A 144,179-nucleotide genomic window follows, 5' to 3' on the forward strand; every position below is an offset into this window, starting at 1 on the left:
GTGGTCACTGGTTATAATCGACTGAATCTTGGTATCAGAGATATTTGGTTTATTGAATTGCTGGTTAAAAAAACTGCGAGAGAATGATTCATACAGGTGTGGGAAATAAGGATATTCTGCTTTTTTCAGTCTCCGTTTGCCAAGGCCGGAAGTCTTTAGTTTTCTAGTTCCAGTGGCAGTTTCGTAAATTGCACAGAGTTGTTATGGATGAACAGGTAAATTGGCTAGTCATTTCACGTAATGCTATGAAAATCATTGGTTTTAGAAAGGACTATCAGCATGGAGGCAACCAGTAGCAAACAGAGGGATCCAGAGTTTCTCAGTGGCAGAACTGTATTGACTGCAACCCATCTCCAATATCTGACTTTTCAAAGGAGAAGACAAACTGTCAGTAACCTTTGATGCTGCAGCAGTCAAACATAAAACTAGGGCTGGAAGCTAGGGTTAGATTGACATGGGTTTTTGAAGGCTGATGCTAATATAGATATTTTGAGATTAAAGCTACCAATAGCTGACATCATGTGTAGATATTCATTAAATTTGACCATTTTCATGCCAAAAAATCCTCTAAAATTACAAGTTTCCTATGTTTCCATGAGAATTTTATTCTTGGCTGGGTTGCAAAATCTTCTGAAACAGCATTTACACCCACTGGAAACCAAAACTGTACAATAAACATAATCAGATAATCAATCAAACTGCATATCAAAGGTGACTGACTTCTAATAAAAGGCCAATATCGGCCCCATATAAGCTTTATAAGGAGAAGCGGCCCCCAAGCACCGAAGCACATAACATCTCCAACGTGGAGACGAAAGACAGGAATAGACAGAGGGATGATTCATTGTTCACTCACTTGCAAGTGGGACTTACAGTAATTAATGTGGCCTTAATTATACCCTAACAAGACAGACCGACATTTAAAGTCTGTCAGACAAAAATAAACAGTGTATTATGAATCCAGTGATTAAATAGATCAGCGGGTGTGTGAGCTGATAAGTTGTGCAGAACTAAAAACAGATTGTGTAAGACTCAGAAAATGTAATATTTTTATTAAGATTAAACTGAAGATTAATTGCAATAATGTATATGTTACGGTAAATGTGGGGAAAATGGTAAATGTATGCATCTACTGGTAAATGTACACCCTTAACAGCTTACATTTATTTGCAGTAAATGTAAATATTTCCCAAGGTGCATCTGATAAATGTGTATTTTCCCACATTTACTGTAACATACACTTACAACATGGCAATGGCTGTTTTTTTGACTACTACAGCTTTTATGGTGGTTGCACTGCTTTTTTATACATTTCATAATTGTATTGGGAGCTAATTAGATAATCTCTATTATAACAGAAGTCTCTGGTTTCTTCTGTGTGTGTGTGTGTGTGTGTGTGTGTGTGTGTGTGTGTGTGTGTGTGTGTGTGTGATAAGTAAGTAGTAAGTAGCCCATCTAATGTTCTGGGGTTATCAGTACTACATCCACGCCATGCAGTTGAATCACTACATAACAACCACGGTTGACACCATCATGGTAGTGCAATACTCCAATAGATTAAACCATAGGAGGCTACATGCAGCACAACAAAAGGCCTGGTAACTCTTTTGTGGGGTAATAGCCTAAAGCCAATCCACGCAAATTAAGAAATCTGACTAATGTTGCAAGAGCAATAATTTTGCATCAATTTACCATCAATTCATAAAGCAATGCCCGCTCTATTTTGAACTAAACAGATAAGTCCTGCCTTCATGTTAAAGCAGCTGAACAGCTGGTCAAGTGGTTTGCCTCATGACCAATTAACTATTTTATGTACACAGACAAAAAGTGATCGGTGGAAAATGTGGAATTGTCAAATACCAAGAGTCCACTCTGTTAAGTGTCGACTCTCAAGCTTGTTGGGGTTGAGGAATCGACTCTTTTGGGGTCGACTCTCCACCACTACATCATGGACGTCCATTGGAGAAATGGCTGAGTGCAAATAATGTCTTCATACAATATAACAACCAGGCACATAGTAAACTGTTTTAGCCCTAGTCTTTCAGTCAGCTCAGTTATCCAATGTTAATGTTAGCACGCAACTACAGCCAGTCAGTACCCGATCCGTACCGGCTGGCCGGTCCGTTCTGCACATGCGCGCACATGCATGAGCGGGTCCGCCATCTTGGACAAACTTGATACTGCATGTTTTATACACTGCCCGATCCGTTCCACGCATGCGGGGTCAAATTAGCTAGCGATACGAGATTGAGCTATGTCTGATACTGAGTTCGTAAAGGCAGGTAGCCTAAACGGCAGTGTGTGATGTGACATGGACAAACAAAAAACGATCCTTTCAGCGGCCTTGTGTCGTCATATTCCTTTTATTTCTGTATTGATCACCACGTAATTTTAGTAAAACATCTTTTCCCAATCAATGTTAATAAAACAAGAGCAGTCGTGCAGCCTATCTGTGCTTTTATGTTGGCTAATATCGGCCACGTCACAAAAAACCCCCCAAAAAAACATAAGTGGTAATGCATAGACGACGCAAAGCGGTTTCAGATCGTCAATAACAAGCATTAAATATCTTTAAACAGACTCTCGCTGTGAACTGCCAGTTGTTTCCGGTTACGTAAACCTTCTGGCGGCCGTCAAGAGTTTCAACCACCGTAAAATGTTCACACGTGCATGGTACAAATCGGGCAGGAATAAGCACGCGCATGTGCAGAATGGATTGGGCAGCCGGCACGTCCTGTTAACTATAAAACCATAAAACATGCAGTATCAAGTTTATCCAAGTGGTGTTGCCGTACCTAGCTGTCCAAGATGGCGGACCCGCTCGCGCATGCGTGCGCATGCGCAGAACGGATCAGGCAGCCGGTACGGATCGGGTACTGACAGCCACTACTAACTCTAGCTTCTAATGGACCCTTTTAACAGCAGCCATTTTTATGTGTCATAGCAGGGTAAACACAGGTGTAACAAAAACATCAATGATGGTTCTATTCCGGGGGTTTTTTTAAGTGTACCGTTCCATAATATAAAACCTCCTTGGTACCGTTGGGCTAGCTTCCATATAAACCGATTTACGGCAGAGACGCAGCATGAGATGTTTTGCAGCAAGGACCAAGCAGGGAAAAACTGGTGTCTCGCGCTATCTCCGTGGCTTTGCTGTCAGCGGGAAGCTGCTCAAGGATTTTTGGACCGATTGGGTTTAATCGCACTATATTACTGTCACATTTTATTCATTTAATGATAGTCTTGTAACATAACAAAGCTAACCCACTCACGCTGTGTGGCAGCAACTAACCATAGACACCATTTTATGGTGTAGTACTAGCCAAAATACCATAGAAAACAGTCAAAAACAGCACAGAAATTAACCATGTCTGTTCAACTCTGTTGAGACGGTCAAGTTGCACACCTACAAATACAATCAGCTGTTCACAGCAGTTGTTGCTCAAGAGCTGAGGACCTCCAATAAGGCCGACACAGGGTAATTGCCTAAGACAATCAGAGGACACGAGTCAGCTGTAAAAAAAAATTTAAAAAAAGATATGAAAATGCTTTACTTGAGTGGTGCTCAAGAGGCATCATAAGCACATTGTGAATGCATGGCAATTATCATAATAATAAGAGCATATAATACACACTATATGCAAAAAACAAATGTTCTTGTAATGCATCACAAGGCACTTCAAATAAAGTGTTAGTCATTGTTTTGTTAAGTTGACCAGTGGCAGCAACAGTGTCCCCGCTAATAATGTTGTGCATGATGTGTGTGTGTGTGTGTGTGTTTGTGTGTTGATGTGTATGTGGTGCTGCACTGTGGGTTCATAAACACCTCTCCACCAGAGAAGTGACCCTGTGTTTGATGCCAACCAGCGCTGCTTGACCTCAGTGGCAGCAAAGAAAATGTTCCAACTATTTATGCGTAGAAGCTGCAACAATACAATACTCATAAAATAAATTGAAACAAGTCAAATTGAAAAGGCAGCACAAGACAATAGGAGAAGAATAGGGGGTAAAAATAATAGTGAATAATATAGGATGAAAGACATCACTCTGTAAAAATAGGTTTTATGAAGTGATTTGAAAGATGATAGGGAGTCTGCTAGTAGCAGTAGCAGCAGTAGTAGTAGCAGTAGCAGTAGCAGTAGTAATAACAGTAGCAGTAGTAGCAGTAGTAGTAGCAGTAGCAGCAGTAGCAGTAGTACTAGCAGTAGCAGTAGTAGTAGTACTAGCAGTAGCAGCAGTAGCAGTAGCAGCAGTAGTAGCAGTAGTAGCAGTAGCAGTAGCAGCAGTAGTAGCAGTAGTAGCAGTAGCAGCAGTCGTGGCAGTAGCAGCAGTAGTAGCAGTAGCAGTAGTAGCAGTAGCAGCAGTCGTGGCAGTAGCAGCAGTAGTAGCAGTAGTAGCAGTAGCAGTAGTAGCAGTAGCAGTAGTAGTAGTACTAGCAGTAGCAGCAGTAGTAGCAGTAGCAGCAGTAGCAGCAGTACTAGCAGTAGCAGCAGTAGCAGCAGTAGTAGCAGTAGTAGTAGTAGTAGCAGTAGCAGTAGCAGCAGCAGTAGTAATAGCAGTAGCAGTAGCAGTAGTAGCAGTAGCAGTAGTAGCAGTAGCAGTAGTAGCAGTAGCAGCAGTACTAGCAGTAGCAGTAGTAGTAGCAGTAGCAGCAGTCGTGGCAGTAGCAGCAGTAGTAGCAGTAGTAGTAGTAGTAGCAGTAGCAGTAGTAATAACAGTAGCAGTAGCAGCAGCAGTAGTAATAGCAGTAGCAGTAGCAGTAGTAGCAGTAGCAGTAGTAGCAGTAGTAGCAGTAGCAGCAGTAGTAGCAGTAGCAGCAGTCGTGGCAGTAGCGGCAGTAGTAGCAGTAGTAGCAGTAGCAGTAGTAGCAGTAGTAGCAGCAGCAGTAGTAGTAGCAGTAGTAGTAGTACTAGCAGTAGCAGTAGTAGTAGTACTAGCAGTAGCAGCAGTAGCAGTAGCAGCAGTAGTAGCAGTAGCAGTAGTAGCAGTAGCAGCAGTAGTAGTAGCAGTAGCAGCAGTCGTGGCAGTAGCAGCAGTAGTAGCAGTAGCAGCAGTCGTGGCAGTAGCGGCAGTAGTAGCAGTAGTAGCAGTAGCAGTAGTAGCAGTAGCGGCAGTAGTAGCAGTAGCAGCAGTCGTGGCAGTAGCGGCAGTAGTAGCAGTAGTAGCAGTAGCAGTAGTAGCAGTAGCGGCAGTAGTAGCAGTAGCAGCAGTCGTGGCAGTAGCGGCAGTAGTAGCAGTAGCAGTAGTAGCAGTAGCGGCAGTAGTAGCAGTAGCAGCAGTCGTGGCAGTAGCAGCAGTAGTAGCAGTAGCAGTAGTAGCAGTAGCAGCAGTAGTAGTAGCAGTAGCAGTAGCAGCAGTCGTGGCAGTAGCAGCAGTAGTAGCAGTAGTAGCAGTAGCAGCAGTAGTAGCAGTAGCAGCAGTCGTGGCAGTAGCGGCAGTAGTAGCAGTAGTAGCAGTAGCAGTAGTAGCAGTAGCGGCAGTAGTAGCAGTAGCAGCAGTCGTGGCAGTAGCGGCAGTAGTAGCAGTAGCAGTAGTAGCAGTAGCGGCAGTAGTAGCAGTAGCAGCAGTCGTGGCAGTAGCAGCAGTAGTAGCAGTAGCAGTAGTAGCAGTAGCAGTAGTAGCAGTAGTAGCAGTAGCAGTAGCAGCAGTAGTAGCAGTAGCAGTAGTAGCAGTAGCAGTAGTAGTAGCAGTAGCAGCAGTAGCAGCAGTAGCAGCAGTAGTAGCAGTAGTAGTAGCAGCAGTAGCAGCAGCAGCAGTAGTAGCAGTAGTAGTAGCAGTAGTAGTAGTACTAGCAGTAGCAGTAGCAGTAGTAGTAGTACTAGCAGTAGTAGCAGTAGCAGTACTGACAAAGGACAAATAAATAAAACAGAAAGATCAAAACAGTAAAAAAGTATAGCCTAAGTAAAATAAAATAGAATTAAATAGGGTACAATAAATAGACCCAGCCATAGGGATAAAACAAATGGAATAAATAAATAACAGACAAGGCAACAGGGCTGAAAAATGAGTAAAAGTCGAGGGTTATAAAAAAGCTGTACAATAAGTTTTAAGAAGAGATTTAAAAGGTGATATTGACTCCTGAGCTCCTTCCAAAGCCTAGGAGCTCTGTCACCTTTAGTCTTTATCCTGGACACAGGATCTCAGGTTGCATGCAGGCTCATCAGGGATCAAAAGTTCAGAAAGATAACTAGGACCTCGGCCATGCAAAACCCTAAAAGTAATCACTAACATCTTAAAATCAATATTAAAATCGGTGAAGAGTGGGGGAGATATAATCTGTCTCTTAGTTGGAGTTAAAAGCCTCCCTGCAGTGTTCTGCACACACTGGAGCCATTCATTCAGCCATTAAGGCAGGTAAACAGGGCATTGCAGTAGTCAAGGCAAGATGAAATAAAAGCCTGTATAATCCCGTCTGTATCGATGAAATTCAAGACGAATCAAATTTTTGCAATGTTCCTGAGGTGGAATGAGCATGACTGAACAAGCCTTTTGGTTATGTTATTCAAAATGAAGGTTCAGGTCAAACTTGTAAATTCTTGGAGGCAGGCTGAATATGCTGATTTAGAGCAGTGGGTTTCAATCCTGGTGCTCAGTACCCAAAATACTGCTGGTTGTCTATTCTTGGGCTGCGGTCGAATAGTCTTTTTTGCTTAGGAAGGTTCCTAACTGAGTGAAATGACCCGGAAGGAAAGGTGCTTCAATGCTTCCTTACTTAGCTCCTTTAGCATAGGATACACTGGACCATCCTTTACGAAAGGAAAGGAGATAATGCCGTCCCACAATTCCTTGCGGCAGCAACATTTAAAGCGACGCACCATTCGGCCGTTCACGAAAACAAACGATCATGACCGACAAGGGACGCAGATCATCATGCAAGTTACCGTTGCTTATTAAGCATTTTCCATCTTATGCCATAACTTGCTAATATGCTTATATGTTTTGAACTTTCAACAATATGTTAAACCCATAGAGGCGAACTATGAACGTTACGCTGCTGTTGTAAAATTATCAAAGTGAAGTTAACATTGTAGCGTAACCTATGCTCAGTTTGCATTAGTTATTTCTTCATTCTGAGCGTTGTTGTATTGCCAGCCTTTAGGAATATCATTAATTAATTTTACTTCAGTCACAGATGCTGAAACCCTTGCCTTAATAAAGGCCTGTATCAGCCATAACAACTTCAAAGCACAATCAAGTCAACATTTCAAGGTGTTTACTGAGTTGTGGGGTGGTTCTTAAGCTATTATATGCATAGGCTTATAATCAGATCATAATCAGCATATTAACCATAACACAGAAGTCTGTCTTTCAAGAAAAAGGGATATGAGACGTTTTTAGCCAGATGATGTGTTGAATGATGATATGTGCAGTAGTAGATTTGTAGGCATAACATGTTATGCCTATCTTGCATGAATTTAACAATAATTTTCATACAATCATACTAATTGGGATTCATGTCGATAAATATGAGTGGACAGGAGGGTGAGCGTGAGCAACCATTCTCAATGTGACAACCATTTCGTTTCACTTTTGTGACTGGTAGCCTATATTCCTTTTTTATTTCAATTCCAACCTTGGTGATGAAGCAATATTTTTCACCGGGTTGTCCACATTTATATAGCTTGCATGAAACAACACAGTAAGAACGCACGGGGTGTAGTATCTAAGATGCTTTTAGTAGTCCATCTTCAGAACATTGTAGTTTCACCACGGCAGACCCACGTCATTAACATCCGCCGTCGCATAATTACGTAGCCTAGTGTAAGTGCAGTCTGATTCTCTTAGCACCGCGTTGTCTTTTCCTAAGTCCTTATGAATTCTCCTTCACATCTTTCCTTGACCTCATGACGTTTTCCAACGAGGTCAAGGAAAAGTGGTTAGGAATAGGAGTTAGGACGTATTTTTTTGACTATTCGACCGCAGCCATAGTATTCTGTTACATCACCACACGGCCATCTTGGTAGGAAAATAACAGGTGATTGTAATAAATTAACAGGTGATTCTAATCAACCAGAAGCCACAGCCAATGAGCTGTGTATATGGTAAAGCGCCATATTGGTAGGAAATGCATGTGACATCATGGGAATACTATGAATACTACCAGATACTTAATTGCAGTTAATTGCATTCACCTGGCATCCCAGGTGTAAAATAGTCCCTGATAGATGGCTAGAATGAAACATACAAGATGAACAATGTGTACTGTAGGTGTTACAGTCAAGGCATATACAATTAACCCACATATAAAAAAAACTTCAAAATTCAAAATCTGCCATATATGGATTAGTAACCACAGAGACAGGTTTATAAGCATATAAATGTAGAAAAAACATACAAAAGATGTCTAAGTTGTTACATAGAAAATGTTATTGATTGATTTGAGTAAGAGACATATAAGGCCTTATAAGGTCTCATGACATCACAGACAGGCAAATCATGTCTTATCTACTTGGCTGTTATACAAGGCAAGATTGAACTTGCAAATTGATTATTCCAATAATACATTTTGTATATGTATATACAAATACATCTACTCGCATATATATTCACATACAGATACAACTGCATATTCACATGCTAAACATACATGCAAACATGTGCACACAACTCAACCTAAAAAAGGAAATACATTTTTTTTTTTTTTTAAATGGTTTACAACTTCTTTTAAATCCAGAATGTTTTGACCATAGAATTGTGGGGTAAATCTACATACATTCATAAGGAGTTTGAATCGTAGATGGAAAATAAGTTTTAGGAACTTTCTAAACCCACTGAGAATAAAAACAGAACCCCATTTCTTTTCCTGCTTTCCATTGGTGGTGGGGCTACCCATTTGTTTACATTTAGATCATTGATCGGGCCTTTAACCAAGTCAGTATGCTCTTTGCATGGAAAGTTCCCCGGTACATATTTAGAACATTCCAAACTAGGAAGTTGTACCTTGCCTGTTTGTGAACGTATGCTGGGTAGTGTAGCATGGTAAACGTAAATGTGTTTCATCATAAGTTCTATCAATTGAATTCCAATGAAATCAGCCCGGGGAATAAATATCACTTCAATGTATAGCATATTTCAGATTGGGAACTGTGCGGTTCGTAGTTGGTAATCTGCAATGCATTGGAATAGACAGGAGTGACTTTGTTGACTTTGGCTCCATATTATGCCCACAATCATGCATCCAAAAACTGTAAAATGTCTTGCACAAATTAATTTGATTTCATGAAATACTGTTGCTGTGATGCCATAATGTCTCTTGTCCCAGCAAGTATTAAACAGCGCACTGAAATGATGAAAATGAAGGAAAGATAATCTAATGACCTTAAGCCTCATGATGCTCTTGGGGAAACGGGCTATTGAGCCTTTGCTCAATGTTATCAATTATCATGACTCGATTAGCATGACCTTGAGTGATTACTTTGACAACCTTCCTTTTAGCTGAGTTGCATAGACCCACTGTGGCAAATGTTACAATAGATCAGATGACTTTTACAATAAAAGTTCTTTCCAAAAGGAGGTATATCGACATTCAAATTTTTAAAATCTATTTCTGCTATATCCAAAACTATAACTGTAACTATATTTTTGGTTCGATCTCTTATACCTTATCAAAAGCCTCATTCGGCTAATTAAATATTCATTCAACAAAATATCAGGCTAATTAAACTAAATAAATCAATGCAATCAAAAGTTCAGTTTGAAAACTTGCTGAGGGAGCTAAATCGACATTTTCCTAGCTTGTGCATGTGTTAATTAATTTGTTCACATATAATATGAAATTGAGGGTAATGAAACAATATGTGCCTTTGCACTCGAATGAATCCAAACACGAGCACAAGGTCTATCTTGCCCACGCTAGAAACCATCTCATGCCCTCAATATAATAAATCATTTCATTTTCCTGCAGCCACTACCTATACTAACAGACCAGAGATGTGAAAGAACTTTCGATAATAAAGAGAGAGATGATAAAGAGCGTTACATTAGTCTTAACAAGAGGCGATATATGCATTGTGACTTCGACTGATAAAAACGGCTTAATTTTGGAAATGATTCTCGTTTACAGTATAAATGTGTAGCTAGAGCTGCAGATCTCCTGGGTTTGGCCTTGGCTTTTAGTCTGGTACAGGATACGTAGGCAGACATGTACTGTGTGCGTCACGCATATCTGTCTGCTATGAAAGAAAAACCATAATTAGTTTTGTAGGGGTCAGTGGCAGTCAGAAATCGACACCCACCTCACACCAGGTAAAATAACTGCTCCCTCACCCATCCTGGGATGTACAAACAAACACAAATTCTGATACAATTTCTAACAGCATCATATATTAATGTACATGTAATATATACACATTTAATTTGATGTTATATGATATAAAATGGCTTCTTATTCACTTCATGAAAAAAGTAACAGTAATATGCCTATGCAGCCTACCCTCTGTGGCTGTATGTGAGGCTGGTTCAGCAGTGAGGCCACTTGCTACACAAGCCAAAGATTTGTGGGTTCCACCAAAATAATATTTATTCAGAAAAGACTGAATGTAAAGCTATTTCTAACAAATTAATTAATTAATTAATTAATTGGATAGATATGACAACATACCCCGAAGTCAATGTGACAGCATGCCTCAACTAGGCATTCCTCACCAAGGTCCCTTCCCTGAGCACACAGCTTGACTAAACCATTCAAATTTGTTTTTATGGGTCACAATGTATAATTGATTTTCATTATTTACTTTCAGGTATCAAAATTGTTTTTATGTTAGAGTGTTTTGACTTAGACTTTTATATTCAAAATGGGTAAGAAATAAAGCCACTGAGACAACGTCCCCCATGTGACAACTAGCCCCGCTCTCCCCTATATTTAAGCTCTAACTTTGTTTGGATCAGTAAGTGAATACTATTTTCTAGAGTTAGATATCAGTTTGTGACCTAGTCAGTGCAGTCCACCTCTGATATGATGGAGGTTCCTCCCTGACCACAGCTGGTCAGTATGTTTTATTATTATTATTATTTTATATCAGATGTCTGACCAGAGAAATCATTCCAGTGTAGATTTTACTCAACAGTTTATAAAACCTGCAGTGAAACCTGCCTCACGCTGCCTTAAAGCAATATTCTACTTAGTTTAACCACAGAATTTGAATGGATAGAACGGTCTCCACTGTTTTCTATGGTATTTTGGCTAGTACACGAAAAAAATGGCGTCTATGGTTAGTTTCTATGGTGACAACGGAAGTTTGGCCATTAAGGCCATAAAGTGTGTCACACTGGCTGCCACACAGCGTGAGTGGGTTAGCTTTGTAATGTTACAAGACTAACGTTAAATGAATAAAATGTGACGACTTTCCAACAGTAATATAGAGCGATTAAACCCAATCGGTCCAAAAATCCTTGAGCAGCTCCCCGCTGACAGCAAAGCGACAGAGATAGTGCAAGAAGGCAGTTTTCCACTGCTTGGTCCTTGCTGCGACTTGCCGTAAAGGCCAAATTAGACTTAACGCAGGCGGTGCAAGCATTTATGGGTTCACGTTGGTGATTCTGCACGTAGACCGCCGAAATGCTAGATGGCAGTGTCGAGTTTTGTTAAAAACGGAAGTCGTCGTGTGTACACTCTCAGAATCGTAACACTGGCGGCGGAGAATGGTTTCGAATCTGAAATGGCTTTGTTGGAAGAGGAAGAAGAGCTAATTTGTCTCTCATTATTGAAAATGAGAAGATTACGTCAGAGGAGAAGATGGTCTGTGAGACCACTGAACAGGTCGAGGGAGGAGCAGGGGGAATTCGCCCATGCACTTCAGATATTTTCGGATGTCGGCGAGAAGATTTGATGATTTTGGTACATTGTTTGCGCCCATTCATCGCACACCAATCTACTCACCCTGCTCCCATTGATCTCCACCAGAGGTTAGCGATCACCATGAGGGTCCTAGCCTCAGGTGGAAGCCAACAGGCTGTTGCTGCTAGCTACAAACTCGGGTCATGTACTGTGTCTTCAATAGTTACGGAAGTGTGCATAGCCCTGTGGAAAGCGCTGCAACCAGAGTTTCCTCGTTGCCCTTCAATCGCTCAGTGGGAAGCCATTGCAGAGGATTTTTGGAGATTGTGGAACTTTCCAAACTGCGTCGGCAGCATAGATGGGAAGCATGTTCAGGTCAAGGCCCCCCCTGTGCTGGTAGTGACTACTTTAATTACAAGGGCACTCACTCCATTGTCCTGATGGCTACATGCGATGCAAGGTACCGGTTCACCATGGTGGATGTAGGGGGATACGGACGGGAAAGTGATGCCAGCATCTTCAAGGAGAGCACGTTTGGATCCATGCTGCTTGAGCACAGACTGAACCTGCCCCCACCAGCCAACCTTCCTGGAACAGGAGTCACAGTCCCGCACGTGATTGTTGGAGACGCTGCTTTCCCCCTTCACAGCAATCTCATGTGCCCCTTTCAAGGTATGTAGATGTGGAGAAGCAGATATACATTATCGACACTTGAGGGCTAGGCGTGTGATAGAGAACTCCTTTGGCATTTTGGTGACGCGATGGAGGATCCTTGGTCGGCCCGTTGAATTCGAGCCCAATAAGGTGGTGCACGTTGTGAAGGCCTGCATTGTTCTTCACAACTTCCTGGTCTACACTGATGAAGGCAGCACCCTAGCCACCAGATACATCCCTGAAAACTTCACAGACTCCGACGACACCTCAGGGATGCCTCTGCCAGGAGAGTGAAGAAGAGTGGTGGCCAGAGACACAAGTGAAGTATTATGCAATTTCAATCAGGAAGACTACCTAAACCATTCATTCATTCATTCATGCTTTCTCTTTACCTAATCAGAGTTGGCAAACACTCTCCCCCTTTTTTTCAGAGAACCAATCAGTTAGCCATCACTTCCCTCTCTTTTTCAGAGAGCCAATCGTCTAAGTGACGGGAGTATAAACACGTCATCTACAATGCTATTGTGCTACTCACAGAACTATGCTGTATGCTGCTGTCATTCCAGTCGCTGTGCTTTCTTTCGTCCCTCCTCCACCCCATCACCACCAATGTCCAGGCTCCAGAGGAACTCCCCAGGGGGGCTTCCTAATTCCTACGTCCATCCATGTAATCCTAACTTCACGAATGGGAGGAGTTCCTCCATGGAGCTTACGCCAAAGTTTCCATCATGTTTCATGTCATGAATAAAGTTTTTCATTTGAGCATTCATCCTAGTCTCTCCTGATTGAAATCTTCTGGACCCTCGGCAGCTGTCAAGGACCAGATCAACAAGAGCTGCCATCGGAGTGCGCAACGACCTGATGCCATTCTTCCAGTCAGACCAGGGACATGTGCCATGGCAGAACACCGTCATTAGTCGAGGCCTGCTCAACAAGTCCTAGTTTGTCCTCACCTGATCATGTTACTTATAAATTATATAAATTATAAACCTCTCACCTCTGTGACTTGCTATAAGTCGGTTTATAAGGAAGCTAGCCCAATGGTACCAAGGAGGTTTATATTATGGAACGGTACCAAGGCCGTAGCCATGGAGTCAATTGGGGGGGACCAAATCTGCCAGGGGGTCTGAGGTCTGGGGTCTGGGGTCTGGGGGTCTGGGGGTCTGGGGTCTGGGGGTCCCCCCCCCCCCCCCCCTGAAAAAAATCAAAATTTGAAAACTCATTTCCTGCCATTCAAAAATATTTAAAAATTCACTAACACATGGAATGAACTTTTTATTTATTTTTTATTTTTTACAATAATGTCTAATAGTGTATTGTATTACATTGCTCTGTTTTTTCTTTTTTACCTTTTCTTGTTTCATTGAATGTAATGGCAGAGATTAGGGATTAATAAAGTACAACCGTAACCATAATCATATAAACAGAAATTTATGCATTGTTATATGAAGACAAGTCCAGATATTGTGGCCAAGGTTTAGCAAATTGTTGTTTTTATTTACATATTTACAAGTAAACTTGGGTGGGCAGCAGGGGCGTTTGCTCTGCTCTGCTCTCCTCTCATTTTCTCCTCTCGTCCTATTTTCTCCTCTCCGGCCCTCTCTCCTCCTCTCTGGTCCTATATTCTCCTCTCCTCTCCAGTCATCTCTTTTCCTCTCCCCTGCTCTCCAGTCATCTCTTCTCCTCTCCTCTGCTGTCTTCTCTCCTCTCCAGGTCTCTCCTCCTCTCCCCTGCTCTCCAGTAATCTCTTCTCCTCTCCTTTCCTCTGCTGTCTTCTCCTCTCCTCTCCAGGTCTCTCCTCCTCTCCCCTGCTCTCCAGTCATCTCTTCTCCTCTCCTCTCCTTTCCTCGGCTCTCCTCTCCTCTTCAGGTCTCTCCTCTTCTCTGCTCTCCAGTCATCTCTCCCTCTCTCTCCCTGCCCTGTCGGCATCCTCATGCTCTCTCTCTCCCTCTCTCTCTTTACTCTGAACGCACCAGAGTGAACATGAAAGAAATATTATCAGTAAACAAGTGGTGTTTCTTGCCATGATGTTCAGGAATGGATTACTAACCATTTCTGATCTGAATGGCAATGATTATTATATCAAGAAACATTGACTCATCTCTTGTACTACTGTATACTTCTATCATCTGACTGGTACTCATTTTCTCACTGCTCTCAACTTACTTTTCTTCTTTTCTGAGGCTGCCCAAAAAACTGACGAATGTCACTGCCACCCTTCCTCTTGCTCATGATGACACTTACTGTGAATGAAAGCTGACTAATAAAACTGCTTGCACTTTAATCAAACAAACACTAAAAATTCTATTTATCATAAGCAAGTACAGCTATACAGTATACTATATGAATATGCAATAAATGAAAGCTACTACTGTCTACATAAATTACACATGCAGCGCAACATAAATGATTGACACTTTACTCAGACTTCACGTGGGCTTTCTGACAAATATAACGTAATAAAGACCTTAACGTTAGTTGAATACGCCTGTGAGCACCATTGTTGGTCGCTGGGTGAATGTGTTGCTAATTAACTTTCCAGAAGTGTGGAGATAGGTCTGGCTATGCGAGACTACTTTCCAGGTAACTTAGCTATGATAGCTAACGTTAGTGATGGTTGATTGATTAGCACTTGCAAATCGGCCCGTTTTCACCAAAAACGTTTGCTTCCAATCTCGGAACCCATCGTCTATCGGTCTGACGACGATTAGACTCGTGCAAAATATTATTTATTTCCACAATTACAGTTCCAGCGCAAAATGACATTGATTGTACCTACCCACAACAGTCGAGCACCGGCTTCTGCTGGGGTACGGCAACTCCACTTGGACAAACCACACGCAGAACTGCAGTAATACTAGAACCGGTAGTAATAATAATTGCAATTTGTTAAGGTTAGGTATAATTACATTTGCTAATGATTCTTTCGGACGGCGGTGCGTGGTTGCCTGTCGTAGCATAGCCAAAAAAAAAAATTATTTATGTTTTTTATACCAATATATTGCGGGGGACATTTTGAGCACATTTGAATATATATTATAATTACGGCCTTGAACGGTACACATAAACATGGCCGCTGCTCTGACCATCCAGGAGTGTTGATTTGAATGGGAAAGACTGTTCTATCCATTCAAATTCTGTAGTTTTAACATGGGGGTTATTCAGCTCTTCACCACCATGAAAACCAGAATATAAACTAATCATCAAGATCAGATGCAGCTGGATGAGTTTGTAGCATTCAGATTTTTACTTCCCATTCATTTGAATGAGGCCATGAAAATAACCTGAAAACTGACATTTAACACGTTGGTGAACAGATTCAACAACAGATCCTGCTTTTAAGACAATAAAGCATCCTGGGTCCATCCTCATTTAGCATTTTTATTCTTGGTTAGATTCTAGGCTAAAATTATTTAAAAATAAAAGTAGATCTGGTCTCCCAATCAGGAACTATCTCTCCTAAATGGTATCCCTCCACTATGTTCTCTTCTATCAATAAAAATTCTATTTGGCAAAATTATGTTCTAAAACGTTGGACCCACAGTCAGTTGAAAATCACAGCAGCAGGATTTGTTATTGAATCTGTTCACCAACATTACAAGCAGTCAATATTAATGAGTACGAGGGTCAGAGGTCACAGCACCCAGACAATAAATCTAATAAATATCCCAGTATCTTGTATGAGAGAGGTGTAAGGTGAAACAATGAGAGCCAGTTGGAAAAGCAATTTTTTTGTCTGAGTATTATTTTTTTTAGCTAGCAGATGTACATATAAAAGTGTGATATACTTACTCTTCCTTTGTGTTAAATGTCAGTTTTCAAGCTATTTTCATGGTCTCATCCAAATGAATGGGAAGTAAAAATCTGAACGCTACAAACTCGTCCAGCTGCATCCGATCTTGATGATTAGTTTATATTCTGTTTTGTTTTGAAGGAGCAGGAAGCCCCCAACCCCTGTCACCATCCAGGGAGAGGTTCCTAGGCGGTTCCTAGGAGTGCAGCTCAACAACAAACTGGACTGGTCGGACAACACTGAGGCCCTCTACAGGAAAGGACAGAGCAGGCTGTTCTTCCTGAGGCTCAGGTCCTTCAACGTGTGCAACAGGCTGCTGCAGATGTTCTACCAGCCTGTAGCAGCCAGTCTCTTCATTGCTGTGGTGTGCTGGGGAGGCATCAAGGCAGGGGAAGCCAACAAACTGAATAAGCTGGTGAGGAAGGCTGGCTCTGTGGTGGGACTCAAACTGGACAGTCTGGAGGCAATGGCAGAGAGGAGGATGAGGGGAAAGATAAACTCCATCCTGGAGAACCCTCTCACCCTCTCTACAATGAGCTGAGGCTGATGAGGAGCAGCTTCAGGCTACAGGCTCCTCCTCCCATGCCAAACAGAGTGCCTCAGGCATTCCTTTGCCTGCAGGCATTGGACGGTTCAACACCATCAGCGACCCCTATGCCAGTCAGTCATAACCCCCCAATTCAGGTCAGTTCAATTTCAGTTCAGTTTTAGTTAGTTTTGAGTGTGGTATAGTCAGAGACGGTTTAGAAACGAGACAGCGCAACTGCGAGTCATTTCCTGTATCTGTGTCACGTGGGTTTCGCCACTGCCCCGCCCCTTTAGGAGACTAGCGGCAGGTCCTGAGTCTATTCACTCCAATGGGAGAAGTGAACGTGAGCACAGATTATGACCGATTCTTTCGCCCCATAGTCACAGAAGTAAATATTGGACCCATTTTTCACAAGCCACATATCTTCCGAACATTCTGACACTAAAATGGCATTTTTCAGACAGACAAATCAGGAGAAAATTAACTTTGTTCGAGACCTGTCTCTGTCTCAGCAACACACTCTCGCGAGATCTGGCAACATCATCATATATCCCGTCAGTCTGGTTTCACCAGTGCTGCTGACGTCGCTTTCCAACTGGATAAACAGAAATTTAAAGGGACTTATACGTGAAACCATGAATTAAAAGTTAAAATAGTTATGGACGCACAACCCAATCTGCTTTCATCCATCCACACGACGTTCACAACACTTCCAAACGAGGTGGGGGGATGGGGGGGAGAGGCGACCACGCCCACTTAGGAGACAGGAAGTATATACCATTTCATACCATTGGCGCAGCTTGTAATGCGTCATCTTGTGTGTATAGAGCATCTTTGGTATAGTCATTTATTTCTATGAATTCTCCAATTTGCATTCAGTAAAAATTCTCTGCCCAAAATTCATTCTCTTTTTTTACCATGTACCATGCACAAAAACGAAAACTAAAAACATTTCACATATATTTTTCATTTATTCTAGTTAGTTAAAAGTAGACAAGATCATTTTAAAAGTAAACAAGATAGTTTTAGTTCAGTTTGTTGACAAAAGTCTTGTTTATTTCAGTTTATGACATGTTTTAATATGTTTTTTTACCACATAGTCTAAGATAATAACCACCAGAGGCTTTTCCACCCTGACAGTAAAATCCTGGGGGAAACACTGAATCCTTTAAAATGAAAAATCATTCAAATTTAAAGATATTGAATATCAGCACAAAGTATGCGCTATCGGCAGCTTCCATCTACAAACATCAGTATCTGCCTTCACAAACCCATATCATTATCTACCTATATCCTCACACAGTATAATGAAATATTTCTTGTCCCAAAGACCAACATTACACCCACTAGTCATCAAAAAATAATTTCAGATGTTCCAAGAGAAAATCCATGCACCGTCTCCTCTGATTCCTCTTTGGCTGTGGAGAAACAGCATGGAGAAAGTAATAGGGAGGACTCGGGGGAGAGAGAGTCTACTAGTCTTGGCAGGATCTAAACAGTCCTTGATCTGAGACGGGTAGAAGGGCTTTTCTCTGGGGTTTTACTCTATCTCCTGCATAAAGCGCGCTGCCTTGAAACGGCTCCGAGCCAATTACTTTAAAAGCGATCCACCCCAGCAGATCTACAGGCGCTGCTGCTGTCTCACCTTACGGGCCTTTTGAATGAACCGGCTTCAACCGACCATTTACTGGGCAAAGCCTATTGTCCCTTCAAAAAAAGATCTTTAAAAAAAAGTTAATTTCGTTCATCATTTCTTTATTTTCTGTATAGTGGAGGTTAAACACTCCTAGACTAACTTTTTCATCTGACATAAATAGTTAAAGTAAAGTAAATTGTTAAATTCACAGTATGCATTATAGTGAGTAGTATCAAACTGATGTAAGTTATATGAAGATAGGGTTATAAAGCATAAATGAATGTTTTTCTGAAAGTGTAATCGATTTTAGTTTGAGTCAACTACATGATGTGCATTTTTGGTGTCCAAATCAAATTTTCCCCCCAAAAATCAAAGATGTACCTGTCAAATTTCCTGTGCGGAGAATATTTCCCAACTGTGACCTTACCTGACACCAGAATTTAATTTGGACTTTGAGTGAATCGACAGCATCTCAATGAGTGTGGATGGGATGCTCTGCTCTGCTACAGCCCCACTTTATGATTTAGATTGATGAGATGACTGTTTTTTTTTACATAAAAATCTTGCTTATAGTGCAGCTTTAAATAGAGTTAGGCTCTATTTGGGCATAAGTGTAGCAACTTTCCAGAAAACTAGTGTTGCTTCAGAGGATAGCATGGAATGATTTTGGGGGTTTTCAGTATAGTGGTATGGTGCGTTTTCACATACACTGGAAACCTATGGGAAGGATCAATTGGCACAAAAACTATCTCAGTCTCAACAATGGAAAAAGATGCCAAACAGCAGCCCAGCATATCCTATACTCCTGTAAAAAATAAATAAATAATAAAAAAATATCAACCAAATAAAAGACATAGGACCCACATCTTAAAAGCACTAGGATTACACCACCAGGTGAATATAGTTTTTTTTTTGTTTTTGTTTGTTTGTTTGTTTTGTTTTTTTAACAATGTATGTCTACATAGTTTCTGTCCTTCTGTAGACCTGCTAATGTGGATATGATGCACATTTTTCACATCATGTATATGAGCTGTATAAATTCATATATGGTGCCTTCATATTCTTGCATTCTTTCTCATTTGCATATATTGCATATATCTACTTTTCTTATTTCATACTGTATTTCACTTTTTTTTACTATAGTCATGTCATACATATTTTCATTAATTTTTCTTTGTCTCGGTGTGTATCACTGCTGTTATTTTACATACCCTCATAATGCTGTAACTTGTTTTTTTCATATCTTTCATACTTTTCCACTTAATGTTTGTAAAATGTTGAATTGTTGGTTGCATTATGTTTAAAGGGGCTATAAGTAAGGTTTTTACTGTCCCATAACACAAAATGACCATCATATCAGTGGAGGGTTAATAGAGTTTCTGATGAATACTAATGACTCAGGTTAATACCTCCCATTTGCTATATTCTTATTCATATTCCCTTTTTCTTTGCTGTATCCTATTATTTTGCGGCTGCAACGACCCCACTATCCCCACAGGGCTCGTTCAACTTTCATCCGATCATCACCGCTCTCCCTCTTCATCATCCGTGACTCCTCTCTTCCCTCTCTCCTCTACCCACCTGTGTGCAGATATTCATTCAGGTGGCTGTTTAGGCGAGGCGGCGGCCGGCCCCTCGGTGAGTGTTAATGGGACCGGCGTTCCCATCTGTCCCATCAGGCACCTCGCTCCTGCCCGGACGCCATCTGCTGCCAACACATCCCTCACCTTCACAGAGACAGACGGGTTGGAGGGGAGGACCGAGAGATAGAGGAGAGAGGAGAAAGGGAGGTAGAGGAGAAAGAGACGTGAGTACATGAAGAGAAAAAACTTAATGATGGAGGGATCTTTAAACAACTTTTATGGATATTGTATTCCATTGTTTTTAGGGATGAGACGATATACTTATCTCACGATACGACTCGATACGCAATATGGGGTTCACAATTCAATATAACCACGATACGATGTAATAAATAAAAGTTCTATAACAACAAAGTCTGACTGTGCAGAACTGTGTTTATTTCTGAGCCACAAATCTTTCTAGCGATGGCATTGGCTTGCTAGACTGTAAACAATTTAAAAATGTCAATACAAAGTGCAAATAATATAATTTAGATGGAGAGCTTGTGAAACTGTGATGGTCTCATTTGTGATTACTACAGCAGAATAAAATGGAACTAATATCACAATTTATTTTCCTGCCTCACGATACGTATTGTCACATTCAATATATCATTATCATGATATATTGAATTGTGATATATCGTCCCATCCCTAATTGTTATATTCTTATATATACAGTGGGGTTCAAAAGTCCACTACCACAAACTGTTTGTTTTCATAATTTATCAAAAACTAATACAATTGTTTTACTCAGTTGATACTTCTTATTCAAGAATACATTATTTAAAACTAATACAAATTTTTAGATCTTTGAGAAATTCTTGTATGAAACTGAAATATATCTGAATATCTTGTTCACACATTTGGTAAGGTTTGGTCAATTTGTTGTCACATATATTTCATTAAAATGTTAACACATGGTATGCTCCCAATACACAGTGTGAATTGTTTTGGTCTTTTAACAACTAATACCAGATGGTGAAAGTCTCTGGATATCAACCCAAAGATGTAGAAACAGTCATCCAACTTTCATACTTAAAAACCTTTAAACACATTACAACTCACAACTGTGTTTCACCCAACATATGAAGCAATCCTTCCTAGTTCCACTGAAATTCAGCTTCTCTGTGCAGAAAGTAGCGTTACTTCCTCCGAATCCAAAAATGCAAATGTACACATAATCTTCTCCCCCTTTTGCAACCTCAACTGAACAGGCACTGCGGTCAGAACGCAGTCATGCTCTACTCCGGCCGCTGTATCGTCACATGATTTCTGGGATATTAAGGCACTGCTCACTGGCATTTCCCGTTGCTGCTCTGTTTTAACTTCTTTGTCTTTGAACTGAATGTGAAGAATGCGCAGCTGCTTTAACCTGCACGCACTGCAAATGGGCCACGTTTAAAGTCTTTGCTCATGTGTCCTAATCTCAAGTCAGCCGAAACAGTTAGCCATAGCAAACCCTGTTCATATTATTAACAGCTTTGGAAACTGTTTTGTGCTGATATTAGAAATATATTTAGTCTGATTTCACCAAAAGATGCAGGTAGCAGCTATGGACGAACAGACGTCTCAACTTTTTTTTGGTGCTGTATTTACATGGGTTTTCAAAATTGGTGCAGTCCATCCTATCAACATCTCTTCAAAGCCAAAATGGTTGCTGGGATTTCCTCTTTGAACTTGCTGTGGTACAGGTTCACACTCTGCAGCACTGTTAACAGCAGCAAACAGTGGCAAAATTGCTCCCTTTTACATTTGCAAACGTTCACCTTTGAAGCTCCTTTGCCAGTTTCAACGTTTGGCTCTTGACTATCTCTAAAGAAAGGAGAATCTTAACTTGTCTTTCAATAAATCCTACTATGTCTAGAAACACAACCGCTTTGCTCCTTCAGATCCCAGGCTACCGCTCTCCATCGTTCTCTAAACTTGGATTTTAGTTTTGTCACGACCAACCGCATATTGGACGGAATCCTCATTTCCTCCGTGCAGGTTATCTCCACTGCAGCTTAACATCTTTGCAATCAGGCCTAGCACTGCAAAACATTCACATTTCCTGCCTTATTGGCAAAGCCAGGCATACCTTTTTATTTTCATTGCGTAAATGTTCATTCAGGAGAGAACTTGGCTTTCTGAAAACCTCGGGCTGAATACATGACAGCTGCTGACAAGTGCTTTGGTGAACTGTTGCAAGAAGTACAAACAGTCCCAACTCCTGACTGTTTTCTGTCTTCCCATCAACTGAGTTGTCAAAAGCCTGAATGAAAGTGCGCAATATTCCACGGGGCTACCATCAAACACTGGAATATATCTCTTTGTAGAGACCCAGCACAGTGTTGTTGCACAAATAAAGCGATGATTTCATTCTACTTCTGTGCTAAATTATAGATGTTCCCCCTGATTGCCATCGTGAAGAGGTAGACTTGGATGATCTTCACGTCTTTGAGTTTGAGGTAAATCACGGTGTTGCGGTACATTTTCTTCCATTTTTCTTGCAGTTTCCATTGTTTTTCTTGTCAGTGTGTGAGATGAAGTCCCGAACATTTCCGGTTTAATGCTGCTGTGTTACCTGTAGGTGTCTTCACCCCTCAGGACACACACCCTGTGTATGTACCAGTGGGTTACTGGGTTGAACATCTTGTTTCTTTGAGCTGAACTTATCCTCTGGAGGTACAGTTTGACATTCTGTTGCATCAGAATTCAGCTTACCAGGGGGTTCCAGTCTTTTGGCTTTCCCTTAAACACGGGAATTCATTCCATCGCTTCTACTTCTTACATTATTTTGCACCTCACTTCCTTGTAACACAGCATTGGCAGCAGCTATTTCAGTGTCTAACTGCAACATCTTTCTTCTGAGTTGCTCATGACAGAACCCTTTTTTTCTGTGTGTTTACGTGAAACATTCCGGATGTACCGATGTTCCTTCTAGGTTTTCATTTGAACTTAACACTTCAGCAGCTCATTTCACTGATTAGTTCCTCTTCTCTGGTTGAAGGTGTGCTAATCAGTGAAATCAGCTGCTGTCTGTTTCTGTTCAATGCATTTTGAGTCTGAATCATATTTCCTAGCAGTAATTTCTGACTTAATAACATTGGTTTTTGAAGTCAAACCTCTTTTTAAGAGTCGCAAAAATTGATATAATATTACACACACACACACACACACACACACACACACACACACACACACACACACACACACATACACACTCTTCCCCTGGTCATGGTCAAGAGTTCCCCCACCTTCCAAATTCCAATTTAACCCCTGGATACCTTTCAGGAAACACGTTCAAGCTCCTTGGCACTTCAGTCACATTTTCATTAGTTTGCATGAGATTCCTGACTTGGTCGCTTGAGACAACTTCTTGTGGGTGTTTTTTTATGCAAAATCCATTGCAACACAACAGGTCATCCTTTACAGCTTCATAAACCAAAGTTCAGTAGTAGTATTCATTATTATTCATTTTTTCATCCATCATGTCAACATAGAAACGAGAAGGTTAACAAAGGTATGCCGCAGCTCGGAAATCATTCCAGATTTAACTCAACTGCACAGAATCCAAAGCACATGACTCCCACACACAAATGAGACATTTGCATGTAAGGCAAACATCAGACAAGAGTATATTCAATGTGAAAGTGGTTCTGAGCATGGGGTCCAGGGACACCCAGGGGTCTTTAAAGGGGTTCCAGGGGTCCTCAGCAAAATGAGGAATAGTTGATTTTCACAATAATTTGAATCCACTAGAAATTATCCCAATTAGAGAATGTGTATGAAAGACGATTGTTTTATTAATTTACTTGTAGCCAACACTCTTACACAGCCCAAAACTGTTTGTTGATGTTAAAATATAGAATTGTTTGAATTCCTCTTGTAGTGTTGAGTGTCAAGGCATTCCCAGCAAAAGTTGTACGTTTTGAAATTCAGCATCCAAAACAATGATGCTTCTCTTGAGCTAATTCAATACTGAAATGCACATCAACAATAATCATCAACAAATAATCAGAAAAATCTAAAAAAGAAAAGTCAAAATTCTTCTAGATGAAGAATGGATCTTACGTTTTTGCATTGACAAATTGCTAATAAATTGATTTCACTTTGGTAGATCATTTTCTAGTATGCACACTTAGTTTTAATCAAGCATCCAGCTATATTGGTTGAGTAACATTTGGACGCAGAAGCACCAATTTAGCTCCAGTGTTACATCACCATAAAAAACCCACCTCAACAGGCAGATTACAAACTCATAATTAACTGACTCTACTCATTTTTTAATGATTTTTGTACATGAGAGAGAATTTCTGGTCTGTTTATTGACTTGCACTTGTCATTTTTACGTTTTCCAATTTCCCTGCATTGATCTTTTGGAATGAAATTCCCAACAGTTACTCCATGGGAGTTCAGCAGCTCCTCCTGGTTTTCCAACTGCAGTGTTTTACTGTGGTACTTTTGGATTTAAAATGGCAGATGAATAAAAGAAATACAGGAGGTGATGAATGATGAATGATGAACCTTTTGTCTGTTTGTAGCCTAATTGGTTGACTGCTCATCAGCTTCTATAAAGGGCAGCATGCTGAAAAGTAAAGTAAAAATGTTTTGTCTATATCATTGAAATGCATCAGATGCATTTCCAGCACTCTGGAAAACCCAGACAACAGCTACTTTCTGCAGGTGACAAGAGAAAATGAAATATATTTCTATTATCTTTCGCTCAGTCTTCCCTCGGAACACAAACTTGTTATGCGATAAGGACAAAGATGTGGCTCCTGGCTTCAGTTTAGTTTAGCTCACTGGCACAATGGAATAAGACAGATAAGATGGAGATAAATTACAACAAAAGGCATTTGCTGAGAAAACCAAAAGCTCTGATGTCAAGAGGGGAAGAGATGAAATATGAAAGTCAAGTTTTTGTTAGTGTGGTTAACCTAGGGGGAGAAAAAAAGTACAGGAAGAGAAAGAAAAATTACAAAAAGTTACTACACATGGATGCATCCCAAAGCCTGGATGTTTCCTCCCCCTCCAAAAATGGACGTCCGCTATTGGTGAAGTGGCCCTATCACATCTGAAGTAGCCCAAGGCCACAAAATGCGTCATAGCCAATCAAGTTTTTATGCACACCCACTGCAAAATATGAATGTCATATTTCTCTAATATTATTTCCAATAACTGTCATAACTCTGGGATTCTCTTTAACATAATATATTTGGTTACTAGTCCCCACACTGACCTGACTCTTGATACCTCCCCCAAAAAGTATGAGGAATTTCCTGGGCTGTGAGCTCTCAACAAGCTGACATTATCTAAACACAAAATCAATCAGATGTATCAGTGATGAAATCAGTTCCCAATCAAAAACAGCACAGAAATTAACCATGTCTATTCAGTTCTGTTGAGACGGCCAAGTTGTAGCCTACTTTTAGAAACTCAATCAGCTGAGGACCTCCAATATGGCCGCCAGAGTGTGTGTGTTACATCACCCGAATGCCCTCTATTAAAGCTGGGGTAGGCAACTTTCTTTTTGTATTATCTGGTGAAAAATTCATAACACCTTTTCAGCTATGAGTAATTCAAATGGTCTGAGAGAAGATCAGGCCTCTGTGGTCGCCCCTGCCTCTGTTTCCAGGCTCTCCAAAATTTCACCGCTCCCGGTAGGCCTCAACCAATCAGGCGAGCTCTCTGCGAGGAGGTGGTCCTACTGCCTGTCAATCACACACACAGCTCAGGCTAGACCTGTCCACCCTGCAGACTGCAGAGAGAAAACTAATACTGTATATCCACAGAAGAGATGAGGTGAAACAGCCAGAATTCAAACTGAATACTGGGACTGGAAGAAACTTGTGTAAGGAAGCCAGTTATTTTTCGCACTGCACAAGACCTGTTCATCAAGAAGGGGGATTTTTTTTCTTTCAAATTCTTGCTCATTTCTCCAAAGCAGCTTTATTGAACATTGTCACAAGTACAGTAAAACAAATATGTATGTGTGTGTTGTTATTAATGGTCTTAAATCACGTGACATCACGACCCAAATGTCTGAACCAAACATTACAACAGGTGATTTCACTGATTAGTTCCTCTAATCTAATTGAAAACGTGTTAATCAGTGAAAGCAGCTGCTGTAGTGTTTGGTTGGAATGAAAACCTGCAGACTCTTGGCCCTCCATGGCTCAGCACTGATGTATACTGTATACTGTATATGTGCATTGTGTCTGCAAGCTACATTCTGCCAACAAGAGCTCAGACAACAGAAAATAAGGTTGACAGACAAAAATATCAAGAGTATCAAGAGAGGAACACATGATCCCAGTTAAGTCCAACCGAAAGTAGGTTTAGAGTTTGCCAGAGGGACGTGGGTGGAGGGCCTTCCCCTTATCGGCCTCCCACAAGGCTTCACTCTGTGGGAACCAAAACAAAACCCTGCTGCCGGAGATTCTCATTAACAACAATGATCCTATCGCCTTTTGTTTAATTGCTTTTCAGGGTTAAAAATGAACACATTGTACCAGCCCTTTTCCAGGCCTAATAGACAAAGATTTTTTCCACTTAGAGATAACAAACTCTTAGCGCTTTGGTCTTTTTCATGGGTTGAGTGTTTGTGGATGCAGCATATGGTATTTTCCAAACAAGCACACTGGCCACCGGGATATGTGTGATGCTTATAATTAGCCGAAGTGTGAAGTAAAAAGGAAAACTGGCTAGTGCAGCAGCAGAAAGTCGCACAGAGACAAAAATGTCTGGAAATGTCAGGTAACATCACACTGTGAAAGAGGCGTTGAGAATTACACTGAATAACAAGCAAAGAAGTCATGATTGCAGCCTTTTCTCCGTCCTTCAAAACACTCAAATAAACAGAAATACTGTATAGATAGAGAATATTGCTCTATTAGCTTCCTATCAGTGCAATCAGTTAAGCTCTAACAGACACCACTTGAATACTGTATAGAAAAGAGACCTATTTCTGCTAATACACTGAAAAAACTATTATACAGGGCAGCCTCCTTATGGAATACACTTCCTTTGAATATTCCTGTTACTCGAGGGAGAGCAGCCTTTAAGCGGCTAGTTAAATCATTTCTTAGTCCTTGCCTGTCATGTCATCACAGAATTAAATCATTCCATAAACTCTGAGGTCATGAGATTAATCCTTTGCCTTTGCAAGTTGCAAAGGTTTTGGGTTGCCTTTCTGTGTAAATGCTTTTTTGTTTTCATTTTCTTTATTGTTTGAAATCATTTTTATGTCGTATTGTTAATTTTTGGTGTTTGGTTTAGGTTTTGTTCATACCCATGTTTTCACTATTTGTCTAGTTTTGTAATTTATGTGCATTGTGGATCGCAGGAAGACTAGCTTGTTGCCTCTGCATCAGAATAGTGATCCTTAACAAATAATTTATGATTAGACCGATATGTAGGTCTAATCATAATATGGGCCTTTTAGTGTCCCATGATGGTCTACCTTGACAAGGATAAACATCTGGGGAAAACTGAAATGGTCAAATTTTAAGATATTGAATATTGATATTGAATATGGTCTTCAAAGCCCATATCAGTCAAAATTTTAAGCAAATTTCCTAAATTTCTATTTTTTTTTATATATATATCATTTTGTGTTGAGTTATGTTTAATGTGTTTCACATGAGCAACCCACCAAGTCAAATTCCTTATATATGCAAATTTACTTGACCAATAAAACTTTTGATTTTGATTCAGAAACACACATGAAAAAACATGCATACACACACACTGACAGCAAAGGAGACTTCTGATGAAACAAGAGACCAATATGCAATGAATAATATCAAAGTAAGTGAGAACATATTAAACTTTAATTGATGTAGCTCTTCGTGCTGCACTGGTATACGGATATCTGCAGACTCCACCGCCTCAAGTTGAACGTTGCTTTTGAGGCCCGAGGCGTGAAACACACAAACTTTTTACATCAAAGGCAAACATCAGTGGTTTAAGTTCACATGTTGGTTTATTTGTCAAGTTTACAGGACTTTCTTGCACTTAAAAAGCCTCAGTAAAATGTTGCTGCGTTTGGCGGTGCTCAGCGGCTCAGAGGCTCAAACCATCTCACAAACCGGAAAAAAAACACAAAACGCCATAAATGTCACAAAGCCATTCCCTCTTTCTCAAATCCAGTCTTTTCTTCTCCACTATGTCCGATAAATACAACAGAAAATTACACAAATAAACTGACATAACCTAAAAGAGCTGTTTTTTTTCTTTTTGGGGATGCTCAAGTCACTTATGGTATGCATTGAAAAAATAGCATTGAAAGAAAATAGAGTCCACGCACTGCACTGATCCTAATTTATTACCAACTTAATGTGACATTTTGAGCCATAGTACTCTTCTTCGGACATGAAAAGCCATAAACCCGCCCCCATTTAAACCTATGAGGCAGCTCACCAATTAGGTCACCTGGTCAAAGGCTCAACTAATGGCATCACATATCCCAGCAATATCCCAAAAATCATTTCACAATAGATCACAACATTTTAGTCACATCTTAATCTAGTTGTGTTGGACTATGGTGTATATACTGTATGTTTTTCTTACTGGGGAGATATTATGAAAAATGCTGTGATCTATTGTGCAATGCAACATTAAGTTTCAGTTTTAGTTTATTTGCACAATAGTTATGATACAAAAAAAAGGACAATTACAACTAAAGAATTAAATTAATTGTGCAGGAGAGGAAAGAAGCCCAGAAGGCTTATTCAAAGTCATAAAAAAAACAAAAAACATTTTTAAAACATTCACATAAAACATACATACCAACCCTACTAACCCTAAACGCCATTACAAATTATTCACATATCGACATCAGTCATCAAAACATATATACAAAAGAGACAAGACAGACAATAGAAAACAGAAAAATAGATTTTTTTGTGCATACATAAATATGCACAAAAGACAATATACAGTCGATCAAGTATCTGTGTAATGGTAATACATGAGTTAATGGGACCAGTGCAGTGTGCAGACTATTTGTTTCAATGCTAATAATGCTACCAATCCATTTTAGGGAAACAGATGGACAAATTTCAGATTTCATAAACTTGTTCATAAACGGTAGTTTCATAACAGCACTATTTGTAGTTATATACCCTAAACTCACTTAGGTATTCATGTGACCCGACACTGTGAATAAGCCACTGTTAGATTATAATTATTCATCCCCTACCATGTAATTCGCTGAACAGCTGTAACTTGGAATTAAAGCAACTCCCTTTCGTTAGCATATTTTCCCGCTGCCCTAGTTACTGTTAAATACCTTTTACATTACGGAGATGGCCTCCTAACTGAGAGACATGCATAATGTAAATGGATATATCTTCCACTGTAGGCTGACTGATTGCCCCTGCTGCAGTCTCATCCACTAAAAGAGGTGTTTAGCATAATGTGCCACTTTTAGCTCAAGAGGAGAATGACATCTGGAGAATATCAAGGTGCTTTGAGTCTCTCTCTCTCTCTCTCCTCTCTCTCCTTCCTGCCCTCCATCCACAAGCACTTAATATCCATCTTCAAAATCAGGGGAGAGATTCCTTAGTGTGTCGTTGCACAGAGATCTTTTCTAAGCCTACGGGCTTCAAAGGTATTAAAAGCTCCCACCTCCTGAGGAGGTTGTTAGTCATGAGCGGTACTATGGCAGACGTTTCCATATATCACTTGCGCTTCAAAGTAAGTGACCGCGAGGCCGGCTCACAGGGAACCCGATCTGATGGGCGAGCTCTTTGCCAGGGAAGTAAGGCCGTGCCATAAAAAGGTGTTAAATGCTCGGCCTGGGAGCTACTTCGGTACAGGACCTCTCACTGCCCTTTGTGGAATATTAGATGACACAACAGATTGAATTAAAAACCCCAAGCGCTTACGCATATGATCAGAGTTGTGGTTTAAAGTAAAAATCCACCCTAAAACACTTTAACACTGGTAAAAACATTGATTGGTGGTGTATCTTGCACTCTTGGGTCCATTTCGGTGTTGTATTTTTCTATTGTTGTATTGTATCTTCCTACGGATAACTGGCCAAATGTAGGCAACATGACATCACACTGAGGTATTTCCAGTGCAGCTACAATGGAGTTTTTCATCTATCTAAAACATCAACAGTAAACCAGTAAGGTTCTGGTGTCAGTCCCTCCGAATCAAAGAGCAAAGGCTTCTTTCTAGAGCCGTCATTTTGCACCAAGAGACGTTCAACAATCATACAGGGAGAAGAGGAGAGAGACCAATTTCTCCACCGACAGTAGCCTCAATAGACCAGAATGCAATGCAGCTATAAGACATAATGTGTTTTGAGTATATCATAAATCCTAGAAACATCCCATGGCTAGCTAGCTAGCTATATTCTCCTGTGACTGAAAACACCACTTCTCTGTGGGTTGTCCAACGGCATTCTGGGAAATGTAGGAAATCACTTACTGAGGTAGAAGTAGATGAGGCAGGTTGAGAGAAAGTGGGTTCACCAAAAAAGTAAATTACAACACTTCATCACAAAATAACTTCTGGAATGCAATATGCATCAGAGATTGTTGATATACTACAATGAGTGTCCAAGGGGGCATTTTTCCTTTAAATGAGGCTCTTGTGGCCTTTAGTGTAGTGATGTGGCTGAAAGAGGTCCGGTCAGGTAGAGAAGTTGTTATTTTTGGCTTCCACTCTTTTCAGTCAGTCCTGATCCCTTTGTTTTTGTATATATATATGTGCGTGCGATATAAATAACAAGCAAATTAACATATGAAGCTTGGTTAAGCTTGGGATTAGGGAATAGAAGCAAATCAGATTCAGTGATTCAGATGCTTGATTTGCCCCAGATCTGGTCAGAGGTCTGTTGGCACATTTTAATGATGTAGTTTACAATGTAACTTCCGCCACCCCACATACGCATATGTGAACCTGCAGGGTCTGCAGGGTCAAGGGAAGGAAAGAGAGAAGAAAGAGGATGGCAAGAGTACCAAAATAATAATTAATTTATAATAAATAATTAATAATAATTAATAATAATATAGCTAAAATACAAGTACTGTTACTTTGCTAAAATTTTGCTTGAGTAGAAGTAAAATTACTGGAGTAAAGGTGCTTAAAAGAAAAAAGTAGCTCAAATATGTAGTCAGTAAAAAATCATTGAGGTCCTTTTTTTTTTTTTTTTTCCAAAAGAATATTGTCCCATATGATCCATGCAATGTAAAAAAAGATCGAGGACAAACCACATTAGCCTAGCCTTCTCTCTGCTGACTGACTGTTCACTGCTAGTGGCTCCACAAATGGTTAATTTACAATTAACCAATTTCGGATAAAATTACAACAGATGCGATGTACAATACTTTAGTTAAAATATAATTAAAGACATACTGAGTAGGATTTTGCGCACACCCCCTGAACACGGTTGCCAGAACAGTACAAAACAGTAAAAACGTTTTTAAAAAAAACAACCAAAAAAACAGTACAGCGAGGCAAAACGTCAAGCAGACAAAGCTTGTTCCAAAACGCGAGTGAATCTGGGGTTGGCTTTCACCCGTTGGTGAGTATTGAAGGAGAGGATGGGGATGAAGAGCGATGTGGAGTTGGCCTGTTTTCTGGACAGGTAGGTGCCGGTTAGATTAGCTAGCTAGCTAGGCATCAGCTTTTCTACTGCAACAAAGCTAAGCTAACAACGGTAGCTAGCTGGCAGCTCACGACACACACTAGCTCTGACCACAACTCCAGTTACTCTGTATTATGGTGCATTCCATTGGAAGTCGGAGGTCGATAGTTCCGATTTGGAATTACCAACTTCCGATCTAAATGCGTTCCAGTGCATCTTCTCAGGAAAACATTGACGCAACAGCCTTTGCCCATTAACGTTAGCGGTAGCTATTAATGCTCCAGTGATACTAGCAAAGACTTCTATCTACTAACGAAGCACAAGTCAACTGAATTACATTACAAATGGAAACTACAAAGTTGTTACAACACGTTTTCATAACACAAAAACTACATATCGGTACAAATACAAATACAAAGTACAAATTGATGCTGTGACGTCAGGTGTGTTTATGTCAGAGAACTCGGGCGGAATAGATCTTGCCCGAATTTCCAACTGGGAATTCCGACTTGAACAACCGTTCTGTTGCACTTTTCCGTCTTGGAAGTCATTTTTCTCAGAGTTCCGAGTACAATGGAATGCAGCATTAGAGTTCAGGACCGCTACTGCAGCCAGTGTGGCTTTTAGATATAAAACGATTCAGCAGTGGTATTGGTTGCAGGCGGACACACCCACTGCCAAAAGGTTGATGCCCAGAAATAAGTAGGCAAAGTTTGGATGAGTTTATGCTAATTCGGGGGGGGGGGAATCCTGCTGAGTGCACCTTTAAAAAATACAATTACTGACTTACTGAAATACTCAAAAATGTACAAGTACACAAAAAAGCAACTCAATTACAGTAACAAGAGTAAATGTAATTTGTTCCTTTACACCCTTGGGAAAGAGTCGGTATTAGAGGCTTTTCTAGGGTCTGAGTCTCCATAAATAAAAGCAGAGGAGTGGTAGACTGGGCTGCTGGCAAACCTCCATCCACACCACCAGATATCAGGGTGGGGTCAGAGAATGATCCCAGGACAGGGCACAGTCCGTTCTCCTTAGGCAAACACTGCATGCCTGCCACTGTGTGTGTGTGTGTGAGTGTGAGTGTGAGTGAGGGAGGGAGAAAGAGAGAGAGAGAGAAGCTCTGCTTCCATCTAACTGTCAAGCGCATTGTAAACAAACTTTCGTAATGTTGTAAATGTGAATTATCTGCGGTTCCATCAGCTGGGTTGAATAATAAGCGAATAAAATTGTTTCCTGACCGTCAAAAAAACATCTATGAAAAACTGAAAGTGTTATTGTTCTTTAGTGTTATCTAATGGTGGTCATATTCCATGCTTTCATCAAAAGACAAAAACAACTAAATGAATGTACCAACTAATAGTCAACCACAATGGAGACTTATACATGCTAGAAACAACACGTATGCTATTTTAGGACAACACAAATGTTTGTCTGTAGCATGCTAGCTGACATATTGTTTGCAGGTAGCATGGTTGCTCTGCCTGTTTGTTAGTATCATGGTTGCTGGCTGCTGATTCTTTCGAATGTTTGTAGCTTTCAGTTGTCTATAGCATGCTAGCTGCTGAGGGTCTATCTCAAGCCAGCAGAATCAGCCATCCCTTCAGCCTATAATTGTTGATAAAATTCGGTTTCTGAACTGCAGAGCGGGCCGTTCCCAGCCAGCGGTGTCAGCCATCCTATTAGCCTGTTGTTGTCAAAATCAATAGAGAGTTTAGAAATTATTGAATAATGTTGGGGATTTGGGATACGCCTAAAGGGACAATCACATTATTGTGCAAAAGCAAGTTGTGTTGGGAAGCGAGAACTGAATGGTGGAAAGTGAATGGAGGCAGTCACATCAAAGTGTGAGCAGAGCTTGATGTAGGGGTCTCTGATTGGCCCTCTCTCACCAAGTTCACACATGTGCCTGTGTTCTGTCTCTGGTTAAGACAAACCACCCAAATCGACCAGTGCTCAGCAGCAGGTACACTCGCCTAACTTTTTCTTCTTCTCCTAAACTTGATGCTGATTCCCCTGCCACTATTTTCCATCTTCTTTTGCTGTTGTTGCCTTGGTCCTTAGTCTAGGCTGCGGAACAGTCAAAAGAGCCCTGCCTGAGGATCTCAGGCTGCACTCTGGTTCATCGGGGACTAAAAGATCTGCAATATAGCTAGGGGCCAGACCTTGCCATGCTTTAAATGTGGACAGTAAGATCTAAAAATATATTCTAAAACTAACTGGTAAACAGTGAAGCAATGCTAAAATTGGGGAGATATGGTCTCCGTTTGGCTCAGGTTAAAATCCTAGCAGCTGCATTCTGAAAAAGCTGTAGACATGAGAGTGACTTTTGACTGAGGCAGGAATGGAGGGAGTTGCACTAGTCTAAACAGAATGAAATAAAAGCATGAATGACCTTTTCTAAGTCTGTGGCGGATAAAAATGACATGATTTTTGATCGATTTCTGAATTACAGGAAGGAGGACTGCACTACCTTCTTTACCTGTTCCTCAAAGGTCAGATCACAGTAAAACATCACTCCTAAATTTCTGGCCGCTGGCTTAATGTTAAAGGAGAAACTACCCAGATTATTGAGGATAAGGGTTAGTTAGAATTTGGAGGGCCAAATAAGACTATTTGGGATTTGCTTTCATTTAGTTGCAAGAGGTTCTGAGACATCCAGCACTTCATGTCTACGAGACAATTCTTGAGAGTATTGGTCATACAAAAGCAATGGAGAGCTATACATGTTAGAAACAACATGTATGATATTCTAATACACCAACTAATGGTCATACAACCACAATGGGCACTTATACATGCTAGAAACAATAACGTGTGATATTCTAATGTACCAACTAATGGTCATGCAACCACAATGGAGACTTACATACATGTTAGAAAAAACATGTATGACGTTTCTGTGAAGTCATGGGGGATAGATATTTTAAGTTTTTGTAATTTTTTATTTTGACATTTCAGAATGTGCTAAGCCACTTTCAACTGTTTTGCAATTATCCATTTATCTGGCCGCTACATCATAATTTATTCCACAAATGCATTCCCATCACTGTTTATCACAGACTTTCTTCATCAACTAAAAACCTTTCCGCCTCAAGCGATCATAAAAAGCGTTTTTGCAAAACTGAGGAAACTTTATTGAAATTTGCCATTTCCATTCCACTTTTCTAATTTGATACATTGCAATTTGCATAAAAATACTTGGATGGAAACCCAGCTAGAGATGGAGAGAGATTGAATGCTTAATCACACCCTATGTGCACAGACCTGTAGCTATCGTTCATCCTGTCTATTTGTCTTTTCCCATGTGCTTTTCCATATATCTTCACATCCTTTTATCATAGAAACATAAAACCAAAGCCAGAAATGAAAAGATCAGATCTCATGTGGGTTTTTTTCTGTTCGCACAGCACTAAAAACATCAGGTCTGTGACACATATAAGACAAAAAAATATAGAATTGGGAATGTAGCCTTAGTGTCTCATGATGGTCTAAATGCTGTTTCAGAGGCTTGGAAATAATTCAGTTCAGGGGGAAATACTGAATACTTGCAATATTTTTGGATTTGTATGGCACAAAAATGGTCTTGTTCATTTCTAAGTCAGTGAAATTAGTCAGCAGTCGAGAAGCAGGACTCAAACCAAAGTCCACACTATATTAGTAGCCTAACCCTAACCCTAACCCTTCCCTTAACATCTGACTGAGGTGTCTAAGTTTGTGCTTGTCGAAAGTTGTGGCATATGGAATTTTACAGCAGATTCTGTTTTGAAATTGTCCAACCTACACTTGTCCAGTGATCGCTGTGAACAGAGCAACTGACATCTAGGGAAAGATCATGTGGTAGGTTGGAAGACAACTGACAGAAGGGAAGAGACCACAGTGTTTTAGCAGCTTGACATCCCATGACAGAAGGATATGACTGGCTCATTATGTTGGATACATCCTCAAAGGAGCAAAGCTAATATGGAGGAAGAATACTCCTTGAGTATATAATCAAAACTTGCCTTTGGCATAGCGGTAGTGCTGCCTCCTCCCTAGGCGAGTGTTCTAAATTCAAATCTTAGGCCCAAAATTCTATTAGTGCATCTCATACACAAGTGGTATATGTCCTTCTCTTTTCTCTATCGCATGTATTTTCCTTTAATGTCATCTTTATGCAATAACCTATCAAAATGAAGTGGTTTAAAACCACTGATTAAAGATCTGGGTACTTAGCCTTCTTGTATCCATTCATTGGTGGAGATTATTGTGAGGTGCTACTTTACTAGATTTTTCAATTCTTATCAAGGTTATGTTGGAACAAAATGTACCTGCTGAACATCACTCATTTGTCCCTAGTGGTCCGCTTATAATTGGCATTTGAAATTCCATTGCAATAATGTGTCTGCCAAATAATTAATTAAAAATGTTCTATTACTAAATTCAAACCATTGCATCTCATTTCTAATTTCTAATTTCTCGATTTGCTAAAAAAAAAATAGTACGCAAGTTTCCTGTAATCTTAAAAGAATAGTTTACCAAAAATGAACACTTCAGAACACTTGGATTATGCTGTTTGGAGTAATTTATTGGTAATTTTTTGCCCTTTTTGGAGCTGTAAAGAAATGGTCTCCATTCACTCCAGTTGTTTTGGAGAAGGCTGAAATGAAGCTACGCCAGCTAGCATGTTGTGTGTTATATTGACATACAAACAAGGAGTAGATAATGACAACATTTTAATTTTGGGTTTAACTATTCCTTTAATATCCTACAACAATGGCTTGGAGATTTGAATCAAACACTGTTGACTCATGATTGCCTTTTCAGATCGAAATTATGCAGCCCATCTACTGCAGGCAGCAAGCCAAAGCTGCAAGAGGGAAGCAAGGTAAAATAGTTTCCAGTATACATGAAAATACTTCAACATGATTGAAAACAAATCTTTATTTTCTTCATTATTATGCAATAGGTGCTGGCCAGTTGACAACACCCCAGTCCGCATCCATCATCTGCAAAATCTCATCAAAACACAATCCAGCCAAACTCAACAACCCTTATCCAGTGTCCACCTCCTGGGAAATCCACCTCAATTGTATTAAGTAATTAAGTCCCTTAAATCCTACTTTCCATGCGCCTTCATCTCCATCCAAGACAGAATAGTTGGACTCCAAACAAGGTAGGTAACTAAATTTATCACCTAAACGCTGCAAAAGGAACACTTGTTTCTTGATAGATTTCATTCACCAAACCATACTGCTACTATTGGACCTCACAAAGGCCAACCAGCACCTATACTACAGAAACAAAATATGCTCCTACCAAAAACTTGGCTATAACTTCTCTGGTGAAAACACAGCAACATGTTGACCACATGCGCTAAAGATTTCAGTCGGGCAACAGGGGAGGAGAGAATAGTGTGGGAGTACTATGGGGTGATTGCAATGTGTTTACTCTACTATGACACATCAAAGTGGTTGCTGTGAAAAGGGTCCATTTGTTATTGTTTCAGTGTATTGTTATTGCATTTCCAGTTAGAACAAATATTCCTTAAAGATATTAAATTCTATATCTTATCTTTAATTCCACAGATGATCTATTTGGTAACTGTGGGGTTGGGGAGGCACTGCCAGGCCCATCTGTGAAACCCCTCTGTTCTCCACCATCAACCCAAATTCTTCTCACAGAGTCAGTCAAACCACAGGCCCAGTTCTAGTACATTGTCCCATGTCTGAGGAGCAGCCTGGTCCCTCCACAGCTCTGCCCAGCACCAGTGAACAAAGTACCACTAAAACGTTGGAGAACATCAGGAACCCGGTCATGCAGAAGAGTATTTAACCCTTCCTTCTATGAGACTTTTGAGGCCCATGCAGAAAAAAGGACGGCTGCATTGGAGTCACATGGTGCGACCAGATCAAGAGAGCTGGGGAGGGCTGAAGGGGAGAAGAAGGGCTTTTGAGAAACAAATGTTGACCAGTCTTGGAATGATACCATCATTGGTAACCAGCAGAAAACGATAATCCAACTATTGCAGGAGAAATGCAATCAATCATCAATTATGTGTCATAATTCAATAACATTTCTGGTTGAACAATGTGAAGGCTTTTGGAGCTTCCAGGAAGGCATATCAAGGTTTATAACTCTAAATGTTGGCCTGCAAAGAATCAGGTAGTGGTTGGTTGGCCACTTTCTCACTTTGGAACTGACTTTGTGTTTTGAAATGTCCAGTTTCTATCGAGACTTTATGATGGAGAGGCGCTATTTTCAAAAGGCAATGTATATATTGCATGCCAGATAGGCAAGGACATGGACATATCCTTATCTAAAGTGCATCACATCACCCTGCGGGATAGTACCCACCAGCCCACAAAATTAAATTTGTGTGTGGGCGGGTGGTGGAAAATGAAATGGCAGCTGATGTATGGTGCTGGCATAGAAAAGGGGCAGAAATGATGTCTCTGCAGTGATTTGTGTCTTGGTTCTGGTGATGCCGTGGCTGTGGGTCATCTTCAACCTGGTCTTCACCAAGGTCTTCCTCCTCTATGTCATGTCTGGTCATCAGGCTCTAAGCAGATGTTATACAGGATACAGCAGGCTGATCTCCCCGATCTCTTTCATGTGCAGACATTGGAGCCTTCTGAACTAAGTCTTGAGAATTCTTGAGCCTCGTGCCAACCACCAAGGTCACCCGCTTTGACACGAAGATGACAGACAGCAGAATGGCGCTGACTGTCACAGAATCCGGTGAGGATGACAGAATAGAATTGTTTCCTGTTTCGGTATGCCACTGGGTTCTCGCACTATGGTTTCAAAATTGAAATATGGCATCCATCTACAGCTCTGATGTATGCGGTGTTTTGCCTAGTGGGCCAAGAAATGTGGTGTGACAGGCGTGTATTGATCAACTACATAATTCATGAAGATGCTCTGAGACAGTGGTGATGTTAAATCTATCTGCAACCCCTCTATGATTGCTGGTTTGACAGAGTCCAGAGACAGGAAAGGACACTGTTGGTGAGTGGAAACCTGGTGTGCTGTTTGTTCATGTGTGGGCCAAGTCAGTAATCAGCTCCTGATTGGCGAGGAAGAGAGACAAAAGAAATCAGCAGTTAATCATCATAAGATATAGAAACATTTTTTAAAAAGCATGTATACAATGTGTGCAGGCTTGATACAGACTTACACTTATTCACAGGACAGTCTAAAGTGATTTTTATAGTCTGGAGGGCTGTACCATGGGATCATCTCCATCTTGGGAACAACAAATCTAAGGAAGACAGACACATGGAAAAGCCGTTGGAGCCGGTTTACTGTAATTTCTCCAGTACAGGCTATGTAAACAACTTGGATAGAATACGTGATCTAGCTTTAGTCTTATTTCAATGAGAAATGACGTGACTTGAATCGTTAAAGTCCTATAGGCTATGTACACATTCATACGCATCTCAGAAGTCTGTTGATGTCATGCATTACTTGGTTATATGGCTCATTACCTCCACAGTTGGCGTCATCTTCATATTGCAAAAGTGGGATTTCAATTGCATTCACGTCTTTAGCAACAATGTATTGAAGAGGATATCGCCAGAGTGTTCGGCATGTTGACACCTTGCCGGACTACACTCGGCTACTCAATTTTCTCAATTTTCTGGAAATTAACTGGCTGGTCAGGGGAGCCGTGAGGCTTGATTGAGTGATTGAACACACCTGTGGCTGGATTAGCTCAGCCAGCGGTGGTGCGCTTGGTTTCTTTGCCAAAGCCCAAACTGTGGTAACAAGAATAATGGACTGTCAACTGTCAATTATACATCAACATCATACCTGTAACCTTTGATATGGACCTTCTCCAGCTCTGCTTGTCTCTCCACAATATTGAAGGGTGATTTTGGTGATCATTTGAATGTTTTTTGGTTGCCTGTTTTCATTTGCTTTGGTGTCTTCCGGGGTAGGGTTTCCACCCCAAGCATGACATGAATCAAATATGCCCACCATGTGAATACAGAGAGTGGTAGCACAAGGGCACGAGCTCCAGGCTTGGTCCTGTGCTTGCAGGAAAATAACAGCTGTAAAGGGCTTAAAATACACATGGGGAATAGAGGTACTTGACTGAGTACAGGAACATCTCATTAAACTAGATTTCTTGAGGAGTCAGTCAAGTCAGGCAGACAAAGTTCAGTAGCATAGGCTATGAACTTACAGAAAGTGGAAAGTAGGACAGGAAGTAGCACAAAATGTAGGCAATACAAGAGGAAATACAGTAATAAACAATAACAAGCTCCACCTCCTTGTTCCATTATTTTGTATACACTATTAATCACAATTAGTCAAACACCTAAAAAGACAAATATGTATTATGTGACAAATGTGTATTTATCCCCTGCCTTCTCTCACTGCTAAAACAAAGTCAAGTTGGTTTAGCAGCTCCTTCAAGTTCATGGGGTGAATGAAGAACACCTCCATACCTCCAGACTATGGTCCAGTCCTACACCTCCATACCTCCAGACCATGGTCCAGCCCTATACCTCCATAACTCCAGATCATTGGTCCAGCCCTACACCTCCATAACTCCAGACCTCCATTTAGCCAAAATGCATCTTCTCCTCCATCCTCGCAGCCTCGACTACTTGCTGACTCGGCATCCAAAAATGAGCCATCATCATTAAGGATGTTTCAAATGGTTAAAAAACTTATGAAAGAGCCTTCATGTCTCCTTTCCTCTGTCATCCAATGAGGCGTGGTCAGAGGATACACAGGTGTATCCACAACGCGGAAATAATGAATGAAGATAATTCACGTGCCTATATAGGCTAAGCAAGCCCAGCTCCATACCCTCAGACATGTTTATAAAAACTACCATGCCTCAACTTCTCCCCACCCTTATTCTCTTGTTTTCCAGGCACCTTTTACATCATTTACTCTATGCTCACAGGAACATTGTCATTGACCTTTGCACTCCTTACTATTGGTCGCTTGTAATTTTGGTGATTAAGAATTGAAGCTTATTCTACCGTTACACTCATTGTAAGTCACTCTGGATAAGAGCATCAGCTAAATGCCAAAATTGTAAATGCAAATGAGGCAGGTACAAGTGCTGAAACGTTTGCAGCATTCGATTAGTGCCAAGAGCAGGTGGTGTGTGTGTGTGTGTGTGTGTGTGAGGGGGTGACAATCCAAGTGACAATCTCTCCATTCCCTTTAACAACATTGGTGTAAGGTCTCTTGAGTGAGTGCTTATCTGAGAATATGGTATGAGGGATTTCAAATAAGATCCTGTGTATTTTTAAATGGTTTAGCTATTTATCGATGGTGATACGATACCATTTTTGCCTTTATTAGATAGTTCAAAGTGGAGAGAGAGGGAGGAAAGACTGGGAGAGAGAGGGGGATGACATGCGACAAAGGTCCTGGGCCGGATTTGAACTCAGGACCTCACGTTTCCATCGCACGTGCCTTAGACCACTGAGCCACCAGGATGCCCCTAACTCTAATTTTTATTCTCCCTCTGTCAGGGACTGCTAGAGTAAATGTATGTAGTGGTGCGTGAGTGTGGTACCACTGTGTGTGTGTGTGTGTGTGTGTGTGTGTGTGTGTGTGTGTGCACAGTGTGTATGCAGGGTCGTGTAGGGCTCAGATGGAGATCAAATAATAGGCCATCATCAATCTCTGTCACAATCTCCAGGGATGGGGGGTGGGAAGGGTGTCAAAGGAGCTTAAGGGGTGTGTGCGTGTGCATGTGTGTGTGTAAAAGGGACAGAGGGGGTAGAGACAAAGGAGGGGTTAGGCTATATAACAATGTGCGAGGGACATGTGTTTGTGTGTACATGCACACAAAGGAGGGGATAGGCAACATGAGTGTGAGAGGCATCTGCGTCTATGCGTGTGTGTGTGTGTGTGTGTGTGTGTGTGTGAAAGACTGACATATGGACAATGCACACGGGCCTTCAAAAATCATCCTAGCCACAGCACGTCATTGACGATATCTTATCTGGGCAAAGCAGCAGCACTGAGAATGTTATCTCTCACTCATGTTATTATTATTACATGTCCCCTCAGTCACAGTGACACGGACTTTCTGTCTTAACAAATTCACATGACTGTCAGCTTCCTCCGCATCGTCTTATGGCGCAAAAGAGATTATGTTTTTCCTCCCAAAGACGTATGACTTTCCTATGGAGGGTTTTATTATAGGCGAGCCTGTTTGAGAGTCATGTGCAGTGAGACATAACATTCAGCCTGTAGCTTTACTGCGGCGGCTACTGTCGCTGTAGCCTGGCTCAGTGCTTTTGCAGATAAGCCTCTTTCTGCAACAAAGGACATTCAATCATATATTCTGATTGAATGTCTATAATGTACACACAGACATATTGCTATCCGCGTTAAAACTATGTTAGTGCAATGTTACAATATAATGTTATAACAGATTTTATTTGTGGAATTGGGTTTACCCACCTTTTCAGGCTGAAATACAATAATCTCATTCATAGTGCACATAGTAAGTAGTATCAAAATGATATAATTAAGGGGAAAAAAACAATTAATTAATTTGTATTTATATCGGTGGTTGTGATGCCTTATGATGACCGACTGAAGGTCATAGTTTTCCCATCTTTTTATTAACCACAACATCACTGATATGTATAATCTACTGTTTATATTTAGACTGACATGTCTAGTACAATACATTTTATTTTTCTGAAAATATAATTGATTTTGTTTATGTTTATGGTTGTTTGCCTGATCATCACAACTGGAGGTCATAGTTGACCTTTTTATTTAACACTACATCACTGATTATAATATGAATATAAGTCTAAATTGCCAGTAATTAGTCATTATAATGAATAGCAACAGTGTTTGTTTACAGCAGAGGAAGCGTTGCTCTGGCAGGGCGGGGCGTGGCAGCTTTCTCGGCCAATCAGCATCTTCCTTCCTCCGGGCTTGCCACGGCTAGGCGGGGCGTGGCGGTGCTGTCAGCCAATCGGTGTCTTCCTTCCTCAGAGCAGAGAGAAGTTAGCAGCAGGCTGCCAGTCTGGTCCTCAGCCACGATGGATGCAATACCATGTCTTCTCTTACTGGTCGTCCTGTTCGGGACAAGGATACAAGAAAATACCGGTAAGTGCCTTTATTTGGAGAAGGTCGAGGTGTATTGTTTGTTTCTTGTGTCTTTCTGGGAAGTTAGCCTGCGGGGTTCAGCCCCGTTAGAGAAGGTCTTTGTTCAAGAAGCCTGAAGAAGCAGAGTCTGTCTAACTAAGATGGCGCAGGTCGGCGGCCAGCCTGCTGCTGCCTGTCTGAGGAATGTTTATTGTCTGGGAAGAAAGAAGCAGGGAGCTAAAAGTCACATTGTGGCTAAAAGGGCCGACGGCTTTAGCTCAGGATCAAAGCTGGCTGCCCCTCGGCCAGGTTTTGGCCACAGCATTTGTACTCGGCTTTGCCAAGAAAGCGCCTTGGAGTCCGTCCGAGTGATCACTAGTCCTCAGTTTAGCAAATACAAAGTTGGCAACATCACTTTGAGCTGTTGTTTGCTTTTTGTCAAACCTTGGTTATTGATTTACCTTGTGGTTTGACCATGTCCCGTCGCTGTTGTTGTCGAGTTCGGAGTTGAAGTACTGAAGTTTATGTTGCCTCAGGGCTGAATGTTTCGGTCTGGTTCTAGGTTACCGTTATCTTTCGGTGCTACCCTAGTAACTGTTTTCTCATCTCGGATGCTTTAACGTCATTTGCTTTAACAATAAAAACGACACAGACTTTGCTAGTTATGTTTTGGGCTGATGTTTTAACTCGCCGTGACACAAGGCGGTAAAGTCAGAACTGCTTTTTCGCCAGTTAATTGTTGTTGTGGATCCTGGGAAATGCTGTTTGCATCCTGCCTGCCCTCAGCTCAAATTAGTTACTGAAAATCGTTAATAGTTAACCAGTCGTTTAACTCGCTGGCTAATCGTTATTTGGTACATAGCCCAGCTAGTCTACACGATTAAGTTAGCCTTCCAACCTTCTAGTTGCTACCTAGCTCTGTTTATAATTCAACGGTTAACTCCTCTGGATGAATTTTCCTATTTTCTAGCTAGCTACAGTATAACTACAGTTCTGTGTCTGGAAAATTACAGTTTGCTTTGTGGTGGGTGATCTCATTGCTCTGTTATTAGTGTAGAAATGAGGGATGGATGCTTATTATGCCCTCAAACATCACACCACAGCTTGGAACAGCTTGTTGTCAAATGAAAGACAATTATTATCCTCAATATCTGTCTCTCCATTGAGTTCGCACAGCGCTAGCCCCGATACGTTTCCTTTTCCTACGGCGAACTGCACACCAAACTCTGTTCAAAAAATCTGGCAAGTCAATGCTGCTTTGCTTATTGGTGAATATTCGCACCTTGTAGAACATTAAGACCTTTTTACGAATCGTTCGGGTCTTATGGTACACTCGGCATACAAATGATTCACCAGGCAGCATTTTATTTACATAAAATCTTTACAATGTTCGTTGCCGTCCTCTACGGTGAATTTTGGTTGAAGATTGGAAAGAGCAGGCGAACCATTTCTAAAAGTTATTCGTTTTATTGAAATAACTGCTGTTCGCTGTATTGCATTCATGCCGAATTGAAGACGGCTTCCTAAAGACTCGGGAAAGGCCTTGAGTCGTATTTAATGAGGTGTTAACGTTTGCCGATAAGCAATGTCACATTAAGTTGATAGATTTCTGAACGGAGTTTGGTATCGCCGTTTCTTCATAGGAGAGAGAACGGCACGTATCGGCGCTAGTGCAACACTAGCTACCACCGCTGTTGTGTGCTTCACGTTTGCTATAAGGCTGCTGTGATTTATACATTTTGCGTCGCAAGTGCAGTTGTTACTTTGTTTCAGTAGCCATCATGTGATTGCACAAGGACAAGGCATTTCCCCTTATACGATAACAACACCGGAGAGATTGTTTTTTTTTTTTTATCGATTTCTAGACTCACGTTGTTCCTTTGTGTGACATTCCTTTGTGTGGAGAGAGCCTCATCTTCAGTGCAGGAGCATGCTTTCACACAGCATACATAAAGATCTAATCAAAACCTCCCTGTGCCATAAGCATGGTCGTGTCCATTGCTGCCTATCAAATGCAGGCTAGTTGATAAATAGATATGTTGGCTCAGGGAGAGGCAAGGGGATTCCACTTTCTTTGTCCAGCAATAGGATTGTCATGGCGTGGGTCCACTGGTGGGGGAAGCTTTATCATTTCCATAAGAAAGGAAACCAATAAATTTGATACAGATAATCTGACCCATGACTTAAAAAAGCGCAGCCTGCTAATGCCCATATCCAGTGCTGTGTGTGTGACATAAATATGCAGGGTGCACATTTGATTTTACACACGGATTCCACAGAGGGACAGTGATGATATGACCTTTTAAGATGGCACCTTCACTGACACCTTTACATGTCACATTGCTGTTCAGTGTTCAGCACCACACCCATGTGGCTCACACACACACACACACACACACACACACACACACACACTCACCTTGACAATATTTGCATGCAGAAATGTGCACATATGCACACATAAAACCATGTACACACATCTGAATGATGAATGGGCTCAATTAGGCAGTGTCACTATTACTCCCCTCATCCTCCTACCAGCCTCACTCGGCCTATCGCCCAATAGGCTCTGCCCTAGTCTTTCTCTCTATCTCTTGCTCTCTCTCCCTCCCTCCCTCTTTGTCTCTCGTTCTCTCAGCCCTCCCTCCCCTCTGGTTCCATTCGTCCATCCTGAGTCGTTTGCCCCCCCCCCCCCCCCCCATCCCCCCAGGCTCAGTAAGCAAACAGGCCACATTTAGTCAGAGTGGCTGGTATAAAGGATGAGTGGTGTGTCAGCACTCTGAATCAAATGCAAGCAGACGTCACCGGGAGCCTCAAAATCAAATCTGACTGCCCCCGAAAACAAGAGGAGGGGGGTGAGCAAGAGGTGAGGAAGTTCTCTCTGCTCTCCTTGCCCCAGGTTTCCCACAGGTCACGAAATTCCCGGAATGTCCTGGAATTTCGAAAGCTGTATTCCAGCCAGGGAAAGTCAGGGAATTTGAGAGAATTTTACAAATGGATCACTTCACAGAATGCATTTTCCAACGTGTGCAGTTTCACACATTCATTGCATTAGCTGGCAGTTTTTAGCTCAGCTGGAGTGCTAACCAGACTCTTAACCCCTTTAGAAAAACAACATTTGAAGGGTTTGAAGGCCGATACTGATACAGGAAAATTTGCACTGAAGCTGACATTTTGTGCTTCTTAACATCTTTCATCTCGACCATTTCCTCGACCCACTTCCAGCCGTCGGAGACCACTTCTGCATCTGTTGTCCGTTCTAGGAAATGCCTTTGTGGCGTTGTTTTTCTGGGTGCTGCGCGGCGCTGCCGTCAGTACTAGCAGTGGAGGAATGCCAGGCATGTGGGTGACCCTGGACGCCCGTTGTCCCGGCCCAAGGAACCACAACTAATTTGAGAGGTTGTAGCCATGCCAGTGGCCATCGGATTCAAAGGCACCGATGCGTTCATGAACGGCCCCCCACACTGCTCTGCTTCATAGGGAGGCTGGAGGGAGGGGGGGGTCACAAGTTCTGCTGCTGATTCTACTTTTTATGAAAGACAAACAGTTATGCTGCATTCACATCAGATGGGAATAATCATGAGAACGACTCGACGGTTCAAAGAAACGACTCTGAAGTGTTCAGGCATTGAAACTCGTTTGAAGCCGTCAGGATGCAATGATTGTAGTTTTCTGTGGACTTTGGTCGCTCCTGATGAGCTTTTTCACGCGTAACACACATGAACTTAGTGATGATACCTTTGAGTTCATGTTTTACAGCAAACCAAACATTGTAATTTCAACCACAACCCAAAATCCAGCAAGTGGTTTTGGCCTTCCTAGTAGTATTTACATCTGAAAGCTGAGGTGAACAGTATTTTCTAGTAGTGTTTACCACCAGCTGAGATGGACAGTATTTTGTATTGTATAGGAAACTGGTTATACTGTATGTCTTTCCCTTATGCTGTGAATGCAGCATTATTCCACTGAAAGTTGGAGCCAAGACGCCCTCCCCTCCTCCTCCCCAGTGATTTATTGTTTCCTTGTTGTGTTGGAGTGAGATGCTTTGAATTAAATGCTATGGTGGAGCAGCAGGAACAGGAGGCTCGGGCTATTAATCGCGCTCTGTCCTGATGGCATGTTTTGGGAATTTTTTGTTGCTTAAAACTCCTCAGATTTGGCTTTGCCTCCAAAAAATTGCCCACATCTCAAATTTGAACACTCACCCAGCCATCCACCCAACCAAATCACCCTGTTACACAGCAATCACTGTTCAGCATTTTTGACCACCCTCAATTGCTTCGAAGAAATGCCTTTCAAAGAACTGTGTTGCTTTTATGTCATTATGTATTTATATGTGGCGCATTTCTGCCGCAATTACTGTTAAGTGGCTGTTTTTCAAAAAAGGGCTCTCCAATGAGGAACCACTTTTCAAAGGAGGAAGTGGGTGTCTTTATTTCTGCGACGGCCTAAAGTTGAGACGGAAACCGGTTTGCGGGGGCGGGGGGGGGGGGGGGGGGCTGTATCCCTACGGCGTATAGCTGGTGTAATTTTCTCGGATCATTTCGCGATCAGGTCAAATGGCTGATTTGTAGTCAGTTCTTGATGACACTTCATATATATGGAGGTGATAGCAGTGCTGGAACCATTGTTTTTGCTCTGATAATTATTATTAGGCTATTCTTTTTCTCCACTAAAAGTATCTGCAGCTCAGAAACCATAACAGCTAGCATTGCTGTCCATTTTCGTCTGATTCAATTTTCTGCCATTTTGAATTTGGTCTAGTTTGCTATCTGTCTTGTTAGCTCTGTGCCTATAAATTAATTTCTTAAAGCGGCCATCTATGCTTATGAAAATCTGTGGGAAACCCTGAACGTCCTGCATTAAGCTACATTTTAAATGACCAAATATCAAGGTCATTCAAATCGGCAGGGGAATTTTCACCAGCAAGAGATTCAGCCCATCGCCAGTCTCCGATGTATTCGTCCAATCACCCGACCCTAGTGTCCGCGTCCAATCGGTTAATGGTTGAAATAGGCTGGAGGGCTGCGCGCCAGTGCAGCCAGTCAGCTGGTTCAGTCTCAGCTGTGAGTCGGCACTCCTCTCTCTGGCCTCCATTAACTTCCTCTGGTGCTTTTCCACACCCACCCCACCTCTTCCTCTGTCCTTGGTTTAATCAGGAGGTTTTCTATGTGTGTGTGTGTGTGTGTGTGTGTGTGTGTGTGTGTGTGTGTGTGTGTGTGTGTTCAGAGGTGAGGCAGTCAATTCATGAGACCACTCTGCTGTTAGACCGTCCAGCTCGGACACAGCAGCCATTAGCAACAGGGCAAGAGATAGTAGATGTTTGTGTGTATATGTGTGTGTGTGTGTGTGTGTGTGTTACCGATATTTGTGGATTGAAGCTGATACCGATATTTTGTGATGCTATTCAGTATTTTTACATTTAACAGTTTTCATGCCAGAAAATTCCCACAAATATTATTAAGTATTATTAAGTATTCTATGTTTCCCCCATTACTTTGTTCTTGTCAGGGTGGAAAAGCCTCTGAAACAGCATTTAGACCATAATGGGACACAAAAACCAATATATTGGTCTAACCCTAGTGTGTGTGTGTGTGTGTGTGTGATGGACATAATGTGTCAATAGCCTTGCGCTCTAGTTGGGCCCAAACTAAAAGCTACAACAGTTTAAAAAAAAAAAAAAAAGAATTGCAGCATCAAGTTAGATTTATATCTGTGGTATATATATGGTGTATTTGAGTCTCACATACAGTTACTGAGATCTTAAAAATTTAACTTTTTCCAGTGAGAAATCTCCTTGATTGTGCAAACGTATACTCTGATACTGCTATGGTTTGGCTTATTTTTGGGGTGAAATTGGCCTTTAAGTTTGATTTAAATTGCCATTAAATAGGTCTTAATGTCATAAATTCAACTTGCAGAAACTTGCAGTCACTCTGCTGTATGTTTACCACCATCAGAGACTCTTAAGTTTTGTGTACCTCTCAGAAATGTAGCCTAAACCTCACAACAGCAAAAATACAACAAAAAAGAGTAAAACTAAAAGGTGGTTGTCTCAAAATAAATGGCGTTTAGTTTTCCTGTGTCCTCTTTCAATCTGACTCAGGAAATGTAAATTGACGTAAAAGGGAAGTTCCGTCAGTCTAGCCCACCGACGGTATAACCAGATGATTGTTAGACAAAATAAAACTGAAGGCAGGAAAAGGGAAGCAGACAGGGAAGGAAGAGGCTATTAAACAAATGAGAAACCTATGCTGTGTTTACATTTTTAGGGTGAGGAGAATGTTTAAGCTCGTACAGTTGTTACAGTTACGTTTATCCATTGATCCATAGGAACACATTCAGATGTTATTAAGCTGTCGTGTAGCATTTCAGCTGTCAACTAGGATTTCACTGATACTATAAAAACGTCAATTTTTAAAGAAATGGCAGTTGATGAATTAATTACTCACACCTTTATTGCAATCTAACACCTTTTATTTTTAAAATGGAGAACCTCACTGGCAAAACTTATTCTATCACACATTTATCCATGACCATGACTTTTGAAACACAAACAGCCTAACATAAAAATAATATTGTGAACAAGAACTTTGTCTTAACTGGATAAAGGTAGAAGGCAAGAAATGGCAAGAAATAATTAAAAATAAAATGGCAGTTAATGATAAAACTGAATTTATTGGATTCATAAAAACCATGAAATCTAGCCACAAAATTCCCATTGTGTCATTTATGTGAGGAATAGAAGTGGCTGAAAAAGGCCCTACTATACATACAAATGCAAATTTTCTGTTGGTTTTAGATTCCCATAATTTCACATGATGACATTTGTTGCCTTACTAACCAAACACAAAGTATAAAATAAAATGTTTGGTGTTGCTATGACATTTGAGGTATATGCCATTTCCAGACAATACATATCATCAGAAGGAGTTAATGTTAGTCAGTGATACATGGCTCTCCCCTATGTATGCAGGAGCACGAAAGCCCTGCACATTCGTGTCTAGTCTGTCTCCACCCATGTGGGCCACGCGCAGGTATAAATCAAGCCCTCCTCTTTGCAGTGCCATAAAGATGAAGTTGGCTTTCCTATCCATTGGAGTGGAGCTGGGAGCTGGCTGGCATTGAACCAGAGCCTCGCTGCAACAACAGAGACCGCCTTGCCTTGTCTGTCTGCCTGGCAGGCTTATTAGATGAGAAATGCTGCTAATTGAAGTCATCTCTATTAGCAAACAGTGAATGGGAAGAGGACATTAGGGAGATGATGATGATGATGATGATGATGATTTTTTTGGACTCGCTGATCCAAAGCCCTGCCTTCAACTCCCAACCCTCAGCCTGCCTGTCTCACACTTAAATGACTCAGTTCTGTGTGTGTGTGTGTGTGTGTGTGTGTGGGCGTGCAGCATGTGTCTGGGATGCAGCAGCTGCTGGGATGCTGCCTAGCTGTCTAACCTTTAGATCAAGCTGCTGCATATTCATACTCTCTACGGCCATCGGTATTCCTCTTTGTTTTGTAGTGGGGAAAACAGCTGCCTCGACCTTATTTTGTGATGATAAAGCAGGCAGGTTGCGCGACACACACTGTTTCCATAAGGGCTAGTTGCAGTAGCTGGGACTATCAGCAAATGGCGCTTATTAAGTGTTGGACACACAGAAAGTACCAACTACTACCAACTTTACTACCACTACTTTATCCATTTTTATTCTGCTTGTAGGCGTCGTATTTAACCATCATATTCCCCGCCTTTTATTTGTTCCCAAAAAAGCGAAAAACCTAAAAAGACACCAGCTGAAGTGTCTTTTCCAAAGCAGCAGATTCCCATCCCACTTGCGATCACTCTCCATTGACTTTCAGCGGGGGAAGGAATGGTGTGAATATGGCCTATTTGCCTCTCTCTCATCATCTATATTTTTCTCCCCCTTTCTCTCTCTCCCCTCTTTTAAGCTTGGTCTGTTTCTCCCCTCATCCCTCTCATTTGGTCGTTTGTTCTTGAAAGGGCTCATGTCAAAATGAGTCCTGGCTTTCTCTGAGCGCTACTTTCCGAACATGACTTGGCCTAAATGTGCTATCTGGCGGCTGCTTTAAACCAAAGCATCTTAATGAAGCACAATGTAAAGAAGGGAAACATTTTAATGTTGGAGCTGCAGGGTAGCTCAGGGCAACTGTTGAAAATCTGGGCGAGCTTGTGTAATACCTAGCAAAACTTATTCATTGAGATATAAAAAACAGTGTGTGCATCAGATATAGTCTACCATCTGCATCTCTTTTTCCATTATTAAAGTGGAAATCCTGACGATTTTTGTATTCCGTTTCCATCTTTGGTGCTAAGCGGTCATTGCTGTGCTGTTTTTTTTTATTTTGTCTCCAACTGTGACAAGTTAATCCATATTTTTCTGCAGTGTGGCACTCTGTTTTCTTTTACTCCTCTAGCACATTGTTGTTTTTTTTTCGTACCGCCTCTGCTCTCTCTCGACTGGGTTTCGGGTTTCCAGTTTGCCCAGTGTCAAGGCCAGCGTGTTGTATCTGTTGCTTTTGCCTTGGTAAACTATCAGCTCCCGTTTGGTTTACACCACAACGCCGAGCTTTGGCTTCAGCTTCGACCTGCAAGGACAAACAATGCAGCAGGGGTAGGCTGCAAGTCTTTCTGGTCTGCTGTGTGTGTGTGTGTGTGTGTGTGTGTGTGTGTGTGTGTGTGTGTCACTGAAAAGGGGTTGGTTCTGCTGGTCTGGTTTGGTCTGGTCTGGGACGGTGGGCCCCCTCACCCAACACACACACACACACACACACACACACACACACACACAGATCACATCTGGTATGGACAAAGGGCCGGCCATAATGGTGCAGGCTGGATGGGGGGTTGGGGGTGAACGGGGCGGGCAGGGCCGTGACCTATGGAAATGACTCTGGGAGCTGACAGGTCCCGCTGAATAAGGGGGAATTGACACACACACACACATACATACACTGATTTAAGAAACAGTGTGTGGGGGTAGGGCGACATGTGGACGGTAGCATGCAGGCCTATGGGTGTGTGTGTGTAGGTATATTTGTGTTTCATCTACATTCACATTTAACTCTTGCTCACAGCTTTTACCTGTTCAAATACGATTAGATGAAACTGTATTGATCCCTGTAGGGAAATTGAGTCTTTGCAGCAGCATACTAATCGGATACATCAAGGAAAATAGAATGTAAATAAGAATATGCATACAAAATCTTTCAGCATTTTAAACATATTAATGGAAAAATACGTAAAACAAATAAATGTCCAAAGTGTGCCAATGAAATGAAATAAATAATGCTTATTTCAGGCCCGGTGTTTAAGGTTTTTATTCTAGTTTATTTCACATTAAGCCTATGCTCCCATACTAGATTATATTCACCTGGAAGAAAAACAGCAGTGTGAATCAGAAAACCCCAACACTTTCAGGTTGTACACCGATCTGTTTCTATTCCAGAAAAGTTCCAGACATCCCAAAACGCTTCGTTTTCTTAGGACATGCATCGGCATATTCCCCGGCCTGCTCAGACGCGATGCGGTTGCTCTGATCGAAACTTGTTTGTGCTGATTCGCCAGCTGCTTCAGATGTTCTTCGCTTTGATTGTGTCAATAAATGTTGTTTGACCTCAAAATTCTGACTCGTATGATGTCTACCAGGGTTGCGTATGGTGGAAAAGCCTCTGAAACAGACGATTTCTCCATTCAAACCCAGGATAATAGTAATGAAATATATTCATTCATACTAATCAAAATGTCTCATTAGAATCAGTTAAGGTAAAGGTCTTCCCATAGACAACCAGTGTAGTATTGATCAATTCAACAATAAATATAGCTATCGATATTTCAATCAAACTGCATTATATCAGAGGTGACGACACTGACTGAACCAGATCTGATATTTAATAAAAGACCAAACTCACCCCCACATATCAGTCTAACCACCGTACCGTAGGTGTGTATACTGTGTGTGTAGTAGTGTATAGTTATTGGTATTATTACTATGTGTTAGTGTGATTGGATGCAGGGATTTCTCAACGTTAACGACATACAGGAGAGCCTATCAGGGTGCAGAGATTGTGGTTGCCTAGGAGACACAAGTAATTAATTCAATGCACGACTAAGGTGAGGATACAGGAGTGGGCTGTTCATGTGACAGCACACACACACACACACACACACACAGCAGGACCCGATGCAAGCTTTTAGAAGTGGTTGCCAGGCTGGCAAACAGGCATCAGCTTTCGGTTGCCGAAATTGACAATATGGTTGCCATATTTTAATGGATTATATTTGGAGCAATTAAGGTCCTATGTCATTGTACCCCATATATATAAAACATTTATACATATTTATTACATAAACATAACACAATTTTATTTTTGGTTGTATTCAACTTGTTTCTTTAACAGGTTGTATATTTTTTTTGCCTTTGTGTTGCTTGCAAATGAGATTCCCTGATCTCAGTGGGACTAGGTTAAATAAAAAATGTAAAAGTAAAAGGTTAAATAATTTATTTAAATATGTGCTTGCGAAGCAATTGAAAAAACATATTATACATTATACAATTTATTATTTATAAGAAATGCACTGTTCCTGCTACAATATTTTTTCCATACTTTCATATACAATTTCTAATACAGAGAGACAGAGACATGGAGAGACATGAGAAAGCGATCCATATAGATTTTCTTTTTTTTTTCCGTAGCCTATGCCAGCTGTCACTAGCTAGCCACTGTAAACTCGTCGCATCATCTGATGTGTGGCGCAGTAATTATTACCCCCACTCCCTTAATAAAATCCAACAGAGAATATTAATCAGGCCCACTTGGACTGAGCTAGTGGGATAAAATTAAATAGAAAATAATCTTAAAAAATGAAATAGCCTATATTAGGAAGTGACTGCGTGCACAAAGTACCTATTATGTTCCATTGAAAATCAACTCATGGGCAATTTTGTAAAGCTAAGTTAGAGTATGAGTAAAATGCATTGTAGGTCTCAAAATTTCATGGCACACTTGACCTTGTCTCAAGGCACACCAGTAGGGCTGGGTATCGTTCAAAAATTTTCGATACCAGTACCGGTACCGATACCTTGACTTCGATACCGGTTCCTGAACGATACTTTTTTCGGTACTTTGCTCTCTCTGTAACAAAAATGTAATTTCAGTTGTAAAAAATATGTTCAAAACTTCTCAATTTCAACATTGTTATTTATTTAGAACATTGTTATTTATTTAGAACATTTTACACACCACACAAAATACAACCCCTCCCTACCTCCCTCTCCCCTCCCAAAGTCCCAAACCCATCCCTACAACCTCCAACCTGTCACAGTCTGCCACCACCAGGGCATATCGTGAGAACGCTGTTGTGTGTCTCGGAGGAAGCACATGTGATATCCTTCCCAAGATCTAGGAGTCGTAGCAGCGAGGTTAACAATGAACGCGGTCACTGCCCTGTGGCACTCACTGACTCTCTGGTGGGGTAACTACGTCTTCTGCGCCAGGGTGAAGGGTGTAACCTCAGCGGCTCTCACTGTGACACGAGGGCGGGGTGAGAGTGGGACAGGGTGACCTGTCAATGAAAGCAAGAGTGTAAACAACACGACTCACGAGCTGATGATAATGATAACGCTAGTAAAAATGCTAAGCTAACGTCAGCCAAGAGAATGAAAAAAGCCCAGTTATCTCCAACAACAACTTATCCAACTAGCTAATTAATTACCTGAACATGTCGATGAAGTTGTCGATGCCTCACTTAAAGTTTCGTCGTCCATGGAGGGTTCAACTTCTCCGGCGCTGGCTGCAGGCGTGCTGCTAACGTTAGCTGCGGCTGCTGCGGGGGACTTGGCTTTCAGGCTATCAAATACGGTAGGCTGCACTCTTCAGCTTTTAGAAATATTTTGTGTTTGACCAGGCGTTTCCTCAGGTTAGACGTGTTGCCATGGCCAGCTTTGCATTTCGCATCACAAATATTGCAGCGAGCATTGTCTGTGTCAAGTTTTGAAAAGTGTAACCACACCTGGAACCGCTTTCGGCTCGCCATTGCCCTGACAACAAGCAACAAGCTGCAGGGGTGACGCAATCTCGCTCTCGTAGTCTCGCTCTCATAGTCTCGCTCTCTCTCTTTCTCTCTACTCTCTCTCTCACCCAGATACGCTCTCAGGTACCGAAATTTGGCACCGATTGATTTTACGTGAATCGGTACTCGGTAGTACAGACGTAATTCGGTCGGTGCCATAAAAGTATCGAAGTTCGGTACCCAGCCCTACACACCAGTGTGCTGCACGCCATTTGAAAATCTCTGCTCTAAGGTCTTGAATAGCGATACATTTGTGCGAAAATGTGTTTTGTCACCAACTGTCATTTTATTTCTTAGCTGCAAACTTTAGCAGTGACTCTTTTCAGTATTTTTATGAAGGCCAGGGAGGTATGCACAGGACATCAAGTAAAATGTAGGGGTTTTTATTTTGAAGTAAGTAAACTTCAAGAAAAGTATAGACTTCCAGACATAAAAATATGATATAAAACTGACTCCTGTGCGACGAAGTAACTGTAACAAATGCGTTCTTAAAGGGATAGTGACCACATAATTTTAGTTTTTGTTCGAATTATAGCCTTTGTGTTCACCTCAGCCGTGAATTGTGTAGTTTCACCTAAAGATGCGAATGGAACCAGCTAGTTGGCTTCATTTTCTTATGTTGTATTACATTACTTGCACTTCCAGATGGTCACTGTACGTTTGACCCACATGCATGTCCAGTAGTATACCAAACATGTCCCTAAACATTTAATTTGGTGTTCTTTTTCTTATACTACTACCTCAGATATGTTCAATCAGAAATGGTCTGTTTTTGACGGCTTTTTGTTTTTTTATTTTGGTCTTAAATCCAATTCCAGGTAGCATTTAAAAAGGTTTCAAAAAGGCTTCAATTTGGTTTTGTAAAACCTACAGATATCGAGCTAAAGTACGAGGTAGATCTGTTACCCACATATCTGGCTTTCCTCAAAGCCTCACACGATTCCTTACTTTTTTGTCCTATCAAGTAATGATAAATTCCTAAGTAGGGATGCATGGATACCGTTTTTCACTGCCAATCCAATACCAATACCAGAATTTTGAGCATGGACTGATACTGAGTACCGATTCGATATTGACCCTTTTTTTCTTCTATAATTACACAGCTGCATACATGTAAATGACATGGGAACAACTATTCTATTGTTAAAAAAAAAACTGCAGCAGGGCAAAAAAAATGACCAAAATAGGAATGACAATTCCTAGGATATATAAAAGACTGCTGCAATATATAAAACAATACTAAAACATTCTGCTTATATTTTTCTCTTAATTTAAAACTAGATAACCTTCAGTGTAAATAACTGACCAAAAAATAAATTAATAAAGTACTGTTACATAACATTGGGACACTGTGCAAAAAAACTCACAAAAGTGCAAAAGAGCAATAAACTGACCAGTGCATACTGCTACAAAACAATATTGAAACAACCATACAGCCTTTGTTTATATTTTTTTCCTCTTCTTTAGTGTGAATAACTGACAGAAAAAATACTGCTACACATAGGCTTTTTCTGGGCAGAACCTCCAGTGTGTGCCAAGTCTAGTCTAGTTTTGCTCACTTAAGGACAAGGGGCAGGTTTTTCTTCAGAAACAGAAGCATCTCACCTCTCTCTGTTTTCAGCCTGTTCCTCCGTTCACTGACAATGTTTTGAGGCTGCACTGAAGAGCTGTCACACCGGTCGCGTCAGCGTCATCAGCGTGGTAGCATTAGCTGTAGCTTAGCTCCCTGCTCCAAAAAGCTTCGTTTTGTAAAAATGGAAGACTTTATTGAAACTTTTATGGTGGCGTGTACATAATACTAAGCCCAAGGACACTCGATGTAAGTTTGAGCGAAGGAGCAGGCATTTGGAAGGCGTCGCCAAATGAAGCTCTCGGTAACGGTGAGTTGGATAAAGATCTTTGACGCTAGACGGCTATGCTATTACTAGCATCCCTTTGGGGCTAAAATAATTCCCAACCGCAGACATGTTTACATCCACACATTGCCTCCACGCTCTCTTTCTTTTTCCACTCACTAGCGTCACATCATGTGCAATCTCAGGCATGTTTTATGGCAGGTGAATCGTGCGTTTTATGGCATGTTGCAACTACGCCAGTTTATTACTCCGCGGGGGCTCATTTTACCAAACTGATTGCTTTGGATCGGATTGGATTATAACGTTCACTGCCACTGATATCCGATCCAGCATTTTAGGCCAATATCGGCACTGATCCGATACTTGGCATCCCTATTCCTAAATCACATATTTTCCAAATGTTCCAACACGTAGACAAAGCCTAGCCTAAACTTTGATTAAGATTAACATGTGATATTGCAATTCGCCTTGAATGCTGCTAGCAGAAAATCTATGCAGAGTATTATTATGCACACAGTGAGCAGCTCGCAATCCATCAGAGAAAACTCGCAAAAATTTGCCAAACCTTTTGGTATGAACCTGTCAAAAGGTTTTTTGTTCAATAGAGGTGATTTGCCTTGCTGCTGAGGGTTTTGCTGCGTTGGGAGGGATGAGGGTTTTTTGCATTTTTTAACCATTCAGCTTTACCAAGGGAGGGCATACTGATTATTCTTGTCAGTCTGTGTTATTTTTCCTTGTTGACAAAGACTTATTTGAAAGGCTTTGTCTCGGGCGAGATGTGTTTTTAAAAAAGTTTGTGGCATTCGGCGCCGGCGCGGCCGTAGATGAAGCGAGGCTGTGATGCCAAGTCGGACGACAGTTCGGTGGGGACTGGTGCTTAATTCAGGACATCATTTGAAACGTCGAACAGCGCCGCGCTCACAGATCCCAGGGAAAGCAAAGCAAGTGAACATTTTGATTTTCATTCAAAGTGCCTAATGTCAAACTCGTGCTCTTTTATAATCTTTAAGCCTCAAAATAGGACTTTGTTCCGAACTGACACCGACGCCTTGCCTCCCGGGAGGGGGGGGGAAGAATGTTTTTCAAAGTGCTTTAAAATATATTTGCGTTGATTTAAAAAAAAAAAAAAAGTTGCCTTCATCCAGACTGATTTGAGGCTGTGTAGAGAAACAAAGCCCTGTTAAAACGATGCCCGCTCCCATTATCTCATCACGCTTCTCCTCTCCGCTCACATTGCCCCGTCTCTTTGTTCATTATGACTCCTCGGTATAAAGCATAAATTAATTATTACCCTGAAAGAGAAGTAGTCTGCAGCCCTAGGGCAGGTTTTGTTTTGACTGTAGCAAGACGGGTGCCACGTAGGCCAGCCGGGTGATCAAGCTTGCATGAGGCCGGACCTGTTTAGATGGTGAGCTGTCGAGGAGAGGATGCTGGCCTGTTTGTCTGGAACAGGGGACGCAGAACAGCAGAGGGGTTTTAATTGTTTATCGCATGAAGATGAAGACTTTTGCAGTTCTAGGTCCTCTCGGTTTCAAGCTGAGTTTCCTGAAACGTCTAAACTTTTGTACTTGAAACTAAATCCAATACTTTTCAGAAATCAGAAGGTATCCGGAAATTCTGAAGGTATCTAAATCCGATACCTTCCAGAAATCAGGTATCCAGAAACTCTGAAGGTATCTAAATCCGATACCTTCCAGAAATCAGGTATCCAGAAACTCTGAAGGTATCTAAATCTGATACCTTCCAGAAATCAGGTATCCAGAAATCCTGAAGGTATCTAAATCCGATACCTTCCAGAAATCACAAGGTATCCGGAAATTCTGAAGGTACCTAAATCCGATACCTTCCAGAAATCAGGTATTCAGAAATTCAGAAGGTATCTAAATCTGATACCTTCCAGAAATCTTGTAAGGTGATGTCAGTATACTGCACACAGTGACAGCACACTCATGTTTTCCAACCCGGCCAGTCTGTGACGTTTTATACCAAAGGAAACCAAAGGGACAAGAGAGACAAAAGATCTAACGTTGGTGAGTCCAGCTTTCTGTAGACGGTGTGCTGCTCACTGTTGTTTATGAGAGTTTGGATTTTGCTCTTGAGTTTCGATCCATCACAAAATCCGAAGATTTCCAATAATACCTGACACCAGAATTTCATTTGGGTATATAGGGCAAATCTATGGGGTCTCAGTTCATTTGTTATCCTGGCTTTCAAGGCAAATGAATGATACTACACAGACGTACATGTACAATAAACAGTTAAAATAGAAGGATGCAGCAACAAGGAGTACAACGTGCAACAAGTGCAAGGCCTTGAAAGACCTTTTACAGTTGTAGGACTTCATGGTTTCAAGCTGAAGTTCCTGGAGCATCTAAACGTTTGTGCTAGAAACTAACTCGGATACCTTCCAGCATTTGGTCTGTTGAGACTACCACTCAAACTTCAGGCGTGCATATAGGCCAGGATGCAGCAGTAATAAGCTTTTCAGAGTACCGCCGCAGCATCCAGTAGGCTGGCAGCAAAGCCCACACATTCAATGGAGCGCCCAGGCTCCATTTAATTCTTTCTTCATTTACAGCCCATTTACTGTCAGAATGTGATTCAGACCCAAGGAAAAATCTGCTATTTTTTAAAAATAGTAAATAACTGAATTCTGCAGAGGACTGGTGCTCTTTTTTTCTCTGCAGCACGTTCCCTCCTCTTTTCTGCTCTTCATTCTGCTGCATAGAGGCTGAGCACTGAATGCAAGATAATTCAATTACTGCCTTGGATGTTTCAAGACTGTGTATGTGTGGTTGTGTGTGTGTGTGTATGTGCGCGTTTGCCAGGGTATGTGTACGCTTATGGTTTGTGTGTAGGGGGATGTGGAATCCAATTGCTATTGATTTCTGCAATGTGAAGCCATTGTCTTTTGCCATTCTTCCTCCCTTCCCGCCCTCTGCTGCGAGTCGATGTATTAGATTAAACTTTATCCACTCTTTTCATTTGAAGCGTCTCCTGGGGCTTCCTCTATGCTGCGCTGTAGCCACTTAAAGCCATGCCATGGCAATCTTTCTCCCCCCCCCTCCCTCCACCCTTAACACTGTTAAAGTAATGGCTTATTTAGTCTGTGCGTAATGGCACTAGGTTAATTTCGAGGCATTACAGATCGTCAGCGACTGCCCCATAAGACACAGTAACACTGTTAAAACAGCTGTCGGTGGTGTACCTTGCATTCCTGGCTCCATTTTGTTGGTCGGTGGTGTATTTTTGTTATTCCCACGTGACATCAGATGACATGACATCACGTCAAGATATTTCCAGCAGTGCAGTTTGACAGCCTCTCGCTGTCTTGCTCTTGCTATACAATCGCTATCGCTCTCTCCACCTACACGTATAACCCAGAGCTGAATGGACACACTTTCAAGCTATTTATATGCTCATACGCCCACCTCTGATTGAAAGCAACAAGTTCAAGCCCCCTCTCTGGGGGATGTCGAAAGGCATTCTGGGAAATGTAGGATATCACTAACGGAAGTAGAAATAGATGAGGGAGGTGGAGGGAAAGTGGCTACACCATTAAAGTACAACACTGAAGGATGCACTGAACATCACAAATTGATGATATCAAACAGTGTAGTATCTGAGGGTGGAATAGTCCACTTCAAGTGCAAATGTGCATTATTGGCTCTCCATTATCAGGGCTCCAGACTGCGACCAAAATGGTCGCATATGCGACCATTTTTTGAGAGTGTGCGAGTTAAAATTTCACGTGGTCGCATTCATGCGAGTGCATGATGATCATTAGGCTGTTTTGGTGCCCCTCCGGCACAGGTACTGCGTTAGCCATTGTGGTTGAAAGTAGTACTTTTTCTTCTTCACTGGCTCAGTCGGTCTCTCCCTACCTGCACTTTCATCATCAGTGCGCGTGTACGGGGGGGGGGACGCACTGGAACGGAGATCAGTATGGATGTATGGACTATTAGGCTGCATTCACACATAGCGTTTTTTTATGTGGAAAAAGCGCTGCCTGGAGCGCTTCTTGTGAGGAGAAATAAAAAGCGGATCACGGCAACGTCACCTCATGTTAGCTGAGCAGCTGCTAGCTCACTAACCAGCTGGCTAGCACTTCTAGCAGACAATACAGTGTTGTGCAACAAGCAAAGGCTTACCAGATATTCCCAATACATGTCCAGTATAATCCATACTGCCTTTAAGATCGCTGTTGCGGTAACGGAAATTCACTTATTACAACGTCCCATTTCTCCACCGGCACTTTCACTTTCTCCATATTAGTTGTTGCTACGGGAAACGGCCAGCGTCTCTGTGATCGCAATAGAGCTCAACAGTGACCGCCCACTTTTAACGGCTCCGGTTCCAGGAAGTGAATTTCCCATTCATTCCTCCATTGACTTTTCAGAAAATCCTTATATAAAGAGTTTTAAGCCTGTAACCAAGCTAACCAACTACAAGATGAATCGTGACCATAAAACATTTGATTCGGAGCAAAAAAAATTAGAAAACGGAAAGAAAAAAAAACGTTGCCTTTTTTTCTGTTTTCCAATTTTTTTTTGCTCTGAATCAAATGTTTTATGGTCACGATTCATCTCGTAGTTGGTAGCATGATTGAGCTCTATTGGTTGGCTGGAAAAAGCGGTTCACGTCGCCCGGCGCTTTTCTGAAAAGTTGAACATTTCTCAACTTTTAACAACAATCCAGTTAGGGCAGCAGCATTATAAGCAGAGATTTAGGCTATATTTTAGTGCTGTGTTTATGATGCCATTTACATCCCACTCCACCTCAGCAATAAGTACACCACAGGTGTTATGCGATTGGTGAAAAGAATTTGAACGGCATTGTAAATGGTTGAAAATGTTTTGACACTCCACCTTGAAAGTGCATGGAAATTGAAATTTAAAAACAAAAGATCTGTGGTACTTGGGTCGTCATGTCTGCATTGTTTCCCTCCTGATTCCATTCCAGCCTGTCCGCTGCTTCCATCCTCACCTGTATGTAGATGGCCCATTGTTTTACCTCCCAAGGCAAACCTCACAAGTTTTACTGGCCTTGTGACTCATCTTGTGTTTGGAGAACATCTTTTGATTGGCTGGCTTGTGACGCCAGCCAATCGACCCCCCACACAGCTTGGCTCTGGGCTTCTGAACGCCACAAAGTTGTGACACTGCAGTGTGTTAGAGCCATTTGTTATCTCCCATTCTCCAGGACTTGAAGAACTTCCATTTATTCAATAGTTTTTTTTCGTTTCTGCTCCTCACTCGCTCGCTCTCTCCCTCTCTCCCTCTCTCTCTCCCTCTCAACTTTCAATAAGTCTTATCCTCCGATCCCCTTAATAGATGAGCCTCCGTCCCTGTGTCTTCCTCCTCCTCCTCCAGCCCAAGGTCCTTCCCTCCTGTGGAAAAAGACAAATGGCCACCGGTTAAACAGAGCGCTCGTCCTGCATCATTGATAATGCGCAGCTCCATTGGGAGGTTGGGAGGAGGTGACTGACATTGGTACTAAGGTTAGACCTATCAGGCCAATATTGGCCTTTTATTAAAAATTCTATGGTCCAGTCAGTGTGGCCCACCTATGATATGATGGAGGTTCCTCTTTGATCACAGCTAGTCAACATGTTTTATTATTACATCTGATGTCAGATCAGAGGAGTCATTCAAGTGTGTTGTGGGAGGATTTTACTCAACAGCCTGTAAAACCAGTAATGAAACCTGCCTCATCCTGCCTTAAGGAGCTGCTAACCCACCTTAAATAGATTAATTAGTCTGGCTTTCAATGGAGAGTTTTAGTGTCCCATGATGGTATGAATGCTGTTTCAGAGGCAGAATAAAAATTTAATTTTGTCATGAAAACAGTTAAAGATAAACAATAGCAGCCCAATATTCCGGCTATCGACTGTTTCAATCCAAAACTGTACTGGTATTGGCCTTCAAATCCCGTATCAGTTGAACTTTAGAGGACAGCAGAGAAGCTTTCTTAATAACTTTTTGTATTGCATGTTTCTAAAAACCAAAGTCGACAAAGTGCTTCATAATTAAGATACAAAAGAGACAAAATCAAGATTACACATATAAAGAAGAGGACAAGATGAACAAGAAGACAACCCCTATCGGTTTAATCCTCATCGGCACCAGGTCGACGCAGGGCAGAGAAAAAGAAGATTGAGAGAATCGAGGAATAGCGAATCAGGGAGGGAGTGTGAAGGATGCGAGAGGTGAGAGAAATGATACTGCAGCATTGACGTGTGTGTGAGCAGCATGTCATGACTGATCACCTTTAGTCCACCTTGGAGAAGCTACTGGGCTGGACTTTAAATGCAGGAGTGGAAGGAAACTTCAAGCTGCAATGCTGAAGACCCTTTGACTGATTGACAAGAGTCTTAAATTAAGAAAAGAGCCATTTTTGTCTTGACCAGAGAAGTAGGTTCATCCAAATGTGAAGTTAGTGTCAATGTGGAGGTTAGGTGAGTGTATGAATGAGTACTTATGTAATGTACACATGTAATGTAAATATATATGTTTTGTAAGTGTGTTTTTCCACGCAGCTCCAGGTAGTTCTGAACTGCAGGTCAGAAGAGACACATCATGAAATGGCGAGAGCGAGTATAACCAAAGGGCTAAACCGCTAGACTAGACAAATTCTTTGTGTGATGGATTAATCAACATGAACACAAAGAGAAGAATAGGGACCAAGGGAAAGAACTCAATCACCAAGAGGACAGAACGCAGTGTCTGTGTTGAAGTGTGTTGAATCTGAGAAGTGCTGAAGGTATTTCTGTCATTAAGACATTCCTTACCTCTCCTGCTTCCAAAGCCCATAGGGTTTCTGTATAGAAGTCAGTCGGCATACCTCTGCTGTATTACAAATGTTTGCCAGAGCAGAGCAGTGCCTTAGCTATGTGGAATGCGGCCTGTTGTGTTTGTTCTCAGCTTCAGAAAAGCCACCGTCTAGCCAGTGTTGTGGGAGGAGCATGCAGAGTGTCCGCAGGTTCTTAGAAAGTCTAGATTCAAGGCCATAAAAAGTTTCCATTAGCCTCATTCTGACGCAGCTATGAAATTAGTTAGTGGCACTCTTAAATGAATACAGGACAGTGTAAATGGAATATGCTGAACATGTTGGACATCAGATCCCTAAACGTTTGAGTTCCTGGTGTTCTTTTTCTTGCATTGCTCAGTTATAGTTGTAGAAGTTTCATTAGTTATGGTCAATCTGGTTTCGCCAGTTTTTTGTTTCTTTATTTTGGCTTAAATCAAATTCCAGGTCGCATTAAAATGTCAGGGCAAGTAAAACTCGGGAGTCATCTCCGGTGCAATAAATCCCTCCAAGTGTTTGAGCAGGCGTCCTTCCACTGTATCATTATTACAAGGTTACGTGAGCAAGGAGGCTCGCTGATCCTGGGTCAGCGCTGTTCCTCTGAAACCCATTCAGGATAAAAGCAAGGTGTTAAGGTTCCTTATCCCTGCCTTTTGTTGTAAGTACATTTCTCGGCATGCCGGGTCAGGCCGGGCACCACGGCCATGCAGGATGATGACGCTTGAATTCAAACAGGAGTCGTCAGCCGAATGAGAGAAGTAGCTGACAAGGGGGTCTGTTGGTGCTTTCTGATGCACTGTGGCGGTTAAAGGCACTATGACACGGCGTTTTAAGAGCATCTTGCTTCCTTAAATATGATGTATTTCCTGTTATAACAGGATGCTGGGGTGGGACATAACATGGGAATGGATCATTCAAAAGTGTACACCAATGGGAGATCAGTTGGGGAGAGAAAGCCAGTTTTATTTGAGCAGAGGGGTGGGACTGTTCAAAAATCTGTGATTGTTTTATTGTGATCGTTTTATACACTGTGTGATTGTGCCTGTCTTTTCCCCTGGCATGGACAAATATATCAAAAATCTGTGATATGTGATGAGGATGGGTGACAGGAGGATAGACCCTACTACAAGGCCAATTAGCTGGCAGCCGGCTGTCCGGCATCCCGTAGCAGGCTTCTATTTCCAGCAGCAGGTTTAGCTCGGGTCAGGGTTTTCCTTCTGCTGGCACTCCATCTCTGAGGCTGGAAGGCTTTTACTGCCGAGTCAAGGCTGCCTGCTGCTCAGCTCCTTGTTAGCTTCAGTAGCCATCCAGGCCGTGTGTCTTCCAATGGATTCTGCCATTGGACGTAGTTCCGCTCCCTCAACACGTTGCCGTGATGTTCAGATATGCTTCTGCTGATCTTTTCACCAATCAATCAGTCAAACTTTATTTATATAGCACCTTTCAAACAAATCAAATGCAATTCAAAGTGCTTTACAAGCGATTGACAAAACGTAGGATGTTAAAAATGGATTTAGAGACTAATGCACACCAACACAACCAAAAACCCCAAAAAGTGAATTGAATAAGACAACAATAAAAGATGGGTAGTTAAGATAATAAAAGATAAATAATAAAAAATAATACAAGCAATAAAAATAACAATAACAAGACTAGGTTAAAACCTAGTATATGGCTGGACCGTGTTCCGGCCGACCAATGGTGTAACTTCATCACTCAGTCAGTCAGTGAGTGACAGACATTCGCGTTTATAGGGCTGGCCCCGCTGTTGCGGTCCAGCCAAAAATAAAATTATGAAATACTACACAAAATAAATTGATTATTGTAAAACAGTAAAATGTTAATAAAATAAAATAGAATAAAATAAATAATAATGATCAACAGTAAAATGTTGATAAAACAAAATCGAATAAAATAAATAATAATGATAATAAAATAAGTATAAATACTAAAACCATAAAATTATAAAACACTACATAAAAGCCAGACTGAATAGATGAGTTTTTAGTTTACGTTGAAAAATATCAATATTTTCAGCTCCTGCTGTTCCAGCGGCTTGGAGCATAATGACTGAAAGCAGCATCACCAAATGCTTTTGTTCTGCTTTGTGGAACAGCTAAAAGAGAAGAACCGGAGGATCTGAGGGGCCTTCCTGGTTCATAAACCAAAAGCATTTCTGAGAGGTAGTCTGGTGCAAGGCCATGTAGTGCCTTATAAACTAATAAAATAATTTTAAAATCAATATGAAAACTAACAGGTAGCCTAACCAGTGTAAAGACTTCAAAATAGGTGTAATGTGTGCTCTCCTTTTGGTCTTAGTCAGCACTCGTGCAGCAGAATTTTGAATTAATTGTAGCTGATTTATTTTCGTGGTAGAAACTACTAGACATTCATGTTTTATTATTCACACACTTTCACCAACACAATGTTTAATGTCTTATAGGACCCTAGGTACAGGATTCACACATTCAAAGACGCTGATGTCTCACTTCGTAGTTTGTTCCTCAGTGCTATACTGGCACACATGAATGATCTGCGAGCATGGTTGGTTTTTAGTAGAGGCAACCTTTGTTGGATTATGACCTTATCATCACTTACTTTGCTTAACATTTAGGCTGCAGACCATGCGCTGTATATTAAACTTCTCAGAGTGAATGATAATTTGTGTGGTTATTCTGCTTGTAGTGCAGAATAAGATTTCTCAGCTGACATAGTGGATGAGACTCACTGTGGCTGCTACATTGAATTGTGTGATGGGTTGATTAGGAACAATCCCTCATCCAAACATGAATTTGAATTATTGGTAAGTATTTTCAAAACTATACTTTTTGTATTCAAGCAAGCCTCCTTTGAATTATTAATATCAATCTCTCTGCATTGCACTTGAAAATTCACAGTTTGCAAATAGTATGCCGTCTCCTAAAAAAGCTTGCCCGTTTCATGTCACATCTGTAACACAGATAATTTGTGTCTCCGCAACACATAAATATAGTTATGAATTTTAAGGTAATATATGCGCTGTCCCTGTGAGGTTCCGGGAAAACAGATGTAGAATTGTTTCATTTCTCCTCAAATTCTCTGATGCAGTTTGTTTGTGATTTGTGTCACTGAAATTGCCCCAGAGACTTCTCAGAGGATTTTATTACTTGAGCAACTTTCACATGTAAAATGACTCACATCCACAAGCCCACAAGCCCCAGATGTGCTTCAAATCTACATCAGCTGTCACGCTCTAGTGTTATAGGCTGTCTGGACTGTCCGTTTGATTCAGGGAACCAATTGTGTTCATCTAGTCTGTCCACGCCTCGGCCTTGGGCTCTCCAAAACATCCATCTGCCACCTATTAATTAGGCAGGAGTGACTGGCCGGACTGCTAGGGCCCCGAGACACGATTATCATTAAGGCTGCCCTTTTAAGACTCTCCGATAGGACAATTGAAAAGTGTCCGAGGGAAAGATGGAGGGAGAGACAGCTGGATAAGGACAAACCCACCTCAAATGAATTCAGTTGGTTTCATTGAATTGTGTCCAAACCCAGCACTAGTCCCCATGGGACTCTCAGTGTAGTCTAAAAGGAAATGCATCAGTGTAGGCTAGTCCAGGGGCTCTCATTTTCATGTCACAGACCCCCAAATAGACACATTAATCAGATTTAGTCCCAGGGACCCATATGGGAACATTTTGTTGATTTAATGTTGAACTGTCTACACTGTACATGGGGAGATAATAGCGGTGAGACTGAAACCTACAATTACAACGTGATGACAAAGGGACTAAAAGATTTAAAGTAGAAATTTAGGAAATGGGTCTCCTTTCTATATGGTATTTACGTCGTTCTCTCTTGGAACCTGGTTGTTTGCACTGATAGGAAGCTATGGAAGTCAGTAATAGAAAAGATATCTAATATACAGTGAATTATAGTGAAATTAAACTATTCCTCATGTTGCTGGACGCCCCCTGGAATCCCTTCAAGGATCCTTGGTGATCTCCAGACCCCACTTTGAGAACCACTAGGCTATTCTATGTTTTTTCAAATGTTTCATATCAGCAGTGTGCTGAAAATACAACCGCACGGACGACAATAAGAGCTTTGGATGATCTCTCCTACTGCAGCTCTTACCAGCAGCCTCGTTCGCTCTAGGAGTTCATTTGCATCCTATCGGCGCTAACGCAGCCTCCAGAATAATACCTTTAGCCTATCGGGACGCAGCTTAGGCGCGTAGTAAATCCCACGCCAGGCTCAGATGCAAACACGTTCACGGCCAGGCAGATTACACCGAATTCATTTCATGCTTCCACGCTGAAATATTGACTTCTAGTGTCCGCCGCTTGTAGCCTCCTTCACTTTATTTGTTCTCGGCGCTTGTCTCTGCGTCTTCGGCTCCAAACAAGAAAGAGAGAGGGGAGGAAGGGAGGGGGGGGGGGGGGGGGAAAGGGGGCATAGGAAAGGGGGAGGGTGGATGTGACAGGAGGGGAATATAATTAAGTAGGGGGCAGGAGGCAAGGAAGAGAGGAGTGGTGGGGTGATGGAGGGATAAATGTGGGGAACGGGGGTTCGCCCCGTAACTGCTGACTGCTGGCGCTGCTACGCATTGTTGGCTTTGTTGCCTGGCTACAGCATGTGGGTGTGAAATGGTGTTTAATGGATTAAAGTGGTGGGAATAGCTGGAGGGAAAGCTGGCCGGCCGGCAGCTTCTAGCATTGACCGAGCCTCGAGATGTCGCCGCTGTTGATCTGCGTTTACGTGCATCTTGAGTCCAAACATGGAGAATGCAAAACCTTGGAGGAAATCTTGAACACATGCCATGCATCAAGAGGCAGCTGGTCAAAACCCGGGTCTGATGCAATGGCTTCCTCCTTGACTATGAAATAGATGTATGTAAAAAGAAAAGATAGACACTCAAGAGTTCAAGACGCTCAAGAGTTCAAGTCGTCAACATCAAGCTACTTTGATAATCTGTACATCTTGGTACAATTTGGGATTTACATGTTGGTGCGGGAAAGGACGTTTTTTCTGGGGTACAACTTGGCCATAAAACCATATTTCACGATGTGTCTAAACCATATTGCGCAGTGCTTCATATCGGTGTGTGGGTACATGCTGCTTTCTGTGGGTCGCTGGGATCAAGGTTGTTCTAAGTCCAAACAAAGCTGCACAGGCGGTTTGGAAACGTACCAAGAAACTAAAATCTAAATGAACTTAACTAAAAGGGGAAACCGCTCCAGAGTTCAAAATAGCTGCTGTAAATCAACTAGGTCTTAAAACGCCTCAACACACACATATGCACACACACACTGCTCTTGCTGTCTGTCCTAATCGATCATCCCCCCTATCCCCCATAACACTGCAGCTTCTCCTCTTTCTCTCCGGGCTGGATTCTAATGGGCCAGAGAGATGTGAAGGGCACTGCGCGGGGAAGAATAAATACGACATATTTCACCGCGCCGCCATAAGTTTGTGGCAGAAGACGGACCTTCCTTCTCTCTCTTTATTGTACTCTCAGTGCCAAAAGCTGAGCAAGTTTTGCCGGAAAATGCAGCAGGCCTTCCTTTGCTCTCTGCTCATAAATAACTCTGTCTCTTCTCATCAGCCCCAGCAGCGTCTTTGCACTTTCTCCGATGTTTATGCCGCATACACGTCATCTGAATATCCGTTGGACTTCACGGTTCAAAGCAGTGACTTAGACGTGTTCGCGTGATCAAACCCGTTTAAATCCATCAAGCCGCGATGATTAGTTTTCTGTAGACTCTGATCAGCTTTTTCACACTTGGGCCCTTTCCCAATTGGTTCTCTAAAGCCACTTCCACTTCGCTGCAAAGTGTCACTCCAGTTGAAGTCACAGTTGCAGCTGTGAAGGGCCTTTCTTACTAAGATGTAGGGGATAAATGAACTGGTAGCTATGGGACGCCCTCCACATCATTCACCGGATGCAGCCGTCACCGTGACTACCGACGGACACCTTGCTGTCCCAGCTGTTGCTATCAATTGCTCCGTCTTGTCGATTGTCCCGTCAAATGCGGGTTCTAAAGGTTGTAAAATGAGATGCATGGTCATTTAAATGATGCGTGCATGTATGGGCAGAAGTTCTTACTTACAGGCCCCAGTGATTGCTTCCTTTAGACAGTTCTAACTTGAAATATCTGATTGGAATTATTATGAACCACACATTCCATGATTTTGTGAGGGTACAAAGCCTTGGTTACCTATGTGCATTACAGAAAATAGGCCTGCTACTTGACAAAATCAGTTGACAGGGAACTTAGATTTGTAAGATGTTTCCTCCGTTCTTCGCCGTTGCACTTCGGTCGTCGTGGGGATAGTGGCATATCACAAGTCAGTTCCGATGCGCACTTACTGTCGGAGGCTTCTATAGTCCACTTCCCCTCCCCGCTAATTGGTTTGGGATGCCTTTCAATATGGCTATCGCTTCACATGAATATGCAAACCGAGTGGACAGGGTGAGGGCGAAGGAGAAGGATTGAGAAGAAGCCTTAGTCACAATGAAATGTCATTTAGAGCGCATCTTGCATCCTTAACTTGATCCTGTTGGGGAGAAAAAAAGATATTTGGGCAGGGGGAGGGATCATTCAAAAGTGTAAACCAATGGGATATCAGTTAGGACATGGCATTAAAACTGCCTTTATCTCCCTAACATGAATCATTCCCGACACTTGACTGCAGGTATTTCCTTGTCGGCGATGTTAGAATCAGAATATTTGTGTGACATGCTGCCTCACTCAATAGCTTCACGTCCTTCCATTTTTTAGGTCAGTGGAAGTCTCTTGGGGCAACAGACGCACAGATACTGACAGACTGAATTAAACATATGACCAGGCTACTTTACATCACAGCCCAGTGACTAGAGACAGAGGGAGAGATGGGATATGAGAAAAGGACAGAGAGGAGAAAGACGGGGGGGGGGGGGGGGGACAAAGACAAGAGATGGAGGAGGAAAACTGAATATGACGGAACAAGACCAGACTGAATAGGAAGAGACAAAGATTAGAGAGTCCTGACAAGATGACAGCTCACATCCCCTCGAACTATTGACACACACACACACACACACACACACTGCCGTCACACCTCACTGACTGGGCTGTGCGATTATTCAACATTATCGTATATCTCTTTCTTTGGGGTCATATCATGATGAAATTATGATATTGTGATAACCAATTCTGTTGCCTAAATTAATGATAGAATTGATTGAATGTACTATGTTTTTCATTTTGATCTAAAGGCTTATGCTTAAATGCTTGAAATTAGTTTTCTTAAATGAATATAAATAGTGAAGTTGATCCTATGTATGAATTTCTTTCCAAAGCCTTTGCTTTTCCATCAAGGCAAAGGGCGGCTACTTTAAAGAATCTAAAATATAAGATAGTTTTGATTTGTTTAACATTTTTTTTTGGTCACTGCATAATTCCATTTGTGTTATTTCATAGTTTTGCTGTCTTTACTATTATTGTAAAATGTGTTAAAAAAAAAAGTAAAAATAAAGAAAAATGTGGTGTGTCCAAAATTTTGACGGGCAGTGTACATAAACTTGAATTTCTAACAGAATGACATCTGCCATATTTTAGGGAATGTTATTTGAGTTACATAGTTTTGGTTAGGGATCATACTTGTCATTACCATGCAGTTCAATGTAATGAACATCATTTGGTTTATTTAGGCTATATGTGATTTCACATATGCGAACACATATCGTGAGATATATCGAAAAATGTCCCTATGATTATTGTGATACAATTCCTTCCATACCACCCAGCCCTATTTTATAGACAGTTCATTCTCTAGTAAATCCTACCACACTACAAAAATCTCATATGGGCAGTGTTATCCAATTGAGGTCTGTGGTAATGCCTATCTGTCCACATGAAAAACACACACACACACACGCCATATTTAAATAGGCCACAGCAGCCTTGAGAGCGGCGAGGCAGCCCATTGGTCCATGTTGTGTGTGTTTAGTCTGGCAGTCTGCCTGGCGTCGTCCTAACCAGCATCTTACATTAGTCGACTAGTCTGGCTGCATTATGTGAGCCTGGCCTTGTGTCTGTCTGCCTTTCAGCACTTCTTTTATCAAATCCGCCACGATGCGTCTTTGTTTGCGTCCCGGTGCTGAATTTAACTCTATAACTTTAACCTTATTACAAGGTATCTGTACGTCCTTAACGAGTCTCAAATTCAATATAAGGCCTTAAAATGTACTCCGGTGTCTTAAATACAGTCATTAGAGGTTTTTGTGTCTTTGTTTTGGTTGTTAAATTGTTCTGAAATTCAATTTGAGGTAGCATTACATAGGCGGTAAAAAGTTATAAATTTGACTTTCAGAAATCTGCAGACACCCCGCATTACCTTATTATCATAATAATTCCGAACATTGGGGCCCATGCTTGTTTGTGCTTTTCAGGGTGCGGTGGATTTTGGCTAAATTAATGTAATTTCCTATTTTCTAGTCGTTGGAAACTACAATTCCCTAATGATAATGCTGTTTTTATGATTAGATTTTCTGAACCTTTAAAGTTTGGCTATAAGAACTATTATAAAGAAAAAAGATGAATGTTGAAGAAAATCCGTTTGCTGAATTTCAAGTGAGCTGATGGCAGCTTGATGTTTATGTGTGTAGGGTTAGACATATTAGATAGATATATTAGTATGCTGATATTGGTCTTTCACACCTGATAATGAAGGTTCCTCCCTGACCACAGTTAGTGAAGATGATATTATTATTTTTATGTCAGATGTCAGACCAGAGAAATCATTCCAGTGTGGCATGGGAGGATTTTACTCAACAGTCTGTAAAACCTGTAATGAAACCTGCCTCACCCTGCCTTAAGGAGCTGCTAACCCACCTGAAACAATTTCATTCATCTGGGTTTGAGAGTTTTACTGTCCCATGATGCTCTAAATGCTGTTTCAGAGGCTTTTCACCCTGAGGAGAATACAATTCTGGGGGAAACACTGAATAGGCTACTAATTTTTTGGGATGAAATGGTCAAATTTAAAGATGCTGAAAATCGGCTATCAGCAGTTTCAAGCCAAAAGTATAAGCCTTCAAAAACTCATATCAGTCGTACCTTAGTGTACACATGGGACTCTAAGAACCTATTCTTACAAGCGGCATCCCAGCATTCTGTGGACTTTTTTAATCCCCTCCGCTGGCTGCTGGCTAACAAACATTCCCTCAAACCCCCGTGCCTCAGGGCGAACCAGCACTAATGCTAACTTTATGAAGGAAAAACGAAACAAAGGGAGGGAGGAAGGAAGGAGGGATTGTTGGGGTAGAGCCAAAGATAGTTTTAGTTATTTTTGTAGCCTAGCCCTACCTAGTAGATAAGTGTGAGTGTTATTTCCTGATATATCCAACCAATTTGTCCAATATGGCATTTCCATCTCATTTGTGATTATTACAGCAGAATAAAAAGGAGCTAATATCACCATTAATTTTTCTGCCCCACGATACGTATAGTCACGTTTTTGTATTGCGATATATTGAATTTCGATATATCGTCCCATCCCTAGCCATCTGCTATTGGCTGATCTTTGGTGCCAGGTGATGTCGCCTTCTATAGAGTACAACAGATCACCAAAGATCAGCCAATAGCAGATGGCAATTTCAGTAGCATGCTTTTTACCTTTTTAGATGTCAGGCTTTACACAGATTTGGTTTAAGTTACTCTTTAAAAAGTCAGAAAAAGTCTTAAATGAACAGAATTTAAGGCCTGACAAAGTATTAACATGTCTTAAATCCAATTAATAGAGGTATGATTTTATTCACCATGCAATGTCGGGTTTCTTTGCGCTGCATGTCTACTCTTAGATCAATCCAGAACAGTTAGGCTAATTCCCTGGTGTTCTTTTCTTATACTGTCAATTTATAGTTTCAGAACTTTAATTAACCTTAACCTGCAGTAGTAATGAAAGACGAAAGTAATGTTTGTGTTTGCCTCTTCCTGCCTCTACCTCGGTCTTTCACTCGCCTGTTATTGTGTTAACCAGACGCCATTAAAAACCATCAACAATAGCCTTCATCTAGAAGCCTGTCAGACTGTCTGGTTAGCTTTTCCTCTTCTTCTTCCTCCCAGTGACTGATTCATGTTCTCCTGCAAGGGGTAGAATCACACCTAACATTAATTAACACTCAGCACACACGGCATGGCACAGCGTGTGTGTGTGTGTGTGTGTGTGTGTGTGTGTGTGTGTTTGCGTGTCATCTGAAGCTTTGCCATGAGCTTTTCTGATGCGTCTGGTTCATCTAAATCCACCCATGGCTTCTCTTGTCTCACTACTTTAGCTCAGCAGTAGGAATGGATGGAATGATGATCATTGTCACATTGTCACCTCTAAAATTTGTCACGATTTGCCGTCACATGGAGATCATAGACATTGTGCTATATTCCGTTATCTATAATCCACACCTTTTTTCTACTCCTATCTTTCACTATAGGCAAAACTTTTCACCCAAGTCACTGCGTAACTTTCCTACCAGCCGGAATGTTTGATATTTACTGGTTCAGCATCTCGTTTGAGCCCAACAGCCAAAGACAGACTTATGTGGCCTTCAAGTGCTGTTAGAAATATCAGAATTATACGTTGAGTGAATAAAGTAAAAAGAGAGATGTGGCGTTTAGGGGGCAGAGAGAAGCCAAGCCAAGCCAAGCCAAGCCAGTAATTGATAGTAAAAGAGAAGTTATGTTATTGTTTGGCATTCTGTGTAAATAATTTGTATTGTTGCACATTTCTGTTTTCCCTCTTTGTTCATCTTTCAGTTGTCACACATTGGTTTTCAACAAAATTAATTAAAATGTCAGTTACATGCCTGATGCACGTTTTCTCTTTGTCCTCCCACTGTGGCTTTGTGCTGCTTGATTGCGAAAATAAAACGGCCACCAAAAAGAAAAAGTCCATTTTGTTATTATTTCTGACAAAAGCTCTTGAATCACGTCAAGCCGTGTTTACAGCTTCTGAAGTAGCTTGCTAGGGGCACTTGAAGGCATCAGATGCGGCCAGCCAAGTCAGCAGATGTAAAGGATCGTCCCTATCAAAACAGATGAAAATGAAGATCTCAATAGATTGGAATAACTTGATAATATAGCAGGCCAACAAGGTGTAAGTACAGTGTTTTGCCAGGCATAACAGACCATAACAGGCAATTTATGGTCTAGTTGTACTTAAGAGCCCTAATTAACTCGGTGCAGGGAAACTAGAATTTGTTGCAACATGTCTGAAAACCTACTCTGACTCATCCTAATGGTTTTACCTGTTTAACAACCTCAAATTTCATTGTTGGCACATAGTTTCTTTCAAGGCTGTTACCAATTGGGTTGGACTTTTTTTCCTGTAACTAGCCTTAGAAAATGAAAAATATCTAGAATACAAAATCTACTCTCATTCTGACACACCCACACACACACACACACACACACACGTGCACATGCATGCAGCAAAGACACACACAAACACAGTAGGGCACATGAAACGTTTCATTTATTTATATTGAGGCTTGGTCGTCTAGACAGCTGAGACATCCGTCACTGACTCACTCACTCTGTGTGTCTCTGTGTGTGTGTTTGTGTGTGTGTGTGTGTGTGTGGGTTGGGTAGGGCAGACAGGACTTATCTGACTTCCTGTTTTGAGGTTGAGCGAGACCAGCTTCGGATGCCTTTTGTTTACTCGTGTCTCTCTCTCTGTCTCTTCTTCCTTTTCCTGTCTGATTTGAGAATGGAGAGACAAACACATACATGCATACATACATACTTGTTATTGTTATTGCACATGCATGCGTATTACATTATCAGTTTTCCTTTCAGTTAAATCATTGGAGTACAATACTGCCACCAGCCAAAACACAGCCTCCTGAGAGTTAAAGGCACCACTGCTATTAGCATTTAGCTTTAATTAGCAATGCTCACTAATGAGGACGACACTGTGGAAATAGGCTTTCAGTCGGCCAGCCTGAGGCTAGATTTGCACTACAGCATTTATTTGATCCACTTAAGCATTCCAGTTGCCCTTTTTCCAGTTTTTGACAGAAATTTGGTATCAGTCAAACTGTCCATAGCATAGGTAGGGTGTAAAAGACCCAGATCCGCTTTGAGTCGCCATTTCTCCTCCTAGGTCTCGGCCATTGTTTTGCTTTGATTCGATTGGTTTATGGTCAGAGAGTGTATGGTGGCCAGCAGGATCATGGATGCCTGTCCTGTGAATAATTAATGGCGTCACAAGGTGTGATGCTGTGTTGCTTTAGCCCGGCCAGCCATGCATAATGTGTGTCTGAGCTGCATAAAGATACCAGGCCCACCAGCTATCTGTCTGCCCCTGTGCTGAGGGCAAGGACACTGTGGAGGGTGTGTCTCTGTGTGTGTGTGTGTGTGTGTGTGTGTGTGTGTGTGTGTGTGTGACCTGGTTTGTTCGTACTCCTCTATGAAGCTGCTAATGGTTTGAAGCCCTTGAGATTGCTACGCAGACTTCCTTACATCTAGCACACTTCTGACTCGGCCAATGCTTGACCTACAAATTGCGAGTATTTAAAGGTGCAGCGTTTGTAAACATCAATATATCATTGTCACGTTAATTGCGATACCTTGGTATAATTACAGTAAACAAATGAAACCTCTATCTCACACCAGTGGTATTATTAGAGCTAATGTTCCTCAAAATGAAGACCACACTATCTATAAACCCTGTTGCCTCCTGTCCCCCTCCCTTTTTTTGGCTTTACTGAAGATGATGGCAGTGGGGAAAAAAATAAGACACCAACTTGATCCCTTAATCATGTTTACTGGCCAGCACCTTTAACAGAACCCCTGTCTGTGGGTTTATTCGGATGTGGGAATACAACAGCAGATATATCGCCAGCCAACACTGACACAAGGGTTATTCCAGGCTGAAATCCCCTTAAGGCACACCAAGGCATTAGGATTGAGTTTTTTTCATTCTTCGTCACCACACACTAACAAGCTAACTGACTGTTAGCGGCGCCCCTTGGTTTCTGGGATGCTCCAATTAGTGGTTAGCTTTAATTAAACATGCAGAGAAGGGCACTATTGAAGTAGCATTCCACTCAGCTAGCCTGATGGCTGATGCACACTACAACATTCTCTGGATCCCTTTGCCATTACATAAGTACACATTTTAAACTAAAATTTCATGACTAGTAGTACATTTTTTCTCACTACTAGTCACTATTCTGCCAGTTACTAGTCACTTTTATAAATCCACTAGTTTATGTATTATAGATAATAGTTCTAATTTAATTTAATTTTATTTCAATTTTATTTTAGGTACTAGTGACCAATTTGGTTTTAACTAGTCACGTTTCTGCTTTTACTAGCCTTAGTTTACTACTTTAAAGTTACTAGTAAATAATGTAATTGTACTATTGTACTAGTACTAGCACCAACTAGTAATTACCAAATGGTAACTAATGCATAATAACTAGTAGAGTTGTATTTGTGACTAATAAAAATGAAATTGGTTGCTAGTAACTAATAAAATAAGTGCTGGTTTTCATTAAATTATTACTCATAAAATCAGAAAAGCGACTACTAAAAATGAAATGAGTGAAATTATAAAATAAGTGCTAGTATTTATTCCTATATTGAGTCTAGTAAAAACAGAAAACTGACTAGGAAATTAGAAGTATTATCTATTATACAGCAACTAGCAAATTTGCAACAGCGACTAGTAACTGGCAGAATAGTGACTAGTGGGTAAAAAATAAATACTAGTGTTTTTAGTGACCAGAGCATTTCAGGGAATCGACGAAAAAAGCGGCTGTTGCGTATTTACAGCTGAAGACGGAGGTTGCACAACTATTAACCGTAACCACACTTTATAGACTGTTGGCCTTTTTCTGCAGTCAGCCATATGCTCTCCAGCTGTACCACAAGTGTGTGTGTGTGACTGCGTGTGAGAGAGAGAATTTTGGAGGAAAATGAGAGAGTGAGAGAGAGAGAGAAAAAGTGTGGCAACAGTGATGTAACGTCTCACATTCCCTCAGCGAAAGATCCTTCCCAGCTATTCAGCGAAAGATCCTTCCCAGCTATTCACACACACACACACAAACAAACAGGGTTAGGAAATCTCTGTAGCCGTAGCTTCAGTTTCAGTGTTGAGTCATTTATTTTTTGTCACTGCACTACATTTCACTGCTCTTGTGTATGTTGGTCTTGTTATTCTGATGTTAACAGCAGGCTCAATGCCACTATACTTTTTTGTATATTTTCCCCCAATTTTAATCACAACTGCAATTCGATTAATTAAAAGCAAAATAGCAACTTAAATTCTTACTGTAGTAGTTTTAGTAACTAGTATTTAGTATTAGTATTGATTGTAGTACTGATCAATTCTACGATAAATATGCAATCAAACTGCATCATCATATCAGAGGTAGACCACACTGACTGGACCAGATCTGATATTTAATGAAATGCCAATATCGGTCCCATATAGCCTATTGGTTGAAGCCTACTCTGATGTACTGTATGTATGCCAGAGGTGTGGCCAAGTCAACTTTACTCGAGTCCCAAGTAAGTCTCAAGTCTTGAGGCACAAGTCTCAAGTCCCAAGTCTAAATGTAGATTAGTCAAGTCAGAACAAATCAAGAGTCCAGTATCAATTTAATATGTTAAAGAAAACTAAATATCTAGGACTTTTCAATGCAATATGGTTTTAATAGGATAAAAACTTGGTAAGAGCATCTTGAGTTTGATTTCTATAATCAGTTTCAACTTCAATAAATTCAATCATTCCATACAAATTCAGAAAACAGAATTTAATTTCAGTCGTCTGCTGGAACAGATCTCATCACTTTCAATCTAAGTCATTTACACAAACACAAGATCTCAAGTCAAGACTTTAGAAACCTTTTCAAGTCAAAGTCAAGTCCCAAGTCACCAGAACCCAAGTCAAGTCTCAAGTCTTCTCTTCATGCATCAAGTCAAGTCTTAAGCAATTAAAATTGTGACTTGAGTCTCAAGTCCAAGTCATGTGACTCGAGTCCCCCACCTCTGATTTATCCTGATATGCAAGGCAGTGATACACTGGCAGATTTTGTAGTCATGTCTGACATTGACACAATACATTGAGAACAGCAGGTATCTGGGTTGGATAATTCCAGTGCTCCACCATTCAGAGTCCTATGAAAGAGCTGCTTTGTTGACAGATCAGTGGATGTCGCTTTGGGCTAGGCTAATTATAGGCCTCAACTATGAAGGTTTGTGTTCCAGCCGGATGATAATAATTCCTGATCCACCTGAGGGAGAACAAAATATAGAATGTTTTTGTCTCTAAATGGGACAAAAGTTAACGGGGGATACATGATTTTGAAATTGGGGACTACACTCTGAGTGTGAATAGGGTTCTTCTTCTCCTTCTCCATCTCAATCTCCATCTTCTTCTTGTTCTTCCTCTGCGTCCTCTTCTTCTTCTTCCTCCCCTCTCATTCCTCCCAGCCTTCAGAAACCTAGGAATGTTTGTATGTCTGGTGTCTGTATGTTTTTGTTATTACCAATCTTAAATAAAATCAGTCAGTCTAAACTCTTTATCCCCCTCTCTCTCTTCATCCCTTCTTCCTCCAGCCCTCCAGTGCTACTGTGAGCGCTGCAGTGCCAACTCCAGCTGCACGACAGACGGCGTGTGTTTCGTGGCCATCCGGAAGTCGGGCAGCCGGCTGACCCCCGAGCGCAGCATGTGTGTACACGAAAACGAGCTGATCCCGCGAGACCGGCCCTTCATCTGCGCCCCGTCCGTCAAACAGGAGACCGGCATTTTCCCCATGTGCTGCAACACCGACTACTGCAACAGAAACCCCGACCCCAGTGTTTTCCCTGGTAAGAATACACACACGTTTGTGTAACTACATTTGTGAAGGCCTAACATTGACTGCATTTATACCTTTTTAAAGAAAGTGACATCAGGAGGGTTAACGGGTATAAACACACTTACCTATGCCTGCATAATAGCCTGGATTGTGCACCAACTTTGTTATAATCGGCATGCAGAGAAACAAAGTGCCCAACTTTAATGAAATTGTTTATATACTCAGTTTCCCAGCATGCCTTACAGTACACTGAGCACTAGACCAATGACATTACGTCAGGGTGCGGCTAATTTTAAAAAAGGATGTGGCCAACAGAGGCAGGTGAGGAAAGAAAAACACTGTTTGCTACCACCACAGATCTTGAATGGATAGAATGGTTCTTCCACCATTTGCCATGGTAATTTGGCTAGTACAGCGTAAAATGGCGACTATGGAATTTTACTGGTTAATTGCTATGGTGACGCAAGTCTGGGCATTAAGGCGATAAAGTGTGTCACACTTGCTTGAGAACTGTCAAACTGTCAAAACGCAACTGAAAGCTAACGTTAGCGATGAGGCTAACGTAGCTTTATCAAAGACTGTACTGCTCTCGCTCGTTAGCAATCCATGGCAGCAAGGAGACAGAGAAGCTGCTTTGGTTCTTGCTTCAAAACCTCTCACCTCGGCGACTTGCCGTAAGTCGGTTCATACAGAAGCTAGCCCAACAGGACACATAAAAATGGCCGCCGCTGCGACCGTCCAGGAACGTTGATTTGAATGGGAATGACCATTCTATCCATTCAAGTTCTGCGGCTACCACAGTAAGCTACCTAGCCTAGCTGGAGTAGCCTAGCAATAGTTGGCCAGGACTCCTAGAAATGGTAAATAAAAAGACAAAACCATAGGCTGCTTGACTCGTGGTGGCAACTCGTTCTTGTCTCCTTTGCACAGTCTCCTCAGCAATGTAGTGTGGTTCATACCAGAATGGCTAAAGTGTGAACTCTGATAAAATGTGGTCATGTTGCTGTCCATTATGTTTTTGACGGTGGTATTCCTCTCTGTAGCCATAGTTACCAGTTTGTGGAAATATATATATATTTTTTTTATAATTTGCGAGCAATTTGCTGCAGTCCCATAACAAACCAGCCCTTGCCTTTGATAGGAGGGGAAGCGTGGAGCCAACAGAGAGCCATCTCCTACAAGTTGTAGTTTTCAAAATCATCGCAGTAGGATTCAGAATGCAATTTTGATGTAGCGAATACCGAAACGCAGGCTTAGGAAAACTAAAATATCTGAGCAGAGTTGGTATTTCCAGTCAGAAACACTGACACTCCTTTGTTTGCCTGTTGATCTACTAAGTTGTAATCTGTTCACCAACATGTTAAATGTCAGTTTTCAGGCTATTTTCATGGCCTCATTCAAATGAATGGGAAGTAAAAATCTGAATGCTACAAACTCGTCCAGCTGCATCCGATCTTGATGATTAGTTTATATTCTGGTTTTCATGGTGGTCAAGTGCCGAATAACCCCCATGTTAAAACTGAGTGGAATATTGCTTTAAGCCTGCTTGCTTTCAGGGCAAGTAAGGTTCATAGAAAATGGCCCATCATTGGTAAGGGCTTAGTATCAGCAAATCTGTTCCAGACCAAAGTACCAGGATTCCTCAGGTCATTGAACTACTGGGGAAAGTTCGGGTTTTCCAAATTCTCTTAAGTCATGGAGTTTCAGTTTTATTAATATGAATCTGAGTGATGTCTTCAAAATATGGAAGACAAACTTATTATTATTACTTGGCTTATACTATTGCAACTCTTTACAAAACTCTTTACAAAACTGGTGCTTTGTGCGAATTCTTCAGATATGTCATGACACCAAAATGAACTGAAAAGGAATAAAGTATGAAAGTAAATGACAAGAACAAAGAGCACAGATGAGTGCTGTTTATCTCAGGCAGTGGGGGGATATTGGAAGCCAAGAATTTGTTTGGACAAAGAGTGGCAGCCGTTCAGTGCTGATTGATTCAGTCTTTAGTTCACAACATTCACTTTGTTAGTCTCTCGGCTCTTTCATTGTCATTGTGCCTCTTTTAAAAACTCCTCTGGCTTACAGGAGAGGCTAGCCAGGGAGAAAGACAACCTTTTCATTTTGACTCTGCGATGTGGATGTGTGTCTGTCCACTCTGTCTCTCTCTTTCTCTCAATGCTGTGTCTGTCTAAAAAACCTCTACTCCAAACATGCAAATGCTAGTTTTGACTAATCTCTTTTTAATTTAAACTGCATGCACACAATCACAGACAGAACCTGTTTTCAGCATAACTTGATAGGATTATCTATTATTCAACATGCACACAATGGTGTTCAGAAAATAGTGGCAATGTAACCTGCTTCCCCGAGCCTCTGATCACTTATATTCACCGGGGATTTGCCTCGATACTTACCTAAAATTAGACTCAACATCTTACAGGCAGTAACAGCAATTGTAGACTCAATCTCATTTTAACAGACAGGTAATTTAACACGCAGGAATATTGACAACGGTGGCAATTAAACTGTGTTGCGACACTTGCTATTTGCTCAATATTGAGAGCAGACACATAAAACAAGTACAACTGCTTTTAAAATGGCAAGATCTTTTCCCTGTGTGAAACGTCGAGATGGCACTCAAAGTACAGGCTTATTTTACTCGGTGTGATACAGATGCTACCATCAATCTCCCAGCAGAACTCCACCGCAGTAACATGGATCACAGTAATACCTCCCTCCATCCCCTGCCTTCCCTTCCTCTCAGTCCTATCAGACCAAAACACTCATCCCTCCTTCCCATCCTCATGTGTATATATATGACGTTTTCCTTCCCCTATAAATAAACTGTTTCCCCTTCCCCTAGACCAATATGTGGGCCTGATAATTGGGCTTATATTAAAAATCTACATGATGGAGGTACAAAAACAGTCTGTAAAACCAGCAATAACATTTTTGCACATTTTATTTATTCATTTAATTGTTCAAAAAAAATTTTTTGTGAAGTAATTCTTAAATTGAAGGCCATTGCCTTCAAATTGCCTTAACCTTAAAATAAATGCATTTGTACCAATTTCAATGGACAGTTTTTGTGTCCCATGATGGTCTTCGAGGCTTTTCCACTCTGACAGGAATTACATTTCTTACACTTAATACTTTTCAGCCATAAAAGCAGTCAAATTTAAAGATATTGAATATCAGCAATAAAAATCCGCTATTGGCAGATTCAGTTCAAATATATCGTTATCTGAATCTGCAAAACCCTTATCAATCAAACTCTTTTGCTCCTGTACTGCTTAGTCACAGTACACCCAAACAGCTCACTGCCCTTTATCTATATTCCTGTATCTGTCTCTCTCTTACATCCCATAGAAAGTAAGGTATGCTGTCTTCTGTCCATCTATCCTGTCTCTCACTTCTATTACGGCCGACTCTCACCGCTCTCCACTCTTTGCCTCATCTTCCGCGTCTTCTCCCCTTGTACTTTTCACTCTATTATCATGCGAGCGGTCTGTCAGAAAGGCTCTGCCAGCGGCGGTTCCGTGGTAAAAGCCTTAAAAGCATCTGTCCTGCGATTCCCCTGCTCTTCAGCACTTAAGCGTTAGAAAATTGAAGCAGCCAAACAAGTCAACAAGAGGCTGTGAAGAGGCTGCTAGTAGCTGTCTGCGCCGGCAGGATGGAAGCATCAGAAAGCCTGCTTGTATTGGAAGCTTCTAGCATCACCACATTAGACCCAGAAGCCAAGAGCAGGATTGACTTCACATCAGGGTTTGACCGATTATGGGTTTTTAAGGCCAGTACCGATATTTTTGGATTGAAGCTGCCGATAGCCAATATTTTGCGTGACCATTTTCATGCCCGAAAAATTACCAGTATTTTGTTTCCCTCAGAATTAGATTCTTAGCGGGATGAAAAAGCCTCTGAAGCAGCTTTCAGATAATCGGACACTAAGTTTGACACCAAGAATTCTTTGGAGAGGTTTACTAGAATTCTGGAGTGTTTACTCCTTTCGTTCATTTGGCCAGGTGAGAGCAATGCCATTTGAACTCAGGTGGCACCAAATAACCGCACCAAGACACCAGCAAATGTGGGTCTTGGTCCTCTACCAAGAGAACTACGGTGCGGTTGGTAGGTGGTTCCTAACCCGAACCACCTACAAGAAATGACCCCAAACTGTAAGGCTTTATGGGTATATGGAGATCGATGTTGACTCCATATAGCCAGCAGTTACTCCTAGTTGGAAAGCCTGCATTCTTAGAAATCAGGGTTCCACAAGGTTTTAGGTAGATCCTTTTTGCCTCTGAAGAACACGTTTACTTGAACACTTGTACTTTTTGTTGAAGAGGTTCCTCGAAGGTTTCTTGTATGACAAATGGTTCTGAAAAGAACCCTTCTTCATGGATCTTGAGGGCGAGAGAAGCCAAGATAGACGGCAAAAATTTCAGTCTTAATTTTCTGTTCTGTTGTTTGACTTTATTTTGAAAGAGAGAGAAAATAGCAATGTAAACACAAGGCATTATTCAATAATCTGAGAACAATGGGAATTACTGATTGATATTTGTACAATATGGCACTTACTTTTTATGAATTTCTACTACTTAATAGAGAATATAAAGTACTTTCATACAGAGCACCATAATTATGGAAAACATTTGGGATTTAATACTGGTTTTAGATCACACCACCAATATAATACGCCAAAACAGAGTAGGGGCTGGAATGTGAGGTTCAAAAGCCAGAAATCGCAGTCATTGGTATTGACTATCATCCCTTTACAGATATTGTGGCCATCTCATGTTAATGGACAAATATTTTGAAGGTGTACAAAGTAAGATTTTTCTTTAGTTCAAGTACTAGATTCAAGTCCATAGGGATGAAACCCTTATGTTTTTGTAATGGTTTCTTCTTCTGCTGCTTCTGCTACTTCTGCTTCCTCTCAAATTACTGAGAATGTACATTTTAAAGACATGGAATTTGGCAGAATGTGAGATAATGGTTTGCAAATGCTTCCCACTAAATCTGACCCTTGAGCCTGCTGGGGGTGCTATAATTACAGGCCAAATTTTAAAAATCCGAAAGGTCACAACTCCTACGCTGCAAGTCCCATCAACACAAAACTTGGTACACACATCCAGCTATACTTGCTTTACTAGAAAAGAAGAAAGAAGAAAGTCTGCCATATTGGATTTGGTGCAAATGATTTAAAAAATGTGTATATTATAGATAGAATGAAGACATTGTAGTAGCCTCTTGCCTTGTAGTCCTAAGTGAGAGTGTGTGTGTTAACTATAGGCCAAATATCCCATCAGGCTAGCAGATGGCATGTGCCCCAGCTCCACTCAGCCTGTTGCCTTCCTGGCTTGTGGCTAGCACTTTAGGCCTCGTACTGGCCAGGCATCAGTATGCTCAATATGGACGGTTGACCCTCCAACAGCCTCCAGTCTCCCTCACTTGATCTCTCACTTGCTCTTTATGTGGATTGCACTTCTGCTCACATGTTGATCCTACTGTCTGGATTTTTCTCCTACTAAAGTAATATTCGTCCACCGCGATGAATGATACATCTCGCTCCCGCGTTATGGCGCTTTCAAAATTAAACTGATTTTCCCAAGGGGGGCGCTAGAATTTACAGGTCTTCATTAAACATTTTAACAACCAGTCATATCTCCCATGCCATGAGTTGGAATTAAATGAAATCTGGTGCACATATCAGGCTTTCCTTGCTCTATAAATTTGGACTTCTGGACCATCGATGGACACAACATTGGATTTTCCACCATTTTTACTTTTTTAAAAGCGAGTTTTCCTCCCTAAACCTTTATCATTTGTTTACTGATGGGGGTGACTGCATCATTTGTAGATTCACCAATATGCCTAAAAGAAAAGACTAGCACACATGGACCTACAAAATGTATTTGCACTGATACATAAGAGTTTGACCTTCCTCACATTTGTAGAACTTGTTACTGATTGGCCTCAAATGTGCCTGCATTGTTCGTGCGGGACGACACTCACTTTGGTAGAAAATCTATCCACTTAGCAGCACAGACCCCACCATATAAGTTTATGAGCCATTTTCTTTATTTCAATGCAGCTGTCATGATGTTAGCCAGCTCTAAATCTAAAATATGTGCCTTACCACTGTCTGCCAAATGTGAAATGGCGTTGATAACTTTGTAATACTTACAGGCATTAAGACAGACAGGTTGGGCGGCACATCTCTGTCTCTGACGCAAAGCCGGCAGCTGGCAAGGCTTCACTTGTTTTGATGCTGTTGGATTTAGTTTTGATCTCTCCATCCTTCCATCCATCCTTTGCCTTCCTTTATCTGGAGGGGTGGTGGTGGTGTGTGTGTGGGGGGGAGTGGTGATAAGTCAGTTTGGTTTGATCCTCAAACTCACCCTGGAGGGAAGCTCAGGGCAGTTCTGATGTTTGACAGTGTTTTCATTTAAATATCTTGGATGCTAGTTCCTCGTTGCATCCATCTCCACTCATCCGTTCCCCTGATAAGAATGGTATGAATAAATGCAACTGGTTGTCTATGGGAAGTGTGCAACCTGAATTTAATCTAAGGATGTTTATGAATCAATGTTTATTATCATTATTATTATTATTATTATTATTATTATTATTATTAGTGACATGATTATTGGTCTGACAAGAATACAATTTTGGGGGGAAACATTTAAAGATTTCTTTTTTTGTTGTTGCAGATATTTAACTGATATTGTCAGTATAACAATGTCAGTGTTGGCCTTCCAAAACCCATATCGGTCAAACACTAGTTACAGCCAATATAAATTGAACCAAACCATTAATAACAACATACAGTATGTCTAGCTGTCATTCCTATAGAAGTGATTTGACTTAAGTAGGATCTATAACCAAAGCAATACAACTGAAATAATATTACAAACAAATATTACAATAAAGTAAAAATAAATGAAAATGTTTGTCTTAATTTGTCTTTTTTCTCTTTTTATTTGTTCCTGTTCCTTTTATTTGTTTTTGTCCTTTTCCTTTATTTTTATTCAATATGTTGAGCTATTTCTTCTTTTATGTGAATCATTTTGTCATCATCCATGTATCTCTTTCTCTCCCTTCTCTCCCTCCAGTCCCCACAGTGAAGTCCCCCCCGCTGGGCCCGGTGGCCCTCGCAGCGGTGATCGCCGGCCCGGTGTGCGTGCTGTGCTTGCTGCTGGTCTTGGCGTTCTATGTCTGCCACAGCCACCGGGGCCTGGGTCTCGGGGCCGGGGGCGCCGGGGCCCACCACCACCACCACCACCGGGTGCCCAACGAAGAGGACCCCTCCATGGACCACCCCTTCATCACCGTAGGCACCACGCTCAAGGACCTCATCTACGACATGACCACCTCCGGCTCTGGATCAGGTAGGACGCTGCACCCCGGGGTCCCGGCAGGCATGGGGGGAGGGTGTGTTTGGTGTCGGGGGCGGGGGGCGCTACAATTCCAGGTCAAAATAAGATGACATACTGTATTTGTTAGGGATGGGACGATATATCTATATTCAATATATCGCAATACAAAAATGTATCGTGGAGCAGAAAAATGAATCGCGATATTAGCTCCATTTTATTCTGCTGTAGTAATCACAAATGAGACAAAAAGTGTATTAATATGCATTTTCATGTGGAATCAGCATAATCCAACTACATTTAAGTAGATCATTGCCTGTTTCCAGACTCATAGGATACTGCTTTACAGCAATCACTGCTGCATTTACATTGCATTTCAGTGTATAGACCTACCCAACTAATGTAGCTCACCTTGTAAAAGCGCCACTTTATTTTCCCGTTATTCCTAATTTTGGCATGGGTGAACAAATCATAAATTTTGGTAGTAGTCAATCTTAATACAGTAACAGTTGATTAATTGTAGCAGCATTAGTGTGGTGGGATATGATGGGTGTGTGTGTGTGTTTTAAAGTGTAAAGGTCTGAACAAATTGGTAAATGCTAAGTCATGAGAGGATACACACTGCACACACTACTCTCTGCCTCTGTGTGTGTGTGTGTGTGTGCTTCTGCTATCAGCAGCAGTAGACCTCTTGTTGGAGCAGCATATTATGACTGGCTGGCTCTGATTCTAGCAGCCTACACACACACACACACACACACACACTACTGGCAAAAGCTGTACTTGACGCTAGCCATAAATTAGCACCTCTCTGTGGAGACTTACACCTCCAGCAGGCTGCCAAGGAAGGACTTGGACTTAGTCTTTCTAGCTTTTTATGCCATATTGCATGAGTATGTGTGTGTGACTGGTAGAATATATGTGTGTCACTCTATGTGTGTGTGTGTGTGTGTGTGTGTGGTAGAATATATGTGTGTCACTCTGTGTGTGTGTGTGTGTGTGTTATATTGTGTAGGCTGTTTTAATTACCGTGCTGAACAAGAATGTGTGTGGAAACAGGAGACAGATTTGCATTTCACTTCCATCTTTCTATTTCCTCTTCAACAACTCCCCGCTGTGCCAGGCCAGCTGAGGTAGAAGGCGACACAAGTGAAAATGATTTTCCATATATCATATTTGTACAGCTGGTACAGAATTTCAAGTCGTTGGCCTGTTGGAATTGCATCCAGCCAAATGAAATTGGAAGAGAAACAGAATGGCAGTTAGGTTGACTTCAGGCTGAATTATAGTTAAACGGGCTCGGGGAGCCCCACCATGCACCAGACAAACTATCATCAACCTTCTGTTTTAATTCTGACTTGCCTGTGTGTGTGTGTTTGTGTTTGTGTGTGTGTGTGTGTGTGTGTGTGTGTGTGTGTGTGTGTGTGTGTGTATGTGTGTGTGTGTACGTTTGGTTGAGTGTATATGTGTGTCTGAGTGTGTCCACTAGGGTTTAACCAATATGGGTTTTTGAAGGACATACCAATATTCTTTTATGGAAGCTGCTGACAGCCGATATTTTGTGCTGACATTCAATCTTTTCAAATTTTACCATTTTGATACAAGTCATCGGTCAAGTATTCTGTGTAGACCAGTGGTTCTCAATCATGGTCCATGGAGCGGCCAAGATTCTGCCGTTTTTTATTCCAACCAAACGCTGCAGCAGCTGATTTCACTGATTGACACATCTTCAACCAGGGAGGAGGAACTCATCAGCGAAATCATCTGCTGTAGCGTTTGGCTGTAATGAAAACATGCAGACCTGCAGACATGCTAGGTCACAATGGCACATGGTTAGAAACCACTGGTATAGACTATGGCACATCAAAACCATTGAAACGCAACATAATAATAAAACATATTCATGCATACTTGTGTGGAATCTGATCAAAATGTCTCATTAGAATCAGTTCAGGTTAAGGGCTTCCCATAGACAACCAGTGTAGTATTCTTCAATTCTACTATAAATATGCAGTCAAATTACATCATATCCTTCATATTAGAGGTGGACCAGATCAGATTTTTTTTATCGGCCCTATATATTGGTCTAACCCTAATGTACACACATCAAAATTCAGCATCCAATGCATCTAACCCTAGTGTCCACATGTGTATCTGCTCTCTCATACTGTTGTCTTTTTGTGAACCTTTTTTGTCTTTGTTCCCAGGCCTGCCCCTGCTGGTCCAGAGGACCATCGCCAGGACCATCATCCTGCAGGAGAGCATCGGGAAGGGGCGTTTCGGGGAGGTGTGGCGGGGCAAATGGCGCGGCGAGGAGGTGGCGGTGAAGATCTTCTCTTCCCGCGAGGAGCGCTCCTGGTTCCGCGAGGCCGAGATCTACCAGACCGTCATGTTGCGACACGAGAACATCCTGGGCTTCATCGCCGCCGACAACAAAGGTTAGAAACCTCCAGAAGAGCTTCGAGAGATTAAGATGAGATGAAACTTTGACGATCCATGTGGGGGAAATGGGTCGTTAAAAAATAATAAATGCATGCGGAACGAAAAACGGAATAGAAATAAGAATAGAGCAAACGGAGGGTATTAAACATAACACAACAATAATAATTTTTAAACCAAGAATATCAGAATTGGTATTGGCCTTCAAAATCCTTTGGTTGAACCCTCATCAGCTTATCGTCTACAGATGACAGTGTAGGTTGTTATAAATAGAACTGAATCTTCAGATGTTGTAGAGTGGGAAAGCAGCACTATTGAAAGTGGAGTTACTGTAGGTGAGTGTTACTGTGTGAATAGACAGGCTGGTAGACAGTGTGGGGGATTTAACAGTTTGATTTTGGATTTTGGAGTTTGGACTTTGCTGCATACATTTAAGATACGGAGCTCATATTAGTACTGCCCATGTGTTATGTGAAGACAAGTATGTCGACATAGAAATGTTTGCTAATTACTGCATTAATTATTGTAATTAATGACCTCATTAGTGTAACTGGTTATGTTTAATATTCCATATGGCGGGGCATTAGGCAGCTCAAGTGCCTCTTGTTGGACTGAAGCTGCCAATATATCTGCATATTTTGTGCCGATATTCATTACCTTTTAAAACTGACAATTTTAATGCCAAAAGATTCTCAAACATGTACCCCAGAATTTTAGACCCAATTTACACCCAGTGTTAAGATTCAATATGTATTATTCAAATAAGAGAGCACACACATCAATGCAAGGTGTAAGTATCTGCACACACGTCATGTAGAAGCGTCATCACTGGAGGTAGAAACGTCATCAATGGGGGGAGAAACGTCATCACTGTGGGTAGAAACGTCATCACTGTGGGTAGAAATGTCATCCCTGGGGGTAGAAACGTTATCACTGGGGGTAGAAACGTTATCACTGGGGGTAGAAACGTCATCACTGGGGGTAGAAACGTTATCACTGGGGGTAGAAACGTCATCACTGGGGGTAGAAACGTTATCACTGGGGGTAGAAACGTCATCAATGGGGGGAGAAACGTCATCACTGTAGGTAGAAACGTCATCACTGGGGGGAGAAACGTCATCACTGGGGGTAGAAACGTCATCACTGGGGGTAGAAACGTCATCACTGTGGGTAGAAACGTCATCACTGTAGGTAGAAACGTCATCACTGTAGGTAGAAACGTCATCACTGGGGGTAGAAACGTCACCACTGGGGGTAGAAACGTCATCACTGTGGGTAGAAACGTCATCATTGGAGGTAGAAACGTTATCACTGGGGGTAGAAACGTTATCACTGTGAGTAGAAACGTCATCACTGGGGGTAGAAACGTCATCACTGGGGGTAGAAACGTCATCACTGGGGGGAGAAACGTCATCACTGGGGGTAGAAACGTCATCACTGTGGGTAGAAACGTCATCACTGTGGGTAGAAACGTCATCACTGTAGGTAGAAACGTCATCACTGGGGGTAGAAACGTCATCACTGGGGGTAGAAACGTCATCACTGTAGGTAGAAACGTCATCACTGGGGGTAGAAACGTCATCACTGGGGGTAGAAACGTCACCACTGGGGGTAGAAACGTCATCACTGTAGGTAGAAACGTCATCATTGGAGGTAGAAACGTTATCACTGGGGGTAGAAACGTTATCACTGTGAGTAGAAACGTCATCACTGGGGGTAGAAACGTCATCACTGGGGGTAGAAACGTCATTGTGGGTAGAAACGTCATCATTGGAGGTAGAAACGTTATCACTGGGGGTAGAAACGTCATCACTAGGGGTAGAAACAAACATCATCATTGGAGGTAGAAACGTCATCACTGGGGGGCCTAGCCCGATAGAAAACAGTATAAAATGTAAGATGTACCCTTCTGTGGCAAAAGAAAACAACAAGGACACATATAAATACCAGGTGTAAATGCAAGGTGGTGATCTATTATTAGTCATGTTGTTATCACCTCTAGCATATTCAGATGCACATCACATTTTAATACCTGGTGAAGATGAGATCGTATTCCTGTCAGGGTGGAAAAGCCTCTGAAACAATATTTAGACCATCATGGGACACTAAAACTCTGCATTGAAAGCCATACTAATGAAATTCTTTTAGGTGGGTTAGCAGCTCCTTAAGGCAGGGTTAGAGTTAGTACAGTACCAGCATTGTCCTAAACCTGTACCTCCTTTCTCCTCTCTCTCTCTTTGTCTAGATAATGGGACATGGACTCAGCTGTGGTTGGTGTCGGATTACCATGAGCACGGCTCTCTGTTTGACTACCTGAACCGCTACACCGTCACTGTGGAGGGCATGATCAAACTGTCCCTGTCCACCGCCAGCGGCCTTGCCCACCTCCACATGGAGATAGTGGGCACGCAAGGTGAGACGCACTCACTTACTCACACCACACACTACAAGATTGTGTCCCCAGTATTAATGACAGTCAGCCTCCATTCACAAACACACATACCACCTCACCCAATGGTTGCACAATCTCACAGCTGCCATATAGTTAAGTGAAAACGTCCACATGTGAATAATCTGGACACAATAGATGCACACACACTCTCTCACACACATTGTTATCAAGAAGAAGAGTGTGTGCATGTGCCGGGCTGTGCAGTAAAGAGTGTTTAACTGAAACGCTTTATTTAGTCAGCAGATACTCAGAGAGGTTGCGCTGCAAAGAGTTCCCACGGGAGTGTGTGTGTGTGTGTGTGTGTGTGTGTGTTTGTGTGTGCTTGTGGTTCACAGTAAGTTCAGTTTATCCACATCTGAGTTGCTGGAGGAAAGGAATGAGAAACCACAAAACCCTCAATTTTTGTCTCTGTCAATTTTTAAGTTTTTCCAATTCAAAGGTACTTTATTAGAATGAAGTAGTAAAAAACATAAACAACAATGGCCAAATTTAGTTAGCAACCAAGACAATGTGACAAGTGGTTTGATAATATATCGGTCAATTATGCCAGTGATTCTCAACCTTTTTCATATCAAGGACCCCTAATTTAGTACACATTAAGGCCACGGACCCCCATTTGATGAGATTTTGTCTCTCGCACGCAAATCTGAGAATATTTTTATTGTTAGATATGATTTTGTTCAGAATTCCATGACTATCTGTATTGTAGGTAGCGAGATAAGAGTGAAGCTATGACCAAAATGGTCATTCTTCTACATTCTCTAATTGTGTTAACTTCTTGTAAGTGAAATAATGCTGAAGTTTAACAATTCATCAGTTTGCTGGGGACCCCCTGGAACCCCGCAAGGACCCCTGGTGGTCCCCGGACCCCACGTTGAGAACCACTGAATTATGCTATTGACGGTTTTATTGAAGGACATACAATCTGATACGTGTTTTTTTGTTGTTTTGTTTTTTCATTGTTAATATTAGTCCTTTGTGAAATGGTGAGGTTAATACATGTTTGGCACCATGTACTCTTTTTTTTTTTTTTTTCTCCTAGAATATATTCTAATTCTGATATGCCTACTGTGTATCTCTCCAGGTAAGCCAGCCATTGCCCACAGAGACCTGAAGTCTAAGAACATTCTGGTGAAGAAGAACGGGACCTGCTGCATCGCCGACCTGGGCCTGGCCGTCCGCCACGACTCGGCTACCGACACCATCGACATCGCCCCCAACCACAGAGTGGGAACCAAAAGGTAACCGCCTGCCCCCTCGGGACGCCATCTTGGGTATAATCCACATTGTGTTGCATTTGCGTCATCAGGGAAACACAGTAGATGCATACATCTCAATAGGAAATACTGTTCATCTCAGCTTTCAGGTAGCAAATGCAACTTGGGAACTACAAATGAACAATTCTCATCACATAAGTTAATTTATGATTGAACTACTTGCCATTTCGGCTCAATTCACCTCCCACTTCTGTAGAAGGCGGACAGGTTGTCACTCCAGTGCAACATAAGGACTAAATTAAGTATCAGACCTGCTCTTTCTCCATCTTACTATCTACTTTGGTTCTGTCAGGAGGTATGGACTTTCACAGAAGATAACTGTAATCCCCTAGGGTGGCCATTTTGGCTCCATTAGCTATCTTTCGCCCTGACACGGGGCAGGCATTTGGGCTCTAATCACTGCTGTTCTGCTGTGTAGGCTAGATGTAAGGGTGCCACTGTGAGTGAGTGCTCTGCACAGCATGCCTCCGGGCTTCAAAACGACCTCCCACACTGAATTAGGGACATAAATAAAAGAGGTCGAGCCTTTAGGATGTCAGCCATTCTCTCTCTACAGGTGCATTGACTATTAAGACTTTAAGAGGAGACTCCATTTCAGCTCTCAGGTTTATCTGGATGTCACCTCTGGTTCAAAACAATCATCTTGGCACTTTTGGCTGGCCTAACATTCCAAAGGGTCAGTTGGTTGTGAAACTGGGTTTCAAACTACAAGAGATAGCATTGCATTTATACTGACAGCCCAGGCACACCTGGCCACTTTAGCCCCAGTCTCTACTCCAAAACACTGAGTTGTAGCTTGAGAAGAGTCAGCTCAGTTAACCTGAACACTCAGCCAGCCAACTAATTTAGCAAAGGAACTAATGTTAATGTTAACCTGCAACTACCTAACCGTAGCTCTTGTTCAGATGTGTTAACTAGGGTTTGACCAATATGAGTTTTAGATGACAGATGACCGAGTGAAGTTGCTGATAGCCAATGTTTTGTGCTGATATTACATATCTTAAAATTTGAAAAATTCCCCAAAAATACAAGGATTCAGTGTTTCCTCCAGAATATCATTCTTAGCAGGGTAAGAATCTGAAAGGGTTTGAATGCATTTCAAAGAGCATTTTGGTTTTGGGACAAATCCATGGAAGGTGAAACTCTGCTACACCAAATACAGCTTAAGTCGCCTCCACTTCCCTGTACCTACAGTTCGACTTCTCCCTAGTTCCCAACAGTACTCAATAATTTCTAAACTAGCTATTGATTTTAACAACAATAAGGTAATGGGACGGCTGACGCTGCTGGCTTGGAACGGACCACTCACCCATTCAGAAACCAAATGGTATCAAGAATTAAAGGCTAAAGTGACTGCTGATTTTGCTGCCTTGAGATAGCCCGCTCAACACATCAGAAACTGAATTGTATCGGTAAACAATTATACCGTAAACTTAACCATGTCTATTCCATACTGTTGAGATGGCCAAGTCATAGAAACGCAATCAGCTGTTCTAATCCGTTGTTGCCCAAGAACTCGGGACCTCCAATATGGCTGCCAGAGGATAATGCTTCACTTGAAAGCACTCTATGGGTTAGACACCAGGTGGTGAGAGAGAGAGAGAGAGGGGGGAGAGCATCATAAGTCCGTATAGGAGTGTGATTCATTGTGTGGAAGTACTCTGTCTCTAACAGCAGCATCATCCAGCAAAGCTTTTTAAAAAAAAAACACACACACACAGCACGGGAGTAGTTGCTGTTTAGCCATTCACTTTCCATAATTCATGTTCCAACTCCATTCCCCAGATATTTGGTGTATGAACACACCTGGCTGATATGAGCGTTTTCATAATACCTCCTGTGGAGGTGTGTGTGTGTGTGTGTGTGTGTGTGTGTGCGCGCGCGCATTTGTACGTGTATTCCCATCTGTTGGAGTGCTTGCTCTGTTAGCCTGGCTAGTGTGACTGACACTGGAATCCTAAGCTATCTCAACAGACTCCTTTGGGTGCTGTCGGTACATTTGAACTATAATGAGGTGTCTGTGCCCTTCTACTGCCAGACTGTGGCTGGATGAACACAATTCACACTGAACAAATGAACCACTTGTTTGGTTTTGAGTAGGGGCACTCTGCTGGGCTATGCTTCCCATTCACTCACTTCGTAGCCACTTATCAGGATGTTGCTTTTAGTTGAAGACACATTTAAAAACAGAGAATGGCTTCTCTTTAAAATCAACCTTTTTGATGAGGAGCGTCCTGCTAAGCTATGCCAAGCTAGCTAATTAGCAGGGGAGGAAAGAGTATGAAAATATCCTACTCAAGTAGAAGTTCTGTTACTTGGCTGAAAATATGACTGGTGTAAAAACTTGCTTAGGTAAAAGTAGCTCATTGAAAATGTACTCGGGGTTACTTAAAACAGGAGAAAACTAGTTTATTGCTAGTTGTGATGCTTGTCACCTGTGAGCATTTTGACAAATAATGTAATAATAATAATGTAACAAATCACCAATCATAGTTCACGACTACAACTTAATAACGTTACTGCTGACATACACCTAGCAAGGCCTGCCATGTTAACGTTACATCCTCATCAAAGGATTAAGCTCTCTTACAACAAACAAAATGCTCTCTCTCTCTCTCTCTCTCTCCCTCTCCCTCCCTCCCTCCCTCCTCTCTTTCACTGTCGACATGTCTCCTTGTATGCCTCGTCTCTCCCTCCCCTTCCCTTTTTCCCTCCCTCTCTGTATAGTGGTTTGATGCTTCAGGCATAGTATAGCGCCACTGAATCATTCAGTAAGCCTTGGGTCTATGGAGACAGAAGCTCTGGCCTTGGCAGAAATCCATGTTAAATATTGATGATCTGATCCAACCAGTTTTTTTTTTCACCTGCTACCCTAATGCTCAACATCCACCAAAGTATCAGTCCAAACCAAACTATTTTCTAGTAGTATTTACCATGTGAAAGCTAAGGTGAACAGTTGAACAAGGCCAGATATGATCAGAAAAGTCGAGTTGACACTTTTGCTCTGCAGACATGGAGTTTGTTGCTCAAAGTGCCAATCAATCCTGTATCAGTATCAAATATCACTTCAGCACTTAATGGTACAACTTGTACTGAGTAAGATGGTTATCCTACAATGAAAATTCATCATCTGCTAGCTAGTTAGCATACTAGCCGACCCAAAGAGCTTACATTGAAAATAGTTTTTGGTCAACCTGACTGATATGCTAGCAGCACACACTGTAGGCAGCTGTTACAGTCAAGTTGCAATATTTACACCATCATAAACAATGATATCGCCTAATTTCATTACATAGTGACAGCCATTGAAAGTCAAATTACCTGGTCTGGGGATGCCATTTTTACTAGGGTGGGAACTATTTACTGGTGAGCCACACTGGCTGCTACACCTCCTTTGATAATACAATACTTCCATGGTTGTTTGGTTGTAGTCCGAACATTAGGGGTGGGAAAAAAAATCGATTCACTTAAGTATCGCGATTTTTTTTATTACGATTTTTAAATCGATTTTTTTATTCCTGAATCGATATAATTCAAATTCAATTACTTCGTTTTAGTCTATGCTTATTAGACGAGGTGGAAAGAAGTTACCGCTTTTATCCAGCAGATGGCGAAATGTAGCCTATTTGTGTTGAGGTAGAAGGGTCTAGACTTTGATGGTCAGCAGCTCCAGAACCGGGGAGCAGTGCGTATTTAAGACACAGACATCCGTGGCCCACGAAGAGTTAACCATAAAGCACACACACACACCCTCCCCTCGACTTGCCCGAGTCCTTCGTTCTGTCTTGCCGATAGACGGAGAAACCCTCCGGCGTGACGGCACAGTCGGACAGGCTGGGCTCCAGCCACGTCTCGGTGAACGCCAGAACGCAGCAGCTCCTAATGTCCCGTTGGTGTTTAATCCGTGCGTGCAGCTCGTCGAGTTTGTTGTCCAAGGACTGAACGTTAGCTAGCAGAATGCTGGGCAGAGGGGGTTTGTTGTTTCTCTGTCGGGTTCTGCACAGAGCCCCGGCGCGCTTCCCTCTCTTTGTTTTCCTCCGTCGGACACAGGTAAACAAAAGACCCAGGGGAGTACGTGGGCCGCGATGTCAAAAGTCGGCTTTAAGTCCGAACTGGCTGACAATTGTAACTCCAAAAGTGTTTGCCGATCATACTGAATGAGTGAAAGTACCGTATGTGCAAAAAGAACCAGTAATGCAAAGTAAATACACACAAGTTTGCTGAGTTGACACGGAGCTCTCAGGTGCATTCCATTTGGCCAAAATGCATCCTCTCCTCCATCCTCGCGGCCTCGTCTCCTCGCTGACTCAGCATCCAAAAATGAGCCGCCATCATGAAGGACGTTCCAATAGAGCTCAACAGTGACCGACCACTTTTGAACGGCTCCGGTTCCAGGAAGTGAATTTCCCATTCATTCCTCCATTGACGTTTCAGAAAATCCTTTTATAAAGAGTTTTAAGCCTGTAACCAAGCCAACCAACTACGAGATGAATCGTGACCGTAAAACATTTGATTCGGAGCAAAAAATAAATAAATTGGAAAACGGAAAAAAAAAAAAAAAAAAACTTTGCCTTTTTTTCTGTTTTCCAATTTTTTTTGCTCCAAATCAAATGTTTAAAAAAACGCATGAAGGATCCTTCATGTCTCCTCGTCAGTGCGGCTATCGCACGGCGCACCGGAAGTCTTTTGAGCACTAGCTTGATGAGCAGGAACAGCTAAATGTAGCAGTTTACTTCAAAAAGTATATATATTTTTTATTCATTCTATTGTACGTTTTATGTACCACTTTTATATGCGGTATAGCAATGATGCTGCTGAAATAAATCTCAGAAAGACTGACTGACGTGATGTGCATTGCTTTTGGAAATATGACTCATGATATACAGTCTCTAGAAGTGTGTGATTCAACTTTTTCCCATGGTCTAGTGTTAAAAAAGCAAACGAAAATCGCAATAAATTGTAATATCGAATCGCAATACTTGTAGAATTGCAATACTAAAGAATCGCAATAAATTGTAATATCGAATCGCAATACTTGTAGAATCGCAATACTTAAGAATCGCAATACATATCGAATCGGCACCCAAGTATCGTGATAGTATCGAATCGGGAGATAAGCATATCGTCCCAGCCCTACCGAACATCATTTCAAGCGCTTTTCGCCACCAGAGAGGGAGACAAAGCTGTAAGACTGAAACTGCTTGATATTTGAGGGGCACCAGGGAAGAAGAGCCATCTCCTTCATAATCCTGACAACCAGAGAGACACTCCATTTCAAGCTTTCTTCCAAGGATGCGCTCCAGTTGACTAAAGCTGTGATTAATTAACTTTATTCACTACAGACAAAGCCTACCTCTGGCTTTTAGTAAAACAGGAACTTGTTAAAAAAAAAAAAAATGCTGCTACAGATCCTTTTATGTGTTCCAGAGTTCTTTCTCTGAAACATAGTCATGAATTACGTGTGTGTGTGAATTGCGTGTATTTGTGTTTTTTTTTAAATATCCTAGGTGTTTGACAAAAACCGCATTCTTTTTATATTTGATTCACTTGCTCCCTCGCTGCTATAGGCAAATAATTACACTCTACCTAAATGCCACTGAGTGTGTTTTGCAAATATTGATCCAAGGTTTTTTGATTCCAATTAGGCTTTTCCCTCTAATTTATCTGAAGCGGCAGCAGAGCTGGTAGGCATATTAGAAATGCTGGAGACGAAGGCCAGCCATTCATTATCTGTACATCACTCAGTTAAAAAAATAATAAATTAAGACTTTCTCTCTTATGCCTAGTGTGGGAGTTATTTGATTGCACTGTCGAATCCATCTCATTAGAGATCATCAGCGATGGTGTGTGTGTCCGCATGCACCAGTAACCACAGGTCTCGGTTGCATGAAGACATTTATTTCGCTCTGATTGCTGTATGAGCAGATATCGCAATATGAGGTGTGTGGTTTGAAGCTTCTCAACTTGTGCGATGCCTGATGCTAATAGCTCTCTGGATCCTCCGCAGAATTTAACAGCACCTCCCCAACAACGTGATTCTAATGGTAATAACTGCCAAATGGTATCAAGTACGAATGGGACGATGTGCTTATCACACGATACGATTCGATATGCGATATGGGTTTCACGATTCGATACGATATAAATAAAAGTTCAATGACAACAAAGTTTGACCGTGCAGAATTTTGTTCATTTCTGAGCCACAAATCAACAAATTCTAGCTATGGCATTGGCTTGCTAGAATGTAAACAACAATTTAAAAATGTCTTTACAAAGTGCAAATAATATAATTTGGATGGAGAGCTTGTGAAATTGTGATGGTCAAGCCGTCTCATTTGTGATTACTATAGCAGAATAGAATGGAGCTAAAATCGCGATTCATTTTTCTGCCCCACGATACATATTGTCACATTTTTGTATTGCGATATTGCTCCCTCCTCTCCATCTTGTCAGCTGATCCTTTCAAAAATGTCAACAGTGCTTAGAGGACTTCCACATCCTAATATAGCAGCGTGTGTGTTTTTATGTAAGGCGCTTGTACCAAGACAGCATTTATGAAACCAGAGGGACTGTGGGACAAAAATGACTGAGACCTTAAACCTGGAAGGTCCAAGGTGCTGCTGGCCACATGGGACACCGCTGTCCTCTGACTGGCATGTTTTTATTAAAGGCCAGTTAGAGTCAGATGTCTGTCAGCCTGTGCGCATGGGATTAGAAGTCTTTCTCCAAGCCGTCAGCTGTATTGTCTCTCTGTTCAGGTACATGGCTCCGGAGGTCCTGGATGACTCCATCAACATGAAACACTTTGAGTCTTTCAAGAGAGCCGACATCTACGCCATGGGCCTCGTCTTCTGGGAGATCGCCAGCCGCTGCTCTATGGGAGGTGAGGATGGAAAGGAGGTGGGAGGGGGGGGTATATGGATTAATGGATGAATCACTGGATGAATGGAGGGGGGATGGAAGGAGAGGTTGACAGATTAATGGAGGGAATGATGGATGAATGGAGTGAGGGAGGGACAGAGGGAAGTATGGAAGGACTGACACAAGTGTCAGAGGGAGGGATGAATGATAAGACTGTGATGCTTTTTGCATGCAAACCACCTCCATGTGACTGTGTGGATTTTGCATCATCCATATTACCTCGGTAACATGCCATTAGAATATTCTGATAGTCTAAATTATAGATTACATATTCAAACATCACAATGCACAAAGCCTGCAAGTGGCTTCCAATACGCTTGAAAGTTCAACATGGAACTTCCACTTCCTTGTAGAATCAGTAGATGCTGTGGTTCGACATGACAATATCACAAACAAGCATAAGACACAACCATACATCCTGTTGCAGTTGTGTATGACACATATTTTCTGTCAGGCATTCATGAGGACTACCAGCTGCCCTACTACGACCTGGTCCAGTCAGATCCCTCGGTGGAGGAGATGAGGAAGGTGGTTTGTGAGCAGAAGCTTCGGCCCAACATTCCCAACCGCTGGCAGAGCTGTGAGGTAGGACAACTATCACTAACTGTCACTACTGTGCTGGGATTTGGTATCTAGTATCTAAAATCTTCTAATGGTTACTGGATTTTAACAGTGAGAACTCAAGTTTCCTCTAGTGGTCCATGGAGTGCCAAGAGTCTGCAGGTGTTCATTCCAACCAAACACTACAGCAGCTGATTTCACTGAGCAGTTCCTCCTCTCTGGTTGAAGGTGTGTTAATCGGTTCAGTCAGCTACTGTAGTGATTGGTTGAAATGAAAACTTGCAGACTTGTGCGTCACAATTGCACATGATTGAAAACCACTTTTGTACTTCAAGGTGATTTTTTTACTGAGAAAATCAATTGAGGCCTGAATGTGTATCGGAAAGCAAATACAACATCGGAAAATCATTTTTCTTTATTAAATACTGAAATGTGCTCTCATACAACAAAGAACGGTACCTAAAAATATAAAACACTATTGGTGTCAAAAAACACTGTTATATACCCAGTCCTTCTCCTCACACAGACTGGTGATGGATAGGATCGACTGATCGCTACCTAGCAATATTCAACCCCCGTTTTTTGTGGACAGTTGTGTGGTTTCTTGTTTTCTTGGTTAATTGGTAGGTTACAGCACAGTAATAAAAGGGTAATGACAGTAATACCACCATTATTACTGGGTAATTACTGTTTATTTAATGGTAATCAACTATGTAATATGAACATTATTACATTGGAATTACTTAATATTTTAGGTGGTAATTGCCAAGTAATAGTCTCCACATTACTGGGTAATAACTAATTTTTTTGAGTGGTAATTACATTAAATAAACCGTAATTACCTTGTAATAACGCTGGTATTACCCTGTTATTACAGTGCGTTAATGTAAATTGCTACCGCTAAATGGTATGTTTTGTTACATAGTGTAACACAGTGCAATGCAGTTTAGTGCACATGCCTGCACTGCCTGTGCACAGATGGAGAGTTTTAGTGTCCCATGATCTAAATGCTGAGGCTTTTCTACTCCGACAAAGTGTAGGAAACACTGAATAATTGGAATTCTTTTTTAATTTTTGGGCATGAAAATGGTCAAACTGAAGATATGCAATAATATAGGCACAAAATATATCAGCAGCTTCAATCCAGAATTAACAGTATCTGTGCTGTCCTTCAAAAGCCGATATTGGTCAAACTATACAATAAGTAATAGCATTTTAGAAGCAAAATGGTGATATTTGGGCTAGTTTTGATACTAGTGATAAGTAACAGAGACCTTTTCTGCCTTGGTAGCCAAGTTCTTATTATTGTCAACATAGGTACACCAGTTGACTCCAGCAGTGAGTCTGAGCCCTGGTGTCCTTCTCAGTAACACTGTGCGGTCACATGAGAGACATACACACTCACACACTCACAAACATACACACACACTCTCTCTCTCTTTCTCTCTCACACACACACACACACACACACACTCCCCAGAGAGGAAGCAACCACTTAGCCTAAGGGAGGGGAAAGTGTGTGTGTTGTCTCTCCTGCAGTCTCAAGTTTCAGCTCCAACCTGACCACAGTGGTGCTGTTACACACACACACACACACACACACACACACACACGTTTTATTGCTGTTTGTTGTTGCAGGAAGAATCGGTAGAATTAGATTTTAGCTAATGGGAGTAATAAGACAAATCTAACCAAAGATCTGTTTAATAAAGTGTTTATGGGGCGCTCTGTTTGTTTGGACCAGTCTAATCTACTGGAATGATGATTTTTAGGAATATTTATGTTGCATATAGTATTGAACAGCGCTCCTCTTTCACACTGCCAAATGCCTCTGTGATTCCTAATATCATAGAGGCTGTTAAATAAAAACTATGGCAAAACCTACAGGTGTGGAGTCCTTGATGAAAGTGAAAAAAACTGCCCATGTTATACAGCTGTAAAATTACACAAAATTTGTAGAATTTATTCTGAAACTGGAACAAAATTAGATTTCAGTGTATTGGTTTATGAGTTTATCAATTTTAACCCACATCCCCAAAGAAATCCATCCAGTCCATAGCAGTCACAGGATCACTTTGGTATTTGGTTTATTTGTCGACATTTCAGTCACCTGACCTATCTCAAGACAAGTGATCCTGTGTGTGCGGGAATCTGTTCTTCTTTTTTTCTTATGAAAATGACATATCTGTCTAACCCAGACACACACAGATTTAGAGTAGATGTCAGGTTATTGAAAATAAGTACAGAGTGAACTGTCAGGACCACAGACACTGCAGGATTTGAAGAAATACTTTATTTTGAGGACATCTCACGCAATTTCATACAATGGTCATGGGCATGGCGCTAAAAATATCCGCAACTGCCGACAGACAATATTAGGGAGACAGTCGACTCGACCCGGCCTTTCCTCCTTCATAAAAAATGGGCTGTTTTCATAGGTACTCAGAGATAGAGCCACAGAAAACAGAATAATTGCTCCGCGGTTTATATCTAAAGAAACAAGGCTACTGTCTTTCTCACTAAATTGTTCAGAAACCTGCGCTGTTTGATAGATATTCCCAAAATAGACAGACAGGAGATGGCCGGCTCCCACTGTGGCCACCAGTGGCATAAAAGTATGCAGTCATGGCACTGTAAGGCACTTCGGATGAAAGCCTCCACCAAATAGCATGTTGCTGTCAAGTTACATAAACCTCTTCATAGCTTGACGCCGTTTGACACCAATGCAACATTAATGTTTTTCACGCTTGGCAGCAGCTACTTGTGTTCCCATTCCTAGCAGTAGTAGTTGACATTATGCAGACATGCTTTGGATTTTGTATGTTTTGGATTGTGAGCACGTTTGGTCAACTATCTGATAAGGTAGCCATGTTGTCTTTGTTTTCCGTTTCTTCAATAGATACTGTAGTATAGTCACTGGTCAAAAATCCTTCACCTGGTTAGATTTGCAAGACTGTAAACTCATGATATGCAACATATTTCTACTCCAAACCCTTTGTTGTCTCAATAAAACGTTTAGCTAAAAGATTAGAGGTGTTGAGTTATTACAGAGTTATTACATTACTTGCCAAGACCCTCACAGCTGACAGGTATGTAACTAGCGCTACTGTAGTTATTACTTGTTTCCTTTGTGCGTTTCTTCCATGACTGACTTGTTCTTTGTAAGAAAAGATTTTTACCATTGAGAATTTAAACTATCCAATCTCATGACTTGCCAGGCCCAGATCTTAAAATCTGGTTTCTGATCAACTAAAGCGGCACACAGGGCACAGTGCATATGATTTATAATATATTATCTGTTGATTAAGCACACTATTTATGAACTAGGTAAAGCACGTCTTAAAACATGCTTTTTAAGAACTAGGAAAAGCGTCTTAAAGGTTTGCATACAGGCAAGGTTGGCTGAAATGTTCGCCAAAGAGTGTCAGGGAAATAGAGTAAACTTTTTAATAGTCCAATATATATACTGTATATATACCCAACTGGAATAAATGTCAATTTGGAAATGCAATAAACAATTTTAGGTTTGGGATAAACGTTTCAACTGTGTAAGAAAAACATCAACATTGAAAAGGTCTGTATTCATTTATTAATTTGTAATGATTTTGTATCAAGAAGAACACCCTGCACAATCACCTTTGATATTTAATTATAGGCCACACCAATTTGTGTCGTACTGTTATCATCATTTGTGCTCCTAGGTGAGGCCATTAATTAAAATTTTGTCTGTAGTGCCCCTGGGTGGTCTAACCATCCAAGGTAATCCATTTCTAGACAATAAAATTACCTGGAAAAGGACAGGACATTTTCCACCAAGGACAAGGCAACATGAAAACCGTTTTGAAAAATAAATAGATAGTCTGCTCAAAACAGATTATCACAATCATTATGGTTAAACCTTAGACCCAGTCACTAGTGATGGTATGGTTAGTAAACCTTAGGCCTAGTCACTAGTGATGGTATGGTTAGTAAACCTTAGGCCTAGTCACTAGTGATGGTCAGGTTACTAAACCTTAGACCTAGTCACTAGTGATGGTATGGTTAGTAAACCTTAGGCCTAGTCACTAGTGATGGCATGGTTACTAAACCTTAGACCTAGTCACTAGTGATGGCATGGTTACTAAACCTTAGACCTAGTCTCTAGTGATGGTCAGGTAACTAAACCTTAGACCTAGTCACTAGTGATGGTCAAGTTACTAAACCTTAGGCCTAGTCACTAGTGATGGTCAGGTTACTAAACCTTAGACCTAGTCACTAGTGATGGCATGGTTACTAAACCTTAGACCTAGTCTCTAGTGATGGTCAAGTTACTAAACCTTAGGCCTAGTCACTAGTGATGGTCAGGTTACTAAACCTTAGACCTAGTCACTAGTGATGGCATGGTTACTAAACCTTAGACCTAGTCTCTAGTGATGGTCAGGTAACTAAACCTTAGACCTAGTCTCTAGTGATGGTCAAGTTACTAAACCTTAGACCTAGTCACTAGTGATAATATGGTTACTAAACCTTAGACCTAGTCTCTAGTGATGGTCAGGTAACTAAACCTTAGACCTAGTCTCTAGTGATGGTCAAGTTACTAAACCTTAGACCTAGTCACTAGTGATAATATTGTTACTAAACCTTAGACCTAGTCTCTAGTGATGGTCAGGTAACTAAACCTTAGACCTAGTCTCTAGTGATGGTCAAGTTACTAAACCTTAGACCTAGTCACTAGTGATAATATGGTTACTAAACCTTAGACCTAGTCTCTAGTGATGGTCAGGTAACTAAACCTTAGACCTAGTCTCTAGTGATGGTCAAGTTACTAAACCTTAGACCTAGTCACTAGTGATGGGTTTGGTTAATAGTTTATTTTTTGTGGGACAGAGGCTTTGCTTGTCTTTGCTTTGGTTATTCTTATATTCTCCGGTTTGCAGTTCTAATTAACTATCCGTCCTGTGTTCATGTGTCCAGTCTTAGTAAATACTTTGCATACAGTATGTGGGACTAATTGGCACCCAGACTCGTATTATTACTGTGCCTCAAGTTGCGCCAATGTTAGTAGATCCAGGTCATAAGTTCCAGCTACGACAGCAGCTGATTTAGTTATTTGAGTCAGACTTCACCAGACTGTCTCCACCACATTCAGCTGTGCAAACTAGACTTCTTCACAAGCAGAGACTCTCCCTCAGCCGGCCAACTCCGCCGCCCACGCAGGCTTCTTACAGTCACATAAGAACATTGGAATGGATCAGGATGTATAAAGCTGCCGTCTAATGGCAGTATGCAGTTTTGTATTTCTTGTATCGAGGTCTTTGCAGTTTGGCCACCTCTCTTTCTGGCAGCGGGCCTCCAGCTCAGCCGGCCATAACATTTTTCCTCTGTGATCCGATAGACAAGGTTAGTTTGAAGATTCATAGTGCTCATCTGCCTCCCTGAAAGCAGGAACTGGGGAAGGCAGATGGACTTTGACACAGTCAAATTAGCCTGACATTTCTCCAACTAGCGGTGTGTGTGTCTGTCTACTGCTAATGACTTCTCTAAGGATGTGCTTTGCTGACCTAATCCAGTAGGCTAGATGTGAGTTGCCTTTAAGGGTTACCTTGACCTGTTGAACGCAAGTCTGGTAAATTTCTACATTGGTCCCTTAGTTTCCCTACATACGGCTTGTCGGTATTATTTTAACCAAGGGGCATGGTTAGCCACAAGTTCACTTGCTAATTGCTAGCTGTACCTTCTGATTAAAATAAGGAATAGCAATGCCATTTTTAGGGAGAAGGACGTGTCTAAATCAAGGATCCTCAAAGGTTTTCATGTCATGGGCCTCCCAATAGACCCATATTAGAAAACACATCCCCATTTGATCAGATTTAGTCCCATGGGAAGATTTCAGTTATTGATTTAGTATTGGATTGTAGAACTGTCTCCACTGTACATGGTGAGAGTGAAAGCCAGAATTACAGTAGTCATTCTTATACTCTACTTGGGGTAATTTATAGTGAATTAAGTTATAGTGAAATTTAGCTATTGGAACTACTGCTGGAACCCCCTCTAGGATCCCACTGACCTAAAGAACCCTAAAATTGAAACTGGCAAGCTTTTTATATATATATAGATATATATATAGATATATATCTATATATCTATATCTATAGATATAGATATATATATATATATATAGATAGATATAGATATATAGATATAGATATATCTATATATCTATATATATATATATATATATATATATATATATATATAGATATAAGCTATATCTCGAATTCAGTGTAATATTCAGTAAGAGGCAGAGCATCACACCAGCACACTCCCTCATCGCCCACTTTAGCAAGTGATAGACTCCACTGGTGTGTGTGTGTGTGTGTGTGTGTGTGTGTGGTTGTTGTCTAGTTTGAACCTGCCCGACCTGTATGTCTGTCTCAATAGATATCATTATTTGCAGTCTGTGGTTGATCTTGCATCACGTGTTGGCATGAGTCAGTGAGACTGTGTGTGTGTGTGTGTGTTTATGTAGACATTTGTGTTTATGTCTAGACCAAAGTTTGAAACCAGATCCCAGTCTTATGTATGATGAATGTAAGGAGATAGTATCAGTGCTGCGTGAGAGCACCGCAAAACACACACACCCACCCACACACAACAGTCAAGTACAGGCAGAAACAAACACACACACGCAAATACATGCATAGGTAGAGTTGTTTTCACACTGTGGGTTTAAACCAATTTTTCTTTTCTTTTTTTTGACTGAAGCTGATATTTTGTGCCATTATTCTTTATTCTTTAAAAAAAAAAAATCCCCAAAATTCCATTCATTTCTGTTTTTGCACCAGAGTTTTTTTCTTGTCAGGGTGGAAAAGCCTCTGAAATAACATTTAGACCATCATGGGACACTAAAACTGTTACGACTACTGCTGCTGCTACTAATAATAATAATAGCGATGCGACGGGGTTCACTACAGGGACAAGAGATGGAAATGACTTGGTTGCTATTAGGGATGGGTATCGTTAGGATTTTATCGATACTACTACTCTTATCGATACTCCTTATCGGTTCGGTTCTTTATCGATACTCTTATCGATTCGGTTCTTTATCGATACTCTTATCGGTTCTTTTTCATTACTAAATAATTGCTTTTTAAAAAATATATTTTAAAAAAGAATAAATTCAGAACAGGATTAGAATTTATTTATATTTTAAATATAACTGAATGTTGTTTCTAGAGCAGCAACAGTCATGTTTACAACAGCAAAGTCACTATATAAACTCAATAATATCTCACTGGAAACAAATCTAAAATGTCAATAAAATAAATAATATTCCTGACATCACAATACTGAGTGAAGTTTAGAAAGAATCAGTATCAGTCATTCATCCTGTCCTCTGTCCTCCCAAATTTTAAGATACGTGGCAAACTAAGCTAAACAGTTTACAGACAGCTTTTGTTTTAGCTTGTTTGTAACAATTCGCTATTAGCCGAGCTAGCGCACTGTGCTTGTGTAAAACATAGCAGCAGTGGATGAGAGACTGCGGACAGAGCAGATTGAAATATCGCTTTTCTACATGTTTATGCTTGTTGAACAGGTGTATTGATAAAGTATTGGCTTTTACTTGCGAAGGTTTATTGCACTTACAGTAACAAGCGTAGTTGTCGTCAGCTCGAGTAAAACGCTCTGTGTGTGTGTGTGTGTGTGTGTGTGTGTGTGTGTGTGTGTGTGTATGTGGAGGAGCTCAGCCCCGACAGAGAGCAGAGAGAGGCTGCAGTGTGATAATAAATTACACCAAAACGTTAAAAAAGTACCGATAAAAGAACCGGTAACGTCGGAGCTTATCAATACTACGGTCTTTAATAATTTAGCCCCGGGGCCCGTTTAATACCGGGTTTCGGTACCCATCCCTAGTTGCTATTATGTTTGGGACATATGGAGTTACAGTTCTGCTTTTGTGCAGAGCAATTTTCAGAGTGGAGTCCTCTGCAGTCGCTTCTCTATGATGTTGTGCTTCAGGCAAACAGGGCAGGCAGGTTTGAACAGTGACAAATTCCTAGCAGTGGACATTTTCTGTCGGCTCACTTGTTCATTCACCATTTAGCCAGCGGCCCATTAAAGCAAATGAAGCCGTCTCCGAAACCATTTGACAGTCAGCATGAAGAAATGAGCTTCAGCCGGCTCTGCTGAAGGTGTGTGTGTGAGAGACGGTGTGTGTGAGACATTGAGTACTCTGCGTTGGTGTGGAGTTGGTGCTAATCCACCTGATGAATGGAGGCTGAGTGTGTGTCTGCTTTCTTAATGAGCGCTGCAGGAAATCCCACAGATCGGCCACTAGCGTCTTACCAGACAGACGCTCTGAGAGATTGAGACAAATGACACACACACACACACACACACAGATTTGTTGACTCATACACACCAGATGCTGTTTACAGGCCCGGTATCGGTCCTCTTTCAAAGCCCATTCAGTGTCTAGTTGGAATTGGAGCTATTTAGACCAGTGGAAAATAATTCTACTGAAAATAGTTTGACGACTCATCATCTCCAGCCACTCTCTCCCAATGGAAAAAACGAAATCAAACCAGACAAAGGTAAAAAGCTTCACAACGATAAGCTTTACATATGTAATTGATGGGATGGGACGATATATCAAAATTAAATATATCGCGATACAAAAATGTGGCAATACGTATCGTGGGGCCGAAAAATGAATCGTGATATCAGCTTCATTTTATTCTGCTGTAGTAATCACAAATGAGATGGCTTGTCCATTGCAATTTCACAAGCTCTCCACCCATGTTTTTTTTTTTTTTTGGGGGGGGGGGGGGGGTTCAATGTTGTGGAAAATATTGCGATATTTTGTGAATATCGCAATATTTTGCTCAATAATATTGAATATCGGCCCAAGCCTACCCTAGATATAACATGGCTATTTCGTGCCATGGGACAGTAGAAATGTTGCTTCTTCCACCTTTAAATGTTCTGTTGTAACGAAGTCATGTTGACCATTGTTTTCTCCCTCCCCCCTCCAGGCCTTGCGGGTGATGGCGAAGATCATGAGGGAGTGCTGGTACGCCAACGGCGCCGCCCGGCTCACCGCGCTACGAATCAAGAAAACCCTATCTCAGCTCAGCCAACAGGAGGGCATCAAGATGTAGACCCGACCACCAAACACACGCGTACACACACACACCTCCGACCGGCATCCATATCGTTACCATTACTACTATTATTATAGACAGTATTATTATCCTCCTTATTATTCATCGATTGCTCCTCCCCTTTGGTTTGGAAGGGAGGTGAAAACTTTTTTTTTTTTTCCCTGTGCTCTTTTTTTTCTTTTTCCCCTTTTTGTTCGTTGACAAGCAGATGATTGTTGCATCTAAGACTGAGGAATCACGCATGTGTGTGTGTTGCAATGGGTTGATATACACACACGTCAGGGAATGGATGGATGGATGGATGGATGGATGGATGGATCGGAAGAGGAATGGCTGTCTCTGAAGGCAAAAACGGAGGGATCGAAAGAAGGGTGGCAACGCAATCCCTCCACCTCCCCCCATTGTTCCCCATCCCCCTCTACTTCCCATGATGTTTCTGAAGGACCTATCACGGCAGCCGGTGGCCGTCTCAAGTCCCGCCCCCCGCCCCCCACCTATCCGCAGCAGACCCAACCAGTAAGCGCTCAAACTGGAGAGGGGAAACGAAATGCAAAGCAGCCAGCCAGTCGGACAGCCAGAAAATCACCCAGGAGGTTCCTGAGGGGCCGGGGCATAGCTCTCATTCTGGTGACATTTTCGTCATTGTTGCCTAGTTTTGTTTATTAGCATTTCATTCTTCAGTTCAGGGGACGAAGCTACTCGTCAGTGGGGCTGCAACTCGATTAACGATTATTTCCGTTTTCGAATAATCCATTGAACTTTACATGGAATTTTCAAATGATCTATAATCAAGAACGCACCTTTTTTTCCAACCATTCAGTGGGCAAAATATCAAAATGTCACTTTTTTGACCAATGCAGGTTCCATACAGTATAATCTGTAAACTAAATATGATAGCCCAATAAACCAAAAATATTAAGATTTTCTAAATGTAAAAGAATCAATAATTAAAAAAACAAATAGACATATATCTTGGATTTTTAACTGTTACACTAATGAGTTTAAGAGAAATTATTTTCTGACCATTATAGGAGTTTTGCATTACAATGAAGGAATGTCAGCAGATTGGCATGATTTGAATAAATTGAAATTATGAATACAGTAGGCAGGTGGTTGAGTTGTGCCAAGTAGGCTTGGGTGATATAAAAATTGACCTATTGACAATATTTCTTTGAGGTCAGTGACAATATGTAAGGGATAATGCCCGACGAGGTGTCCATTATCAGGAATTAATGGACGACGGGGAGGCCAGAACCGTCCGACGCCCAGCGGAGGACGCTTGGGCTCCTCTGCGGAGTCCATTAATTCCTGATAATGGACACCTCGAAGGGCATTATCCCGCTTATACCATGGTCACTTGCCAAAGAAAAAAAAATTAAGACCATTAATTTATATTTTCATGCGTTTTGTAATCAAAATATAAAGTTTTTCACAAGCCATAACTCAGTTTCCCTGGTAACACCTGAGGGTTTGACTAATACCTGGAACAATCATTACCATCCCATAAGGTTCTTATGCAATGAAAACGTTGTTCACTACTCCAGTAAATAGGACAAACCTTAGATATGACTTGGCAACGGGAGATATTTCTAGTCTGCTCAGCTCATAGAACCCTTTGGCTCAGCTATGAGCCAGAAAGCTAACGTTATGCTAGCAAGATTCAAAGTCAATAACATTGCGTACGGTTGACAAACAGTAAATATAATTTGACAGTATGTTTAACAACAAGACTAGCTAGCTATCCAGCCATGTCACTGTCCCCAAATCAATATCAAGATTTTCACGAACAAATCAGGCTCAAACGGAGGCTTTGACTGCGTCCCTGTTGCTATGGTTACTCAATTAGATACAGGCTGATACTACGTAGCCAGCGCATTAATTTAGAACGGTGAACAGACAGTTTCACTGGAACTACTTAGTAGGTGTCCATTATCAGGAATTAATGGACACCCTGCAGCCAATCAGAATCGAGTATTCACCCTGACCATGGTATAAATGATGATAGACCACTGCAATTACTACATATGGCCATAAACAGTAGGCCTTTTTCATCTCAACCCAATTAATTAGTGTTTTTTTACTCTGAGCAATTACAAAATTCTGCTAAAGATACGCCCCAGCACACATTACTGCACTTTGCCTAATGTGGGCGCTTGCCAGTTTAAAGTTGTTGTTTGTTGTTTTTTGTTGGTATAAAATGTAAAAATTCAGCTCCCTCGTGTAGTCAAACATGTTTCTGAAGCAAGTAGGCAAATTAACCTCTGTCTCTCTCTCTCTCTCTCTCTCTCTCTCCCCCCCCCTTCTTTCTCACAGTTTCACTCTCACTCACTCATACTCTGCCTCGCTGTCTCTCTCTAGCGCAATAAAACACTTACAAAATGCCCGTTTGGTACTCAAGTCTAGTGAAAACTCTCCTATAAGGCTGTTCAATCTGCACATTCATACCAAGAAGTCTTGAAAGAAAACCTTGCCCCCCTCACTTATACACATAGCTGAATCTTTGTAATTGCAGTGGTTCATCTAAAACTATTTTTCTCAGTGAATATCTAGGTTCTAGTAGATGGAGTGAGTACTCTCTTTTCTCATTTAACTTGAACCCAAGGAAATGCCCAATAGGCGCACTCCCATTTTTTCTTTGAATAAGATTTGCCATCTTGCCACTATTACAGAAAGAAATATGCTCCTAATTTTACATTTGGAGACATTTGTGATTGGCATCTGTAAATTTTGATACATTTGGCACAAATAACAGCTGTGCCGCTGACTATTAATCATTACATTATCATAGCAGAGTGGCAAGAATTATCGTGGCCAGTATCATGCTCAATGATAATATCGTTATATCATCCAAGCCTAGTGCCAAGACAACTCACTTTTGCAGAGTGCGTACCACACATTTTGTTCAATAAGTTTTGTAAAATAATCCCAAACTTGAGAAGACATTTTCCGTTCTCTTTCAGCAGTTTTTTTTTTTTCCATTGGCTGTTTTTCTCCTGCCAGGAAAGACTGAGCAGTAGATGAACAGTGGATATGCAGTTTAGGCTACCGTTATCATGCATAGCATTATTGATTTGGCTACCGATCTTAATGCAGCCATGGAGTCCATGGAGGAGAACCTTCTTGCTCTCCAAGTTCGTGGCCAATCAGCCATGGAGGCGATCGGTGGCAAATCGGAATATAAAGATTATTCAAAAACGGAACTTGTTTTTCAATTGGGTGGGGAAAAAAAAGTTCTTGAATTTATTAAATATGTGTTGCAGCCCTACTCTTCAGCCATTTAGCCAGTGCTCTTATCCGGAGTGAGCAGTTCGGGCTTCAGTGTCTTGCTCAAGAGCACTTCAGGACACAAGGCTGCCGTTGCATCGGAGGATTGAACCTTGGACCTTTGCGGTTACAGGACTGTCTCTATAAGCCACCCTGTCACCCAGACACATGGCTTCATCTGTTCCTCATTTGGTTGCGTCGTGATCACAGAGTCGCACCTCTGCAACAATTTTGCACCTCTTTTCTTTTTCATTTTGTTACTGTTGTCGCTCCCCGTCTCCCTTCTTTATTGCCAGGGACTCGGACAGGTCAGTTTAATTTATTCATTTTTCAGAGTTTTTCTGTGTTTTTTTCTTTCTTTCTGGTGGCAGGGGATGTGTATCTTTTTTGCAAAACAACAAAACTGGACACGACCTCATTCATTTTTTTGGCAAACATGCTGCAACATATGCAATATACAGTAGATAAATGTGTCTATTTTCTATACTCTGCTCTGCTAACCACGGCAAGAACTACAACAACGACAACACCAACAACAATCAGCTGCCACCATGCCTTCCAAGCCAGCTGTTACCGGAAAGTGCCACTGCTTTAAAAAAAAAACCTGAGTCCTCTCATGTCGGCTGGTGTGGACTGTGTGTGTGTTGTTTTTTTGTGTGTATGTATTTGTGTGTGTGTGTGTGTGTGTGTGTCAGAGAAGCCCTCTGGGAGCCCTTTGCCGAGCGTACAGCAGCTCATACTATGCACACTGAAGGAAGGAACTGGGAAGGACGGCGAGAAGGGACACACCGCGCATCGCAGCACCCGCAGCACCCGCAACCCAGCCGACTCTCTGGTGCCATGTCACCCAACAAGTCACCCCCCCTCACCCAATCACCTCAGCAACAACTCATCAATACAGCTCATTTATCCCAGTGACTCGAGTCTGGAAATTGAGCTCCAGAAACCTGAACCGACTCTCGTTGTGTAAAAAAAAAAAAAAAAAGTTGCCGCAAAAGCCACGGTGGCTTTTGAAAAAGAGACACACAAAAAAAAGAGACTTGTAAGCATTACTGATGTTGCCCTATAAACGTATACCGTACTTCTGTTTTCGTTCTTCTTTTCATGTGCGCGCGCGCCCGCTGACAGCGCAGCGGCGGCGTCTTTTCCGAGCGTTTTTTCTTCTCCGTATACGGATAATCAACGAAAAAAAAAAAAACAAGGTGAGGTACATTCATTTAAATATAGCAAATGGATATTTACTAAGCCATAGGTTTTCCAGTGGTTCTTTTTTTTTCTACTAGAATGTACATTTCTGAAAAACAAAAGACGGAAAAAAAAAAAAATCTCTGTAACGTGGACAAACTTTTGTCATTTCAGCTTAGCAAGCCTTAAGGGACCAACGCATAAGAGTCGGGATTTGCTCTTATTTGGTTTATTTCTGTTTGTCTGTTTTTGTTATTTTGTAAAAGAAAAATGATTATAACTGATTCCTATGATAAAAGGTAGTGTCATTATTCTATCTAAAGGACAAAAAAAGTATATGTAGCACCTGATTTAACAGTTTTCTGTTTTGTTCAAGTGTCTGTCCTGTTGCCAATATTGCCATACACCTAAACCCATTCGCTTCATCTTATCTTACTGACTTGCTTGTGTGTAGGGAAGCTCCATCAAAAGCACTTGTCTTGTAGTGCACAGGTCAAAAATAAATGCATGAATAGATAAATTATAAACAAGTGTAAAAAAAACAAACATACATACAGTTAGATCCACCGGACGGGGATTTGCGTGAACGAATCCCGCAGAATCTCTATTGATTGTTCAGCAATAAGTGCACTTCTGAACCACTGCGAGGTTTACCTGTGTGGCAATATGGATGTCAGTGAGTCAGTCTTACCTGTCTTTTATCATTTTCTTTATGGATGCATAATGTATTGATGTGCTGCTACTTAGTTGTCCGCCTCGCTTCTCTGAGCTGGGGCGAGAGCCGCCGTTGGATGTAAATATCCTCGAATTGCCTAGATTTGATCATTCTGTGCCATGTTGCTCTGTCCGCTAGTCAAGCTGATTGTCGTCTGGCAGGCGGTCCACTGAAAGATCTGCAAAAGTATGCTGACGCAGTCGGTATCAGTCGTGGTCCATGGAGGCCCGAGAGGCTGCAGGTCATTCTAGCCAAACACTACAGCAGCTCATTCCGCTGATTTCCTCTGATTTCACTGATTTCCTCCTCTCTGGTTGAAGGCGTTGATCAGTGAAATCAGCTGCTGTAGTGATGGGTTGGTATGAAACCCTGCAGACTCTCGGACCACCGTGCCACATGGTTGAAAACCACTGTGCTAAGATCACTGGGCATTGAGTAGCTTGTTCTTTAGCCCACTCCGACACACACAGATAAAACCCTGTCAGAAACGCATTAAGAGATATTCTCCTTTATCAAAGCCTTTACCAAGGCTGTCAACATGATCTGTGTGTGGGAGAGGAGTATCAAAAGACATCCAGATGTTTTGGAGGTAGTGATTTGGTTGGTAAAGAGAGCTTGTTTCTCCGCAAACCCCCAGTAGAAGCCCTTGTAGCAACTGATAAAGTAATAACAGCTGGATAATGTAATAATTGGCCAAAATGTTACAAAATTTGCCTCTAAATGGGTCGAAAATGTAATAAAACCTGTTAATGAAGTTAATTGCCAGATAATGTAATAACATTTATAATTTTAAAAAAAAAAAGCGTTACACCCCTTATAATGTGATAATTGCCAGGTAAAGGGGAATGAAGTAATCTATTACTTTTATCAGCCTCATATTCAAAATATACAAAAGGCCTATACAAGGAAAAATATGCATTTTAATGAAATGGAGACAGAGCATTTTCAGCTATCATCTTACATTATGTATTTTGTAATCCATCAACAGAATTATCTTTACATATAACTAACTTGTTGCCACTAAATAATGGCCTATATACTGGCCTATCATAAAAATGTAATTAATGTTAACAAATCAACTGCATTTGAGTAAATCAAAGGTGCAAAAACACATTCAAGTAAATTCAAGAACTTCATAACCACTTTGTGCATAGAATACAGATATGGAAATATGGAAACTTTAACTTTATAATTGCGGCATCTATTGTCCGGTGAGAGTGATTCATTTGATTGCCACGGCAATGGTCTTCTCCCGTGCACGTAAAATAAAGCATAATCAACAGCAGTCCACTGAATGGTTCTTGAAGGGTTCCACGACAAGGCCTAACATTTAGCCTGTAAAACGGTTCTGTGTGTTGTGGAAATGTCCCTAGTTGTGGCTATTGTCTCTGGTTGGTGAAAACTGGGGACCTTTGGTGAGACTAGGAATGACTGAAGGCCCAACTGTGCTTCAGTGACATCTAGAGGCAGTGATACGCAACTGCACAACATTTTTGATGATTTTTTTGTTAGAATTCCGTGACTTTCTCCGGCACAGAACCCAGAATTCTTCGCAGAAAACAGGGGCGACTATTTAAAAAGAGTGACGTTTTCTTACATTTCGACAGGCTATTACATCATCTGACTGTTATTATCAGTTGCTACAGGCCTTGTTCAGCATTCCGTTATCCGCCGTTCAAGAAACGCCGTCAAGCGACTTCTGCCACGGCGCAAAGCTTGACAAAGAACAGACAGTATGATGTGCCATACGCACCCGTATCAATAATTCTACTGTTACAACCTGTTCTCTAGAATGAAGTATGCTGAATTATGTAGAGAGGTCAACGGGCAGAAGTGACATATTAAGCCTTGTAAATATCTGCGTCTATCTTGTGGATTAAACAAAAGCGAAGGACAGAAAGAAAGCTATCCTGATATTTGAAGAAAGTAAGTGGATATTGCTGCTATATTAAACAAAAAAAAGGGGTGGGAGACTATGCTGAATTAAATCTTGTGTACAAAGGCTCTCGAACCAGTAGGGCCAACTGGGGCTTACCAGGGAGGACCAGGGCCAAGGATTCATGTTTCTGAGCTAAGTGGGGACTTGGATGGCGCAGGAAACTAGCAGACTAAAATTCTAAATATCAAAATATCTCTTCACATAAGCCCCGGCTGGCCCTGCTGGGCCCTCGAGTGTACTCCACTCAAGCGTTTTGTGTATTCCATTAGCAAGGTCATTCTCTGGGACATATTAGCAACAACAACGACAGCTCAACTCAACAGCACCTCTGGTATGCCTCTTCTAGGACAACAACCTTCATTCTGTCTTAAAATCACCAGCAGCCTTGTTCTTTTTTCCTTTTTCCGAATCCAAGGTGACTTAACTGTAAAAAGAAACTGTTTGCACCCGGCTATTTCTCTCTCTTGTGCTCTTTATACAGCAACCTTTCTATCTCCGATTCTGTCTTGCCTTTCGTTCTTGTCATTTCATACACTGTCTTCTTCATCCCTCTCTCAGCGACATACCGATATCTCCTAGCCGCACGGGTCACACTTCACCACAGCCGATCCCCCCCTCGCACCACCGCTCCGACTGAGTTAACCGGCTCAAACGTGTCCCTAGCTTCTTGTATCTCCCCCGTAAACTCTTATTGAAGTTTAAGCGTGGAGAGGAAAAGGTGCACGCTAGCACGGATGATTGCCTCTTAAATGGGCTATAGATCATCCTTACCTTTCTTTGGAAAGGCACGGGGATTAAAGCATAAATCCTCTTATGTTTTTTTGTGGGTTTTCTCGGTTCTTCAGGCTCGGGGTATTTTCGCCCGGACCTTTAGACACCTTCAGGGCTACAGAACCATTTCAAAATCACATGACGTAAACAAAAGAAAACCCACTGTACCTCCTCTCTGAGAAACTTAACTTGCCTTGTCTCTCCTCCCGTGTCAGCTCAGATTGAAGGGAGGAGGAGGTCACTTTACGCTATTGAAATGCAGCCGCTATCCGTTTCACGTCTTGGGTCGCCGGTCAACACAGTGGAAGCTCTTGTGTGCGTGTGTGGGAGCAGCTAAGTGAATTTTGCCAAGCCCTTTCGTGACTCAATCCAGTAGATGACCTGTTCATTAGGAGGTCAATTCAGTGACTAACTCAATATGCAGCCTTTTCATACTGTACTTTTTGTTTAGCCGAGAAAGGTACAAAACCGAGCTGAGGTTTTCTGCTCTGTGTGGATTGATGGAGGGCCGAAAAACAGGGGACATGCCGTGAACTATGCCAGCAGCTCTACCGCTTCAAACCACGCACTGAAAAACAACAACAGCTGTGAATGTATCAGCCCTCTCAGAGTCTTCAACCAATCCGGCACAGCCGAGCCAGAGCACAATCTGCATAATTTAGCCCAAAGGTCGTGGCGGAGCTCCGCAACTTCATGAGCATGCAAAATCCACCACACGGGTCTATTTCTGTCTCTCTCTATCTCTTTCTCTCTCGTTATGCAAATTTAGGGCCTACCATGTCAGCCCGCTCAGTCCCACTGGATCACACAGGTTGAATGATCTATCTATGCTAGCACGATCCACACACTGTGACGAGGACCTCGTTTGGACCTCGAATCCAAAACCGTTAGGGACGCAGGACGGTGGCCCTCCAGGACCAGACAGAGCGGTGGCATTTCAGATAGAGAAGTCGCCCTTTTGATTACTGCACAGTGGGGGAAGGTTGGATCTCAAAAGACCTCTGTCAAGCCCTCCCATCATGGCTGCCCTCCATCGTCTCAGAGACATGGGAGGAGAGGACCCAAGGAGGCTGTTACTTAATGACCTTGGTTCTCCGAAATGTTTAGAAAGCCGGGACAAGTCTTGAGATTGAGCCAAGGAACGGTTTGGGTCACTAAAGGGTTCTGGCTTAGCAACAGGACAACTGATGAAAAGGTTTCTTTTCTCTGGTTGGCTGCTGCGGTGAGGCCTTTGTGGCAACATGGGTAGAAGAAAGCTTTATCGCATTTTATTTGGTGCCTAAGTTTGACAAGACCTCTTTTTGATTTCCTTTTCCTTTTTATTTTCCACCTTGAATGACAAGACTGCATGTGATTGTGTCTCTGCATCGATGTCGGCATTACCTGCTTTATAGATAAGTCATCCAAAAGCTGAAAAATATTTTAAAAAGCATAATTAACATATTAAAAAGGTCATTTAATCAAAAAGAAAATACCTCCTTTAAAGACCAATGTGTTTTACCTCACTGTATATATTCTCAATTTGTTTACTCCAAGTTTGCAATTTATCTTTTTTTTTGTTTCTATGAAATGCTTAAAAAAATCGAAGAGAATACAACTTTTTTTTTTTTTTTCTTGTCAATGGTACTTTTTTGTCAGATGGCATTGTATCGTGTTTGTGTTTGTGCCCAAGCAGTATACTATTCCTCTTTTTACCATGCTCTGTATATGACCTGTTGGTTGTGTTCTGCGTGAGCTGTACAGTCAAAAGCGCTTTACAAATGTCCAAGCCCCGTTCTGAGCTCTGGTACAAATGCCTTGTTCAATACGTTCTTTTGTAAAAAAAAAAATAAAAAAAAACTCTGTCAAAGTGGAGGTGGAGGAGGGTGGAAGCGAGGGAAGGGACTCTGAAGCTAAAAACCCTCAACAAACTGTGTCCAGCCCTCCTCACCTCGCAACCCTCTTGGATTTCTAAACACATATTATAATCTTGACTTTTTTATATAGTGTGTACAGACAAATGAGAGATCAACATAGGAACTAGAGGATTGACACTTATGTTAACTTCTAACATAGCTGGAGTAGAAAATGGTGTGAATAAAGAAACAAAGTTTCATTACAAAAGGTGTTTGTCTCCTTTATTTGTTGGCCTCTCTTCATTCTTCTATACATTGAAGCTATCCATTTTTTTTTTTTTTACTGCACTTCAAGTCACAAATCAAGTCCTTTATTCAGGGTTCCTACGCAGTATGGAAAAGTATGGAATTTGATTTTAGTAATTTCCAGGTCTGGATAAGTATGGAAAAAAGAAAAGAGAGTATGGAAAAATATTTGTGTTTCCAGACTTTTGCCCCTATTCTGTTTTCTAAAATATAAAATTCAGAATTTCTAAAAATAAATTGATCATACAACAGAGTGTTTTTCATGGCGTTTGGAGCAGGCAGCCAGCGCAGCCAAAATGTTTACCCCTGTGTGAGAGAGCGCGGGCCAGAGCGAGCTTGATGTCGTCGAAAGCAAGGCAGGAAGTACGGCGTGCGACTGAACACACACTCCTACAGAGCTGCCTGTACACCTGTACGTCACAGCCTGCAGAACAGCTCTGCCCCAAGTGCCTTACAACTGTACCAAATCAGGACATCCGCGACCAAATTAGTTTGAAAGAAAATGCGGCAATATATTTGAATTGCATATATACATAGCATCACAAATAACCAAATATTAAGCTTGTCTGAACATTTATGAGTTATGCAGTGATATAGTTATCAGAAAAGTAAACGGACGGATTGAATACAATGCTGTGCATTGAACTTGTCTGGGTTTGGTGTTAATTGATTTGTATGAGCTACAGTACCTAGCTACAATCTTCTGCCAATTATTTGGCAACATAATAGCAGACATAGTCAGAATGTAACAGTGTTTCCCACACAGACTTGGGACTGGGCGGGCCGCCCAGGTATATTAACGGCCGCCAAAGTATATTTGGCGACCCATTTTAGCATTTTTTATTTTTATTTTTTTATCTGTCCGAGAGAACGACGCCATCTGCGATCGATTAACTAGTGGACAATCTCCCCTCGCTCTAAGTTACCTCCAGGGTTTCCCACACACAGAAAACTCTGTGGCGGGCCGCCACAAATTTTCTTTTTTTTCACTATTTAATCGTAGAACTGCGTGTAGTGCTTTAATTCACTCAGCCCCTAATTGCTCCACGCGATCTCTCTCTCTCTCTCTCTCTCTCTCTCTCTCTCTCTCTCTGTCTCTGTCTCTCGCTCTCTCTCTCTTTCTCTGTCTCTCGCTCTCTCTTTCTGTCTCTCGCTCTCTCTCTTTCTGTCTCGCTCTCTTTCTCTGTCTCGCTCTCTCTGTCTCTCGCTCTCTCTTTCTCTGTCTCTCGCTCTCTCTCTTTCTGTCTCTCGCTCTCTCTTTCTCTCTCGCTTGCTCTCTCTGTTGCTCCCCTCTCTCTCTCTGTTACTCGGTCTCTGTCTCTCTCTTTCTTTCTCGCTCTCTCTCTGTCTCGCTCTCTTTCTCTTTCTGTCTCTCGCTCTTTCTCTCTCTCGCTCTCTCTCTCGCTTGCTCTCTCTGTTGCTCCCCTCTCTCTCTGTTGCTCGGCCTCTGTCTCTCTCTCTCGCTCTCTCTCGCTTGCTCTCTCTGTTGCTCCCCTCTCTCTCTGTTGCTCCCCTCTCTCTCTCTGTTGCTCGGCCTCTGTCTCTCTCTCTCTCTCTCGCTCACTCGCTCTCTCACCGGACCCGTCTGTTCGCCTCCCACTGCACACGCGTGAGGGAGATTTTTTTCCACGCCAAGAAGACGGCCGACTGAATTCCCGAAAAGAAGAACTAACAGTTAACGTTACTCGGAATACAGCTGAGTTTCCGAGATTAGCACGCAGTATAGCCTAGCTGCTAGTCAGTATCCACTGAGTGGACCGATAACGTTAATATTAACTTTTTAACTCTGACTCTGAATGTTTGCTCCCTCAATCCAGATTAATATTGAAAACTATTTTCAAAGAAGGAAAAGGACTGGTCCTGAGGAGGAGCAGGACAGTCTGGACCAGAGGAGCTGAGCAGTAAAACAGAGCAGATAATAATGTCAAAGGCTGTAATGTAACGATGTAAAGATACAGGAGAGACTGACAACAGAGAGAGATGCAGCAGGGCAGAAAAGCAGATTTCTCTGTAAAAGGAGGCTCATTTCTATTCTTCACCTTGTAGACAAAAGCAACAACAAACAGAACAGTGTAGCACTGTTTATATTTTGAAGTTATGTTATCTTTGACACAAAGTACTTTAGATATATACAGGTTAGTTATTTGTTTGACAAATGGAATTATTTAAAATGGAGGAGGCCTACATTAGATAATTTTTCAGCCATCCAGGTAATGGGATCCAGTTGGATTTTAAAACCATTTATTTACATAATTAACATCTAGCTATTTGTACTCAGATGTCAAATATGGTCTGAAAAATCTACGAGAAGTCTGGAAATTTGAGTCTGGAAAAGTATGGAATTTTGAAATGGAAAATGTGTAGGAATCCTGATTATTCAACAGTATCTACTTAATAAAAGGAAGCAAAAGTTGTATTATTATGAAGATTAAACTGTAATTATAATTCTTCGTATCTTAGCTGCTAATTTTTTCACCCAGCTCCTATATGCCATCTATGCAAATGAATTTTGATGACATCACAATGGGAGAATTTACCTGTGGGTTCTGTTAGTTTACATGAACTGCTGCCATACAGTGATGTATAAAGCTAAATCTTTCTATGATAATAAGACAACACATACGCTGCCATTTATTATAATAAAATGAGCAGTGTGTATGTATGTAATATGTTTGTTAAAGGTTCAGTTGCTACCTGTACATTTCATGAACATTAAGAATAATCTTTCACAATAATTCTTCACCATCATTTGAGAATATCATACAAACTTATAACCCAAATTATCATGTTATAGGGTCCCCCTAAAAGACAAAGAAAAACCTGACCATGAAATAAAAAAGCACTTTACCTTAGCATAAATTTAGAATTTCATCAGCTGAACAGATAATCAATGAATATATCAGAAACAGCAGAAATTGATCGTGATGGTAAATGTCTCCGGAATCTTCTAAAAGTGCTGAACTGGGTTCAGATCTGGTGACTGGGATGGTCATGGTATGTGCATTACATTGTTTTCATGCTGATCAAACCATTCAGTGACCATTCTGCCCTCTGGATGGGGACTGAGCGAATGGAAAACAGGATAGGGCCTAAAATTGAACCTTGAGGAACGCCAAAAGTAATGTATGCTTAAGAAGAAGAGGAGTTTCCTATAGTGATCGAGAATGTTCTATGTGAGAAATAAGAGCTGAACTACTTCACTGTTGTGTCTTTGATGCCAACTCAGAATTTAAGACAGTCATTTTAAACTAGTCTGGTCTAGAATGTCAAAGGTTGCGCTGAGATCTGAAAGGACAGAAATCGAACGTTCAACTGAATCTGCTGCTAAAAGAAGGTCATTGGTTACTTTAATGAGGTCAGTCTCTGTACTATGCATTGCTTTAAAACCAGACTGGAATTACTCAAGGGAGAAAGTGGTAGACACCATATAAGATAGTTTCAGCCAGAGATGAGAGGGAAATGAGTCCACAACAGCTAAAAACAACAGAGAGGGGGGATCTGAAACCTTATAAGCTGAACTTTTTTGCTAAAAAAAACAGTTAAAAACTTTTCACAATTCTTAGCTTCAGTACCATCACTAAGGGATGGGGCCGATGACAGTCTATTGCAATTTTTTACTGAGAGCCGCTCTAGCATCTTTAACCGCTGTCTGATATTTTCTCATCAGTTCTTTCAATATGTCATAAAAGATCTCTTTGCCTTCCATTGTTGTTCAGCTCTCATACACATTCTCTTTAACGCTTGAGCGTTCTCATTGAGCCATTGTAGTACTGTATTAGATTTCTTATGAGAAGCACAGAGTCAAAATGGTACTATTTCAAAAAGGGAGAGCAGCTCATCAGTATTAGATTGCAAATCTGCAGCAGTTAAAGCAGATGCCCTTAAAATCCTTAAGTCACAAACCCGGGGACACGGGGCAGTACTGTATTTTGCTACAAGAATCATGGTCCTTTTCAGAATTTTCTTTTTTTAAAGCTATATAGGGCTGGGTATCGTTAGGATTTTACAGATTCCAGTGCCAAATTCGATTCTTCTTATCGATCCGATTCTTTATCGATTCTCTTATCGATTCCTACTGTATAAATTGTCAGCTGTAAAAGGCTACACACTGCTTTAATGGAGTTAACTTTGTTTTGTTACTCAAGAAAGACATTGCTGTGTAGAGTTACTTTTGTCTCAGAATTACTTTTCAAAACAGCTAAGGCACATTTGGCATAATGCCTTACTTAAGAGTGAGAATGCCACACAGCTTGGCATCTTGGGTATCATGTAAAATTCGACTTTCCCATTTATATTTCCCACTTTATTGGGTCGCTCTACCGGTAATAACAATATTTCCGACAGCATTAAAAGGCAGCATCTGCTTGCTACTGATGTGGCGCGGTGCAGAACGAGTACGTAAAATCTAGGAGATAATGAGGTAAACATTGGACTTTTGGGCTCACAGTGCAATCGTTTGGCTTCAGAACACTTTCATTATGCTGCACAAGCTGTTTGGAGTAATTTTATGGTGATGCTGTTTTTGGACCAATCAATGTTTTGAAGAAGGCTGCTACGGAGCTGTACCAGCAAGCTCGCTGTGTTGATGACATACAAACTTCACTGCTATTTCTATTGACATGAGGGTGAATAAGTAATGACAAAATTATGACGGAATCAAATTACGTCATTGTTCACAATTGACGCAGCTGTTCAACATTCTTAAAGAGTAACTAAATCCCACACCCAAATTGTGTGAAGCCTGACATCTAATGGTAAAGAGCATGCTAGTGAAATTGCCATCTACTATTGGCTGATCTTTGGTGTCAAGTAAACACTTTTTCGGCTTTTTAGCTCATTCAAACTATCATACCATACACTTATTTGACAATTTATTCCAAACAAATGACAATTATTTTCTTGAATTTTTATATCAAAATTTCAAAAAATACTTTTACTTCCTGAAAAACAGAAAATATTTAGTGGTAACTGGACCAGGAGGTGTACATAAAAACTCCAACCAATAGAACACATCACAGATTTTTGAATAATCCCGCCCCTCCACCTCTCCCATCAAATAAAATTGCCTCTCTCCCACACTGATATCCCATTGCACTTTACACTTTTGAATGATCCATCCCCATGATATATCCCGCCCCAATATCCTGTTTCAACAGGAAATCGCATTGAGGAAGCAAGATACTCTCAAAATGCAGTTTAATTGTGACTTTAATGCTTTGTTTAGTTGACCCTACCTGGTCCTTTCAGACCTGTGCAAAGTTTTACTTCACCCGTTGTGGGTGGGTCAAAATGAATAAGCAAGGTTCAAGAGTCTTCTGTGGATTCTTTATTCAGACATGCATGGTTCAGTTCAGTGTTCCAGACAAGCAACAAAGAAGTGACCAAGACAGGAGTTTACGATCCACTTATATAGGTTAAAGTAAACAAAACTATAAATCTTGGCCCATAGCCAAACCTACTTGGCTCAAAACCAACCCACCAGTTCGGACTTTTAACTGCATGTCCACCTATAGAATCACTCAAAACCACACATAACCATATATAGTGATCATGCATGCATTCAAGCACTGATTACATCATTGTAGTAAGTAGGACAAAAGACACTCCACTTTGCAGGACAAAGAACAGATTGTGTTATTCATATAAAACACACAATATTCATTTTATTTCTTACAGGCCAGTGAATGGTTTGGAGCAGTTGATGTGCTGCTGTAGTATGTGGTTGGAATGAAAACCTGCAGACACTTGGGTCATGAAAACCCACAGACTCTTGGTCATGAAAACCCCCAGACTCTTGGGTCATGAAAACCCACAGACTTTTGGGTCATGAACACCTGCAGACTCTTGGGTCATGAAAACCCGCAGACTCTTGGTCATGAAAACCCCCAGACTCTTGGGTCATGAAAACCCACAGACTCTTGGGTCATGAACACCTGCAGACTCTTGGTCATGAAAACCCACAGACTCTTGGGTCATGAACACCTGCAGACTCTTAGGTCATGAAATCCCACAGACTTTTGGGTCATGAACACCTGCAGACTCTTGGGTCGTGAAAACCCGCAGACTCTTGGGTCGTGAAAACCCGCAGACTCTTGGGTCATGAACACCTGCAGACTCTTGGGTCATGAACACCCGCAGACTCTTGGGTCATGAACACCTGCAGACTCTTGGGTCATGAAAACCAGCAGACTTTTGGGTCATGCTGGTACATACTTTCTGTTTCCAGCTTCTTCACAACTCTAAGCAGACCCAGGCAAGAAAACCTTCTGTAAAGGCTCCAAAGTATTTCTGACATAAGCCAAAGAAGAGTTTGCTCCTTGAGTCCAAACAAAGAAAACCCCATGTTCCCCATATTACTACACCAAATGAATAAAACCCCACTGAGCGCACAGGGAGCAGACTCCCAGGACATCAAAGGACATAAGTAGGTGTTCAGTTGTATAATTTACAACCTAGTTTGTTATAGTCTGCTACTTTCTTGGGTAACAGTTAATCAATCAGTCTAGCCCAGGGGTTCTCAAACATTTTCATGTCAAGGACCCCAAAATGGACCCACCTTAGGCAATGTACCCCCATTTGATGAGATTTTGCTCCAGGGACCCATATGGAAAAGTTTTTGTTGTTTTTGATTTAGTATTATAATGTATAACTATTGCCTACTGTAGGTGGGGAGATAGTGGTGAGGGTGAGACTTATATTAGAATAGTCATTTTTATGCATTCTCTAATTGGAATAATGTCTGGTTAAAGAATAGTGAAATTATATTTCACCCCCTGGAACCCCCTCAAATACCCCTGGGGTACTCCGGACCCCACTTTGAGAACCACTGGTCTGGCCTACAGATTTCTCCAGATCTGTGTCATTTTGCAGTGTTGTTCGGCCTATCAAATAGCACACATTCCAAGTCAGGTAAATAAGGCCCTAGGGGCACGATCAGAGTCTTGGACTCCACTCTGCATTACAATGTGTGATTCATTCCCATCGTTTCATGGTCAAAAAGGCTGCAGTGCACAATGTAAATGTAGCAATCTCGCTATTCTAGTTATTTTCCCCATCGAAGTTAAGAGAGAAACGCTGTTCAGCAGTTCTGCAGGGACAACAGGGAGAGTTCATATTTTATTACTGAAGCACTCCACCTGTCTAAATCAAAGCATACTTCTGCCCTTTCAGGTATACAGTCCCAGCAACATAAAGAATCAAGATTGCTTCTTCAGGCAGACTTGTCTCTGTCTCTTACAGGGTTCTGCTCTCATGCCGCATTCACTTCATAATGGAAAGACGGTGGTTACGATGAAAAAAAAGAATACTGTTCATCTCAGCTTTCAGATGGTAAATACTACTAGAAAATACCGTTCAGTCAGCTTTCAGATAGTAAATACTACCAGATGGTAAATACTATTTAGGAACTCGGGGAATGGTAATGGACACCAACTTCTACAACTTGCTGAATTCTGACTTCACCAAACAGGAAATAGCTGTAGTCATAGGCAATGATATATTCATTTCAAATAAAATGACCAAAATGAGCTATTTTTATGACGTAAGTCCTGTTGTGGTCACGACTTTTAAAATGCCAAGACACAACTACTTGCAGGATTTTTGGTTTTTGGGTGACATTGCAATGTTTACGTTGCTGTAAAACACAAAGTCGAATGCATCATCACTAAATTGATGTCTGTTAAGTGTGAAAAAGCTGATCAGGAGCGACCAAAGTCTCCAGAAAACTTCAGTCATGGCGTCTTGGCGGCTTCAAACCAGTTTGAACATGTGAACCCTTCGAAGTCGTTGTGTTTAATCATCAGTCTCCAGGCTTCAGCACCTACTGGGAGAACATGGATGTTAATGGAAATCAGATTCCACTCCTCTCATCAGATCACTCCTCGCCTCTTTTCGCTTTTCATGTGTAAGCACTATCAAGGACCCTCTTTGCCTATTAGGTTTATATAAATTTGTTGAGGTGCGTTTATTGGGGGGGCTAAGCCTTAAAATGCCAACTTAATCCCTCTATTGATTCTTCTGGCATTGACTAACCTAAGGCCAATAGCTCATTTGTGAGTGGAATTGATTGCAGGGTGTTTTGAAGTTGGCTAGGCCAGTAGTGCAGCGATAAGGGCTATAAGGGCTTATTTTGTTCCATTGGCTCCATTGATTGGTGTGACAGAGCTGATTATGGCCGGCTCGGCCTGAGGAGAAGACTCTGAATTACAAGCTCCCAAACAGTAACTGACACTGGAAATGGGCTGTTCTCTGCAGACTTTTAACTTACAGGTACGCTCACACACACACACACACACACACACTCGCCTCTGTCTACCTGTTTCATCTCACTGTCTTTCTGCTTTTCATCCATGGCTCCTTTCTTCTGCACTATTTTTGTTTGTTTTTAACATTCTCTCGCTATTTCTGTCCATTTCATTCTCTTTCTTTCTTGTCTCTTCTCCCTCCCTTCCTCGTTTTATCCACCGGTACAAGTGACAACATCAAGTGAAGCGCAGCCTTAATTTGCCTCACTGTTTAAAATGCTGTCTAACACAATGGAATTGATTTGATACTCATGTAATGAGAATGCTAATGTATGCTGCCTCCCCTGCTTCCACAGGATCACTGTAGGCCTACTTTTAGTACTGGGAAGGTTTGACCAGGTTTCACTTAGCCAGCTGGGTAGCCACTTAGCTAGCTACCTCGCTAGAGTAAAACACAATATCAAGATTACGTTTTCCATACTTATTCTTATGGATTATATTTTGATATAAAAACGAAATCAAGAAAATTATGAAAACACAAAATACGTCTCCACAAACAATGTTAAACAAACTGAGAATTTGCTCGGTTGCCTGTGCCCAAAACACACCAAACGAAACGCCCAAGACGACTTCTGATGGAGAAGCAACACAAACCTTAACCAAGTTGTTTTAGTTGTCTAAACTTAACCATAACCTTAACCCAAACCTTAACTAAGTTGTTTTAGTTGTCTAAACTTAACCACAACCTTAACCCAAACCTTAACTAAGTTGTTTTAGTTGCCTAAACTTAACCATAACCTTAACCCAAACCTTAACCAAGTTGTTTTAGTTGCCTAAACTTAACCGTTAGCCAACATGAAGCTGAAAATACTGTGTCCAATTCAGTTGCCACAGAATCCAACTTGTGTTATTGTCACAAATCCAGTTCATGGTGGAGGAACGTAATTGTCACATAGCTGGTGTCCACAGCACGTAAATCTGTGTTTTCAGACTTTTTATGAGACCATGTTGTTGAGTGCAACAGTGTGTATAGAGCATCTTTGAGTAAGTGGAGTTGGGGATGGCAGCAGGTGGGGATGATTGACAGTTTGTATTTCATCTGAGATTAGCCCCATTTTTTTGGTTTCTGTGCATTAGGCAACCAACTGCAAACAAGCTTAAAGATAGCAAGGACATTTTGGAAACAAGCCCAAAAAAACGCAGCCCACAACACCTAATATTTTTAAGCGACTTCAAAATATCTCCTTAAAAGCAAGTCTGTGAAAACAATATGGTGACCAACTGATGTATTTCTATCCACGGCCCGTAAAGCAGCAGCACCGCACCATTTCCACTCAGTGGATAGTCTTCTAGCAAACTCTACTGTTTACAATCTGACCTGACCGTCCAAAACTAGATCACGCCACCAGTAACGCACTTTCACCCCACAGCAGTCTGTGCTGCGGCAGAGGAAAATAGTTCTGTGATTTCCTGATTAGTGAAAGTGTGTGTAATGGTGGAATTCTGTCATGTTTACTGTACAAATGGCTTTTTTGGAGATATTTTGACAAACCCCATTTTGACTTATTGTTAGCAGCAAGAGGCCTAGCAATTTCAACCGACAGCTGACTCTGGAGTCAATATTCTCTGTGGGTCCAAGTACTACAGGTATGTAAGAGACAAATTATATGTAGGTCCAGAATCGCCAAACTTATCCTTTAAGGGAAAAAAAAATCTCCTCTCTCTTTCTCCACATAGGAATAATGCTTCTTTTTTTAAAACATTCCCAATCTTTATTAAATCCCAGAAGTTAACAAGACAACACAACTGTAGAGAAATGACAAATTTTAGTTTCCTGTGGCTTTAAAGTTACAGTCTCTCCATACAACTGTACAAAACCCAATACATACTGTATCTTCCCCAAGCTCTACCCTTTCTGTGTGTGTGTGTGTGTGTGTGTGTGTGTGGAACTCTCAAGGCCTGCAGCAAGGAAGCGGGCTTGAAAGGTCAATAACAAAATGAGGAAATCGATGCCGTGAATCATTAACTGAGCTCCTGCCTTGCCTGCCCCCCCTCCCCCTCCTACACGCTGCAGTGCCGCGGTGCGACACTCTGCCTAGGAGCCATTGAGCCGAGGACTTGCCGCAACAGCAGTTTCTATAAGTGCAAACTGGGGGACCTGAGGGGGGGAATTTCATATGGGTTCATATTTATTCTGTACAGTATCCATCTTTTTGTATAGAGGGTGTATACACAGACTTTCCCAGCGGAGAAAGAGAGAGAGAGGGGAAAACCGTGCTGCAGCAGGCTTCTGCAGCTGCTTTAAGACGAGAACAGAGTTTTTATTGAGATGTATTATGCAGAAACACACCTCTGGCTGTCCATCTCTTGGTTAATCTAAGCACGCGTGTGTGTGTGTGTGTGTGTGAAAGAGAACAGTCGGCTATGAGAAACACATCGGCGCGTGATGCTGCATGGTCCGCCGCCATCATCCCTGGGTAATACTAACTATTTCCACTCCTCTTCTTATTATTTGCCACAGGGTGCCGGCTGCAGCAGCCGACCATGAATCATTTAAAACAGTCTGATTACGGCTCTGACAGCCTGAATCATCCTCCAGGGGCCCAAACTGGCTTTCCACTGTACTTCGGGTAATGATAATATTTCACCTGCGTCGTGCTGCAACGCAAAACACACCTCAGGGATGGGAGGGGGAGGGGGAGGCCTTGGGTAAGTTACTGTGAAATCAGGGAGTCGTATTTTTCCTCTTCGCTCTGTTTGTGCGGCGGCTAAGAATAGCTTGATAGGCGCTCTGCAGACAGACAGTGATGTATGGATGTTGGCCCTGATGCCGCCACCGCCCGCCGCCGCCGCTGCAGTCAGCGGAGAGGAGCGCGTCCAGGATCTGGCAGGAAACGAAGGAGCTGAGGCTTGACGTAGTGCTGCAACAGCTCCGAAAAGTGAATGAGATGTTTAGTTGGTCTTATTCGAGCGGTTTCATCTTTCAGACACTGAAAGATGAGACAGCTTATCTCATGAAATGATATGCGATACACAATACGCGATACGCGATACGAGGTTCACAATACGATACAACCACGATACGATGTCATAAATAAAAGTTCCATGACAACAAAGTCTGACTGTGCAGAATTATGTTTATTTCTGAGCCACAAATCTTTCTAGCGATGGCATTGGCTTGCTAGAATGTAAACAACAATTTAAAAATGTCATTACAAAGTGCAAATAATATAATTTTGATAGAGAGTTTGTGAAATTGTGATGGGCAAGCTGTCTCATTTGTGATTACTACAGCAGAATAACATGGAGCTAATATCACGATTCATTTTTCTGCCCCGCGATACGTATTGTCACATTTTTGTATTGTGATATATTGAATTTCCATATATTGTCCCATCCCATAGTGAAGTGAGTCTCAGATGGATCTGCGAAGAAGCAAATGTAACATGGTGATTCAAGGGCTCTACTTGATGTTTTTGTTTTGTTTTTTTTATCATGCAAAACACTCAGTATACCATCTGTGCCTTGCCTGATCTGCCTTCTAAGATCAAACTGGAGATAATGTGATGTGTTTTTTCAAGCTATCACCACTTAACCATGAATACATTTTGGTCTCCTCCTCCTCCTCCTCCCTCCTTCAAGGGAACACACCTCTCTTATATCTTTCTACTTGGCAGAACGCACTCACAAACTCTAGTTGTAACAACTAGGGTTTGACCGATATGGGTTTTTGAAGGCTGATACTGCTGTTTTTGCATTGAAGCTGCTGATAGACTATTTTGTGCTGATATTCAATATCTGAAACAGCATTTGGACCATCATAGGACATTAAAACTCTAATAATAATCATCATCATCATGTGTACTTGTGTGGAATCTGATTAAAATGTCTCATTAGAATCAGGTTAAAGTCTTCCCATAGACAACCAGTGTAGTATTGATCAATTCTACAATAAATATATAACCAAACCAAACTTCATCATTATTATTAACAACTAATACATCCCTCCTCCTCCTCACTACCCATCCTTCCCCTCCTCTGTTTTAACATCACCAGCATCATCATCATCATCATCTTCATCATCATCATCCCCTCTACCAGCAACAGTCACTATAGTTTTGTCTTTAGACCTGGGGAAGTTGTGTTTGTTAGTAGCTGTTGCCTCTTGTTGGGCTCCCAGCAGCTGTAGGAAACAACCACAGGGGGGCGCTGGTGTCCATCATATCAACATACAGTACATACATACACACACACAAACACACACATACACATCACCTCTCTTTCATGAGCAGGTCCAGCTCATGTTCAAATGTTTTATAAGAAATCCAGATTGAATGTACAAAACATAAGTGACACTCACTGTTTTCATGAAGCACACTGATGAGGTGAATCCAGGTAAAAGCCATTGTCCCTTATTGATTTCCCTTATTAAATCTACACCAATCACAAAGGATGAGATGTAGAAAAAAGAGAAGCACATGAGTTAGAGAAGGATTTTGAAACTGAGATGAACAATTGAGATGTAGATTGTACAAATGGGACTGCAACTCGATATCAGGAATCTGTCTCTAATATTTCTTACAGTATAGTAAAAAAAATTACATTCAAATTAATATCATGTCATTAACTATACAGTTGCCCCATAAAGTATTCAACCACCTTAACCTTTTACACATTGTGTTGATTATATCATGCTCTGATTCTATTGTCACGCACTCACAATGTGATTATAATGCCCTATGCTGCCCCTCTGATCACCACTTAATAAAAGTGTTACCAATGCTCATGTCAAATATGAAAATAACTGACCAAACATAAACAAGACAATAATTCCAGCACAGATACAATGAAATAGGTAAAGTCGATAAGATTTAATAAAATAGAAATTGTAGGTACATTCTCTCACTAACTGTGAACATTTCTTTTGGGAGTCAAACTGGAATTCGCCGTTGTCAACAGAACAGTGATGTCACTGCAGGTCATGGCTAGACCAGAATGCAATGCAGCCACAAAACAGGGGCGTGGCCACAATCATAGACATGCCCCAATGTTAATGAACTAGTTATTTACATGCCTATACACCCACCTTTGATTGAAAGTAACAAGTTCACGCCCCTTCTCTGGGGCATTCTGGGAAATGTAGAAAATCACTAACTGAAGTAGAAGTAGCTGAGACGAGGCAGTTTGAGGGACAAAAATGTAAATGACAACACTTCATCACAAAATAACTCCTGGAATGCATTGAACATCACAAATTGAATCAACTGTGTACGGGTGGATTTTACCTTTAAAATCAATTGTGAACTGTGAATGAAATGAGGCTAAAACTGGAGTGAAGTGGTGGAATAAGATCTACTATCAGCAGCAGTTATAAAGTGACCATACACCAGTAGTAAAATGACCGCTATTCTTTGTTTTCTCTTACATCAGTCACTTTTTATTCCTGGATTCAGCAACCTCTCTCTCTCTCTCTCTTTTCCCTTGGTATTTCCTCCCCTTCTGTCCCTCTGCTCCTGCCCTCCGTCCCCCCTCCATCCTCCTCTTCCTCACTGCCCTTTTCCTCTCCCCCTGCCGTGTGACTGGATTGGTTTGGATCTGATTGGAATTGATTGTTCCCTATTGATCCCTGGAAGGTAAATTGGACTGCCATCCCTTCTTTCTTCATCCCTTCCCTTCCCCCCCTCCACAGTTTATTCTTACATTCTTTAAGGGAAAGACATTGTGAAATTGAATCTTTTATAATATAATTTATTTCTCCACTAGGTCAGACCCCCCCCCCCCCTGCATCATGGTTCAGTTCCAAGAGTGTGCTGTTAGATATGTAATTCAGAGTCACATGACTATCTGCTGCCCATAGGATCCGATCCATTCTGAAGCTCCATCAAATATCCTGCTGATAGAAGCAGTGTGCTTTGATAACACTTTACTTAAAGTGCATTGTGGTGCATTACAAGCAGATTGTAAACCCATTAGAAGCAGAGATAATTTTTTCTTTCAACATAATCATCAGACAAACATCATCAGACGGACATCAGGAAATTAGGCCTACTCTCAATATAATGGTCCCATATTATTCAGTTTTTATGATTTTGTTTTCAAATCTGCTCGGGATAATAATAATGTTCTTCATGATGTGTATAGTAAATATTGTTTAGATAGGCCTAAAAGGGTCGTTACTGAATTAATTTGAAGACTAAGTCCTCACAGGCAGAGCAATCACAATACTGGATTGGCTAACAGCTCCTCTAATTTAAATGAGGTAAGGAAAACTTGATTGATTGGAAGGATTTTAGCAATAGTTTAGTGAGGGGAGCCAATCAAAAGGTCCATTTGTCATGTTTTGGATGGAGTTAATGTAAAACTGCCTGAAGAAGAGTGGATCTTTGAAAATACAATCACTTTATCTACTCAGACAAAATCAAATTTAACAATGTCATACTAAATGTAATTTAATAGAGAAAAATTTGAATTCCTATAATAGGACCCCTTTGATATCATGTCTTTAACTATACAGTTGCCCCAGTAGGTATTCAGCCGCCTACATTTTTAGCACATTGTGTTTATTACATCATGCTCTGATTAAAATACTTATACACTCACAATGTGTATAGTAAATCAAGTAAATTACCTCTGTTTTCTGCAGGGATGGAGATTCCTCAATACCATAGTTACAAATTAGGACACCAAGGTATACACCTCTGTAATTTTTTCCTGGGGAGCTCCGGTACAAAATTAACATTTTTAACTTTTTCCCAGTTTACTCCGGTACGATGAGAGTAATAAATGGCGTATTATATCAGAAACAACATGCATGTGTCCCCTTTCAGATGCAACTTTCCATATGTTTCTGAGTTAAATGATCTGGACATAAACAGACGGAGAACACAATTTGCGCTGTGTTACTTTTGTACCTCCTGTGTGGGACAAAAGTAACACAGCTGCGGTGCGAAAGTAACAGCTGTCAGAAAGCCTGCAAGATGCGTGTTATGATTATAGTTTTGTGATCTGATACTGTTTACTTTTAACAACCAATCTTGCAGACCCAGTTTTATATTTGTGCCAATTCACCAAGCCAACATATTAGGCTACATAGCCTAAATATTCTTTGCATCAAGTTACCAATGTTGCGATATTTTGACGCATGATACGAATGAATGGCAACAAGCATCCTATTTTCTCATTTTCTCCCAAAGTATTAAGTGGCTGAGGCTGACAATTCTATTTTAATGAACTAATCAGGCTGAACTTGCTGCTTAACTATGGGAATATATCATTGTTACTTTCGTCCCTCCACTGTCTGCTCTCCATTCATCCTGGACAGCATGCTAAATGTGGTAGCCTGACACTTGAAAACTATTCTGACATTGAGACGGTAAAAGTGTTAAGAAATCCACATAAAGTTGGATATTGATACTTGAAAGAATAAAACATATTTTTACAAACATATTTTTACTTAACGCATGACAAATCAGTTTTCCTTCAATAACTTTGGGAAGGCAGCACCGATTCCCATTATTTTTGCTATAGTGATAGCTGTCAGAGAAACACACACACTGACTTCATCACGTCATTTCTGCTCCTGTGTGTGCTTCGAGAAATGGTCTGTGTTACTTTCACAGCGCATTACTTTTGTTCCGGAGCTCCCTACTTGAAAATTTTCACTCAGCCACAAGCACCACAAAGCCATGTTCACACAATGCAATGCATCATTTAGCTTGCAAGCCTGGCTAACGTTATGGCTATAGCAAGCTAGCAGTTAGCATAGCTAAAAACCATGTGAAAACCTGCTCAAAACACAGTGGGGTTAAATGTAAATAGCCTCCAGAATTCATGTGAAGGCTGTACACTTAAAAGTGTCCTAGCTTTTAGTATTTACAAGATTAGATATTTCCTCTGATACTGTGGTGCTAAATTTGGCATATATCTTTGTCACTAGTTTAGTGTTGCTAGCTTAGTTGGTCAGCTAATTATAACAATGAATTTACCCAGTATGTTTTCAGTATCTTGTAGATAAGCCACAAAACATAGTTCCGACTGTATCAAAAGGTTATTTGAGGTATTTTTCTGTCAGTATTTGTGTGTGTATAGTCTGTTTTTTAAGATCTTTTGCTTTATTGGACAATTTTCAGAGAATTACGGAACACAGGGGATTGCTGTCACTACGGAAAAAAAATATTTCATGGTAACAAAGTCAAATTTGATCAACCAATCTATCCACTACACCTTATCAAAGCCTCACTCAACTAAATATATCTTTATTCAACAAAATAGCAGGCTAATTAAACTAAATAAGTCAATGCAATCAACTAAATTCATCAGATTAGAGCAACTGAGTGAAATCAGTTTGAAACTTGCTGAGGGAGCTAAATGGAGCACATGCTTTATAAAGCGTGTCCACATTTTCCTAGCTTGTGGGCACGCGTTAATTAAATTGTTCACATGGAATATGAAATTGAGTGTAATGAAAATGAGGGTATTCCAAAACGAGGGAGTGATATGTATCTTTTACACTCAAATGAATCAAAACGAGGGCACAAGGTCTATCTTGTGCATGCTAAACACTATCTTGTGCCCTCAATATAATAAATCATGGCCTCGAAATATATAGGGGTTTTATCATACAGGCCTACTGCGGGTTGAATTTCATCACATTGAAGTACAGCATTTAGCCGATGGTTTCACTGTTCAGGCTTGTAACAGAGCAATTGAGAGCAGTTGGAGCAATAAATTGGTGCATTAAGTTACTAAAACACCTTCCAAAGGAATCCTCTGTTCATGTTCGTTCCAATTCGGTTGCAATTAATTCTTGGTTTTAAATGGCCAAGATTTTTCCTGGAAAGCTCCCCCACATGTCCCACTGAGGGTTTTGGATTTTTCGGTCTGGCTGCGGCCCTGGCCTTCTTTTCATGCAGTTTAGTAGCTGGCTGTGAACTCCCAGATCACAGCCAGGAGTGTTTAAAACTCGTAGAGTGGAATTGATTACTATGAACTTTTACACAGTACAAATATTCTGTAACAAAAAACTAAACACAAAGTAACATTTCAAAGTATGCAATGGAAATGATACAATGGAACCAGTGATGTAGTGGTAAATAATAATGAGGGTAAACCTCCAGTCCCTGACCATCATAAGTATATCAAACGTATGTCATCATAAAATCAACTATATTTTCATAGAAGCATTCATTTATACTTTTTTTTTCCTTAAAAGACCCTATCTTCATACAGCATAATGTACATCACGTTTACTTATTACTATAATGGATACTATGAATTTATGCCATGAAGATTTAAGTCAGCCTAAAAAGATGAGTAAACTATTTTGCCAAGAAAGAGTTAGGTGATCTGAGTTTAGCTGGGTTCCATCGCTGAATGGAGCCAAAAAGTTAGCAAACTGGAACTTTCTCTTCATCTCAAATGAATGATGAGATGCAGTGGAGGGTCACCAAAGTCTGTTCAAAAATCTGGTAATTTGTTTTTGCCTTAATTATCAGCAAAAAAACACATAATATACAGTATATGAGACTTTATTACTAATCGGTAGGGTGTTCTGGTAAATTCGGCATGTATATAATCCTCCAAACAGCTCAGATTTTAACGGACCGGCACATTTATGCATCGGGGAAGTGGAATTACTTCACACACAAAATAGCAACTCCTTACCTTTGATATGTTCCTAAAATCCACAGACAACAGGAATCATGGTAATGTAGCTTCCATCGAATAAAAAAAATGCACTAACTGGGTAAAACATGATAGAACGTTCATTGTTGTTGATTGTGAAACAGTTCAACCTGCCCACCATGCTGATGATGGTCTCGCTCTACGGAGGGCAGAATGTTGTTGCAATGACAACACTGAACGATAGAGGCCAGCACTGGACCAGAAATTACACATAGCCCCTTTACTGTACATAGACCTATTTAACAAAAAATGGCAACATTTATCAACATTTTCTTGTTTTTTTTTGTTTATATCAAAATCTAATTTCTTTTACTTGTGTATCTTTAGTGGTTACTTTGCACATTAGGGTTAGTAGGCATCCATAAAAATTCCAACCAATAATACTATCACAGATTTTTGAACAACCCCGTCATATGAAACCTGCAGCTTCGCAACTTTCAAAGTGACAGAGTGACCCCAACATTCTGTTTAAACCAGAAATACAGTACATTGAATTACTGAAACTAGACACCATTGAAATTGTGATTGTGATTTTCATCAGCCAGAAATGTTCTCAAGCATCCAGTTGTTTACAGGAACTGGCTGGATGTCGGCTGTCCAAGGCCTTGGAGAGAACAGAGAGAGAGCTGAATGGATACAGAAAATACAGAGACACAATAGAGAAGTATGGGAAAATACTGGGTTAATATGATAGTCAGCAAAGACACAGCTTAGAATCTATTTGGCTAATCAATATATGCATGACAATTTCCACATACCCTATCTTACTGATGCTCACACACCACACCACACACACACACACACACACACACACATTGAACAACCATTCAAACACATATACTGTACATGTATACACATATCCACTGTATAGAAGGACTTGCATGCACATACACACACATGGTTAAGCCTGCTCTGATGTCTGGGATATGGAGCTCATTAAAGCACACATTAGATGAGCTCTCTCTCTCTCTCTGTCTGTGTGTGTGTGTGTGTGTGTGGTGTTCTCTCCTAATATGAATGTGAATGAGTGTGATTATGCGGCGGCATCGGTGTTGTTTGTGGTTAGAGGAGAGATCAGGCGGAGCTTGCCGCTGAAAGTAAAGCTGTTGAGTCTGACATGTTTCCTGGAAATGCCGCCGTAATTGGAAGTCTCTGTCTCTGCCTTGAATTCTCATTTCAGCACGAAAGACTTTATTTCACACTGTTGTTGGGAATAGCACAGAACGCACCGCAATGTAAATGCGGCTTGTAAATCTTTACTCCGCTTCGTTTAAGATAAGATGGAACTTTAACGATCCCCGTGGGGAAATTAGGGTTGATGCAGCAGTGAGTAATAATAGGATACAGCGAAGAAAAAACAGAATATAAATAAGAGCAGAGCAAATGTGGGGTAAATGAAATGAAACGCAAAAGTACTGTATGGATTGCAGCATTAAGAGGGTGTGCAAAATAACAGCGGTAGTAGCAGTAGCAGTTACTGAGGCAGAAATAAGGAAGGAAAAATATGTACGATATGAAAAAATACCCAAATTAGCATGTGAAGTATAAAATGAGATGAAGTGAAAAATAAAAATATATCAATATGTATGCAATTTATAACAAATGAGAAGAATATAAGACAAATTTGTAAATGAGTTGTGTGTGTAAACGTGCATTGTAAAAACTATTCAGCTAATCAAATATATTTACTTACTTACTTTACCACTATTATGCAGATTTGGCTTTCAAAACTCACTTTCCCCTTTACAAATTAGTCCTCATTTTGCTGCGGACCCCCTGGAAGCCCCTCAATGACCCCTGGAGATCCCCAGACCCCACATTGAGAACCCCTGCCTTCTGCTCCTTTCATCCCGCTACAAAGCTCCCTGACTGTGTGAGTGTTGTTTTTATTAAATGACCAAGCCTGGGGAGCCGACGGGGGGCAGAGGTCCTTGTCTTATCGCTTAGCTTAGCAGGCGACCTACTTTCTCCACCGATTCTCTGATTAATGCTGTGTGTGTGTGTGTGTGTGTGTGTGTGTGTGTGTGCGTGTGCGTGTGTGTGTTGTGTGTGTGTGTGTGTGTGTGTGTGTGTGGCGATACAGCCGGGTTATCCCCCTCGCAAAAGGCTAAAAGGCTGCAGCGCATTCCCTCACAAGTGCCGCATCGCGTCGCCACGGCGACAGAGCAGTTACCAGGGTGATAATCTCCCTCATCTCGTCTACCAGCGCTGCGATCGGAGGATGGGAGCGGCTGCAGTGCTTGGCGGAGGGGCCCGACGCATCGCTGCTTGGATGCATTGTAGGAACAAAGCAACACATGCAAACAAAGTACATATACATTAATATACTGTACAAATGAATGGACATATACAGTAGACACACAGGTATGTATTTACATCACAGGACATGTTGTACATAACATGCAGTTCAGTTCAGTTCACTTTATTGTTCACAAGGGAAATTACATTTTCTACTTATCCTTTTATACTATACTACTTATATGCTTTTTTTTCTTTTTTTATATGCCAAACCCTGTCCAACAGTAAATTAGGTAATATAGATATGATGAAATGTATTGATCCCCTAGGAGAAAAATATAATAGCCTATAGCAAATGGGGGGGTATTAAACATAACACAACCAACAGTTCCAACGTTTCAAGAACATATCAACAATGAACAATGAAAGGTGTGAAATTATGAGTTACAGCATTATGAGGATGTTAAAAAAAAACAGCAATAGAACATACTGAGGTGAAAGAAAAGTAAAAGAAAAAAAAACAAGAAAGAAAATATGTATGATATGCAGAGAAAAATGATATATGCAAAATTAAAATAAATGAAAATGTATAAAGAATAATATAAAAGTTATATGCAATATATAACAGGTGAGGCTGCACATATGGGCAGAAAGTGTTAAGCGTATGTATCATATAATAGATTTTAAAAATGTACATTTTTCAAAGATTCTTGTAATTTTAACATTGTACTATAATCATATTTTAACACTATTAACAATTTTTTTGATATGTCACATGTTATAGTTTCCATGGCTACTAGGCCCAGCTTGTATCCCCCTAATTTAACACATTCGTAGCTGTCACTTTGTCCAGAATGGTTATCTACATGTATTGTGCATAATGTAATGTTAATGGGGTTGAGTAAATAGAACAAATAACTTTGATTTTGGTCAAAGCTGAACCAATAGAACCAATACAATAGGATTTCTATACTTGTAATGAATATATTTCTCCTAGACTTCGATGATCTATATGGGTTTTTGAAGGCCGCTATCAATACCAATATTTATGATTGAAGCTGTCGGTATTCTGTAGATTTAAATATGACCATATTTAAAAAATTGCAAGTATTCAGTGTTTCCCCCAGAATTGTGTTCTTGTCAGGGTGAAAAGCCTCTGAAACAGCATTTAGACCATCATGGGACAGTAAAACTCTCCACTGAAAACCAGACTAATAAAAGTCTGTTAGGTGGGTTACAGCAGGGTGAGGCAGGTTTCATTGCAGGTTTTAAAGACTGACACCACTGAAGCTGTTGAGTGAAATCATATCCTCACCTCTATCATATTGGCAATGGGCAACATTATTTGGTTGATATCCATTTTTTATTGAAAGTCCAATATCATGCCCATTATGTTGGAAAATCGATATTCCGGTCTAACTGTAATTTCTACTGAACATTTTGACTCTACAGAGCACCAAGGTACAAGCGGAATGATATCATGACACAATCTGTTTTCACACACACACACACACACACACACACACACACACTAAATACTCACAGTCTGAATCCCACCCATTTCACCCATTCAAAACATAAGCTTACCAGAGTGACTAAGCCACATGGAGCCATTTGCCAGTCAGCACTGCATCTATATGGACTATAGCATAGACACAATAAATACAGTAATGCTCTTATGGGGCTTGTACACATCTGTGTGTGAGTGCATGCTGTTACGTTTCTGCACATTTATCGACATACATGTGAATGCTACACTGTGTTCAATGCGGGTTGGTGCATGCTTGCTTGTATGTGACGCTCACAGTGATGAATCATGCCATGAAGGGCAATAGGCATGTCTCCATGAAGACAGTAAATGCCAGCTCACAGTCGACCATATTTCACCCTAATTGGAGCTTTTATAACCCTCATAACTCAAACATTGTCAGAGGTCGTTTACAGTGAACTGTGAGTGAAGACAGTGGCTGGATACGCTCATTTCTTTGAAACAAAGCCCCTGGGACACAAATCAGACGGATAGGCCACTGAGCAAAATCCTCCTGGCAATGTCTGGGCAGTCTAAGTCTCTGGATGGAAGCTGAAGTGTCAATGTGTGGTAAGTCGGGGGGCGGGCAGAAGTGTTGGTCAGGAGGCAGAAAGAGGCCGGAGCTCCCATATCCTCCAGAGTAGGGTTAGAGGGGTACTGGTATTGGCCCTTTATTAAAGCTGCACCAGGCAATTTCTCAGTTTCATAGCAAGTGGTAGCAAGAGGTTTGATTTTCAAGACTTCACTATCGGGAGTCCTGTAATGTGACGTCAGTAAACAAAGACCCCATTTACACCTGGTATTCAAATGAAATCTGTATTTGGATATTTTATCTGGATATGGATAAACGCATGCTTATGCAAGGTGTGAACGCACACAGCATGCATTACAGTTGGAATGTGTGAATGTAGACTATGGAAATGCAATCTGTGCACCTTGTTAGCATTAGTGAGAAAGTCGTGCCCACGGGGTAGACATAGGTCTCTTTCTCAATATGCGTTTTTGTGCGTTCTTGTGTCTTCCATGACGCATTTTACATAATATCTAACCGCCGAAGCACGATTCCATATCAAAAGAATGACAGGACGGAGGATAAACTATCTTTATCCCGGAAGTGTGACCAATCGAGGATGCATCGGATGGGAGATTTTTTATGAGATTACGAGAATATTACGAGAACGAGAATGATGCATCACTTCCGAGGAAGATTCACGTAGATGTGCGAGGTCTGGGTGTGAGCAAGTGTGAGCGTTTTCGAAAAAGGCTGTAGTGAAGATTTGCACTAAATAATGGTGTAAATATCGGTCTTTCCACTCACTGTGCGATCGTTTCACTTCAGAAGATTTGGATTATGCTGCACGAGCTGTATGGAGTCATTTTATGGTCATTTCTTTCTTCTCTAAAGAACTGGTCCCCATTGACTTCAGTTGTTTTGGAGAAGGCTGCTACGAAGTTGTGCTGGCAACCTCCCTGTGTGTTATATGGACTCACAAACTTCACCTGTGTTTCAACTGGCATGAGGGTGAGTAGATAATGACACAATTTTCATTTTTGGATTAACTATTCCTTTAATTGCTACAACTAGCATTGACTTAGTCTGATCTTGAAAATCTGTTAGAAATCAGATTAGAATCACTGTTGCCAACTTGGTGACTTTGCCGCTAGTTTTATTGACTTTTCAGACCCTCCTGGTGACTTTTTCCAACCACTGGCAACAATGTTAATGTGTTGTCTCACGGAGCATTTCACAACAAATCTGTACAGCTGATGCTGATTTGTGTTACTTGCTTGTCTAATCCAAAGGGACTGTAGCAAATATATTGACATGCAAATTAGCGTATGACATCATCTGGCGACTTCTAGTGACTGTTTGAGCAGCCAATAGCTCCCTGGAAGAGAGTTGGCTACAATCAGCCTAAAAGTCATGTAGTGTGTCCCAAGCTCTTTTTCAGCACTGCCCTGCTTCACACTCACAGTTATATACAGCTCTACTATACTATATAGAGCTGCCCAGTACAACCACAGTCTTCTACTGTCTGCCAACGCAGCTCCACTGGAGCAGTTGGGGGTTCAGTGTGTTGTTCAAGCACTTCGACAGTAGTTGTTGAGGGAAGGGAGAGAGTTACTCCTTCACTTCCCGCATCCAGATTTTTCTAGTCGGTCTAAGGATTCAAAATTGATGACTCTCTGGTCACTAGCCTGCTGCTTTAACCTTTCGGGGCCTGCCTCCCCCACTGCTGTGTGGTCAATTTTCATGGATTTATATGGGGCTCTCTGTACATATACATATATATATATATATATATATATATATGTATATATATATATATATATATGTATACCATACACACACACATACACACACACAGAAAGTAAGAATATGCCTGTTCATGCACTGCAGTTTTATATGGTGTGTGTGTATGTGTGTGTGTGTGTCTGTTGGCTCAGTGTGTATGACCAGTGTGTGTGTCGTACTTGGCGAGAGAGGCTGACGAATTAGTCTCCAATGAAGCAAGGTAATGAGCAATTTGAAGCTCTGCCATATTTCTGCATTGGCTTTAGTTTTTCAAATTACTGGCACATCTGTCTGATCTGCACCGCAATATTCTGCTGGATCCGAAAACACAACAGCTAAATGAGCATTTCCCGCGGTATTATGGCTGCAATTGCTCACCCATATCATATGCAGCACAGACATATGAGAAATCCTTCAGATTAGTAAGGTGAGGCGAGGCATCATCCTAGTTCACACACATAGAAAGAGAAAGAGCTGAGTCTGCATTTCTTACTATCGCCCCTGCAGGAGCCGATCCTATTGTTATGGAAATGGGAAGCAAACGTATTGTGTTGTAAGAAGAGCAGAGATGGGAATGGATCCCTGCAATTTCCTCTGAGGGTAGAGAGGAATATAGTAAATTATAATGTAATAACTTCAGAATTATGTAATAATTTGTCGATAATGTAATTAATACCCCTAAAAATGAGTCCAAAATGTAATAAAACCATTTAATGTCATAAATTACTAGATAATGTATTAAAGGACATCTGTGTGGGTTC

The 144,179-nt window shown here is 41.3% G+C and overlaps 1 protein-coding gene across 1 annotated transcript; it reads left to right on the forward strand.

The window, feature by feature from the left end:
• Positions 1 to 42,623: 42,623 nt before the first annotated feature.
• tgfbr1b (transforming growth factor, beta receptor 1 b) lies at positions 42,624 to 109,556 on the forward strand. Its single transcript, XM_071900600.1, has 9 exons — positions 42,624 to 42,682; positions 79,004 to 79,255; positions 86,361 to 86,636; positions 88,829 to 89,059; positions 91,306 to 91,473; positions 92,597 to 92,753; positions 99,548 to 99,672; positions 100,165 to 100,295; positions 109,286 to 109,556. Exons 2-9 carry the CDS (start codon positions 79,114 to 79,116, stop codon positions 109,409 to 109,411), a joined length of 1,356 nt encoding a protein of 451 aa, XP_071756701.1. The 5' UTR covers positions 42,624 to 42,682; positions 79,004 to 79,113; the 3' UTR covers positions 109,412 to 109,556.
• The last annotated feature ends 34,623 nt before the right edge of the window (positions 109,557 to 144,179 follow it).

Source organism: Centroberyx gerrardi, chromosome 22 (assembly GCF_048128805.1).
Source record: "Centroberyx gerrardi isolate f3 chromosome 22, fCenGer3.hap1.cur.20231027, whole genome shotgun sequence".
Taxonomy (NCBI): Eukaryota; Metazoa; Chordata; class Actinopteri; order Beryciformes; family Berycidae; genus Centroberyx; species Centroberyx gerrardi.

Coding starts and splice junctions, on each gene's coding strand:
- tgfbr1b (XM_071900600.1), top strand. CDS start 79,114: ATGTGTGTACACGAAAACGAGCTGATCCCGCGAGACCGGCCCTTCATC. Junction 86,637..88,828: donor CACCTCCGGCTCTGGATCAG/GTAGGACGCTGC, acceptor CTTTGTTCCCAG/GCCTGCCCCTGCTGGTCCAG. Junction 91,474..92,596: donor GGAGATAGTGGGCACGCAAG/GTGAGACGCACT, acceptor GTATCTCTCCAG/GTAAGCCAGCCATTGCCCAC.